The sequence below is a fragment of the Spermophilus citellus genome, assembly GCF_964194105.1.
Source record: "Spermophilus citellus genome assembly, chromosome: 5".
Taxonomy (NCBI): domain Eukaryota; kingdom Metazoa; phylum Chordata; class Mammalia; order Rodentia; family Sciuridae; genus Spermophilus; species Spermophilus citellus.
The window spans coordinates 139639254-139761185 of NC_138186.1; the positions used below are offsets into that span (position 1 = coordinate 139639254).

The following is a 121932-nucleotide window of genomic DNA, read 5'->3' on the forward strand; positions in this document are numbered from 1 at the left end:
GGAGACAACACATCAGCTTACTTGGGTATGATTTTTCTTCTTCTACTGGTTGCATAGCCCAAACACTCCATTTCTGCAACTATCTCTGCAAAAGTAATGATTGGCTATTAATTTAATTCATCTACCCTGCACAGTAATTTCTTAGTTAAGGGAGATTACTTGTGAAATAAATTTAAGAACAATTTGTTGCAGTTCTTCCTATGATTGTCACTTTAGAATCTTAGTGACTTTTTAAGTAAGAAATCTAATTTATTTTTATAGGTCGACATTTTAAATGTAATTCCTTTTAAAGTGAAAAAAAACGTTTTTTTTTTCCATGACAAAAACTTTTTCTTTTAGTTTACTAGAATGTGTTTGGTTAAATCAAGTAATTTGGAGTTAAAATAATTAAACAAAAGTTTTTTCTGTTGTGCCACAGTCTCTTACCAGACAAATGAACCTGTGTTCCTTTGATCTCTTTCCCATACATTTCCTTCCAGAGAAGTTTCAGGCCCATGCTGGAGGGAGGCTCCCCACAGGTTGCATGCTCATCAGTATTTAAGCACAAAATACATCCCCAGAGGTGACGTTACCAAGCATCCTGGTTTTGACAGGTGTGTTCTTTTACAATCTTCACTGTCAACAAAATTACAGTCAGTCATCAGAGAATTGGCTTTGTGAGGGCAAATCTTTTTTTTTTTTTGTGCTCTCATTATTATTGCCTCTAAGGGGTAATGTGGATGAGCCTCACCAGAAGGCCAAATGTGAGAAATGATGAAAAATGAACAGAGAAAAGGAGTAAGAAAAACATTTAGTTCAAATCCAACAAATACTCATTCTGTTATTACCAAATGCTAAATAGTGATTTCAAACAGTGAACCCTTTAATTCCTAGTGAAAAGGTGACTCCCTGATACCTTTACCCTTTGCTGCCATGTACAAATCAGGAATGTTGCTTCAATATGTGTTTCCTTAAGTTTACGGCTTTCCAAATAAAGGTCCAAGCAAAAAGAAAAATGTTGCAAAACAACCAGATGAAAAGTAGAAACTTACGTCACTCTGTGGGTATTTTGACAACCATTGGGGACGTGTTTCCATTAGTGTGTCATAGTTGTGTGTTCTAAATTTTAAATAATTTACATAGATTAATTTATCATTCATAAAGACCACAAAATCATTGCACTTAAATATGCAATGATTTGGAGAACACCAAAGCTTGAGTACTTACCAAAAAAAAAAAAAAAAAGAATCAAATTATTTGTATTTAAATCAATTTGTTGGGCTTAGTGTGATAGGGCATGTGTTTAGCATATTGAGGTCCCAGGTTCAATCACCAGCACCAACAAACAAACAAACAAACAAAGAAGTCAACTTGGAAAACTATTGCATCCTTGGAGAATTTTCTTCATAAAATTATTCTCTTGGTGAATTGGAATGGTTGGAGCATTGGAGAATTGATGAGTTTTCTGTTCAACCATTTTTATTATAATTATTAGTGCATATTAATTGTAAAAAATAATAGGTTTCTTTGTGCCATTTTCAAGTATGTAGATAATGTACTTTGGTTATCTCTTCCTCCCCATTCCCCTCTATCATCCTCTTTCCCACTTCCCCTGGTTCCCTTCCCTAATAGTTCCCCTTTTACTTTATTTTATTTTTCTCCCTAGATTCCATTCATGAGGAAAACATGAGATACTTGTCTTTTTGAATCTGGCTTATTTTGCTTAACATAGTGCTCTTCAGTTTCATGCATCTTCCTGGTAAAGACACATTTCATTCTTCTTTGTGGCTGAGAAATACTCCATTGTGTATATGTGCTACTTTTAAAAAATGCAGCATTTACTGATGGGCATCTAGGCTGATTCTATTATTATGAAAAGTGCCATGATAAATACGGGTATACAGGTGTCGATATTATATGCTGACTTTGATTCCTTTGGATGTGTACCCGAGGAGTGGAATAGTTGGGTCATCTAGTATTTCTATTTTCTTTTTCGTTTTTTGTGGAACATGAGTTTTCTTTTTATGCTCATCTGGCATGACAAAGTGCTTTCCAAACTTTTTCCTAGATAGATATCTTAACTTTATTTATAATATATTTTTAATAAATATAGATTGCTTTAATCAGGATGCAGTCAGGAAGATAGAAAATTGTTACTTAAATAGGGAGAAATCAATTTAGGAAAAAATTGTTTTAAGAGGTACTGGAGGACTAAGAAGGTAAAAACAAAATAAAAACTCTAAGATCAACACAACTAGTATTGCAGGAAGCACTTACCTTCTATGGCTGGAATACAAGGACAGTGGTGGGGATATCAGAATCCGGAAGCCTGAAGCAGGGTTCACTTGGAATTGTTTCTCAGACTTGGGAAGTATAAATCAGACCTGCTTACTGCCGGTTCCCTAGGAGTTTGGCAAGATCCTCTATGCAGATAAACTACTGTTATCATCATTGTTGTTATGGTTATTTTGGTATAAATCATTTTACCAAAGGAGCTAGTCCACTGTTATTTATAATTTAACAATCATTTCGATATTTATATATCTTCTTTGTAGGTCTATTAATGGCTTGGGCCAGGAAAGAACTGAAATTTTCAATGGTGTTTATCTAAAAAAAAACATGATTTAATATTAAGATAACTCCTCAGTGAACTTTCAACCTGCTGAAACATAAGGCACATATTTTGGGGTGGCCACAGTCTGAGTTCCTTTTGAGGGCATTTATACGTAAGTGTTAGCCTTTAAAAAAAATAATAACAATTTTTTAAAAACTAGGGTTTTCTTTCTTATTATTTTAATAAAAAATTAAACTGTTTTAGCTAGGGATAGGGTCTAGAGAATGCTTAACTACATGTTTACAGATAGAAATGACAAAGTACAAGTGAAAACACAGAAAAACTTGAAGCTCTAGGATCTATAGAATTAGAAAAGAAGAAGGCAAAGGAGGATGAGGAGAAAGAAGAGGGATGAAGGAGGAAGAGGAGATGAAGGAGGAGGAGGAGATGAAGGAGGAGAAGGAAGGGGGGGAGGAGGAGGAGGAGGAGGAAGAGGAGGAGGAGGAGGAGGAGGAGGAGGAAGAAGAGGAGGAGGAGGAGGAGGAGGAAGAGGAAGAAGAGGAGGAGGAGGAAGAGGAGGAGGAGGAGGAGAAGGAGGAGGAGGAGGAGTGACACCAAAAAGGCAAGTACTGACCAGAACAGATTAAGCCTATGGATTTAGAAAATGCTTTGTTTTAACTCTATGAGTTAGAAATTTGACTGTTTTCAAGAAATAACATCTTAGAAAAGACAACCAAAAGACAACTAAGAAGTGGTTGTTATATTTTCTGAGAAAGATTGGCATTATGTGAAAGCACCCACTATGTTCAATATAAGAAATATTGAATAAACACTAATGATAAGGACTCAAGGAGCCAAAATTGTATTGATGGTCTCAAATGTTGTGTGTTCAAAGAGAGCTTCACTGTTATGCAGAATGGGGAGCTGCATTTAGAAAATTCCTGCTAATTACTGAGGGTATTATTTCCAAAACTGCCTACATCCATTGCATAGTTTTATGTGAGACAAAATATGTTCCCTGGTCAAAAATATGTCAGACCATGATTGAAATTCAGGTGAGATCAAGACTACTGATGGTTATTTCCCTCATTTGTTTGGCATTAATTTTACTTAAAAACTGAACCAGATTTGGAAGACCTTTTATGCTCAGCACCAACAAGTCTACCTAATCTAGAGGAAGATGATGGAAACTATGACCCATGAGTTATGTCCAAGTGACTTGAAAGAAGCCATCAATTAAGTGATTTCAAATGGCTTTGGAGAAGACATACAAAGCCTTGCCAATATATTCATCTTCTCCATGATTTTTACATTATAGAGGTAGAATGGTAAAGGAGCCGAACTGGGAAAACTTGCAGAGTTTGTTGGTGAATGTGGTAGAACTGGAAAAGCTAACTAGGGATGAGACAGTTGAACAAGTTAATAGATATAAAATACTAGTGCAAGACTCTACTTAAAAATGTAGATTATTAATAATGACAAAAATCCTATTTGTGGGGGAAAATGACTTGTTTTCTTTTCCTAGAGGTAAAGGTGAGGAGCAGGGCATGCATATACCAAAGAACTCATAGGCTGCAACCAGGTGATTAACTCACTAAGATGTTTCAAGTAACATTTCAATGAGAACTTAGCCTGCTCTAGTTCAGCAATAATGAGAGGCAAGAAAATCTTCAGTTTAATAGAGGAAAACCAACATCAAGGACGAATCTGATGATGTAAAATCAGTATAATACTCTAGTACAAAGAGTACGTGATTAATCAAGACCAATTTTCTTCAAGTACAAATCTAAGGATATCTTCATATGTAGAATTGCATTTTGTGCATATGATCAATAAAATTTCTCATAACAATGTTAAAAAGAACACATGACAAAGTAAATCAAACCCATACTGTTGATACAGTTTGTGTTCACTCCAAAAACAATCTTTGTCATTTTTAGTATTTGCAAGGTTTAAAACAATTTAACATTCAATAATATTTATTACAATAGCTTTGTGATTCTGCCTAGATGTATTATTAAATAATTGATTTATATATGAATTTTCAATTGTGAAATTTACTGTTTCTAAATGGTATTCTACTTTTAGGAATCATAAAATTCACATTAGTATATCACTAAATTAACAAGATTTATTAAAAATACTAGAAAAGTTAAGATATTAGACTGACAATTGAATAAACACAAAGGGAACCTAAACATTTAAGTTTGATGAATACAACTAAAACATAAAGGGAATTAGTTAGGCTGCAACTGCTGCTTAAAAGTTGTGGAAAGTTGTGAAAAGTTGTGATAAGTTTTTTTAAAAAAATGAAGATTTTAGGAAAGGACTAGGTGTTTCAGAATTATTTTACAAATGAAATATTAATTTTAAAGGCCAAAATTACCTCAAAGAATCAACAATGACAATCAGGACACCAGAAATCTCAAATGGACAGTCAGATCTTAGAAGTGAAAAGAACTGTGGCCAGTGGAGGAGGAGGCTGAGTAGTCCCCATGGAGCGAATGGGTGAACTACTTATTGGGGAGGTCAGTGATTCCTTTAGAGAAATGTAGAGCTGAGCAGAGCAATTAAATGTGGAAAAAACAAAGAAATGCCAAATCAGGCTAATATAGAACTTGATGCATTGGGGAGAATTTCTAAACATCATCTGTGAGCAATGAAAATTACATTACTCAGGTGTCCAACAGGAAACAGATGGTGCAATCACTCTGGCTGATTGAGGAGAGTTTAATGAAGGGTGTGTTTGCAAAGGTGTGTGAGGACAGCTGGTGGAAGGAAACCAGGAAGAAACAGAGTTGTACCCAGAAGCAGCAATGGAGGGAGCCACCACCCCAGCTAGATCAGAGTAGCAGGGGAATGGAGCAGTTACAGGAACTCTTGAGAGGGTGGCTGCATGGAAAGGGACTTGAAATGGCCTTTCTTAGAGGAATACAGCCATCTCTGGGGCAGGTTTGCAGAAAAGTACCCTGATTTTACCCTCTTTCCATCCACTGATCTCTCAAGGGTGCTTCTCATGGGTAAATGCCATTGGAAACCCTGGGCAAAGGTGACCCTTTAACCCAGCATGTTCAGAGCTGGTTAAGAAGCCTGGACATGGGGTGTGGGGGCACGTAGCATTTAAACAATTTAAGATATTTAAGAGAAGCATGTCAATGTCATGTAAAGCATTTTTAGATTTTTTTTTAAATAAATGACAGCGGAATGTTTAAAAGCTCAAATTAGTCACAAGGATCTTCCCTTTTCTGAACTTGCAAAGTAGAATCAGATAGAAAACAAAACCATCTCTTTATTTACATTGGCTTTAGTTGGGTGTAAATCTAGTAGAACCTGTTCCAAACTTTGTTTTATATTTCTTTTGTACATTTTCCCCACCATGTACATTGGACACAGAGTTAACAATAAATGAGACATTCATTAATTGATTCAAGATGTTGAAAGTAGCTCTTGTACAGGTTATAGAACTGGGATTACAGAAATTTCAAAGAATAACATAGTAATATGGGATATAGACTGCAGGACTAAGTAATAGCAATCTCATTTTCAATATTCTATTAACTTCTGTAATGGTTTTTCATTAATGTGCTTCAGGAAACAGTTTAGCAGTTTCTGAATGGGAACTAAATATTTTTTCCTGATACAATGTACTTAAGAGCTTTACGAAACCATGGATAAAAAAATCCATGAATGAGGGGGTTGCAAGTAGAGTTGAAATACCCAAGCCATACCAAAATATCAAGCACAATTATGGGAGTGGAGTAGTCTAAATATGGATCAATCAAAACAGCAAGAAAACAGGGCAACCAACAAGCTAGAAACACCCCCATGACTATACCCAGGGTCTTAGCTGCTTTCCTGTCTTTTTTCTTAGGGCATTTTTCACCTCCCCTTTTGTGTTTTCAGGCAGATTGCTAATGACTCCAGCATGGAAACAATAAAAATCTTGCTATAAATACCAACCATGATGGAGCCGGGAGTAAAGAAACAGGTAGTGAACAATATTGTTCCCCAAAATTTGTTGAAAGTAAGTGCACAGAACTTGAAGCAAGCAACAAGAATCTCATAGCTTTGCATACCACAAACATTGGCCTCAGATAGAACTAAACCAAATGAAAATAGAGCTGGGGCAGACCAGCAAAATGCTAGCAATCTCTTTATCATTGAGGTTGTCATTGTGGTTGTGTAGTGTAAAGGGTCACACACAGCATAAAATCAATCAATAGCAATGGAACAGAGGTGGAAAATGGAGGTCAGGCTTAGTATCATGTCAAAACTTGCATGGAATTTACAAAAGCCATCCCCAAAATACCAGCAGCTCTCCACTGATCGCACCATGCTGTATGGCATGATGACAAAACCCAGCAGAAAATCTGTGGTTGCCATGGAGAGGATCAGAAAGTTTGTAGGAGAGTGAAGCTGTCTGAAGTGTGATATGGAGATTATTATAACCAAGTTTCCAAAGATGGTGATAACCATGGCTCCAGTCATAACCGAATACATTATCACTCGGACATAAAAAGAGCGATGAGTGGGAGGGCAGGATTTGTTTCCAAAGTTGAGACAATTGGATAAGTCTTTGGGAATATAAGTTAGATCCATGGTGCTTTGTCACTTCAAATTCCTTTCCAAGAGGATGAGTCCATTCGTTCTCTTCTGAAAACGATCCCAAGCAAATTTCAGCTCCTGATAGTACAATAGGGTTCAAAATCATCTGTTATTAATTCACTTCAACTCTAACTTATTTTAAATATTTAAAATTATATCATCTATATTTGCCTACTGAGTTAGTTGTTGCCCAACAAAAATGAAAAATTTCAGCTGCTTCTTCTTTCCTAATTATTTTACTAATTATTTATTCCACCCATTCATTCAATCAACATGGGATTGTTTATGACTCTTTTAGTCCTGGTAATGTATTGAAAGATTTTCAAGAGGTTTTTATTTACTTTTACCTTGAACAGCTACTTTCCTATTAACTCCTGAACTACAATAAGCAAACATCACTTTCACCCTAAAAATACTTAATAAACAAAATCTAAGTGAAGTCACGAAGTTTTCATTATACATTCTTTTAATAATTTGAATTATTTATTTACAGAAAGTCTGCATGTATTTTAGGAATTGGAAATGGCATATTGCTGTGGAATATCGAAACATGACTTTTCAACACAGCTGCTCAAAGCCACACATCTGTGAAATAAACCATGCACCAGGGCCAATGTTTTATAGCTTCTCTATTTTCTACTCCCTTTCTCTCTTCCTATGTCCTCCTTTCCTGTTCTCATTTGCCTTCTGGTATTTGCGTCTTATAGCTTATCTGAGACTCTAACTAGTGGAGTTATGCCACAGGCATGAGTGACCCAGGAGAAACACAAACTTTACACTCACACCTATCCCACATATCTCACATGGCTGCTGTTTGTCACGGTAGGCTGAATGAAGGAAGATGGATAATGCCTTTCAATAAATCATTGCATCTGGTTTGCTATTCATTCTGGGGTATATATCACCCTGAAATACATCTGACTAATAGACTTTAGAAAGGCTTGCTGCTGTGCCTATAAGGTAATATCAAGTCTACTTAGTGGGCTTCAGGAAAGTGAGCCTAGTCATGGTGAATTAGAGATAGAGAACACTCCGAAGCTACATCAGATTCTCTCAAATTGGAGATTCAACTGCAGCGTACATTTAGAAACTTTCCTATTTAGACAGGTTCTATTTAGTTTTCCCCTTAAAACCCTTAAGAAAGAGTATAAAAAAGAACTCTAAGGATGAGCAGCAAGTTTCTTTCCTGATAGGAAGGTGTTAGAAGTTCCCTTCATTGCTTTTGATTCTGTCATTCTCTCTGAGAGATGGAAGAAGGAAGACACTGTGCAAAAACAAAGCCAAAAAATATAAACCCTGTATGATGCCAGTCAAAGAAGTTTCCTGTTCTCAAGTCACAGGAAGACTTCTGTTCAGAAAATCTTAGGAGGATGCCTTCGTGATCTGATCATTCCATAGGTATCTTGGGCTTCCTCTGGTTAAAGGTTTACATTACTGCTTTCCAAAAAAGCAGGCAGGAAAAGATTGTTGCCCTGGGAGTTCTTCTAGTTCTGGGAGCCAGTGGGGACCAGTGGGGAGCTCTGGTAATATGAGGTGTGCTGGCTAGATGTGCTTTCTAGGCACTTCCAGTTCTAACAGTTTGTGGGTCATTGACAAGCCAAAGGCTATTAGTTTTAAATCAATTCTTACGAACAGAAAACAGAAGATCAAAGAGACAAGATGAAAGAGAGACATGGAATGAAGTCTGAGGCTCAGAGCAGAGACTTGCTGAATGACACTTTCAACCCTGGTGCATGTCTAATCCATAGTGAGAATATGTTCCCTCCACTATTGATCTTCTCCCACTCCTCCTCATCTTCTCTTTCTTCTGTGGTTTTCATCAAGAAAAGATTGTGAGCATCTAACCTAGGTTCCATTTTAACCTACAAGTGACAGCACTTTATAAATAATTGTTGAATGGTGAATATTAAAATACAAAGAGACTCACATTTTGTTTTTTCTTGACTTTATCTAATAAACTAAACAAACAAAACAACTACATCTGACAGGGTGTGTCTTTCTGTTACAACACCATTAGAGGAAGAACTTGTCTATTTGGTGCACTCTTGGATTCTCAGTACCAGTTTAGTGATTGTAATAGAAACTGGATAAGATTTGTGAATGAATAAGTGTACAAATATGGTAGATTATGGTCATTTTTAAAAATATCTGCATTATTTCAATAAAAGCAATGGATTCTATATACTTGAAACTTTGTCATAGATGAATGGACTAGTTCCAGGAGCATATTTCATGAAGACACTTTCTGGGATTAAATTATTTCTGAGGTTGCTATAAAGAAATCCCGCCCAGAGTAGTATTTAGATAGGCAGAGCTGAGAGATGTGACATGGGCATATTTCACTGGTATTTTAGACTGCAGAGAAGAGAACTAAAGAGAAATATAAAGTATTAGTAGAAGAAAACAAAGCTATTGAGTATTTCTGCTAAAAGCACTTGAGTTCAGGATGGCGTAATTCATTTTCATTGTCCCATGAACATGTTAGGAAGGTGCTATACTGGCTCTTTTCAATTTCACCTACCACTTAGGGGAATTAGAAATTTTCTTCCAGCTGAAACTCATATATTCTCCAAACTAAAACAAAAGACAATGTCAGAGAGCTCAGACTTACAAATTAACTTGTATAGTATCTAAGTCTTCGAACACACATGTACAGAGTTGAAGTATATGATTGCCTAGGAGACTACCATGCCCCAATTGCCCTTGTGATCTTAATGATCACAGCCATGACATTGAGATAGCCTCACTAAGCACTGCAAACAAGCAAATGCTCATTTATTAAGGACTGGGATGTTCTACTAGGTGTTTCAATATGATATCAAATCTTCTACTGTGTATTTCTTCTTATTAGCACTAACTATTGCTATAAGGAAAAATCATGAATGTTTTAAACTGAGAAATCCTCAAGTAAAATGTTACAAAGAACTGCTACATGGTACAGTTCCAACCTCCTTGTTATCTGAATTTCCATGGTATGACTTTGAAATTGGAAATGTGTTGTTTTATTGGTTCTACCACTTATTATCTGCTCCATTTTGAACAAGTCATTTAATGTCCTTGGGCCTCAGTTTCCTCCTGAGTAATGCACTCAATTACTTGATTTAAAGATCAGAGATAATATCTGAAAAACATGCATCTGTCTATAAGCACTTAATGAAGTCTACATTGACCAGCTTTAACAAACTAACAATGTTCTCTGGAAATCTGTATTATGATTTCTTTTTTGTTGTTGTTGTTTTAATTTTTTTATTAGTTGCTCAAAACATTACAATGATCTTGACATATCATACATTTGATTCAAATGGGGTATGTAATCTTATTTTTCCACGTGTACAGATTGCAGGATCACATTGGTTATACAGCCACGTTTATATTCTGATTTCTTAGTGACTGATTTGAAGATAAACTTTTGCTTCATAATATGCCTATAAGTTTGGAAATTACCTATGTGGATTTGAAGCTATTGGCATTGTTCCTACTCTCCTCCCTGCTTTCTTTCAGAAGAAGTGATACCTCTTTCACTTTTGCTTTAAAAAAAAAAGTATTTGATTTAATCTATCATGCTGAGCCAAGTGGACTGTGTTAAATTGTCTTTTTTGTCAGTAATAAATGTTCAAATACTAGTGATTTCAAATAATTTTCAAGAGGGATTGAAAATTATTCAATTTTTCAATGTTTCCTCTCAAGTTTTAGTTTCAACCCCTATGTGATAAGATTGGCATATCTCCGGCCATATACATTTGCAAAATGTCAGATTTGCAATGTTGGATTATGTCATGGAGTTAAAGCATGCTCAAGAGAATCTTTGAGAGGCTGGATACATTCATTTAAGTAGGAGGCATTGGTAGCCTCATAGCAAACTCTAGGTGCAGAATCTAATTTTTGAAGCCTTAAAATATGAATGCAATATAAATTGTAGTTGGAAATGAAAACTTGTAATCCAGAATTTCAACAGAGGAAATAAATATTTTTACATGGTACTTACAAGGCACCAAATAATATGAATGTCAGTATTGTTATCAAACAATGGTTATCAAAAAATGTAGCCTCTACAGATCACAGACTCTTTTAAATGCTTCTGTATGATATTCCAGAAAGGAAAAGAGTCTCTTACCCAAATCAGCACCTAGAACTAACATAAACAATGATTGCTCCACTATATTCCTATTATCAATGGTCAGAAAACAAGCCTAATTTTTATGAACCCCTTAAAATTGATGTTAAAATATATACTTTCAAATGTAAATTTTATCTTAAAGCTCCAAAATCATTCTTAGTCTAAAAATAAATTTCATCCAAAAAGCAAATTTGTGTTAATTTTTATTCAACTTGTTAAAATTAAGACAAAAGGGTAACAATACAATTTCATAAGTAATTTCATAATGTGTACTAGCATTTTATTCAAAAATACTAGTAAATGATATATGTAGTATAACTAAAGATATTGTTTTGACCCTTATCAAAATGTATCTGTTAAATTCTCTAATATCTAATATAAACCACAATGAACATTCATGGTTATAACAGTAAAGACTAATTGGAAATTATTTCAGGGTTGACAATAAGTAGATTGTATTCAAGTACAGCACTTCAAACTTAAGACAAATAGAAGAAAATAGTTCTATAAATTTGGTTTATATAATATATAGTAGTTTTTTTACTTCATAACATTATAAAGTTAAGAAATAGTGTCTGGTATTTAAATGACTGATTTATCCAAGTGACTCAGTTCACAAGTGAGCCAGCATGGCACTTGGCAACAGACAGGGATAATATCTTGAAAACATTGTCTTTTAAAAAGCAGGTAGTAACAGGAAGACCATTTTTTAGTGACAGTAAATATACACACAGAATAGGCAGGGCAAATTCTGTCTCAGAGATCAGGAGCAAAAATGTAAATGAGAATTAAAACCATATAGCATCTTTCATATAATTAGCTATAAACTATAGCATTATTTAAAAACTAACAGAAGAGAAAAATATTTACTAAATCTAAATATCAGAGAATGAGTTAGAGATTGGGGGCCAGGAGGAATTAATCTAAATGTATCCTTTGTCAGGACCACATTTACTTTTTTGTGATGGACAGAGAGAGGGTCTGGGAAAGCTCACCTGGGCTCCAGGGTCAGCTTGCATGTGCTCCACATGCATATTTCAGCAGCCATTTTCATGGAAACTTTGCTTCATGCCTCCTTCCTTCAGTCTCCAATCCCCCAGTTACCTTAGCCATGGTGGTCTCTGTGTTGTTCTGCAAATGTCCATTCTACGACTTGAACTACTCCCTTTCTTCCATACAATTCCAAGACCCTTCATCTCTATCCACTTCAGGGCTCAGCACAAATATCATTTTCAGAATCAGATGTAATAATTAGCATCGTTTTAATCTGTTCACACTTGCAACACTTAATACAGAGTCATGTATATGGCCGGCTACCAGTAATGGCTTGTTGAATTAAATACAAGTTAACTTCAATACATCATATAAACCTGATTAATAAGAATTTTTCTCATAATATTCTCTAATCCTGATTGACAAAGACTAAAATATTAGGAAAACAACAAAAGCTGTCTAGAAAAATGCTAACAAATGAATTATTAAAAACAATAAGAAATCTGGGTGTCTTAAAGTTTCTAAATTCCTTGATAAGAACCTTTTTCTTGCATCCTCCCAATTACTCCATGTATATGAAATAACTAAAGTCTTGAAGTAGCCACTGCCATTAAATGCTGGAATCAGCATTAAAATATAGGTTTTCTGGCTCCTGTTTTAGAGAACCCTCTCCATCCCTTTCCTTCTCTAACAATGGGTAACAATCTACTTCTAATCTATTTGGCAGCAAGGAAATTTATGGCTTCAGTTAATTCTTGCTAATCAAATCATGGTTCATGAGCCAGCCACATTCTCATCTCCTCAGAATGGCTTTGAGATGAAAAATCTCAGACCCATCCCAAAATATACATCTCTTCAAGATACATATGTTATTTTTACACCCATTGAATTTGCAAAGGATTGTTTTGAATCATAGACAATCTGAATTTTTTTGTTTGCCACTCTTTGTATTTGGAATGAAGGAATAGCTTTGTGGGGCAAAGAGCAATAGAGTATCTTAAGTAAATGCTGCTTGTAAGAGAAAAAATACCCAAAATTAAATGTGGCATCTGGCAGGGATTTAAGTAGTACATAACAGATATTTTATATTAAGATATAATACTAAAGAAGAAAATACAATATAATATTATTGAATGACCTGAGTACCTTACACATACTGAATCATGACTTGCATAGTTTTGTACTTTCCAAAAATATCTTATATGCCACTACATAAAAATTTATAAAACATGTCACACAATTTTTTTATGGGAAATTCAACACCTTTCATTGAAATACCATAATAATTACTTTTCAGTTAGAAAAACAAAATCTTCCATCTCTCTTACAACCTATTTGTAATAATTTTTGTTTACTAATAAAATGTAATTATTGTTGTTTGATTATTTCAAAGAATAGAATAAATAAGTAAGAGTGAAAAAAGGTTAGTACATTTCCAAATCTTTTTATTGACTCAGTACCTTTCTTTTCCTGGAAAGTTAGTTGTGAATCATGGAGTCTCTTTTGGTGACACGGCAGGTATGCTAATGGAAGTTCCAGAAGGTTTGGTGTCGAGGATGAAGATGTCTGTTCTAATAAGTTTACCTCTGCTCTTAAGAACATTGGAGTGGAGAAGGCAGATTCAGGAACTCCATGGAGGCACTAACTTCAGAGCCCCAGTAGAATTATTCTCTTAACTCTCTTTCCTGGGGGATATTGAAAAATTCTGTGTATGTTTAATGTCCCAGGGAGTTTTCTGTATGTTTTTTAATGTCCCAGAGAGTTTTCAGTTCTTTTCTTATTTTTCAAATGACGGATAATAAAATCATATATATGATTTCATGGACATAGGGTCTTTATTCTGGAAAGATATAGTACAAAAACTTCTCTATATTTAAAAACATATAACGTGTGAAGGCTAAATTAAGTGTTGGTAATATCCAGGGAGGAGTATTATCTAACTTCTAAAAGGATTTCTATTTTCACTTTATATGAGAAGATAATGGAGTGGGAGGCATATTTATTTTTTACTTCAGTAATTTGTACCTGTTTAAACAAAATCCTGAATTAAAAGAAAAAAGAAAGAAGGTACAGGTGTCACAAACAATGAAAAGATACCCTGATTTTATAAGCAAAGAATACTAAATGAGAAGTTAAGAAGTTGGATTCTAATCCTGCTTCTATAACTAGTGGTGTAATCCACGTTAAGTTACACAATCACCTGGACTCAGTTTTCTGATCTGTTACTTCCTATCAAACTTTGGGTGCAGGTGAAATTACTTGGTCAGCCCTGGGAAACAAAAGCAGAAGGCATGAGAGAGGGCAGCTGAATCACTGCTTCATCAGTGGACAAAGCTGGATGACCACATCTTCAAACGGGAAAGTGCAGGGGAAAGAAATGAAGGAAAAGCATCTGTTTGAATGTAACTCAGTAGAATTTTACAGAGTGGCCGTGTGAACGGTGCCTCCAAATACCAATATGAGTGGGGATGGGCCGAGTGGGAGAAGGCTTGCCTAGCATAGATAAAGCCTTTGAGTTCCATCCACAGCCTCACAACAGATAAAATAAAAAATACAAATAGGTCAAATAGAAGAAGCAGCATAAGAATGTTTATGGTCCACGTACTGTGGTCAAATATTTATTTTGTCTGTAGGCTCCAGCACAAACAAAAACCACCAGCACAAACATCATCATTTGTAAAAGGGACCTTTGCAAACCCCTTTCTGGCCAATGACAACAGGTATACCTCCCACCAAGATATTTGATTTTATTTTCTCATGCCATATTTTAAGGAGTCAGGAAATAAATTTAAAATTTTTAATTCAAATCACTTTAATTCTGTCAAATACCTTTTAATTCCTAAAGCAATACCCTCCAGGCAGGTTACGGACTCTTACTGTAATGGTAAAGTTGATTTTGCTCATTTTTTTTTTAGCAATGGGTCTTTTAAAGGAACAAAATATTTATGTGTATTTAAATACCAAAATAGCATAAGCATCATCATTTAGATACATGACCCAATAGTATCAATAGCAGCTAATACACTAGATTAGCTTCCATAACTGTACCTAGCTGAATTACTTTTTTCATGTAAGATTACTTGTTCCTTTTCTTAGTTCGTATTGCAATCTCTCTTCCTCGTTTCAAATAAGTTGTGTTCTTTCACTTTCCCATGGTAGGTTATAAGAAAGAACCAGCCTACCAGCAGGCCCACCAGGATGCAGCGACAGTAGATCTAGAGAACATGTGGCACGCCCATCCTTAGGTTGCTATATTTTAGCAAAACTAACCCTTAAGTTGATTGCTGAATGGTCACTGTTGAGTTGTAATCTGTGTAATGAGCTAAGATCAAAGCAAACTTGTGGTCATTTATGTAAAAAATTGCTAATGTTTTCAGTGATGTAACATAAATGAAAAACAAATATTTCAGGGAAACACAATTCACATATATAAACACACACACACACACACACACACCTGAAATTAAAACTTCCTAAGGCAATACCCTCCGGGCAGGTTATGGATTCTAATTTATCTATTTTCTTCTATGCTAATTTGCTTTTCATTAAGAATGTTGTTTGCAGCCAGAAGTACCTGGGAACCACTCATGTCCACTTTCAAAAATAGGTTGTTAACTTTTCAAGAATTTTGAGAACCGTTTGACACTATGGTCATAGCTTAAAATCAATTATAAGGGAAGATTTTGGTTTGTATGCTACATAAATTGTCAAACTCTACAAATCAGGGCTTTTTCTTCCTTCCTTTTTCTTTTCTTGAGAGCCAGATTTTAATTTTTGCCAGCACATCACTGATCACAGCCCACTAGGGATTCATGAGCCTCAATGTCGTTACTAAATAATGAATAAAAAGTTTCTAGTATGCACAGCCCCCAATAAATATTAGTTTTCTTCTTTGTTTCCCCTTCCTCTACTCTATTATTGAAAAATACGAGTGTAGACATTAACTGAAAAAGAATGAGGGACTCAAAGCATAACTTTTCTGGTAGTTATGTTGTATTTATTAAACATCAGCATGTCAGATAACAATACAAAATGTGGGCGGGACTAAAGAAGAAAGAAAGGTATTGAACAGTATTCTACTGCTAGTAAAAGAAAATTGCCAATTTCTGTGATTAAGATGATGAGACATTAAAGAAAGCTTGCACAAAATTTATGACCTCAGTAACACATTTTCCAGTTCTTCTTTAATAAACACACACACACATACACACACATAATCTCACTATAGTAAAATCTAGCGAAAGTTCAACCCTCAGCTAACAAAATATTTCTTCCTGACATTACACATGGGTTTTTGAAATCTTTATATCCGCACTTGCTTACTAATAATTTTTAATTGTTGGTGTTTCAAAATGCACTTGATTGGACACTGGGACCAAACATTAAAGGGCTTCACACAAAGTGTGTGTAGTGGTGAGAGGGGTGGGCACTTTTCAAGTTCAACATTCTGGGCCACTTTGAATAGCAAACAAGTTTTTGTGCATCTTTTTTCTTCTATTTCTGGGTTTTTTTTCCCATCTTATTTAGCTTTCTAATTTTTCTTTTCTTTTTCTTTTCTTTCTTTCTTTTTTTTCTTTCTTTTTTTTTTGCTCTAAGTAGTGGATGTGTGAGCAATTTTGATCCAAAGAGAAGATTTGTTTTTCCAAGTCTTAGTAATCAGGAGCCTTCCATGCTAACAAAAATAATGTTGTATGTGCATGCAAACACATACACGCACACACCCTTTAAACAACTTCATTCTTCAAAGTTCCAGTCCTTTTGCTTTAATTCACTCATCCATAAATAAGTCTATTCAGTTTCTTTTTGAGTAAGCAAATTGGTATCATGGAAATGTGAGCTGAAAACTTTACCTAGGAGAATGTACTTAAGCACTCTGCGAAACCAGGGGTAGAAGAAACCATATATTAAGGGATTACACGTGGAGTTAAAATAGCCAAACCAGGTCAAGGCATCAAACAAAACAGCAGGAGTAGAGAAGTTCAAAAAGGGATCCAGTAAAATTGTAAAAAAACAGGGAAACCAACATAACAAAAAAACACCCATCACTATTCCTAAAGTTTTGGCTGCTTTTTTTGTCTTTCCTCATTTGATTATTTTGATTTTCTGGCAAGTTATTGATTGCACGAGCATGTTTTCTGGATACTACAAAAATTTTGCCATAAATCCCTACCATCATAGAACCAGGAGTGAAGAAACCTGCCATAAACAAGGTGGTCCCCCATAGCTTGTTGAACATGACTGGGCAGGAACTGGAACAAGCGACCAAGATGTCATAGCCTTCTATTCCATCAGCATAAGCCTCTGAGAAGACCACCCCGAAGGCAAAGGCTCCAGGGACTGACCAGCAAAGAAGTAGCAACCATTTGATGACTGGAATCGTCATTTTGGTGGAATAGCGTAAAGGGTAACAGCATAAAATCTATCAATGGCCACTGAGCAAAGATGGAAAATGGATGTGATGCTAAGCATCAGGTCAAAACTATAATGAATCTTGCAAAATGTAAGCCCAAAATACCAGCAGTTCTCCACGGATCTGACCATACTGTATGGCATGATGGTGACTGCCATGGAGAGGATGAGGAAGTTGGTTGGTGTGTGAAGCTGCTTGAAGTAGGAAATGGAAACTATCATAGCAAGATTTCCGAACACCGTGATGAATATGGCTCCTGCCATAAGAGAATACATAGCCGCTCGGGTGCCCAGGGACCTCTCATTTTCTGGACAGGATCCATTTCCATACTCAGAACAGTCGAATGTTTCCTTCAGAAAAGCAAGAGCACATGGCACTCTGTCAGAATATAGACAAAGTAATCTATGTCTTATATGTGCTTTCATAGAAAGCCTCAAGAAAGATGTAGAAGACCCAGAAATACAAGTATGCTGAAATATTACTTGTGTCTTTACCATTAATTTATTTATATAATTTGACTGTAGTCTTATACAATTCTAACCCAATGGGCTTAAATGATTATTATTTGTATTTTTCTCAATTCAAATTGTATCACAAATATTTAAAACTTTCACTTAATTATTTTAAGATCTGAAAATAAGAAGAAGAGGAAGGAGGGTGAGAAAGAGGAGGAAGAGAAGAAACAGGTTTATTATTGAAGTAACCATAATTGATCTTCCTTTAAAAAAAAACATTTTTTAGTTGTAGATGGACACAATACCTTTATTTTACTTACTTATTTTTATGTGGTGCTGAGGATCAAACCCAGTGCCTCACACGTGCTACTCAGTGCTGTACCACTGAGCTACAAACCCAGCCCCCATAACTGATATATACAGAAAGAATAGTTATTAAACAACACATGCATTTCTTCCTCAAATGAATCTGAAATACATAATCATACTTGATTAGCTTGTGGTTTATTGCCTTATGGGTCAGGAGATTATTATTATTTGGAAAGAGTTTTATTCATGTATCTCACCATTTTCACTATGCTTCGATTTTTTATGGTAAGGTTGTTTAATGGGGAGGAATCATCGAAGTACCCTAATTATCTGATGGGGTCATCATCTTCAGCAAATCATGAAGCCTTGACAAGCATGCCACCAGCCAGGGCAGCTAAGTCAGAGACAGGCAGAGAGCAAAGCTATACCACTTTTACTTCTTTAAGCAGTGTACCTCCTTGCTGTGTCTACTCAAAGCCTGTACAACAGACAACAGGCCATAATGACAATTTGATAATTTCCTGGGCAGGATCCACATAGAGGACCATGAGCAGGTGGTTAGGGAGCTTTCAAAAAGCAAGTCAATCCTCACTAAGAAAACACAAGTACATGCCCTCTTACTCTGCCCACTATGTCCAGCTTAAATATAAAAAAAAAATCCACAGATTATGATTTACACCTATCTTTGGAATGTAATATGCTCATGAATTATAATACTTTTCTTTTTTAATGTACATTAGGAAAAAAGCAATGTGCAAAGCATACTATTAATTTTGCAGAGAAGTGTTTGGTTTTTGACCTTCAATGACCTCACATCTATCAGACTTGGCCTGTTACTGACAGGTTAACCAAGTGTCACTCTCTCTGATGTAAAAGCACCAATCACAAACTGAGCAAGAAATCTATTGGAGGCTCACAATATACAAGTCACAGTCAAATGAACAAGAAAGCGTATAGTCTCTGACTTCAAAAATATGAAATTGCTGAAGAGATAAACTACATATGACTTAAAACCTCAGTGATTTTGAACTTCAGCTAAAAGCAACAATGCTAATTAACTAATCAAAGAAAGATCTAGGCAAAATGCACAACTAAAGACAAAAGCTGGACAAGGTAAATTCAGTCTGAGCTAGACAAAAATATCCCAGTACAAATGTGACTTTTGATCTGGATCTCAACGTGTTAATAAGATTTGAAGAGAAGATAAAATTGCCTAATACAAATAGCAGGAGAAATGCATTTCCTCCTGGGGTAGGATACGTCTGAGGCTTTTCAAAAAGTAATGCTCAGAGATCTCTCAAATGCAAGGGTGAGAGAAGAGGTGTTTCTAATTTCATTGTTTTTTCCCAGTCAGTGTTCTTTGTCCTCAAATTTGAACAGTAATGTTTAAAATAAATAAATAAAATAGTTAAGTTAGCTATCAGAGAGTAGAGGAAGATTTAAAATTAAAAAGTCTTCCCCAGCTGATTCCAAAGGATGAGTTTATTGTTGGTAATTTTATTCTTTTTCCTTCCTACTCTGAGGCAAACCCCCACCTGCAGAGAACTAATGGCCTAACTGTGTGATGGGACATGTTTTAGGAATGGAACTAAAGATGGAGGAAGGAGCCATTTTTATATCTGTCATCTGGGAGATCAGACACCAGAAAACAGGAACACTACCAAACTGTCTTTGAAGTTTCTACCAAATAGCACTCTAAATGCTGTTGACAGAAAGAGGCTTATTCCTGAAAGAGTTCATCAAAACATTTTGATCCAGAAATCTCTAAAATGTGTACAACTATTTCTCAAACTATATTAATTTTTAGCAGCTAAAAATGGGAGTTTCTAGAATTTCTAGTATATTAAGGGCATTTCATTCTGTTCCTCCTAACATTCTTACAGGGAAAAAGCAGTAAGAGGCAAGGAATTGTTCCTCTGTGCTGGTACCAAGTTTTTCAACCATTTGGTATTATATGTTTGCCACCTGCTGGACAGTTAGGCATGACCATAGCAAAAGTGCAGTACTATGAAAAACAAAGGAAAATTCTGGTTACCTTTGGTACGCTCATCAAAAAGCATGTGAAGGGCTGGGAGTGTAACCCAGTGATAGAGTATATGATTGACACATGTGAGACCCTAAGTTCAATTCCCAGATCAAAAGAAAAAGAAAAAGAAAAGCATAGACACAGAGGGAATTTTGTTGGTTTATTTTAAAACCACTTTACTTCTTAGACAGTAAAGAGAAATAATAAATTAATTATGAAAATGGCATACACACAATAATTTTGTGCTTGTGGCAACTCTACAACAGTAATTCATTGTACAATTTAATTGCAAACTTGTTCTGGTCCTGACTTAATGACTGATAAAATTGTCATCCTACTATCCCACTTTCGTAAAAGTTCTACTCAATTCTTAGTCTCAAATCATGGTGTACAGAGTTTGACTCATTTACCTTTTAGTATTCAGGAACTTTAATTAACCAATCAGCTTTACAAACTAAATTGAGTTTTTTTAAAAAAAATAGTATGATACCTAAGTGCATATCTGTATTCCTCAAACATTTGCCACAGAAGAGTGAGGAGCACATTAGATAATTACTTGAAGGGCTTATCAAATACTCTTTATTCTACCTAAACATAGCCATTCTCCATGGCATATTGGACATATTTTATTGCTGTTGTTATTTTTGGTACTGGGGATTAAACCCAAGGCCACTTTACCTCTGAGATACATCCCCAGTCCTTTTATTTGACACAGATCTTGCTAAATAGCTGAGGCTGATCTTGAACTTAAGATTCTATTGCCTCACCCCCCCGCCCCCCCCCCAACAAGAAACTGGGATTACAGGTGTGCACCATCATGCCTGGCTTTTGGCATAGTTCCTGCTGTGACATTTCACATAGGTGTTATTAATCATATCTTTCACGTATTTCAATTGATCACATTTGGAAAGTTTAATGCAAAAACAATATTTTCAAGATTATATTGTTTCAGGATCAATTTTTTCCTATTTTTAAAAACCATTTAATGTAAGCATGTGTAGATGTGCAAATTGAAGTATAATTAACTGAAATGTCAGACAATTTCTCCATTACTATTGTATTTCTATAAGCTCAGGCACAAAAGTTAAAGATTTGGAATATAGTGAATGTCTTGCCCAATCAGCTTATAAAAACTATCATATCTAATTTTTTTCTGTTAAACTATAAAAATGAATTTTTTTTTAATATTCCCCATGAAAATGATTAAAGTACAAGACCAAAACACAATACAGATTTTCTGGTTTTTTAAATTGTGATCTCATTTCATTTTACCTTGTCTTTAAATTTGATTAATACCTCCTTGTTAAATATTTTTCTGCTTTATAATCACTTTTAAAGACATTTAAGTTTCTTTGAAGTTGACATTTTAAGTTTTATGAATTAAATTTCAGTCTTCTTGCTAATCATTCTTTCTGCTTGCCTTGAAATTATTTTGCACTCACCCAAACAATTGATTTCTTTTTGATTTCAGTTTTCCAGTTTTATCAAATTTTAATGTTAATGAATATTAATGCATTAAATAACACGTGAATGGCCTTAGAACAATGCTTGATGGATGTATAATAAGCATTATCAAATTTCCTTTCTTCCTCTCTAGAAAAAATTGCACTCAAGAATACAGAAAATGTTCATAAAAATGATCAAAAAACGTTCCTGCTAAAAAAGTAGTGTAATTGTATGTAAAAAAGCCCATGCAACTGTTTTGGCCCTATGTTTCACTTAGGTGAACACCTGTAATAATTACATTTCTCAGTCACTTATGAAGAAGTAATCCTTTCCAGTATTTTAAATATGCTTCCCAAGAAACACATGTACTATTAAAAGGCTTCACCTTATCCTCTTCACATATTAGAAAGAATCTGCCTTTTATTACAAATTCATATTCAGTCCTGCACCTTCAACAATTTTTCACATACCTACATACTCTCTCTGCACATTACCAATTGGAAAAAGATTCTTCATCACTTACCAACAATGCTACTTCATCAGTAGGGCAACAATTTACTTCTGTAAAAAAAAGTTTCAAGAAGAGAGAACAAGGTATTTTCTTTATAATCCCTTCTCTACATACCTGTTTCACTGTGAAAGTTGCCATTGTTAACTCTTTGTGGAAGAAACTTTGTCACTTTCTGTTTACTATGACTATTTATATGAAAATAGAAGACCTAAACCATTGTTAATTGGGCTGTATTATGACTTTTTTTGTAACACTTAATCTCAAGGGAATTGGATCTGGAAGTGAAACAAACACCTTGCCATTGTTGAAGAACTTCAATGAGCCTAACACATTCTTGCCTCCTCTCAGGAGTCTCTGCTTCACCTAGATTTTCCTCACCTGCCCCGCTGAAATTCTAAGCCTGCCATTACATAAAGGCTGTAGTAACAAATCTGAACTGCTGAGTTGTACGTGGCCCTGCAGAACATAATCCCAACCACATATAGATGGGACCAGTAGTTCAAAGAGAAAAATGGATGTGTGTCCTCTAGATCTTTAGGATGATCTGGGATGGTCACAGTCCATACTGCATGTAACATTTCAGACTGAGAAGAGGCTTTACTATCCACTTCTCTCTCTCTCTCTCTCTCTTCTTTTGCATGAATGTTACTGAAATAATTTATCTCATCAAACCTTTTATACCTGGAGGAATCGGGCATCAATATTATATCTTTAATAACTCCCTTTGTTATGCCGAAATCTTTTCAGATGTTACTTGGTTTAAATCTATTCCTATGTGGTTTAAGTGCCTATATTTTCATTTGTTTTTTCTGAAATGTGAAAGTTCATTTCCCATTGATAATTCAGATAGAGATGAAATATAACACAGGTCACTGGAAGACATCAGGTCCTGGAGGAATTTAAATTATAGCTATTTTAGTGACCTCAGTTTGGCCCAGGGTCACTCTGTGGGTGTGCAGTTGTGTAGTTTCATGGAGAAGAAAGCTTTGAAGGACTGTCACTTGGCTGAATGCTCTTTAGTCTCCCACTTGAAATCTTCAGAGTTTTTAAACAAGGTGTTTTACATTTTCATTTTGTGCTGGGTCCTACAAAATTTGTAAACGCTCCTCACTCACCCTCTCCCAGTAGCTCTGCTTAAGGAAGAGAAAGAACAACAACAAAAAAATGTTTTTATTTCAAAGCATATTCAGTTATATTATGGCATAAAATTATAACTGAAAGTGTTTTTAAAAATATTTACAAAATTTAGCACAAATATTAGCATAGTTTCAGATCTTAATTTTTAAATAGTCAGCAAAAGACATTACGAAACAAAAGTTACTCTTAACTTCTCTCGCTTCTGGTAGAGACAGTGAGTCACATTGGACAAACCTTAGTTCTGTAAAGAATCACTTCATCATTCTCTATTAATTACATAACTGAGGGACAATTCATAGGGAAAGATTAAAACTTAAATATGTTTTTAAGAGCTAAACAATATATACAGAGCAAGGGGAATGAATCTTGTACCCTTTTCTTTTAAAGTTCACTATTACTGGAATATATCCTAGAAACTGAAATATAGTATTCCTTCCTTATCCATGGTTCCAGTTAACTGTGGTTCAAAAATATTAAATAGAAAATTCTAGAAATGAAAAACTCATCAATTTTAAATTGTGTGCTGCTATGAGTGGCAGATTGAAATCTCATGCTGTCCCTTTCCATCTCCCCTGGGACATGAATCACCCCTTTGTCAGTATATCCATGCTATATACACTACCCTCCTGCTAGTCACTTGTAGCCATCTCCATTATCAGATTAACTCTTTAGGTACTGGAGTGCTTGTGTTCAAGTAACCCTTATGTAGCAGCCTAACACTATGTCACAATGACTGTTATATATTTTATTTCATTTCATAGTGTAGGAATTGGATCATTTTACATCATTAGAAGGTGAGCATAGTAAAATTAAAATACTGCATGAGAGAGCTGGGCACTGGTGGTACATACTTATAATCTCAGCTACTTGGGAGGCTGAGACAGGAGGATTCCAAGTTTGATGGTATCCTACCAGCTCAGTGAGACCCTGTGTCAAAATACAAAGTAAAAAGGCAGGTGATGTGGCTCAGTGGTGAAGCACCCCTGGATTCAATTGCCATCATCACAAAATAAGAGAGATATTGTGTGTGTGTGTGTGTGTGAGAGAGAGAGAGACAGAGAGAGAGAGAGAGACAGAGAGAGAGAGAGAGAGAAATTAGATAACTTTGGCACAATAAGTTGTTATAATTGTTCTATTTGATTATTAATTATTGTTGTTAGTATCTCACTGTGCTTAATTCATAAATTAAACTTTACCATAGGCATGCATGCACAAGAAAAGACACATAATATATGGGTTCAGAACTACCCGAAGTTTCAGGCATCCACTTTGGAAAAGGTGTGGGTTTTGGAACATACCCCGATAGATGAAGGGGGACTACTGTATACCATTTTACCAAGTGGCAAGAAGGAATAATAGAGCTTCCTCAAGGGAAACCGACCATGGCAGAGTAGAAGAGGACTGATGATATACAAAGACAAAATCTTAAAACAATAAATGGCGGAGCAAAAAAGACATATGTCTAAGCCTCAGAAAACTTTTGAAACAACCTCTCTAATCCTGAGAACAAGATTTAAGACTAATAGCTACCTCTGTGGTGACTCCAAGTGTGATATGGTGATATTTATGACTTACTCCTTCCTCCTAAACCTTTAGAAGCTACAGTTTCTCCATATAGCCACACACCCACACATCTTTGTAGCTAGATTGGCCTTTGGACCCAGTGACCATCTATTTTCAACACTGACACCTGTGGCAGCCTGGAAGAATTGAATATTTGGATTCAGTCTCCAGAGAAAGTAACCAAAAGAGGAAACCTAAAAGGAAATGAGAAAACTGCCTAACTAGATGCTACAGAGATATTCCCTTATTTTGTACTTTGAGCTGGAGGAAAGAGATATATTACTAACATATATGTGCACATTTTAATGGAATACAGGAATGCAGAATTTGAATTAACTATAAAAACTCATGAAAGCATATCCACATCCTCAGCCCTTTTTGTATTTTACTTTGAGACAAGGTATTGCAGAGTTGCTGAGCATCTCACTTTTGCTGAGGTTGGCTTTGAACTCGTAATCCTCCTGCCTCAGCTTCCCTAGCCACTGGGATTACAGGTGTACACCAGTGTGCCCAGACTTATTTGTTTATTTGTAACATAGCAAACAGCTACAACAGTGAACTAGATTGACACTAGTTTATATACCTCTATGTGCTGCCTTCTACCCATCACCCCAGGAAGCCACTGCCTTGAATTTTGTGTCTATTATTTTTTGTATTCATTTAATAGCCATATTCAAGCTATTATATTTATATAACTAAATCAGAATATTGTTTGGTTTTTAGAACTCTTTATAAAATGAGTACCGTATTCTTGGTGGTTGTTTTTTGAACTTTTTTTTGCTCTTATTTTTTTCCACTGAACTGTAGGTAGCTTCACTACTTTATTTCTTTTTTTTTAAATTTTTTTTTCTTTTTTTTTAATTTTATTTTTTTGTTGATTGTTCACAACATTACAAAGCTCTTCACATATCATATTTCATACATTAGATTGAAGTGGGTTATGAACCCCCAATTTTACCCCAAATGCAGATTGCACAATCACGTCGGTTACACATCCACAATTTTACATAATGCCCTATTAGTAATTGTTGTATTCTGCTTCCTTTCCTATCCCCTACTATCCCCCCTCCCCTCCCCTCCCATCTTCTCTCTCTACCCCATCTACTGTAATTCATTTCTCTCCTTGTTTATTTTCCCATTCCCCTCACAACCTCTTATATGTAATTTTGTATAGCAATGAGGGTCTCCCTTCATTTCCATGCAATTTCCCTTTTCTTTCCCTTTCCCTCCCATCTCATGTCTCTGTTTAATGTTAATCTATTCTTCCTGCTCTTCCTCCATGCTCTGTTCATAGTTGCTCTCATTATATCAAAGAAGACATTTGGTATTTGTTTTTTAGGGATTGGCTAGCTTCACTAAGCATAATCTGCTCTAGTGCCATCCATTTCCCTGCAAATTCTATGATTTTTGTCATTTTTTATTGCTGCATAGTACTCCATTGTGTATAGATGCCACATTTTTTTTATCCATTCATCTATTGAAGGGCATCTGGGTTGGTTCCACAGTCTAGCTATTGTGAATTGTGCTGCTATGAACATCGATGTGGCAGTATCCCTGTAGCATGCTCTTTTAAGGTCTTCAGGGAATAGTCCGAGAAGGGCAATAGCAGGGTCAAATGGTGGTTCCATTCCCAGCTTTCCCAGGAATCTCCAAACTGCTTTCCAAATTGGCCACACCAATTTTCAGTCCCACCAGCAATGTACAAGTGTACCCTTTTCTCCACATCCTCGCCAGCACAATAAGTTTGACTTCATAGTGGCTGCCAATCTTACTGGAGTGAGATGGTATCTTAGGGTGGTTTTGATTTGCATTTCTCTGACTGCTAGAGATGGTGAGCATTTTTACATGTACTTGTTGATTGATTGTATAACCTCCTCTGAGAAGTGTCTGTTCAGGTCCTTGGCCCATTTGTTGATTGGGTTATTTGTTATCTTATTGTCTAATTTTTTGAGTTCTTTGTATACTCTGGATATTAGGGCTCTATCTGAAGTGTGAGGAGTAAAAATTTGTTCCCAGGATGTAGGCTCCCTATTTACCTCTCTTATTGTTTCTCTTGCTGAGAAAAAACTTCTTAGTTTAAGTAAGTCCCATTTGTTGATTCTTGTTATTAACTCTTGTGCTATGGGTGTCCCATTAAGGAATTTGGAGCCCGACCCCACAATATGTAGATCGGAGCCAACTTTTTCTTCTATCAGACGCAGAGTCTCTGATTTGATATCAAGCTCCTTGATCCATTTTGAGTTAACTTTTGTGCATGGCGAGAGAAAGGGATTCAGTTTCATTTTGTTGCATATGGATTTCCAGTTTTCCCAACACCATTCGTTGAAGGTGCTATCCTTCCTCCATTGCATGCTTTTAGCCCCTTTATCAAATATAAGATAGTTGTAACTTTGTGGATTAGTCTCTGTGTCCTCTATTCTGTACCATTGGTCCACCCGCCTGTTTTGGTACCAGTACCATGCTGTTTTTGCCACTATTGCTCTGTAATATAGTTTGAAATCTGGTATCGCTATACTGCCTGATTCACACTTCCTGTTTAGAATTGCTTTTCCTATTCTGGGTCTTTTATTTTTCCATATGAATTTCATGATTGCCTTATCTATTTCTACAAGAAATGCCGCTGGGATTTTGATTGGCATTGCATTAAACCTATAGAGAACTTTTGGTAATGTCGCCATTTTGATGATGTTAGTTCTGCCTATCCATGAACAGGGTATATTTTTCCATCTTCTAAGATCTTCTTCTACTTCTCTCTTTAGGGTTCTGTAGGTTTCATTGTATAAATCTTTCACCTCTTTTGTTAGGTTGATTCCCAAGTATTTTATTTTTTTTGAGGATATTGTGAATGGAGTGTTTTTCCTCATTTCCGTTTCAGAAGTTTTCTTGCTGATATACAGAAATGCCTTTGATTTATCCGTGTTGATTTTATATCCTGCCACTTTGCTGAATTCACTTATTAGTTCTAGTAGTTTCTTTGTAGACCCTTTTGGGTCTTCTAGGTATAGAATCATGTCATCTGCAAATAGTGATAATTTAAGTTCTTCTTTTCCTATTTTTATGCCTTTAATTTCTTTCGTCTGTCTAATTGCTCTGGCCAGTGTTTCGAGAACTATATTGAATAGAAGTGGTGATAGAGGGCATCCCTGTCTTGTTCCAGATTTTAGAGGGAATGCCTTTAACTTTTGTCCATTCAGAATGATGCTAGCCTGAGGCTTAGCATAGATAGCTTTTACAATGTCAAGGTAAGTTCCTGTTATCCCTAGTTTTTCTAATGTTTTGAACATAAAGGGATGATGTACTTTGTCGAATGCTTTCTCTGCGACTATCAAGATGATCATATGGTTCTTATCTTTAAGTCTATTGATGTGGTGAATAACATTTATTGATTTCCGTATGTTGAACCATCCTTGCATCCCAGGGATGAATCCTACATGATCATGGTGCACTATTTTTTTGATGTGATTTTGTATTCGATACGCCAGAATTTTATTGAGGATTTTTGCATCTAGGTTCATTAGAGATATTGGTCTGTAGTTTTCTTTCTTTGAGGTGTCTTTGTCTGGTTTCGGAACCAGGGTGATGTTGGCCTCACAGAAAGAATTTGGAAGAGCTCCCTCTTTTTCTATTTCCTGAAATAACTTGAAAAGTATTGGTATTAATTCTTCTTTAAAGGTTTTGTAAAACTCTGCTGTATACCCATCCGGTCCTGGGCTTTTCTTGGTTGGTAGTCTCTTGATGGCTTCTTCAATTTCATCCATTGATATTGGTCTGTTCAAATTGTGTGTATCCTCCTGACTCAGTCTGGGCAAATCATATGACTTAAGAAATTTATCGATGTCTTCACTATCTTCTATTTTATTGGAACATAGGTTTTCAAAATAATTTCTAATTGTCTTCTGTATTTCTGTAGCATCTGTTGTGATATTGCCTTTTTCATCCCATATGTTAGTAATTTGAGTTCTCTCTTCTTCTTCTCTGTGTGAACCCTTCTGTTTGTAAAAGTAGCCTTGAGAGAATTACAAATAATAGTCATTAAATGTGTTGATTGGCTAATTACCAATGCCCTCTACACTTCATTTACAGTTTGACACTTTGAAGCTGCAATTTGTTTGAACTAAGTCCCTTGTCCAAAGAGTCAAGTATAAGCAACACCACTCACACTTTGTACTTATTTATCAAACTTCTGAGTAAATAGAGACCAGAGGTCATCATTAACACATCTGTTATTTGGTGTTGGTCACGAAGGAAAATGATTTCAAATTTGTAAGTCCGTGGTGAGGGAGTTTCACTTAATGGAGATAGGAAGATGTTTATCACAGAGTTTTAGTAGAAGAACTAAATGCTTGGGGGAATTCTCAAATTATTAAGCAAAGACCAAATGTAAACCTCATAAAGAAAACTTTAGCTGATGCAAAAGATGCAAAACAGTGATTGGTGTCTTAGTCAAAACTTCTTATCTGATGTAAATATGTTTACAGAGCTGATATCAGGAGCCAAAAATAAAGAATCACATATCTGGAATATTTTTCAAGTCTCAGGAAAGCCATTCACCTGAGGAAGAGCATGAGGAAAAGATTAACATTAAACAGAGATAAGTGGTGGGAGGGAAAGGGAGAGAGAAGGGAAATCGCATGGAAATGGAAGGAGACCCTCATTGTTACACAAAATTAAATATAAGAGGATGTGAGGGAAAAGGGGGAAGAAAAAAACAAGGGAGAGAATTGAATTACAGCAGATGGGGTAGAGAGAGAAGATGGGAGGGGAGGGAGAGGAGATAGTAGGCGATAGGAAAGGTACCAGAATACAACAGTCACTAATATGGCATTATGTAGAAACGTGGATGTGTAACCGATGTGATTCTGCAATCTGTATTTGGGGTAAAAATGGGAGTTTATAACCCACTTGAATCAAATGTATGAAAGATGATATGTCAAGAGCTTTGTAATGTTTTGAATAACCAATAAAAAAACATTTTCCCATTTCAAAAAATGACATTGGTGATTTATTGTGATCACTTTATACACAGCAGAACTACATTTAATTCTCTGTCCTAGTTATAAAAGTCACTAGATGCGAAAGCATCTACTTTCACAGTTTGTATATAACATTTATGGACTATCTTAAATTCGTTTTAAAAAATATTTATTATTTAGCCTTTAGTGGACACAACATCTTTATTTTATTTATTTTTTTATGTAGTGCTGAGGATCAAACCCCATGCCTCACGCATGCTAGGCGAACTAGCTGCTACTTGAGCCATATCCCCAACACTCTCTTAAATTCTTATTTTCACCTTGCTTCTTTATGATAATGAGAATTCAAACTTATGGGTAATATATCATTCACTGAACAACTTCTCAGTCCAAATCAATCCTTCTACTATTGTATTGTCACTGGAGTGTTATGTTAATCTTCCTACAAATGTGTGCGGAACATTTCATTGATTATGCCAATTCTTAAAAATACAAATGTGCCGAGCCCTAATATCCAGAGTATACAAAGAACTCAAAGACTAAACATTAAGAAAACAAATAACCCGATCAACAAATGGGCCAAGGACCTGAACAGACACTTCTCAGAGAAGGATATATAATTAATCAAAAAATACACGGAAAAAATGCTCACCATCTCTAGCAATCAGAGAAATGCAAATTAAAACCACTCTAAGATACCATATCAGTCCAGTAAGAATGGCAGCCACTAGGAAGTCAAACAACAACAAGTGCTGGCAAGGATGTGGGGGAAAAGGTACACTTGTACATTGCCGGTGGGACTGCAAATTGGTGCAGCCAATTTGGAAAGCATTATGGAGATTCCTTGGAAAGCTGGGAATGGAACCACCATCCGACCCAGCTATTCCCCTTCTCGGACTATTCCCAGAGACCTAAAAAGAGCACACTATAGGGATACAGCTACATCAATGTTCATAGCAGCACAATTCACAATAGCTAGAACGTGGAACCAACCTAGATGCCAGTCAATAGATGAATGGATAAAAAAATGTGGCATTTGTACACAATGGAATATTACTCAGCACTAAAAAATAACAAAATCATGGCATTTGCAGGGACATGGATGGCATGAGAGCAGATTATGCTAAGTGAAGTTAGCCAATCCCTAGAAAAGAAATGCTGAATGTCTTCTTTCATATAAGGAGGGGGGACTCAAAACAGAGCAGGCTGGAAGAGCATGAAAAGAAGATTACCATTTAGAAGGGACAAGAGGTGGGAGGGAATGGGAGAGAGAAGGGGAATTTCATGGAAATGGAAGGATACCCTCACTGTTATACAAAATTACATATAAGAGGATGTGAGGGGAAAGGGGAAAAAAGGAGAGAAATGAATTACAGTAGACGGGGTAGAGAGAGATTGTGGGAGGGGAGGGGAGGGGACAGAAGGGGGGATAGGGAGGGAATAGGAAAGGCAGCAGAATATAACAGACACTAGTATGGCAGTGTGTATAAACTCGGATGTATAACCAATGTGATCCCGCAAACTGTACACGTGGTAAAAATAAGAATTCATACCCCACTTGAATCAAATGTATGAAATATGATATGTCAAGATCATTGTAATGTTTTGAGCAACCAATAAAAATTTAAAAAAAGAAACAAGAAGAGACAAGGCCCATATTAAAGAGATTTAAAAATTCTACTGAAATCTATAAGAAAATGTTTGAATGAATTATGAGGTATTAAAAAAAAGTACAAACTTAATATCTTGCATAGAATTTATCACCCTATGTTTATAGACTCAAAAAGCCTTCATTATTTTAATCTTCAACTGTGTTTTAACAAAGCCCCATTATTAAGGGCTCTCTACTTCTGGCTTATTCTTTCTTACTTAGTCTTTTCCCCCATATGAGATCCTCACCACCACAGTCATCAATGGCTGACCTTGCATTATAATTCAAGGATCACTCTATGTAACATCTTCTCCATTGATTGACTGTATTCAATTGCACTTCATAGCAGGAAATGTATATAACACAGCTTCATGTTGTTCACAATATCTACCACAATACCTTGTACTTTGGGGGCACTGAATACATGTATAAGGATATACTTATGATTATTGGATGCTTTTTGTCACATGTGTTCGCGAATGAGCCAGGGTTTTCCCTCCATATCCCCCATAGTTTCCAGGAATATTCCAAACATATTTACAAGAAGAGAAATGCTTTTATTTGGATGGTCAGTTTTGAATACAGTAGGTAGGTATCTCTCTCAGATTGAAATATAAAATGACAAACAGCTGTGGTCAGAGTGAACCACGCTAGAAGACTGAATCTGAGTGATCAGAAATGCCTTTCAGCAGTAGGAGCAACAACCACTGGAACCAGATTCAAGCCAAATGTGATAGGTCTTACACTGAAAAAGGATCATTATTTGTGATTTAAAACAATAAACAAACACAGAACACCTAAAGAGAAGGAGGCACCCTGCTATAATTTGGATCTGGAATGTTGCCCAAAGGTCATGTGTTGAAAGCTTAGACCCCAATGTAACAGCATTCAGAACGGACTCTACAGAAAGGTGAATTGAATCCTGGGCTCTAACCTCATCTGTGGATCAATCCACTGATGGGTTCACGATTGGACAGGACTATTGGGAGTTGGTAAAAACTGTGGGCGGTAGGGCCTAGTTGGAGGGTAGGCCATTGGCGTTGATTCCCTGGAAGGGTACATCATATTCCTCAGTCCTTTCTTCCCCTCACCTGATCTCCATGATCTCCATGAGTTGATCCCCTGATCTCCATGAGTTGAGCAGCTCTGTTTTGAAGCCAGGCTCTCTGCCATGGTAATCTGCCTCACTTCAGGCCACAGCAATGGAGCCTGAAATTGAACCAAAATAAATATTTACTCATTTAATTTTCTCAGGTATGTTGTCAAAGTGATGAAAAAGTCTTCTAACACACACACACACACACACACACACACACACACACACACAGGAGGAATGGTCTAAAGGGAGAAAAGGACACTTGGTATTGTTGATGCCTTCTTCAACAGTAGACACAGCTGGGGTACAGCGTGGATTCGCACTTCAGCAGATGCTAAAAGGGGCTTAAATTTTTATATTAGTCTTTTATGAGGAGAGATTGACTAACACAGGCCTGATTTCTCTCTCAGATTTGGAGATGAATAAGAAGGACCAAGAAGATTTCCTTTTCTAGCACAGGACACAAATGCAGTCACTAGTTTCTGATACCAATCTGAGTAATTATGTCTACTTGCTCTATCTTGAAGGCAAGAGACATTATGAGGTGATTATTATAATCCTTAGAATCTATTTAACCATTAATTTTCCAAAAATTCTGCCTTTTTTTAAATCTTATTTCTGCCACCTTGAGGTTTTGTTCCCTGAACAGACATATAGAAAGAACAGCTCAAGGAAAAGAGTCTCCTGAATATGGGCTCTGGGAAGAGAGTAATGGGAGCAAACCCAAACCCCTTCTAAAGGGTAATGAGGAAAATGATCCTAAACAAAACAAAAAGCAAATATGAACAAAGTGGCAGCAGGCTCTATTTGTTGGCCACTTTCTCTGCACCAGCCATCAGGTGAGAACTACACACTATGTTCTCATTTACTGTTCAACTCATGCTTGGGAGAGAGGTTTTCTAAATGCATTCTGTCAGTTTAGCTCCAAAATTGCTTTGGTCCCAACTGGTATGTCTGTTACAGCCCATGTGCTTCATCTCTTTGCTTTGTCCCCAACTCTACAAAACTGCCTCCTCATTAACTTGTTGGAATTTAAACACCTTGGAAACCAGGGCCTTATCTTAACTCCTTCTGATCCTTAGAGGTATGGGAATTAAATTTAGGATTGTTACTCCATCGTAGAAAATTTCTCAACTTTTTATTTCACTCTGTACTGTTTAAACCTGGATTATATTTGGCATTGATAAACAACAATAGGTTAAGTGAACATCAACCTGTTGGCTCTAAAACAAATTTTCTTAAGTGAAATTTAAGTGGAATTTTTGAGCACTTAAATAAACTCAATCAGAATTAACAAGGACCAAATAATATTAAAATGAACTCGAAAATTTATAGATTAACAGCAAAAATTTATTTTTGGAAAGGGTAAAGATGGTTCTTTAGTGACATTTAATCCATATTATAATTTGAGTTCTGAGAATGATTAAGACTTTGTGATGGTTAATTTTACATGTTAACTCGTCCTGGCTACGATGCCCAGACACTTGGCCAACTTTTATTCTGGGTGCGTCTGTGCTGGTGTTATGGGGTGAGATTTACTTTTGAATCGGGGACTTTTAGTTAAATAGATTCCATTCTGTAATGGAGAGAGACCTCACCTCGTCAACCGAATGCAACTGAATGGGACAAAAAGCCCACCTCTCCCAGACAAGAGGGAACTGTCCAGTGAACTACCTTTGGATTTCATCTACAACATTGATTCTTCCTGGCTCCACAGCACACTGCCTTGGGACTCAAACTAGAACACTTTCCTGGATCTCTAGCTCCTCCCAGCCAACCCTGCCCAATCCTGTGAGCCAATAGCTGACAGGCAAGTGCAGGGAAGAAGCAGAGGCCCTGCAGGGGGTGAGTGTGTGCTACTGGATGCCAGTCCCTGGTCAAAGCGCAGGACAGGCTTCTGAGTTTACAGGCAGGAAGGGATGATTAGTGTTGGTGCAGCCCCAGGAACCCCGCGCTCTGAGGAATTCTGAGCGCTTGGGTCATAATTGACCCCGGCAACGCCAGAGGACGTTCGGGGCAGAGAAGTGGACGGTGATGGACGCGCTTTTCAGAGCTGGTCCCATGGATCACTGAAGTGGCCACGATGTGGTCCTGGTTTGGAGGCCTGGGCTCAGGCTTGGGCCACTTCTTGGGTCAGGTGGGGAGCAGCTTGGCTTTCCTCACCGGCCATAGCTCCAGCTTCGCCGGGGAAATGCTTCCGGGTGACTTAGGAGACCCAGAGGCAGCTTTACATCATTGTTGGAGAAAGGAAATGGAAACTACTGATTCCACACTAAGATGTGAGAATGAAAGACTGAAAGAGTATTGTACTGACCTGGAAGAAAAGCATGAAGCATCAGAGCGACAAATAAACCATCAGTCTGTAAGTTACCAAAACCAACTGCAACAGAAAGAGGTAGAGATCAGCCATCTTAAAGCAGGACAGATTGTACTGCAAGATCAAATGTTCCAACTACAGGCAGCCGCTCAATCAGTACACTCGGGAGCTTGTGGTGTGCCAACAACAACTGCACCGGCTCCGTTCGGTTCCCTGATCAGTAGTCATTTTTCAGCCTTTCGTGATGACGACATGGACTCTAGTGACATAATCTTATCACAACAAGAAACAAACAGATTATCAACTGAAGCTGCAAAACATGAATCTGAAGTTGGCCACTCGAGGCAGATTGCTGAGGCTCAGGGAACACACCATTCTGACTCAAGTGAAATCTGCAAAGTACAAAATACTGTCAAGACTCTTCAACCAAACCAAAGTCCAGACATATATGATCATCAGCATGAAATTTCAGTTTGGGAGCAGAGTTCTACTGTGGCAGAAAAGGGAAGAATCCTTCCTCAGAGCTCAGCAGTGGAAGAAGTGTTCAGGCTTCAACAAGCCCTGGCTGATGCGGAGAAGGAAATCGTGAGACTAAATGGTTTAAACCAGGATAACCGTCTGGCTGAAGACCATCTGAAACTTAAAATGCATGTTGAAGCTTTAGAAAAAGAGAAGGCATCATTGAGTCAAGAAAAAGAGGAACTTCAGATGTCACTGTCAAAATGGAGCTGTGACTACCAAGTCATGAAAAACAGAGCTTCAACAGACATGAATTTGAATGTACAATTACTAGACTTAAAACTTCACTTGAAGGCAAAGGAGGAAGAACTGAATCAGACTATCAATGAAAAGAAAATGCTGATAGCCGAGTTAGAAGAACTGGATCATCAGAATCAGGAAGCTACAAAGCACATGATTTTGATACAAGAGGAGCTATCCAAACAACGGAATGAAGGAGACCTTGTCATCAAGAAGTTGGAACAAGATCTAGATGATGAAAAAAAGAGAGTTCATCAACTTGAGGATGATCAAATGAACATATCCCAAGAGTTGCATGTGCAGAAGGAGAAGTTAACTGAGAACGCACAGAGCCTCAGTGATTTGCACTTAACTAAGCAGAAGCTTGAAGGTAAAGTAGAAGATTTAGCAGATCAGCTAAATCAGTCACAAAAAAATAGTTTAAACATCCAGCAGGAAAACCTGGGGCTTAAGGATCACATTAGACAACTTGAAGATGAGCTGTCTGGATTTAAGAGCAAGTATCGAACTTCTCTGAATGAAGACTCTAACAGTCATTGTAAGGATGACATGCTTAAAGAACGAGAAGCTGAAGTTAGCAACTTAAGGCAAAATCTTTCTGAAGAGGAACAGCTCAATGAAAATTTAAAGAAAGTTGCCGTTGAACTCAAAACGGAAAATGAAATGTTGATTTTAGCACGTGACGATGTAAGGCGTAAGTTGGAAGAATCTATTGCTGCTTACAATCAAATCTCTCAAGAAAAAGACACTATCACGGAGACTCTCAAAAGAGACAAAGAAGAGATTGAAGCCAAACTGCACCAGGCAGAAAAAAGACTGTTGGAAGAAGCAAATAATCACAGGCAGACTATTCAGGAACTCTCCAATGCACATAATTTGAATACCTGTGTCTTAAAGCTGAAACACGAATGTGCAGTTCAACTCATCCAAGAGAAGGACTTTGAAATAGCAGGACTCAAAAAGAATATTGAGCAAATGACTGCTGATGAAAAAGAAACTGATGAAATTTTGGCATCTTATGTAGAAGAAGAGGAGCGATTGATACAAGTCATAAATGAGAAAGAAGTTTTTATTGAAAAACTCGAAGAAAAAAGTTCACAACTACAAAAGGATTTAGATAAGTGTTCTCAGGCCTTAGGAGAAAATGAAACTTTAAGGCAATCCATCGAAAGAAAGGACAAAAGTCTTACCTACATGAGAGCAGAAAACAACTATCTGCGAGTAGAATTGGAAATACTTAGGGAACAGCACAATCAAGCTGTACCAGTGGCTGAGCCTACAGCTCTTGATGCTGTCACAGAACTAGAATTGGAGGTATCTCAACTGAATATAGTCAAAAATCATCTGGAAGATGAAATTCAAGACCACCTGAATATCATTGAAAACCAAAACCAGCGTAAAATGCAACTACTTCAGTCTTTACAGGAGCAGAAGGAGGAAATGGATGAATTTAAGTACAAATATGAGCAGATGAATGCTGCGCATAGCCAGTTAATTTCAGAAAAAGAGGAGGAAATTAAGAACTTGCAGAAAACTATTGAAGAACTAAAAGCCCAGTTGCCTGGAGAGAAAGGAGATGCTCAAACATTGAATTCTGATATTTTTCAAGAGACCAAAGTAAAAATCCTAAGAGAAAAAGAGGTTCAACACTTACGGGACCAAGAATTACGCCTAAACCGGGAGCTAGAAAGGCTACGCAGCCATCTCTTGGAATCAGAAGAGTCTTACACCCAGGAAATTTTGGCTGCAGAAGACAAAGAAAAACAGTCAATAGCTGAATGGAAGAACAAGGCCGAAAAGCTAGAAGGAGAAGTATCATCATTGCAGGAACGTTTGGATGAAGCAAATGCTCTGTTGGATTCTGCTTCCAGACTGAGAGAAGACTTAGATCTCAAGGAAGAACAGATGGAAGAACTGAAAAAACAAAACGAGCTCCGAAAAGAAATGTTGGACCATGCACAACAGAAATTGTCGACTTTGGTCAACAGCGCAGAAGGAAAAGTGGACAAAGTCCTCATGCGAAACCTTTTTATCGGTCATTTCCAGACACCAAAGGACAAACGTCGTGAAGTATTGCAGTTGATGGGGAGCATCCTGGACATTCCGAAGGACGAAATGGAGCAGTTGCTGAATAAAGATCATGGTGGTGTCAGTAAGTGGATGAGTTGTTTTGGTTCCACGTTCTGCAGCTGTGCCTCTTGGTAACCTAGCTGGAGTTGGACTTGGTGGACCTGGGCATCCTCTTGTTAAACCCATTGCAGATTTCATGCCCACCTTTACACCACTGCCAGTGTCCCCGGACAATAGTGCCAGAGTTGTACTCCAGGATCTTCTAAATATTTAGCATTTGAAAGAAGCCATAACCCTTTTTTACGTTTTACAGCATGGCCTTTTGAAAAAGTACTCATGTGTTTGTAGACAAAAAGAGAAAGCAAAAAAGCTGGTATATGTAAGTGTATAGCTACTAGGTATTTTATTTTATTTTTTTTAGTTGTTGTTGTGATTTTTTGCTATAGTACTTTTTAAAAAATTTGTTTTGTTTTTTGTAGCACTTTTTGTTTCTAGAATTTTGTTCCAATGTAGCAGATAATCATCACCCGTTATCAATTCTGATGTACTTTTGGGAGCAACTGTACAGAGCAGCCTTCTTGAACCACTAGTTCCAACCTCTTTTTTTTAAAACAATAATAATATTTCTTAAATTTAATGGCATTAAGATAAAAACGATACATGTAATTACAGGAAACAAGAAACATCCAACCCATAAGAAGGATGTCTCAGATTTAGAGTACATGAAAACCAAACATAATGTTGCAAAAAGTTGAGAATATTTAGTTCATCCAAGATAACATTGTACAACTACCACGAGAAAATTCCAATGGGGAGGACCTAAACATGAAGCTTAGTGGATAAATTCTAAGATGCTTTGAATCCAAATTCTAGGACCCCTATCCATTTTGCTTATTTCCATTTCTATACGAAAGTCACTTCACATTAATTCAGTTTTCCAGATGATAAACATGTCCAGAAGGAAGAGTATTTTTATGAGTCAACCCCGAAGTGGGATCACAGGATCCATTGCCAATGGAAAAGTTAATTAGTAAGAATGTATCATTAAATATCTGGACTGCTTATCTATATACTATTGGGGGCTCTACAATAATTCTCATAAACACATTTTATAAAACATTTGATCAAAACAAGTTGGGGAGAGAAATAAGCTAACAACAGTTTTTGGAAGATGAAAAGCTTTAAAATAGGAGTAGTTATAACCTTTTGATAAATTAAGGTAAAAGATGAATCAGAAGTTTCCAGCTTAAGTAGGTGAAATCAGAGAAGAGAAAAAGCAGATTGCATAGCACATACTTCTCTGACACCTGTAGTTTCTAAAACCATTCAGAACATTTTTGTTAAAATTAATTTAAACAAAATTTAATATATTTTTAAATATAAATTACATCATCATTTAATATAAATTAACCTAATTTAAATTAATTTTATTAGTAGTATTATTTAAATTTCTTTTATTAATACTATGGTTTGATTTAAATTTCTTTTATTAATTGATATTGTTTATTAACTTATATTAAATTATAGTATGATTTATATTTAAAAACTCATTAAATTTTATTTAAATTAATACAATTTAACAAAGTAAATTTAACATAATATAGATTGAGTTATTTAATATTGACTATATAATTTAATATAAACGTCAATAAAGTTAATTTTAATAAAAATGCTCTTAGTTGTTTTGGAAATTACAGGTGGCAGTGAAGTATTAGCTATAGTATCTTCTTTTTTCTCCTCTTTGATCTTACCTAACTTAAGCTAGAACCTTTTGGTTTATCTTTTGTTTTACTTTACAAAAATAAAAAAAGGAAGAAAAACACCTAGTACCTACACACACATCAGCTTTTCCTTTCTTATTTCTAAATTTCACCTTAACATTTACATTATTTTACCAAAATTAAGATGCCATCAGTTGTTACTCCTGAGAAGAATACCAAAGTATATATTTTGCTTCGACCTGCCAAATTACTTGGAATCTTATTCCAGTAGACTTCACATGGTTGGGAAAAGCAGAGTTCAGATTTGTCATGAGAGACTTTTATATATTCGGCTCACTCCATTGTGTCTAGGTGAGCCTTTGGGTTTCGATGCCTGGAAACACACTTCTTATATTTCAGAATTGAAGAGCTCTTGGAAACAGCGACCTCACCGCATTCTTGAGAAAAATATGTTATACGGGTACTCAGAAAATTACAAAGATTAATATAGATTCAAGATTTTTTTTAAGACAAGGGGTTTAATGGAGAAAACAGCAAGATAGCCTTAGAAATTTCATACTCCCTGCATTCTTAGGAAAAGCTTCTATATTGTAAAGAATAACACCAAACAGAAAAGTTCCTAAGAAAATATTGTGCTTTCAGTTTCCTTGTCTCATAAATTTTATTAAAGTTTCATTAAAGACCCTGTATTTGCTAGCCTTTTTATTAAATACTTTTTTGAGATATTCTATTAATGTCTATGACTGGATTTTATTTGGTCTCACATTAATGTCGCTCCCTGTGACAAAGGGTACATGGGAGGCAGGCAGGATCAGCCTGTCCTCTCCGAGGCACCAGCTGTCGGAACCAGGCTCTGACAGAGGTAGTGAAGGGCACTAGCGTCTCCTGGACTGAGCGAGAGGGTAAGTATCTGAGTAATATTAATTGTGTATAAATGCCACATTTTTTATGCATTCATCTACTAAGTTGTTTCCACAATTTAGCTAATGTGAATTTTGCTGCTATAAACATTGATGTGGCTGTGTCCCTGTAGTATGCAGTTTTTAAGTCCTTTGGGTATAGACCAAAAAGAGGGATAGCTAGGTCAAATGGTGGTTCTATTCCCAAATTTCCAAGGAATCTCCAAACCGCTCTCCATATTGGCTCCACCAATCTACAGTCCCACCGACAGTGTAGGCGTGTACATTTTTCCTGAAATCCTCACCAACACTTATCGTTGTTGTCTTCATCATAGCTGCCATTTTCAAAAATCGCTGACATTCTAACTGGAGTGAGGTGCAATTAAACCCCTATCTCTCACCATGCACAAAACTCCACTCAAATGAATCAAGGACCTAGGAATAAAACCAGAGAGCTTGCATGTAACAGAAGAAAAAGTAGGCCCTAATTCCAATCATATGGGATTAGTCCCAAAATTCCTTAATAAGACTCCTATAGCACAAGAAGTAAAATCAAGTATCAATAAATGAGATAGATTCAAACTAAAAAAGTTTCTTCTCCACAAAACAAACAATCTGGGAGGTGAATAGAGATCCTACATCTTGGGAGAAAATTTTTGCCCCATCACACATCAGATAGAGCACTAATCTCTAGGGCATAGAAAGAACTCACAAATCTGAACACACACACACACACACACACACACACACACACACACAAATAAATAAATAAAATAACCTGGGCATCCTCTTTTTAAACCCATCGCAGATTTCATGCCCACCTTCACACCACTGCCAGTGTCCCCGGACAACAGTGCCAGACTTGTACTCTAGGATCTTCTAAATATTTAGCACTTTAAAGAAGCCATAACCCTTTTTGATGTTTTACAGCATGGCCTTTTGCAAAAGAACTCTGTATTTGTAGACAAAGAGAGAAAGAAAAAAAGCTGAGATTATATATATATATATATATATATATATATATATATATATATATGTATGTATATAGATACTAGGTTTTTTTTTTTTTTTTTTTTTTTTTGCTATAGCTCTTTTTAAGAATTTTGTTTTGTTTGCTGTAGTACTTTTTGTTTATAAAATTTTGCTCCAGTGTAGCAGGTAATCATCACCAGTCTTCAATTCTGATGTACTTTTGTAAGCAACTGTACAGAGCAGCATTAGTGAACCATTAGCTCCAAACTCTTTTTTTTTTAAATGATTATATTTGTTAAATTTAATGGCATTAAGATAAAAATGATACATTTAAATAACAGGAAACATGAAAAATCCAAACCACCTGAGGGAGATCTCAGATTTAGAGAAGAAGAAAACCAAATATGATGTTGCAAAATGTTGAGAATATTTAGTTTATCCCAAATAACCTGGTACAAGTACTGAAAGAAAATTCCAGTGCAGAGGGCCTTATCATGAAGCTTAGTGGATAAATTCTAAGATACTTTTAATCCAAATACTATGACCCCTATCCATTTTACTTATTTCCATTTCTATAGAAAAGTCACCTCACATTAATTCAGTTTTCCAGATGTTAAATATGTCCAGAAGTAAGAGTATTTTTATGAGTCAACCCCAACGTGGAATCACATGATCCATTGCCAATGGAAAAGTTACTTAGTAAGAATATTTCATTAAATATCTGGACTGTTTATCTACATACTTTGGGGGCTCTACAATAATGCCTATCAACACATTTTTTAAAACATTTGATCAAAAAAATTGGGGGAGAGAAAGAAGCTAACATCGGTTTTTGAAAGATGAAAGGCTTTAAAAAAGGAGTAGTTTCAACCTTTTCGTAAATTAAGGTAAAAGATAATCAAAAGTTTCTAGCTTAAGTAGGTGAAATCAGAGAAGAGAAAAAGCAGATTGCATAGCACATACTTCTCTAACACCTGTAGTTTCTAAAACCATTCAGAATATTTTTATTAAAATTAATTCAAATAAAATTTAATAAATTTTTAAATATAAATTATATTATCATTTAATATAAATTGATCTGATTTAAATTTATTTTATTAATTAATATTGTTTAAATTTATTTTATTAATACTATTGTTTGATTTAAATTTCTTTTCTTAATTGATTTTTTAAATTTTGACTAAATTTTAGATTGATTTATATTTAAAAGCTCATTAAATCTCATTTACATTAACACAATTTAACAAAGTCAATTTAAATAACATTTAATATAGATTAAATCATTTAATATGAACTATATAATATAATAAAAAAATTAATAAAATTAATTTTAATAAAAATCCTCTTAGTGGTTTTAGAAACTACAGGTGTCTGAGAAACATTAGCAAAAGCAATTCTAAGCAGGAAGTGTGAATCTGGCGGTATAGCGATACCAGATTTCAAACTGTACTACAGAGCCAGAGTAACCAAAACAGCATGGTACTGGTACCAAAACAGGCGGGTGAACCAATGGTACAGAATAGAGGACACAGAGACCAATCCACAAAATTACAACTTTCTTATATTTGATAAAGGGGCTAAAAGCATGCAATGGAGGAAGGATAGCGTCTTCAACAAACGGTGCTGGGAAAACTGGAAATCCATATACAACAAAATGAAACTGAATCCCTTTCTCTCGCCATGCACAAAAGTTAACACAAAATGGATCAAAGAGCTTGATATCAAATCAGAGACTCTGCATCTCATAGAAGAAAAAGTTGGCTCCGATCCACATATTGTGGTGCCGGGCTCCAAATTCCTTAATAGGACATCCATAGAACAAGAGTTAATAACAAGAATCAACAATTGGGACTGACTTAAACTAAAAAGTTTTTTCTCAGCAAGAGAAACAATAAGAGAGGTAAATAGGGAGCCTACATCCTGGGAACAAATTTTTACTCCTCACACTTCAGATAGAGCCCTAATATCCAGAGTATACAAAGAACTCAAAAAATTAAACCATAAGATAACAAATAACCCAATCAACAAATGGGCCAAGGACCTGAACAGACACTTCTCAGAGGAGGACATACAATCAATCAACAAGTACATGAATAAATGCTCACCATCTCTAGCAGTCAGAGAAATGCAAATCAAAACCACCCTAAGATATCACCTCACTCCAGTAAGATTGGCATCCATTATGAAGTCAAACAACAATAAGAACTGGCGAGGATGTGGGGAAAAGGGTACACTTGTACATTGCTGGTGGGACTGCAAATTGGTGCGGTCAATTTGGAAAGCAATATGGAGATTCCTGGGAAAGCTGGGAATGGAACCACCATTTGACCCAGCTATAGCCCTTCTCGGAATATTCCCTGAAGACCTTAAAAGAGCGTACTATAGGGATACTGCCACATCAGTGTGCACAGCAGCACAATTCACAATAGCTAGACTGTGGAACCCACCTAGATGCCCTTTAGTAGACGATGGATAAAAAAAAAAAAAAAATGTGGCATTTACACACAATGGAGTATTACGCAGCACTAAGAAATGACAAAATCATGGAATTTGCAGGGAAATGGATGGCATTAGAGCAGATTATGCTAAGTGAATCTAGCCAATCCCTAAAAAACAAATGCTAAATGTCTTCTTTGATATAAGGAGAGCAACTAAGAACAGAGCAGGGAGGAAGAGCATGAGGAAAAGATTAACATGAAAGAGAGACAAGTGGTGGGAGGGAAAGGGAGAGAGAAGGGAAATCGCATGGAAATGGAAGGAGACCCTCATTGTTACACAAAATTAAATATAAGAGGATGTGAGGGAAAAGGGGGGGAAAAAAAAAAAACAAGAGAGAGAATTGAATTACAGCAGACGGGGTAGAGAGAGAAGATGGGAGGGGAGGGAGAGGAGATAGTAGGCGATAGGAAAGGTACCAGAATACAACAGTCACTAATATGGCATTATGTAGAAACGTGGATGTGTAACCGATGTGATTCTGCAATCTGTATTTGGGGTAAAAATGGGAGTTTATAACCCACTTGAATCAAATGTATGAAAGATGATATGTCAAGAGCTTTGTAATGTTTTGAATAACCAATAAAAAAAATTTTCCCATTTCAAAAAAATGACATTGGTGATTTATTGTGATCATTTTATACACAGCAGAACTACATTTAATTCTTTGTCCTACTTATAAAAGTCACTAGATGCGAAAGCATCTACTTTCACAGTTTGTATATAGCATTTATGGACTATCTTAAATTCGTTTTAAAAAATATTTATTATTTAGCCTTTAGTGGACACAGCATCTTTATTTTATTTATTTTTTTATGTAGTGCTGAGGATCAAACCCCATGCCTCACGCATGCTAGGTGAACGAGCTGCTACTTGAGCCATATCCCCAACACTCTCTTAAATTCTTATTTTCACCTTGCTTCTTTGTGATAATGAGAATTCAAATTTATGGGTAATATATCATTCACTGAACAACTTCTCAGTCCAAATCAATCCTTCTACTATTGTATTGTCACTGGAGTGTTATGTTAATCTTCCTACAAATGTGTGCGGAACATTTCATTGATTATGCCAATTCTTAAAAATACAAATGTGCCGAGCCCTAATATCCAGAGTATACAAAGAACTCAAAAATTAAACATTAAGAAAACAAATAACCCGATCAACAAATGGGCCAAGGACCTGAACAGACACTTCTCAGAGAAGGATATATAATTAATCAAAAAATACACGGAAAAAATGCTCACCATCTCTAGCAATCAGAGAAATGCAAATTAAAACCACTCTAAGATACCATATCAGTCCAGTAAGAATGGCAGCCACTAGGAAGTCAAACAACAACAAGTGCTGGCAAGGATGTGGGGGAAAAGGTACACTTGTACATTGCCGGTGGGACTGCAAATTGGTGCAGCCAATTTGGAAAGCATTATGGAGATTCCTTGGAAAGCTGGGAATGGAACCACCATCCGACCCAGCTATTCCCCTTCTCGGACTATTCCCAGAGACCTAAAAAGAGCACACTATAGGGATACAGCTACATCAATGTTCATAGCAGCACAATTCACAATAGCTAGAACGTGGAACCAACCTAGATGCCAGTCAATAGATGAATGGATAAAAAAAAAGTGGCATTTGTACACAATGGAATATTACTCAGCACTAAAAAATAACAAAATCATGGCATTTGCAGGGACATGGATGGCATGAGAGCAGATTATGCTAAGTGAAGTTAGCCAATCCCTAGAAAAGAAATGCTGAATGTCTTCTTTCATATAAGGAGGGGGGACTCAAAACAGAGCAGGCTGGAAGAGCATGAAAAGAAGATTACCATTTAGAAGGGACAAGAGGTGGGAGGGAATGGGAGAGAGAAGGGGAATTTCATGGAAATGGAAGGATACCCTCACTGTTATACAAAATTACATATAAGAGGATGTGAGGGGAAAGGGGAAAAAAGGAGAGAAATGAATTACAGTAGACGGGGTAGAGAGAGATTGTGGGAGGGGAGGGGAGGGGACAGAAGGGGGGATAGGGAGGGAATAGGAAAGGCAGCAGAATATAACAGACACTAGTATGGCAGTGTGTATAAACTCGGATGTATAACCAATGTGATCCCGCAAACTGTACACGTGGTAAAAATAAGAATTCATACCCCACTTGAATCAAATGTATGAAATATGATATGTCAAGATCATTGTAATGTTTTGAGCAACCAATAAAAATTTAAAAAAAGAAACAAGAAGAGACAAGGCCCATATTAAAGAGATTTAAAAATTCTACTGAAATCTATAAGAAAATGTTTGAATGAATTATGAGGTATTAAAAAAAAGTACAAACTTAATATCTTGCATAGAATTTATCACCCTATGTTTATAGACTCAAAAAGCCTTCATTATTTTAATCTTCAACTGTGTTTTAACAAAGCCCCATTATTAAGGGCTCTCTACTTCTGGCTTATTCTTTCTTACTTAGTCTTTTCCCCCATATGAGATCCTCACCACCACAGTCATCAATGGCTGACCTTGCATTATAATTCAAGGATCACTCTATGTAACATCTTCTCCATTGATTGACTGTATTCAATTGCACTTCATAGCAGGAAATGTATATAACACAGCTTCATGTTGTTCACAATATCTACCACAATACCTTGTACTTTGGGGGCACTGAATACATGTATAAGGATATACTTATGATTATTGGATGCTTTTTGTCACATGTGTTCGCGAATGAGCCAGGGTTTTCCCTCCATATCCCCCATAGTTTCCAGGAATATTCCAAACATATTTACAAGAAGAGAAATGCTTTTATTTGGATGGTCAGTTTTGAATACAGTAGGTAGGTATCTCTCTCAGATTGAAATATAAAATGACAAACAGCTGTGGTCAGAGTGAACCACGCTAGAAGACTGAATCTGAGTGATCAGAAATGCCTTTCAGCAGTAGGAGCAACAACCACTGGAACCAGATTCAAGCCAAATGTGATAGGTCTTACACTGAAAAAGGATCATTATTTGTGATTTAAAACAATAAACAAACACAGAACACCTAAAGAGAAGGAGGCACCCTGCTATAATTTGGATCTGGAATGTTGCCCAAAGGTCATGTGTTGAAAGCTTAGACCCCAATGTAACAGCATTCAGAACGGACTCTACAGAAAGGTGAATTGAATCCTGGGCTCTAACCTCATCTGTGGATCAATCCACTGATGGGTTCACGATTGGACAGGACTATTGGGAGTTGGTAAAAACTGTGGGCGGTAGGGCCTAGTTGGAGGGTAGGCCATTGGCGTTGATTCCCTGGAAGGGTACATCATATTCCTCAGTCCTTTCTTCCCCTCACCTGATCTCCATGATCTCCATGAGTTGATCCCCTGATCTCCATGAGTTGAGCAGCTCTGTTTTGAAGCCAGGCTCTCTGCCATGGTAATCTGCCTCACTTCAGGCCACAGCAATGGAGCCTGAAATTGAACCAAAATAAATATTTACTCATTTAATTTTCTCAGGTATGTTGTCAAAGTGATGAAAAAGTCTTCTAACACACACACACACACACACACACACACACACACACACAGGAGGAATGGTCTAAAGGGAGAAAAGGACACTTGGTATTGTTGATGCCTTCTTCAACAGTAGACACAGCTGGGGTACAGCGTGGATTCGCACTTCAGCAGATGCTAAAAGGGGCTTAAATTTTTATATTAGTCTTTTATGAGGAGAGATTGACTAACACAGGCCTGATTTCTCTCTCAGATTTGGAGATGAATAAGAAGGACCAAGAAGATTTCCTTTTCTAGCACAGGACACAAATGCAGTCACTAGTTTCTGATACCAATCTGAGTAATTATGTCTACTTGCTCTATCTTGAAGGCAAGAGACATTATGAGGTGATTATTATAATCCTTAGAATCTATTTAACCATTAATTTTCCAAAAATTCTGCCTTTTTTTAAATCTTATTTCTGCCACCTTGAGGTTTTGTTCCCTGAACAGACATATAGAAAGAACAGCTCAAGGAAAAGAGTCTCCTGAATATGGGCTCTGGGAAGAGAGTAATGGGAGCAAACCCAAACCCCTTCTAAAGGGTAATGAGGAAAATGATCCTAAACAAAACAAAAAGCAAATATGAACAAAGTGGCAGCAGGCTCTATTTGTTGGCCACTTTCTCTGCACCAGCCATCAGGTGAGAACTACACACTATGTTCTCATTTACTGTTCAACTCATGCTTGGGAGAGAGGTTTTCTAAATGCATTCTGTCAGTTTAGCTCCAAAATTGCTTTGGTCCCAACTGGTATGTCTGTTACAGCCCATGTGCTTCATCTCTTTGCTTTGTCCCCAACTCTACAAAACTGCCTCCTCATTAACTTGTTGGAATTTAAACACCTTGGAAACCAGGGCCTTATCTTAACTCCTTCTGATCCTTAGAGGTATGGGAATTAAATTTAGGATTGTTACTCCATCGTAGAAAATTTCTCAACTTTTTATTTCACTCTGTACTGTTTAAACCTGGATTATATTTGGCATTGATAAACAACAATAGGTTAAGTGAACATCAACCTGTTGGCTCTAAAACAAATTTTCTTAAGTGAAATTTAAGTGGAATTTTTGAGCACTTAAATAAACTCAATCAGAATTAACAAGGACCAAATAATATTAAAATGAACTCGAAAATTTATAGATTAACAGCAAAAATTTATTTTTGGAAAGGGTAAAGATGGTTCTTTAGTGACATTTAATCCATATTATAATTTGAGTTCTGAGAATGATTAAGACTTTGTGATGGTTAATTTTACATGTTAACTCGTCCTGGCTACGATGCCCAGACACTTGGCCAACTTTTATTCTGGGTGCGTCTGTGCTGGTGTTATGGGGTGAGATTTACTTTTGAATCGGGGACTTTTAGTTAAATAGATTCCATTCTGTAATGGAGAGAGACCTCACCTCGTCAACCGAATGCAACTGAATGGGACAAAAAGCCCACCTCTCCCAGACAAGAGGGAACTGTCCAGTGAACTACCTTTGGATTTCATCTACAACATTGATTCTTCCTGGCTCCACAGCACACTGCCTTGGGACTCAAACTAGAACACTTTCCTGGATCTCTAGCTCCTCCCAGCCAACCCTGCCCAATCCTGTGAGCCAATAGCTGACAGGCAAGTGCAGGGAAGAAGCAGAGGCCCTGCAGGGGGTGAGTGTGTGCTACTGGATGCCAGTCCCTGGTCAAAGCGCAGGACAGGCTTCTGAGTTTACAGGCAGGAAGGGATGATTAGTGTTGGTGCAGCCCCAGGAACCCCGCGCTCTGAGGAATTCTGAGCGCTTGGGTCATAATTGACCCCGGCAACGCCAGAGGACGTTCGGGGCAGAGAAGTGGACGGTGATGGACGCGCTTTTCAGAGCTGGTCCCATGGATCACTGAAGTGGCCACGATGTGGTCCTGGTTTGGAGGCCTGGGCTCAGGCTTGGGCCACTTCTTGGGTCAGGTGGGGAGCAGCTTGGCTTTCCTCACCGGCCATAGCTCCAGCTTCGCCGGGGAAATGCTTCCGGGTGACTTAGGAGACCCAGAGGCAGCTTTACATCATTGTTGGAGAAAGGAAATGGAAACTACTGATTCCACACTAAGATGTGAGAATGAAAGACTGAAAGAGTATTGTACTGACCTGGAAGAAAAGCATGAAGCATCAGAGCGACAAATAAACCATCAGTCTGTAAGTTACCAAAACCAACTGCAACAGAAAGAGGTAGAGATCAGCCATCTTAAAGCAGGACAGATTGTACTGCAAGATCAAATGTTCCAACTACAGGCAGCCGCTCAATCAGTACACTCGGGAGCTTGTGGTGTGCCAACAACAACTGCACCGGCTCCGTTCGGTTCCCTGATCAGTAGTCATTTTTCAGCCTTTCGTGATGACGACATGGACTCTAGTGACATAATCTTATCACAACAAGAAACAAACAGATTATCAACTGAAGCTGCAAAACATGAATCTGAAGTTGGCCACTCGAGGCAGATTGCTGAGGCTCAGGGAACACACCATTCTGACTCAAGTGAAATCTGCAAAGTACAAAATACTGTCAAGACTCTTCAACCAAACCAAAGTCCAGACATATATGATCATCAGCATGAAATTTCAGTTTGGGAGCAGAGTTCTACTGTGGCAGAAAAGGGAAGAATCCTTCCTCAGAGCTCAGCAGTGGAAGAAGTGTTCAGGCTTCAACAAGCCCTGGCTGATGCGGAGAAGGAAATCGTGAGACTAAATGGTTTAAACCAGGATAACCGTCTGGCTGAAGACCATCTGAAACTTAAAATGCATGTTGAAGCTTTAGAAAAAGAGAAGGCATCATTGAGTCAAGAAAAAGAGGAACTTCAGATGTCACTGTCAAAATGGAGCTGTGACTACCAAGTCATGAAAAACAGAGCTTCAACAGACATGAATTTGAATGTACAATTACTAGACTTAAAACTTCACTTGAAGGCAAAGGAGGAAGAACTGAATCAGACTATCAATGAAAAGAAAATGCTGATAGCCGAGTTAGAAGAACTGGATCATCAGAATCAGGAAGCTACAAAGCACATGATTTTGATACAAGAGGAGCTATCCAAACAACGGAATGAAGGAGACCTTGTCATCAAGAAGTTGGAACAAGATCTAGATGATGAAAAAAAGAGAGTTCATCAACTTGAGGATGATCAAATGAACATATCCCAAGAGTTGCATGTGCAGAAGGAGAAGTTAACTGAGAACGCACAGAGCCTCAGTGATTTGCACTTAACTAAGCAGAAGCTTGAAGGTAAAGTAGAAGATTTAGCAGATCAGCTAAATCAGTCACAAAAAAATAGTTTAAACATCCAGCAGGAAAACCTGGGGCTTAAGGATCACATTAGACAACTTGAAGATGAGCTGTCTGGATTTAAGAGCAAGTATCGAACTTCTCTGAATGAAGACTCTAACAGTCATTGTAAGGATGACATGCTTAAAGAACGAGAAGCTGAAGTTAGCAACTTAAGGCAAAATCTTTCTGAAGAGGAACAGCTCAATGAAAATTTAAAGAAAGTTGCCGTTGAACTCAAAACGGAAAATGAAATGTTGATTTTAGCACGTGACGATGTAAGGCGTAAGTTGGAAGAATCTATTGCTGCTTACAATCAAATCTCTCAAGAAAAAGACACTATCACGGAGACTCTCAAAAGAGACAAAGAAGAGATTGAAGCCAAACTGCACCAGGCAGAAAAAAGACTGTTGGAAGAAGCAAATAATCACAGGCAGACTATTCAGGAACTCTCCAATGCACATAATTTGAATACCTGTGTCTTAAAGCTGAAACACGAATGTGCAGTTCAACTCATCCAAGAGAAGGACTTTGAAATAGCAGGACTCAAAAAGAATATTGAGCAAATGACTGCTGATGAAAAAGAAACTGATGAAATTTTGGCATCTTATGTAGAAGAAGAGGAGCGATTGATACAAGTCATAAATGAGAAAGAAGTTTTTATTGAAAAACTCGAAGAAAAAAGTTCACAACTACAAAAGGATTTAGATAAGTGTTCTCAGGCCTTAGGAGAAAATGAAACTTTAAGGCAATCCATCGAAAGAAAGGACAAAAGTCTTACCTACATGAGAGCAGAAAACAACTATCTGCGAGTAGAATTGGAAATACTTAGGGAACAGCACAATCAAGCTGTACCAGTGGCTGAGCCTACAGCTCTTGATGCTGTCACAGAACTAGAATTGGAGGTATCTCAACTGAATATAGTCAAAAATCATCTGGAAGATGAAATTCAAGACCACCTGAATATCATTGAAAACCAAAACCAGCGTAAAATGCAACTACTTCAGTCTTTACAGGAGCAGAAGGAGGAAATGGATGAATTTAAGTACAAATATGAGCAGATGAATGCTGCGCATAGCCAGTTAATTTCAGAAAAAGAGGAGGAAATTAAGAACTTGCAGAAAACTATTGAAGAACTAAAAGCCCAGTTGCCTGGAGAGAAAGGAGATGCTCAAACATTGAATTCTGATATTTTTCAAGAGACCAAAGTAAAAATCCTAAGAGAAAAAGAGGTTCAACACTTACGGGACCAAGAATTACGCCTAAACCGGGAGCTAGAAAGGCTACGCAGCCATCTCTTGGAATCAGAAGAGTCTTACACCCAGGAAATTTTGGCTGCAGAAGACAAAGAAAAACAGTCAATAGCTGAATGGAAGAACAAGGCCGAAAAGCTAGAAGGAGAAGTATCATCATTGCAGGAACGTTTGGATGAAGCAAATGCTCTGTTGGATTCTGCTTCCAGACTGAGAGAAGACTTAGATCTCAAGGAAGAACAGATGGAAGAACTGAAAAAACAAAACGAGCTCCGAAAAGAAATGTTGGACCATGCACAACAGAAATTGTCGACTTTGGTCAACAGCGCAGAAGGAAAAGTGGACAAAGTCCTCATGCGAAACCTTTTTATCGGTCATTTCCAGACACCAAAGGACAAACGTCGTGAAGTATTGCAGTTGATGGGGAGCATCCTGGACATTCCGAAGGACGAAATGGAGCAGTTGCTGAATAAAGATCATGGTGGTGTCAGTAAGTGGATGAGTTGTTTTGGTTCCACGTTCTGCAGCTGTGCCTCTTGGTAACCTAGCTGGAGTTGGACTTGGTGGACCTGGGCATCCTCTTGTTAAACCCATTGCAGATTTCATGCCCACCTTTACACCACTGCCAGTGTCCCCGGACAATAGTGCCAGAGTTGTACTCCAGGATCTTCTAAATATTTAGCATTTGAAAGAAGCCATAACCCTTTTTTACGTTTTACAGCATGGCCTTTTGAAAAAGTACTCATGTGTTTGTAGACAAAAAGAGAAAGCAAAAAAGCTGGTATATGTAAGTGTATAGCTACTAGGTATTTTATTTTATTTTTTTTAGTTGTTGTTGTGATTTTTTGCTATAGTACTTTTTAAAAAATTTGTTTTGTTTTTTGTAGCACTTTTTGTTTCTAGAATTTTGTTCCAATGTAGCAGATAATCATCACCCGTTATCAATTCTGATGTACTTTTGGGAGCAACTGTACAGAGCAGCCTTCTTGAACCACTAGTTCCAACCTCTTTTTTTTAAAACAATAATAATATTTCTTAAATTTAATGGCATTAAGATAAAAACGATACATGTAATTACAGGAAACAAGAAACATCCAACCCATAAGAAGGATGTCTCAGATTTAGAGTACATGAAAACCAAACATAATGTTGCAAAAAGTTGAGAATATTTAGTTCATCCAAGATAACATTGTACAACTACCACGAGAAAATTCCAATGGGGAGGACCTAAACATGAAGCTTAGTGGATAAATTCTAAGATGCTTTGAATCCAAATTCTAGGACCCCTATCCATTTTGCTTATTTCCATTTCTATACGAAAGTCACTTCACATTAATTCAGTTTTCCAGATGATAAACATGTCCAGAAGGAAGAGTATTTTTATGAGTCAACCCCGAAGTGGGATCACAGGATCCATTGCCAATGGAAAAGTTAATTAGTAAGAATGTATCATTAAATATCTGGACTGCTTATCTATATACTATTGGGGGCTCTACAATAATTCTCATAAACACATTTTATAAAACATTTGATCAAAACAAGTTGGGGAGAGAAATAAGCTAACAACAGTTTTTGGAAGATGAAAAGCTTTAAAATAGGAGTAGTTATAACCTTTTGATAAATTAAGGTAAAAGATGAATCAGAAGTTTCCAGCTTAAGTAGGTGAAATCAGAGAAGAGAAAAAGCAGATTGCATAGCACATACTTCTCTGACACCTGTAGTTTCTAAAACCATTCAGAACATTTTTGTTAAAATTAATTTAAACAAAATTTAATATATTTTTAAATATAAATTACATCATCATTTAATATAAATTAACCTAATTTAAATTAATTTTATTAGTAGTATTATTTAAATTTCTTTTATTAATACTATGGTTTGATTTAAATTTCTTTTATTAATTGATACTGTTTATTAACTTATATTAAATTATAGTATGATTTATATTTAAAAACTCATTAAATTTTATTTAAATTAATACAATTTAACAAAGTAAATTTAACATAATATAGATTGAGTTATTTAATATTGACTATATAATTTAATATAAACGTCAATAAAGTTAATTTTAATAAAAATGCTCTTAGTTGTTTTGGAAATTACAGGTGGCAGTGAAGTATTAGCTATAGTATCTTCTTTTTTCTCCTCTTTGATCTTACCTAACTTAAGCTAGAACCTTTTGGTTTATCTTTTGTTTTACTTTACAAAAATAAAAAAAGGAAGAAAAACACCTAGTACCTACACACACATCAGCTTTTCCTTTCTTATTTCTAAATTTCACCTTAACATTTACATTATTTTACCAAAATTAAGATGCCATCAGTTGTTACTCCTGAGAAGAATACCAAAGTATATATTTTGCTTCGACCTGCCAAATTACTTGGAATCTTATTCCAGTAGACTTCACATGGTTGGGAAAAGCAGAGTTCAGATTTGTCATGAGAGACTTTTATATATTCGGCTCACTCCATTGTGTCTAGGTGAGCCTTTGGGTTTCGATGCCTGGAAACACACTTCTTATATTTCAGAATTGAAGAGCTCTTGGAAACAGCGACCTCACCGCATTCTTGAGAAAAATATGTTATACGGGTACTCAGAAAATTACAAAGATTAATATAGATTCAAGATTTTTTTTAAGACAAGGGGTTTAATGGAGAAAACAGCAAGATAGCCTTAGAAATTTCATACTCCCTGCATTCTTAGGAAAAGCTTCTATATTGTAAAGAATAACACCAAACAGAAAAGTTCCTAAGAAAATATTGTGCTTTCAGTTTCCTTGTCTCATAAATTTTATTAAAGTTTCATTAAAGACCCTGTATTTGCTAGCCTTTTTATTAAATACTTTTTTGAGATATTCTATTAATGTCTATGACTGGATTTTATTTGGTCTCACATTAATGTCGCTCCCTGTGACAAAGGGTACATGGGAGGCAGGCAGGATCAGCCTGTCCTCTCCGAGGCACCAGCTGTCGGAACCAGGCTCTGACAGAGGTAGTGAAGGGCACTAGCGTCTCCTGGACTGAGCGAGAGGGTAAGTATCTGAGTAATATTAATTGTGTATAAATGCCACATTTTTTATGCATTCATCTACTAAGTTGTTTCCACAATTTAGCTAATGTGAATTTTGCTGCTATAAACATTGATGTGGCTGTGTCCCTGTAGTATGCAGTTTTTAAGTCCTTTGGGTATAGACCAAAAAGAGGGATAGCTAGGTCAAATGGTGGTTCTATTCCCAAATTTCCAAGGAATCTCCAAACCGCTCTCCATATTGGCTCCACCAATCTACAGTCCCACCGACAGTGTAGGCGTGTACATTTTTCCTGAAATCCTCACCAACACTTATCGTTGTTGTCTTCATCATAGCTGCCATTTTCAAAAATCGCTGACATTCTAACTGGAGTGAGGTGCAATTAAACCCCTATCTCTCACCATGCACAAAACTCCACTCAAATGAATCAAGGACCTAGGAATAAAACCAGAGAGCTTGCATGTAACAGAAGAAAAAGTAGGCCCTAATTCCAATCATATGGGATTAGTCCCAAAATTCCTTAATAAGACTCCTATAGCACAAGAAGTAAAATCAAGTATCAATAAATGAGATAGATTCAAACTAAAAAAGTTTCTTCTCCACAAAACAAACAATCTGGGAGGTGAATAGAGATCCTACATCTTGGGAGAAAATTTTTGCCCCATCACACATCAGATAGAGCACTAATCTCTAGGGCATAGAAAGAACTCACAAATCTGAACACACACACACACACACACACACACACACACACACACACACAAATAAATAAATAAAATAACCTGGGCATCCTCTTTTTAAACCCATCGCAGATTTCATGCCCACCTTCACACCACTGCCAGTGTCCCCGGACAACAGTGCCAGACTTGTACTCTAGGATCTTCTAAATATTTAGCACTTTAAAGAAGCCATAACCCTTTTTGATGTTTTACAGCATGGCCTTTTGCAAAAGAACTCTGTATTTGTAGACAAAGAGAGAAAGAAAAAAAGCTGAGATTATATATATATATATATATATATATATATATATATATATATATGTATGTATATAGATACTAGGTTTTTTTTTTTTTTTTTTTTTTTTTTGCTATAGCTCTTTTTAAGAATTTTGTTTTGTTTGCTGTAGTACTTTTTGTTTATAAAATTTTGCTCCAGTGTAGCAGGTAATCATCACCAGTCTTCAATTCTGATGTACTTTTGTAAGCAACTGTACAGAGCAGCATTAGTGAACCATTAGCTCCAAACTCTTTTTTTTTTAAATGATTATATTTGTTAAATTTAATGGCATTAAGATAAAAATGATACATTTAAATAACAGGAAACATGAAAAATCCAAACCACCTGAGGGAGATCTCAGATTTAGAGAAGAAGAAAACCAAATATGATGTTGCAAAATGTTGAGAATATTTAGTTTATCCCAAATAACCTGGTACAAGTACTGAAAGAAAATTCCAGTGCAGAGGGCCTTATCATGAAGCTTAGTGGATAAATTCTAAGATACTTTTAATCCAAATACTATGACCCCTATCCATTTTACTTATTTCCATTTCTATAGAAAAGTCACCTCACATTAATTCAGTTTTCCAGATGTTAAATATGTCCAGAAGTAAGAGTATTTTTATGAGTCAACCCCAACGTGGAATCACATGATCCATTGCCAATGGAAAAGTTACTTAGTAAGAATATTTCATTAAATATCTGGACTGTTTATCTACATACTTTGGGGGCTCTACAATAATGCCTATCAACACATTTTTTAAAACATTTGATCAAAAAAATTGGGGGAGAGAAAGAAGCTAACATCGGTTTTTGAAAGATGAAAGGCTTTAAAAAAGGAGTAGTTTCAACCTTTTCGTAAATTAAGGTAAAAGATAATCAAAAGTTTCTAGCTTAAGTAGGTGAAATCAGAGAAGAGAAAAAGCAGATTGCATAGCACATACTTCTCTAACACCTGTAGTTTCTAAAACCATTCAGAATATTTTTATTAAAATTAATTCAAATAAAATTTAATAAATTTTTAAATATAAATTATATTATCATTTAATATAAATTGATCTGATTTAAATTTATTTTATTAATTAATATTGTTTAAATTTATTTTATTAATACTATTGTTTGATTTAAATTTCTTTTCTTAATTGATTTTTTAAATTTTGACTAAATTTTAGATTGATTTATATTTAAAAGCTCATTAAATCTCATTTACATTAACACAATTTAACAAAGTCAATTTAAATAACATTTAATATAGATTAAATCATTTAATATGAACTATATAATATAATAAAAAAATTAATAAAATTAATTTTAATAAAAATCCTCTTAGTGGTTTTAGAAACTACAGGTGTCTGAGAAACATTAGCAAAAGCAATTCTAAGCAGGAAGTGTGAATCTGGCGGTATAGCGATACCAGATTTCAAACTGTACTACAGAGCCAGAGTAACCAAAACAGCATGGTACTGGTACCAAAACAGGCGGGTGAACCAATGGTACAGAATAGAGGACACAGAGACCAATCCACAAAATTACAACTTTCTTATATTTGATAAAGGGGCTAAAAGCATGCAATGGAGGAAGGATAGCGTCTTCAACAAACGGTGCTGGGAAAACTGGAAATCCATATACAACAAAATGAAACTGAATCCCTTTCTCTCGCCATGCACAAAAGTTAACACAAAATGGATCAAAGAGCTTGATATCAAATCAGAGACTCTGCATCTCATAGAAGAAAAAGTTGGCTCCGATCCACATATTGTGGTGCCGGGCTCCAAATTCCTTAATAGGACATCCATAGAACAAGAGTTAATAACAAGAATCAACAATTGGGACTGACTTAAACTAAAAAGTTTTTTCTCAGCAAGAGAAACAATAAGAGAGGTAAATAGGGAGCCTACATCCTGGGAACAAATTTTTACTCCTCACACTTCAGATAGAGCCCTAATATCCAGAGTATACAAAGAACTCAAAAAATTAAACCATAAGATAACAAATAACCCAATCAACAAATGGGCCAAGGACCTGAACAGACACTTCTCAGAGGAGGACATACAATCAATCAACAAGTACATGAATAAATGCTCACCATCTCTAGCAGTCAGAGAAATGCAAATCAAAACCACCCTAAGATATCACCTCACTCCAGTAAGATTGGCATCCATTATGAAGTCAAACAACAATAAGAACTGGCGAGGATGTGGGGAAAAGGGTACACTTGTACATTGCTGGTGGGACTGCAAATTGGTGCGGTCAATTTGGAAAGCAATATGGAGATTCCTGGGAAAGCTGGGAATGGAACCACCATTTGACCCAGCTATAGCCCTTCTCGGAATATTCCCTGAAGACCTTAAAAGAGCGTACTATAGGGATACTGCCACATCAGTGTGCACAGCAGCACAATTCACAATAGCTAGACTGTGGAACCCACCTAGATGCCCTTTAGTAGACGATGGATAAAAAAAAAAAAAAAATGTGGCATTTACACACAATGGAGTATTACGCAGCACTAAGAAATGACAAAATCATGGAATTTGCAGGGAAATGGATGGCATTAGAGCAGATTATGCTAAGTGAATCTAGCCAATCCCTAAAAAACAAATGCTAAATGTCTTCTTTGATATAAGGAGAGCAACTAAGAACAGAGCAGGGAGGAAGAGCATGAGGAAAAGATTAACATGAAAGAGAGACAAGTGGTGGGAGGGAAAGGGAGAGAGAAGGGAAATCGCATGGAAATGGAAGGAGACCCTCATTGTTACACAAAATTAAATATAAGAGGATGTGAGGGAAAAGGGGGGGAAAAAAAAAAAAACAAGAGAGAGAATTGAATTACAGCAGACGGGGTAGAGAGAGAAGATGGGAGGGGAGGGAGAGGAGATAGTAGGCGATAGGAAAGGTACCAGAATACAACAGTCACTAATATGGCATTATGTAGAAACGTGGATGTGTAACCGATGTGATTCTGCAATCTGTATTTGGGGTAAAAATGGGAGTTTATAACCCACTTGAATCAAATGTATGAAAGATGATATGTCAAGAGCTTTGTAATGTTTTGAATAACCAATAAAAAAAATTTTCCCATTTCAAAAAAATGACATTGGTGATTTATTGTGATCATTTTATACACAGCAGAACTACATTTAATTCTTTGTCCTACTTATAAAAGTCACTAGATGCGAAAGCATCTACTTTCACAGTTTGTATATAGCATTTATGGACTATCTTAAATTCGTTTTAAAAAATATTTATTATTTAGCCTTTAGTGGACACAGCATCTTTATTTTATTTATTTTTTTATGTAGTGCTGAGGATCAAACCCCATGCCTCACGCATGCTAGGTGAACGAGCTGCTACTTGAGCCATATCCCCAACACTCTCTTAAATTCTTATTTTCACCTTGCTTCTTTGTGATAATGAGAATTCAAATTTATGGGTAATATATCATTCACTGAACAACTTCTCAGTCCAAATCAATCCTTCTACTATTGTATTGTCACTGGAGTGTTATGTTAATCTTCCTACAAATGTGTGCGGAACATTTCATTGATTATGCCAATTCTTAAAAATACAAATGTGCCGAGCCCTAATATCCAGAGTATACAAAGAACTCAAAAATTAAACATTAAGAAAACAAATAACCCGATCAACAAATGGGCCAAGGACCTGAACAGACACTTCTCAGAGAAGGATATATAATTAATCAAAAAATACACGGAAAAAATGCTCACCATCTCTAGCAATCAGAGAAATGCAAATTAAAACCACTCTAAGATACCATATCAGTCCAGTAAGAATGGCAGCCACTAGGAAGTCAAACAACAACAAGTGCTGGCAAGGATGTGGGGGAAAAGGTACACTTGTACATTGCCGGTGGGACTGCAAATTGGTGCAGCCAATTTGGAAAGCATTATGGAGATTCCTTGGAAAGCTGGGAATGGAACCACCATCCGACCCAGCTATTCCCCTTCTCGGACTATTCCCAGAGACCTAAAAAGAGCACACTATAGGGATACAGCTACATCAATGTTCATAGCAGCACAATTCACAATAGCTAGAACGTGGAACCAACCTAGATGCCAGTCAATAGATGAATGGATAAAAAAATGTGGCATTTGTACACAATGGAATATTACTCAGCACTAAAAAATAACAAAATCATGGCATTTGCAGGGACATGGATGGCATGAGAGCAGATTATGCTAAGTGAAGTTAGCCAATCCCTAGAAAAGAAATGCTGAATGTCTTCTTTCATATAAGGAGGGGGGACTCAAAACAGAGCAGGCTGGAAGAGCATGAAAAGAAGATTACCATTTAGAAGGGACAAGAGGTGGGAGGGAATGGGAGAGAGAAGGGGAATTTCATGGAAATGGAAGGATACCCTCACTGTTATACAAAATTACATATAAGAGGATGTGAGGGGAAAGGGGAAAAAAGGAGAGAAATGAATTACAGTAGACGGGGTAGAGAGAGATTGTGGGAGGGGAGGGGAGGGGACAGAAGGGGGGATAGGGAGGGAATAGGAAAGGCAGCAGAATATAACAGACACTAGTATGGCAGTGTGTATAAACTCGGATGTATAACCAATGTGATCCCGCAAACTGTACACGTGGTAAAAATAAGAATTCATACCCCACTTGAATCAAATGTATGAAATATGATATGTCAAGATCATTGTAATGTTTTGAGCAACCAATAAAAATTTAAAAAAAGAAACAAGAAGAGACAAGGCCCATATTAAAGAGATTTAAAAATTCTACTGAAATCTATAAGAAAATGTTTGAATGAATTATGAGGTATTAAAAAAAAGTACAAACTTAATATCTTGCATAGAATTTATCACCCTATGTTTATAGACTCAAAAAGCCTTCATTATTTTAATCTTCAACTGTGTTTTAACAAAGCCCCATTATTAAGGGCTCTCTACTTCTGGCTTATTCTTTCTTACTTAGTCTTTTCCCCCATATGAGATCCTCACCACCACAGTCATCAATGGCTGACCTTGCATTATAATTCAAGGATCACTCTATGTAACATCTTCTCCATTGATTGACTGTATTCAATTGCACTTCATAGCAGGAAATGTATATAACACAGCTTCATGTTGTTCACAATATCTACCACAATACCTTGTACTTTGGGGGCACTGAATACATGTATAAGGATATACTTATGATTATTGGATGCTTTTTGTCACATGTGTTCGCGAATGAGCCAGGGTTTTCCCTCCATATCCCCCATAGTTTCCAGGAATATTCCAAACATATTTACAAGAAGAGAAATGCTTTTATTTGGATGGTCAGTTTTGAATACAGTAGGTAGGTATCTCTCTCAGATTGAAATATAAAATGACAAACAGCTGTGGTCAGAGTGAACCACGCTAGAAGACTGAATCTGAGTGATCAGAAATGCCTTTCAGCAGTAGGAGCAACAACCACTGGAACCAGATTCAAGCCAAATGTGATAGGTCTTACACTGAAAAAGGATCATTATTTGTGATTTAAAACAATAAACAAACACAGAACACCTAAAGAGAAGGAGGCACCCTGCTATAATTTGGATCTGGAATGTTGCCCAAAGGTCATGTGTTGAAAGCTTAGACCCCAATGTAACAGCATTCAGAACGGACTCTACAGAAAGGTGAATTGAATCCTGGGCTCTAACCTCATCTGTGGATCAATCCACTGATGGGTTCACGATTGGACAGGACTATTGGGAGTTGGTAAAAACTGTGGGCGGTAGGGCCTAGTTGGAGGGTAGGCCATTGGCGTTGATTCCCTGGAAGGGTACATCATATTCCTCAGTCCTTTCTTCCCCTCACCTGATCTCCATGATCTCCATGAGTTGATCCCCTGATCTCCATGAGTTGAGCAGCTCTGTTTTGAAGCCAGGCTCTCTGCCATGGTAATCTGCCTCACTTCAGGCCACAGCAATGGAGCCTGAAATTGAACCAAAATAAATATTTACTCATTTAATTTTCTCAGGTATGTTGTCAAAGTGATGAAAAAGTCTTCTAACACACACACACACACACACACACACACACACACACACACAGGAGGAATGGTCTAAAGGGAGAAAAGGACACTTGGTATTGTTAATGCCTTCGTCAACAGTAGACACAGCTGGGGTACAGCGTGGATTCGCACTTCAGCAGATGCTAAAAGGGGCTTAAATTTTTATATTAGTCTTTTATGAGGAGAGATTGACTAACACAGGCCTGATTTCTCTCTCAGATTTGGAGATGAATAAGAAGGACCAAGAAGATTTCCTTTTCTAGCACAGGACACAAATGCAGTCACTAGTTTCTGATACCAATCTGAGTAATTATGTCTACTTGCTCTATCTTGAAGGCAAGAGACATTATGAGGTGATTATTATAATCCTTAGAATCTATTTAACCATTAATTTTCCAAAAATTCTGCCTTTTTTTAAATCTTATTTCTGCCACCTTGAGGTTTTGTTCCCTGAACAGACATATAGAAAGAACAGCTCAAGGAAAAGAGTCTCCTGAATATGGGCTCTGAGAAGAGAGTAATGGGAGCAAACCCAAACCCCTTCTAAAGGGTAATGAGGAAAATGATCCTAAACAAAACAAAAAGCAAATATGAACAAAGTGGCAGCAGGCTCTATTTGTTGGCCACTTTCTCTGCACCAGCCATCAGGTGAGAACTACACACTATGTTCTCATTTACTGTTCAACTCATGCTTGGGAGAGAGGTTTTCTAAATGCATTCTGTCAGTTTAGCTCCAAAATTGCTTTGGTCCCAACTGGTATGTCTGTTACAGCCCATGTGCTTCATCTCTTTGCTTTGTCCCCAACTCTACAAAACTGCCTCCTCATTAACTTGTTGGAATTTAAACACCTTGGAAACCAGGGCCTTATCTTAACTCCTTCTGATCCTTAGAGGTATGGGAATTAAATTTAGGATTGTTACTCCATCGTAGAAAATTTCTCAACTTTTTATTTCACTCTGTACTGTTTAAACCTGGATTATATTTGGCATTGATAAACAACAATAGGTTAAGTGAACATCAACCTGTTGGCTCTAAAACAAATTTTCTTAAGTGAAATTTAAGTGGAATTTTTGAGCACTTAAATAAACTCAATCAGAATTAACAAGGACCAAATAATATTAAAATGAACTCGAAAATTTATAGATTAACAGCAAAAATTTATTTTTGGAAAGGGTAAAGATGGTTCTTTAGTGACATTTAATCCATATTATAATTTGAGTTCTGAGAATGATTAAGACTTTGTGATGGTTAATTTTACATGTTAACTCGTCCTGGCTACGATGCCCAGACACTTGGCCAACTTTTATTCTGGGTGCGTCTGTGCTGGTGTTATGGGGTGAGATTTACTTTTGAATCGGGGACTTTTAGTTAAATAGATTCCATTCTGTAATGGAGAGAGACCTCACCTCGTCAACCGAATGCAACTGAATGGGACAAAAAGCCCACCTCTCCCAGACAAGAGGGAACTGTCCAGTGAACTACCTTTGGATTTCATCTACAACATTGATTCTTCCTGGCTCCACAGCACACTGCCTTGGGACTCAAACTAGAACACTTTCCTGGATCTCTAGCTCCTCCCAGCCAACCCTGCCCAATCCTGTGAGCCAATAGCTGACAGGCAAGTGCAGGGAAGAAGCAGAGGCCCTGCAGGGGGTGAGTGTGTGCTACTGGATGCCAGTCCCTGGTCAAAGCGCAGGACAGGCTTCTGAGTTTACAGGCAGGAAGGGATGATTAGTGTTGGTGCAGCCCCAGGAACCCCGCGCTCTGAGGAATTCTGAGCGCTTGGGTCATAATTGACCCCGGCAACGCCAGAGGACGTTCGGGGCAGAGAAGTGGACGGTGATGGACGCGCTTTTCAGAGCTGGTCCCATGGATCACTGAAGTGGCCACGATGTGGTCCTGGTTTGGAGGCCTGGGCTCAGGCTTGGGCCACTTCTTGGGTCAGGTGGGGAGCAGCTTGGCTTTCCTCACCGGCCATAGCTCCAGCTTCGCCGGGGAAATGCTTCCGGGTGACTTAGGAGACCCAGAGGCAGCTTTACATCATTGTTGGAGAAAGGAAATGGAAACTACTGATTCCACACTAAGATGTGAGAATGAAAGACTGAAAGAGTATTGTACTGACCTGGAAGAAAAGCATGAAGCATCAGAGCGACAAATAAACCATCAGTCTGTAAGTTACCAAAACCAACTGCAACAGAAAGAGGTAGAGATCAGCCATCTTAAAGCAGGACAGATTGTACTGCAAGATCAAATGTTCCAACTACAGGCAGCCGCTCAATCAGTACACTCGGGAGCTTGTGGTGTGCCAACAACAACTGCACCGGCTCCGTTCGGTTCCCTGATCAGTAGTCATTTTTCAGCCTTTCGTGATGACGACATGGACTCTAGTGACATAATCTTATCACAACAAGAAACAAACAGATTATCAACTGAAGCTGCAAAACATGAATCTGAAGTTGGCCACTCGAGGCAGATTGCTGAGGCTCAGGGAACACACCATTCTGACTCAAGTGAAATCTGCAAAGTACAAAATACTGTCAAGACTCTTCAACCAAACCAAAGTCCAGACATATATGATCATCAGCATGAAATTTCAGTTTGGGAGCAGAGTTCTACTGTGGCAGAAAAGGGAAGAATCCTTCCTCAGAGCTCAGCAGTGGAAGAAGTGTTCAGGCTTCAACAAGCCCTGGCTGATGCGGAGAAGGAAATCGTGAGACTAAATGGTTTAAACCAGGATAACCGTCTGGCTGAAGACCATCTGAAACTTAAAATGCATGTTGAAGCTTTAGAAAAAGAGAAGGCATCATTGAGTCAAGAAAAAGAGGAACTTCAGATGTCACTGTCAAAATGGAGCTGTGACTACCAAGTCATGAAAAACAGAGCTTCAACAGACATGAATTTGAATGTACAATTACTAGACTTAAAACTTCACTTGAAGGCAAAGGAGGAAGAACTGAATCAGACTATCAATGAAAAGAAAATGCTGATAGCCGAGTTAGAAGAACTGGATCATCAGAATCAGGAAGCTACAAAGCACATGATTTTGATACAAGAGGAGCTATCCAAACAACGGAATGAAGGAGACCTTGTCATCAAGAAGTTGGAACAAGATCTAGATGATGAAAAAAAGAGAGTTCATCAACTTGAGGATGATCAAATGAACATATCCCAAGAGTTGCATGTGCAGAAGGAGAAGTTAACTGAGAACGCACAGAGCCTCAGTGATTTGCACTTAACTAAGCAGAAGCTTGAAGGTAAAGTAGAAGATTTAGCAGATCAGCTAAATCAGTCACAAAAAAATAGTTTAAACATCCAGCAGGAAAACCTGGGGCTTAAGGATCACATTAGACAACTTGAAGATGAGCTGTCTGGATTTAAGAGCAAGTATCGAACTTCTCTGAATGAAGACTCTAACAGTCATTGTAAGGATGACATGCTTAAAGAACGAGAAGCTGAAGTTAGCAACTTAAGGCAAAATCTTTCTGAAGAGGAACAGCTCAATGAAAATTTAAAGAAAGTTGCCGTTGAACTCAAAACGGAAAATGAAATGTTGATTTTAGCACGTGACGATGTAAGGCGTAAGTTGGAAGAATCTATTGCTGCTTACAATCAAATCTCTCAAGAAAAAGACACTATCACGGAGACTCTCAAAAGAGACAAAGAAGAGATTGAAGCCAAACTGCACCAGGCAGAAAAAAGACTGTTGGAAGAAGCAAATAATCACAGGCAGACTATTCAGGAACTCTCCAATGCACATAATTTGAATACCTGTGTCTTAAAGCTGAAACACGAATGTGCAGTTCAACTCATCCAAGAGAAGGACTTTGAAATAGCAGGACTCAAAAAGAATATTGAGCAAATGACTGCTGATGAAAAAGAAACTGATGAAATTTTGGCATCTTATGTAGAAGAAGAGGAGCGATTGATACAAGTCATAAATGAGAAAGAAGTTTTTATTGAAAAACTCGAAGAAAAAAGTTCACAACTACAAAAGGATTTAGATAAGTGTTCTCAGGCCTTAGGAGAAAATGAAACTTTAAGGCAATCCATCGAAAGAAAGGACAAAAGTCTTACCTACATGAGAGCAGAAAACAACTATCTGCGAGTAGAACTGGAAATACTTAGGGAACAGCACAATCAAGCTGTACCAGTGGCTGAGCCTACAGCTCTTGATGCTGTCACAGAACTAGAATTGGAGGTATCTCAACTGAATATAGTCAAAAATCATCTGGAAGATGAAATTCAAGACCACCTGAATATCATTGAAAACCAAAACCAGCGTAAAATGCAACTACTTCAGTCTTTACAGGAGCAGAAGGAGGAAATGGATGAATTTAAGTACAAATATGAGCAGATGAATGCTGCGCATAGCCAGTTAATTTCAGAAAAAGAGGAGGAAATTAAGAACTTGCAGAAAACTATTGAAGAACTAAAAGCCCAGTTGCCTGGAGAGAAAGGAGATGCTCAAACATTGAATTCTGATATTTTTCAAGAGACCAAAGTAAAAATCCTAAGAGAAAAAGAGGTTCAACACTTACGGGACCAAGAATTACGCCTAAACCGGGAGCTAGAAAGGCTACGCAGCCATCTCTTGGAATCAGAAGAGTCTTACACCCAGGAAATTTTGGCTGCAGAAGACAAAGAAAAACGGTCAATAGCTGAATGGAAGAACAAGGCCGAAAAGCTAGAAGGAGAAGTATCATCATTGCAGGAACGTTTGGATGAAGCAAATGCTCTGTTGGATTCTGCTTCCAGACTGAGAGAAGACTTAGATCTCAAGGAAGAACAGATGGAAGAACTGAAAAAACAAAACGAGCTCCGAAAAGAAATGTTGGACCATGCACAACAGAAATTGTCGACTTTGGTCAACAGCGCAGAAGGAAAAGTGGACAAAGTCCTCATGCGAAACCTTTTTATTGGTCATTTCCAGACACCAAAGGACAAACGTCGTGAAGTATTGCAGTTGATGGGGAGCATCCTGGACATCCCAAAGGACGAAATGGAGCAGTTGTTGAATAAAGATCATGGTGGTGTCAGTAAGTGGATGAGTTGTTTTGGCTCCACGTTCTGCAGCTGTGCCTCTTAGTAACCTAGCTGGAGTTGGACTTGGTGGACCTGGGCATCCTCTTGTTAAACCCATTGCAGATTTCATGCCCACCTTTACACCACTGCCAGTGTCCCTGGACAATAGTGCCAGAGTTGTACTCCAGGATCTTCTAAATATTTAGCATTTGAAAGAAGCCATAACCCTTTTTCTACGTTTTACAGCATGGCCTTTTGAAAAAGTACTCATGTGTTTGTAGACAAAAAGAGAAAGCAAAAAAGCTGGTAAATGTAAGTGTATAGCTACTAGGTATTTCATTTTATTTTTTTAGTTGTTGTTGTTGTTGTGATTTTTTGCTATAGTACTTTTTAAAAAATTTGTTTTGTTTTTTGTAGCACTTTTTGTTTCTAGAATTTTGTTCCAATGTAGCAGATAATCATCACCAGTTATCAATTCTGATGTACTTTTGTGAGCAACTGTACAGAGCAGCCTTCTTGAACCACTAGTTCCAACCTCTTTTTTTTAAAACAATAATATTATTTCTTAAATTTAATGGCATTAAGATAAAAACGATACATGTAATTACAGGGAACAAGAAAAATCCAACCCATAAGAAGGATGTCTCAGATTGAGAGTACATGAAAACCAAACATAATGTTGCAAAAAGTTGAGAATGTTTAGTTTATCCAAGATAACATTGTACAACGACCACGCGAAAATTCCAATGGGGAGGACCTAAACATGAAGCTTAGTGGATAAATTCTAAGATGCTTTGAATCCAAATTCTATGACCCCTATCCATTTTGCTTATTTCCATTTCTATACGAAAGTCACTTCACATTAATTCAGTTTTCCAGATGATAAATATGTCCAGAAGGAAGAGTATTTTTATGAGTCAACCCCGAAGTGGGATCACAGGATCCATTGCCAATGGAAAAGTTAATTAGTAAGAATGTATCATTAAATATCTGGACTGCTTATCTACATACTATTGGGGGCTCTACAATAATTCTTATAAACACATTTTATAAAACATTTGATCAAAACAAGTTGGGGAGAGAAATAAGCAAACAACAGTTTTTGAAAGATGAAAAGCTTTAAAATAGGAGTAGTTATAACCTTTTGATAAATTAAGGTAAAAGATGAATCAAAAGTTTCCAGCTTAAGTAGGTGAAATCAGAGAAGAGAAAAAGCAGATTGCATAGCACATACTTCTCTGACACCTGTAGTTTCTAAAACCATTCAGAACATTTTTGTTAAAATTAATTTAAACAAAATTTAATATATTTTTAAATATAAATTATATCATCATTTAATATAAATTAACCTAATTTAAATTAATTTTATTAGTAGTATTATTTAAACTTCTTTTATTAATACTATGGTTTGATTTAAATTTATTTTATTAATTGATATTGTTTATTAACTTATATTAAATTATAGTATGATTTATATTTAAAAACTCATTAAATTTTATTTAAATTAATACAATTTAACAAAGTAAATTTAACATAATATAGATTGAATTATTTAATATTGACTATATAATTTAATATAAATGTCAATAAAGTTAATTTTAATAAAAATGCTCTTAGTTGTTTTGGAAATTACAGGTGGCAGTGAAGTATTAGCTATATTATCTTCTTTTTTCTCCTCTTTGATTTTACCTAACTTAAGCTAGAACCTTTTGGTTTATCTTTTGTTTTACTTTACAAAAATTAAAAAAAAAAGGAAGAAAAACACCTAGTAGCTACACACATATCAGCTTTTCCTTTCTTATTTCTAAATTTCACCTTAACATTTGCATTATTTTACCAAAATTAAGATGCCATCAGTTGTTACTCCTGAGAAGAATATCAAAGTATATATTTTGCTTCGACCTGCCAAATTACTTGGAATCTTATTCCAGTAGACTTCACATGGTTGGGAAAAGCAGAGTTCAGATTTGTCATGAGAGATTTTTATATATTCGGCTCACTCCATTGTGTCTAGGTGAGCCTTTGGGTTTCAATGCCTGGAAACACACTTCTTATATTTCAGAATTGAAGAGCTCTTGGAAACAGCGACCTCACTGCATTCTTGAGAAAAATATGTTATACAGGTACTCAGAAAATTACAAAGATTAATATAGATTCAAGATTTTTTTTTAAGGCAAGGGGTTTAATGGAGAAAACAGCAAGATAGCCTTAGAAATTTCATACTCCCTGCATTCTTAGGAAAAGCTTCTACATTGTAAAGAATAACACCAAACAGAAAATATTGTGCTTTCAGTTTCCTTGTCTCATAAATTTTATTAAAGTTTCATTAAAGACCCTGCATTTGCTAGCCTTTTTATTGAATACTTTTTTGAGATATTCTATTAATGTCTATGACTGGATTTTATTTGGTCTCACATTAATGTCGCTCCCTGTGACAAAGGGTACATGGGAGGCAGGCAGGATCAGCCTGTCCTCTCCGAGGCACCAGCTGTCGGAACCAGGCTCTGACAGAGGTAGTGAAGGGCACTAGCGTCTCCTGGACTGAGCGAGAGGGTAAGTATCTGAGTAATATTAATTGTGTATAAATGCCACATTTTTTATGCATTCATCTACTAAGTTGCTTCCACAATTTAGCTAATGTGAATTTTGCTGCTATAAACATTGACGTGGCTGTGTCCCTGTAGTATGCAGTTTTTAAGTCCTTTGGGTATAGACCAAAAAGAGGGATAGCTAGGTCAAATGGTGGTTCTATTCCCAAATTTCCAAGGAATCTCCAAACTGCTCTCCATATTGGCTCCACCAATCTACAGTCCCACCGACAGTGTAGGAGTGTACATTTTTCCTGAAATCCTCACCAACACTTATCGTTGTTGTCTTCATCATAGCTGCCATTTTCAAAAATCGCTGACATTCTAACTGGAGGGAGGTGCAATTAAACCCCTCTCTCTCACCATGCACAAAACTCCACTCAAATGAATCAAGGACCTAGGAATAAAACCAGAGAGCTTGCATGTAACAGAAGAAAAAGTAGGCCCTAATTCCAATCATATGGGATTAGTCCCAAAATTCCTTAATAAGACTCCTATAGCACAAGAAGTAAAATCAAGTATCAATAAATGAGATAGATTCAAACTAAAAAAGTTTCTTCTCCACAAAACAAACAATCTGGGAGGTGAATAGAGATCCTACATCTTGGGAGAAAATTTTTGCCCCATCACACATCAGATAGAGCACTAATCTCTAGGGCATAGAAAGAACTCACAAATCTGAACACACACACACACACACACACACACACAAATGAATAAATAAATAAATAAAATAACCTGGGCATCCTCTTTTTAAACCCATCGCAGATTTCATGCCCACCTTCACACCACTGCCAGTGTCCCCGGACAACAGTGCCAGACTTGTACTCTAGGATCTTCTAAATATTTAGCACTTTAAAGAAGCCATAACCCTTTTTGATGCTTTACAGCATGGCCTTTAGCAAAAGAACTCTGTATTTGTAGACAAAAAGAGAAAGAAAAAAAGCTGATATATATATGTATATAGATACTAGGTTTTTTTTTTTTTTTGCATCTTGTTTTTTTTTTTTTTTTTTTTTTGCTATAGCTCTTTTTAAAAATTTTGTTTTGTTTGCTGTAGCACTTTTTGTTTATAAAATTTTGCTCCAGTGTAGCAGGTAATCATCACCAGTCTTCAATTCTGATGTACTTTTGTAAGCAACTGTACAGAGCAGCATTAGTGAACCATTAGCTCCAAACTCTTTTTTTTTAAATGATTATATTTGTTAAATTTAATGGCATTAAGATAAAAATGATACATTTAAATAACAGGAAACATGAAAAATCCAAACCACCTGAGGGAGATCTCAGATTTAGAGAAGAAGAAAACCAAATATGATGTTGCAAAATGTTGAGAATATTTAGTTTATCCCAAATAACCTGGTACAAGTACTGAAAGAAAATTCCAGTGCAGAGGGCCTTATCATGAAGCTTAGTGGATAAATTCTAAGATACTTTTAATCCAAATACTATGACCCCTATCCATTTTACTTATTTCCATTTCTATAGAAAAGTCACCTCACATTAATTCAGTTTTCCAGATGTTAAATATGTCCAGAAGTAAGAGTATTTTTATGAGTCAACCCCAACGTGGAATCACATGATCCATTGCCAATGGAAAAGTTACTTAGTAAGAATATTTCATTAAATATCTGGACTGTTTATCTACATACTTTGGGGGCTCTACAATAATGCCTATCAACACATTTTTTAAAACATTTGATCAAAAAACTTGGGGGAGAGAAAGAAGCTAACATCAGTTTTTGAAAGATGAAAGGCTTTAAAAAAGGAGTAGTTTCAACCTTTTCGTAAATGAAGGTAAAAGATAATCAAAAGTTTCTAGCTTAAGTAGGTGAAATCAGAGAAGAGAAAAAGCAGATTGCATAGCACATACTTCTCTAACACCTGTAGTTTCTAAAACCATTCAGAATACTTTTATTAAAATTAATTCAAATAAAATTTAATAAATTTTTAAATATAAATTATATTATCATTTAATATAAATTGATCTGATTTAAATTTATTTTATTAATTAATATTGTTTAAATTTATTTTATTAATACTATTGTTTGATTTAAATTTCTTTTCTTAATTGATTTTTTAAATTTTGACTAAATTTTAGATTGATTTATATTTAAAAGCTCATTAAATTTCATTTAAATTAATACAATTTAACAAAGTCAATTTAAATAACATTTAATATAGATTAAATCATTTAATATGAACTATATAATATAATAAAAAAATTAATAAAATTAATTTTAATAAAAATCCTCTTAGTGGTTTTAGAAACTACAGGTGTCTGAGAAATATTAGCAAAAGCAATTCTAAGCAGGAAGTGTGAATCTGGCGGTATAGCGATACCAGATTTCAAACTGTACTACAGAGCCAGAGTAACCAAAACAGCATGGTACTGGTACCAAAACAGGCGGGTGAACCAATGGTACAGAATAGAGGACACAGAGACCAATCCACAAAATTACAACTTTCTTATATTTGATAAAGGGGCTAAAAGCATGCAATGGAGGAAGGATAGCGTCTTCAACAAACGGTGCTGGGAAAACTGGAAATCCATATACAACAAAATGAAACTGAATCCCTTTCTCTCGCCATGCACAAAAGTTAACACAAAATGGATCAAAGAGCTTGATATCAAATCAGAGACTCTGCATCTCATAGAAGAAAAAGTTGGCTCCGATCCACATATTGTGGTGCCGGGCTCCAAATTCCTTAATAGGACATCCATAGCACAAGAGTTAATAACAAGAATCAACAAATGGGACTGACTTAAACTAAAAAGTTTTTTTTTTCTTTTTTTTTTTTCTTCTCAGCAAGAGAAACAATAAGAGAGGTAAATAGGGAGCCTACATCCTGGGAACAAATTTTTACTCCTCACACTTCAGATAGAGCCCTAATATCCAGAGTATACAAAGAACTCAAAATATTAAACCATAAGATAACAAATAACCCAATCAACAAATGGGCCAAGGACCTGAACAGAGACTTCTCAGAGGAGGACATACAATCAATCAACAAGTACATGAATAAATGCTCACCATCTCTAGCAGTCAGAGAAATGCAAATCAAAACCACCCTAAGATATCACCTCACTCCAGTAAGATTGGCATCCATTATGAAGTCAAACAACAATAAGAACTGGCGAGGATGTGGGGAAAAGGGTACACTTGTACATTGCTGGTGGGACTGCAAATTGGTGCGGTCAATTTGGAAAGCAATATGGAGATTCCTGGGAAAGCTGGGAATGGAACCACCATTTGACCCAGCTATAGCCCTTCTCGGAATATTCCCTGAAGACCTTAAAAGAGCGTACTATAGGGATACTGCCACATCAGTGTGCACAGCAGCACAATTCACAATAGCTAGACTGTGGAACCCACCTAGATGCCCTTTAGTAGACGAATGGATAAAAAAAAAAAAATGTGGCATTTACACACAATGGAGTATTACGCAGCACCAAGAAATGACAAAATCATGGAATTTGCAGGGAAATGGATGGCATTAGAGCAGATTATGCTAAGTGAATCTAGCCAATCCCTAAAAAACAAATGCTAAATGTCTTCTTTGATATAAGGAGAGCAACTAAGAACAGAGCAGGGAGGAAGAGCATGAGGAAAAGATTAACATGAAAGAGAGACAAGTGGTGGGAGGGAAAGGGAGAGAGAAGGGAAATCGCATGGAAATGGAAGGAGACCCTCATTGTTACACAAAATTAAATATAAGAGGATGTGAGGGAAAAGGGGGAAAAAAAAACAAGGGAGAGAATTGAATTACAGCAGATGGGGTAGAGAGAGAAGATGGGAGGGGAGGGAGAGGAGATAGTAGGCGATAGGAAAGGTACCAGAATACAACAGTCACTAATATGGCATTATGTAGAAACGTGGATGTGTAACCGATGTGATTCTGCAATCTGTATTTGGGGTAAAAATGGGAGTTTATAACCCACTTGAATCAAATGTATGAAAGATGATATGTCAAGAGCTTTGTAATGTTTTGAATAACCAATAAAAAAACATTTTCCCATTTCAAAAAATGACATTGGTGATTTATTGTGATCACTTTATACACAGCAGAACTACATTTAATTCTCTGTCCTAGTTATAAAAGTCACTAGATGCGAAAGCATCTACTTTCACAGTTTGTATATAACATTTATGGACTATCTTAAATTCGTTTTAAAAAATATTTATTATTTAGCCTTTAGTGGACACAACATCTTTATTTTATTTATTTTTTTATGTAGTGCTGAGGATCAAACCCCATGCCTCACGCATGCTAGGCGAACTAGCTGCTACTTGAGCCATATCCCCAACACTCTCTTAAATTCTTATTTTCACCTTGCTTCTTTATGATAATGAGAATTCAAACTTATGGGTAATATATCATTCACTGAACAACTTCTCAGTCCAAATCAATCCTTCTACTATTGTATTGTCACTGGAGTGTTATGTTAATCTTCCTACAAATGTGTGCGGAACATTTCATTGATTATGCCAATTCTTAAAAATACAAATGTGCCGAGCCCTAATATCCAGAGTATACAAAGAACTCAAAGACTAAACATTAAGAAAACAAATAACCCGATCAACAAATGGGCCAAGGACCTGAACAGACACTTCTCAGAGAAGGATATATAATTAATCAAAAAATACACGGAAAAAATGCTCACCATCTCTAGCAATCAGAGAAATGCAAATTAAAACCACTCTAAGATACCATATCAGTCCAGTAAGAATGGCAGCCACTAGGAAGTCAAACAACAACAAGTGCTGGCAAGGATGTGGGGGAAAAGGTACACTTGTACATTGCCGGTGGGACTGCAAATTGGTGCAGCCAATTTGGAAAGCATTATGGAGATTCCTTGGAAAGCTGGGAATGGAACCACCATCCGACCCAGCTATTCCCCTTCTCGGACTATTCCCAGAGACCTAAAAAGAGCACACTATAGGGATACAGCTACATCAATGTTCATAGCAGCACAATTCACAATAGCTAGAACGTGGAACCAACCTAGATGCCAGTCAATAGATGAATGGATAAAAAAATGTGGCATTTGTACACAATGGAATATTACTCAGCACTAAAAAATAACAAAATCATGGCATTTGCAGGGACATGGATGGCATGAGAGCAGATTATGCTAAGTGAAGTTAGCCAATCCCTAGAAAAGAAATGCTGAATGTCTTCTTTCATATAAGGAGGGGGGACTCAAAACAGAGCAGGCTGGAAGAGCATGAAAAGAAGATTACCATTTAGAAGGGACAAGAGGTGGGAGGGAATGGGAGAGAGAAGGGGAATTTCATGGAAATGGAAGGATACCCTCACTGTTATACAAAATTACATATAAGAGGATGTGAGGGGAAAGGGGAAAAAAGGAGAGAAATGAATTACAGTAGACGGGGTAGAGAGAGATTGTGGGAGGGGAGGGGAGGGGACAGAAGGGGGGATAGGGAGGGAATAGGAAAGGCAGCAGAATATAACAGACACTAGTATGGCAGTGTGTATAAACTCGGATGTATAACCAATGTGATCCCGCAAACTGTACACGTGGTAAAAATAAGAATTCATACCCCACTTGAATCAAATGTATGAAATATGATATGTCAAGATCATTGTAATGTTTTGAGCAACCAATAAAAATTTAAAAAAAGAAACAAGAAGAGACAAGGCCCATATTAAAGAGATTTAAAAATTCTACTGAAATCTATAAGAAAATGTTTGAATGAATTATGAGGTATTAAAAAAAAGTACAAACTTAATATCTTGCATAGAATTTATCACCCTATGTTTATAGACTCAAAAAGCCTTCATTATTTTAATCTTCAACTGTGTTTTAACAAAGCCCCATTATTAAGGGCTCTCTACTTCTGGCTTATTCTTTCTTACTTAGTCTTTTCCCCCATATGAGATCCTCACCACCACAGTCATCAATGGCTGACCTTGCATTATAATTCAAGGATCACTCTATGTAACATCTTCTCCATTGATTGACTGTATTCAATTGCACTTCATAGCAGGAAATGTATATAACACAGCTTCATGTTGTTCACAATATCTACCACAATACCTTGTACTTTGGGGGCACTGAATACATGTATAAGGATATACTTATGATTATTGGATGCTTTTTGTCACATGTGTTCGCGAATGAGCCAGGGTTTTCCCTCCATATCCCCCATAGTTTCCAGGAATATTCCAAACATATTTACAAGAAGAGAAATGCTTTTATTTGGATGGTCAGTTTTGAATACAGTAGGTAGGTATCTCTCTCAGATTGAAATATAAAATGACAAACAGCTGTGGTCAGAGTGAACCACGCTAGAAGACTGAATCTGAGTGATCAGAAATGCCTTTCAGCAGTAGGAGCAACAACCACTGGAACCAGATTCAAGCCAAATGTGATAGGTCTTACACTGAAAAAGGATCATTATTTGTGATTTAAAACAATAAACAAACACAGAACACCTAAAGAGAAGGAGGCACCCTGCTATAATTTGGATCTGGAATGTTGCCCAAAGGTCATGTGTTGAAAGCTTAGACCCCAATGTAACAGCATTCAGAACGGACTCTACAGAAAGGTGAATTGAATCCTGGGCTCTAACCTCATCTGTGGATCAATCCACTGATGGGTTCACGATTGGACAGGACTATTGGGAGTTGGTAAAAACTGTGGGCGGTAGGGCCTAGTTGGAGGGTAGGCCATTGGCGTTGATTCCCTGGAAGGGTACATCATATTCCTCAGTCCTTTCTTCCCCTCACCTGATCTCCATGATCTCCATGAGTTGATCCCCTGATCTCCATGAGTTGAGCAGCTCTGTTTTGAAGCCAGGCTCTCTGCCATGGTAATCTGCCTCACTTCAGGCCACAGCAATGGAGCCTGAAATTGAACCAAAATAAATATTTACTCATTTAATTTTCTCAGGTATGTTGTCAAAGTGATGAAAAAGTCTTCTAACACACACACACACACACACACACACACACACACACACAGGAGGAATGGTCTAAAGGGAGAAAAGGACACTTGGTATTGTTGATGCCTTCTTCAACAGTAGACACAGCTGGGGTACAGCGTGGATTCGCACTTCAGCAGATGCTAAAAGGGGCTTAAATTTTTATATTAGTCTTTTATGAGGAGAGATTGACTAACACAGGCCTGATTTCTCTCTCAGATTTGGAGATGAATAAGAAGGACCAAGAAGATTTCCTTTTCTAGCACAGGACACAAATGCAGTCACTAGTTTCTGATACCAATCTGAGTAATTATGTCTACTTGCTCTATCTTGAAGGCAAGAGACATTATGAGGTGATTATTATAATCCTTAGAATCTATTTAACCATTAATTTTCCAAAAATTCTGCCTTTTTTTAAATCTTATTTCTGCCACCTTGAGGTTTTGTTCCCTGAACAGACATATAGAAAGAACAGCTCAAGGAAAAGAGTCTCCTGAATATGGGCTCTGGGAAGAGAGTAATGGGAGCAAACCCAAACCCCTTCTAAAGGGTAATGAGGAAAATGATCCTAAACAAAACAAAAAGCAAATATGAACAAAGTGGCAGCAGGCTCTATTTGTTGGCCACTTTCTCTGCACCAGCCATCAGGTGAGAACTACACACTATGTTCTCATTTACTGTTCAACTCATGCTTGGGAGAGAGGTTTTCTAAATGCATTCTGTCAGTTTAGCTCCAAAATTGCTTTGGTCCCAACTGGTATGTCTGTTACAGCCCATGTGCTTCATCTCTTTGCTTTGTCCCCAACTCTACAAAACTGCCTCCTCATTAACTTGTTGGAATTTAAACACCTTGGAAACCAGGGCCTTATCTTAACTCCTTCTGATCCTTAGAGGTATGGGAATTAAATTTAGGATTGTTACTCCATCGTAGAAAATTTCTCAACTTTTTATTTCACTCTGTACTGTTTAAACCTGGATTATATTTGGCATTGATAAACAACAATAGGTTAAGTGAACATCAACCTGTTGGCTCTAAAACAAATTTTCTTAAGTGAAATTTAAGTGGAATTTTTGAGCACTTAAATAAACTCAATCAGAATTAACAAGGACCAAATAATATTAAAATGAACTCGAAAATTTATAGATTAACAGCAAAAATTTATTTTTGGAAAGGGTAAAGATGGTTCTTTAGTGACATTTAATCCATATTATAATTTGAGTTCTGAGAATGATTAAGACTTTGTGATGGTTAATTTTACATGTTAACTCGTCCTGGCTACGATGCCCAGACACTTGGCCAACTTTTATTCTGGGTGCGTCTGTGCTGGTGTTATGGGGTGAGATTTACTTTTGAATCGGGGACTTTTAGTTAAATAGATTCCATTCTGTAATGGAGAGAGACCTCACCTCGTCAACCGAATGCAACTGAATGGGACAAAAAGCCCACCTCTCCCAGACAAGAGGGAACTGTCCAGTGAACTACCTTTGGATTTCATCTACAACATTGATTCTTCCTGGCTCCACAGCACACTGCCTTGGGACTCAAACTAGAACACTTTCCTGGATCTCTAGCTCCTCCCAGCCAACCCTGCCCAATCCTGTGAGCCAATAGCTGACAGGCAAGTGCAGGGAAGAAGCAGAGGCCCTGCAGGGGGTGAGTGTGTGCTACTGGATGCCAGTCCCTGGTCAAAGCGCAGGACAGGCTTCTGAGTTTACAGGCAGGAAGGGATGATTAGTGTTGGTGCAGCCCCAGGAACCCCGCGCTCTGAGGAATTCTGAGCGCTTGGGTCATAATTGACCCCGGCAACGCCAGAGGACGTTCGGGGCAGAGAAGTGGACGGTGATGGACGCGCTTTTCAGAGCTGGTCCCATGGATCACTGAAGTGGCCACGATGTGGTCCTGGTTTGGAGGCCTGGGCTCAGGCTTGGGCCACTTCTTGGGTCAGGTGGGGAGCAGCTTGGCTTTCCTCACCGGCCATAGCTCCAGCTTCGCCGGGGAAATGCTTCCGGGTGACTTAGGAGACCCAGAGGCAGCTTTACATCATTGTTGGAGAAAGGAAATGGAAACTACTGATTCCACACTAAGATGTGAGAATGAAAGACTGAAAGAGTATTGTACTGACCTGGAAGAAAAGCATGAAGCATCAGAGCGACAAATAAACCATCAGTCTGTAAGTTACCAAAACCAACTGCAACAGAAAGAGGTAGAGATCAGCCATCTTAAAGCAGGACAGATTGTACTGCAAGATCAAATGTTCCAACTACAGGCAGCCGCTCAATCAGTACACTCGGGAGCTTGTGGTGTGCCAACAACAACTGCACCGGCTCCGTTCGGTTCCCTGATCAGTAGTCATTTTTCAGCCTTTCGTGATGACGACATGGACTCTAGTGACATAATCTTATCACAACAAGAAACAAACAGATTATCAACTGAAGCTGCAAAACATGAATCTGAAGTTGGCCACTCGAGGCAGATTGCTGAGGCTCAGGGAACACACCATTCTGACTCAAGTGAAATCTGCAAAGTACAAAATACTGTCAAGACTCTTCAACCAAACCAAAGTCCAGACATATATGATCATCAGCATGAAATTTCAGTTTGGGAGCAGAGTTCTACTGTGGCAGAAAAGGGAAGAATCCTTCCTCAGAGCTCAGCAGTGGAAGAAGTGTTCAGGCTTCAACAAGCCCTGGCTGATGCGGAGAAGGAAATCGTGAGACTAAATGGTTTAAACCAGGATAACCGTCTGGCTGAAGACCATCTGAAACTTAAAATGCATGTTGAAGCTTTAGAAAAAGAGAAGGCATCATTGAGTCAAGAAAAAGAGGAACTTCAGATGTCACTGTCAAAATGGAGCTGTGACTACCAAGTCATGAAAAACAGAGCTTCAACAGACATGAATTTGAATGTACAATTACTAGACTTAAAACTTCACTTGAAGGCAAAGGAGGAAGAACTGAATCAGACTATCAATGAAAAGAAAATGCTGATAGCCGAGTTAGAAGAACTGGATCATCAGAATCAGGAAGCTACAAAGCACATGATTTTGATACAAGAGGAGCTATCCAAACAACGGAATGAAGGAGACCTTGTCATCAAGAAGTTGGAACAAGATCTAGATGATGAAAAAAAGAGAGTTCATCAACTTGAGGATGATCAAATGAACATATCCCAAGAGTTGCATGTGCAGAAGGAGAAGTTAACTGAGAACGCACAGAGCCTCAGTGATTTGCACTTAACTAAGCAGAAGCTTGAAGGTAAAGTAGAAGATTTAGCAGATCAGCTAAATCAGTCACAAAAAAATAGTTTAAACATCCAGCAGGAAAACCTGGGGCTTAAGGATCACATTAGACAACTTGAAGATGAGCTGTCTGGATTTAAGAGCAAGTATCGAACTTCTCTGAATGAAGACTCTAACAGTCATTGTAAGGATGACATGCTTAAAGAACGAGAAGCTGAAGTTAGCAACTTAAGGCAAAATCTTTCTGAAGAGGAACAGCTCAATGAAAATTTAAAGAAAGTTGCCGTTGAACTCAAAACGGAAAATGAAATGTTGATTTTAGCACGTGACGATGTAAGGCGTAAGTTGGAAGAATCTATTGCTGCTTACAATCAAATCTCTCAAGAAAAAGACACTATCACGGAGACTCTCAAAAGAGACAAAGAAGAGATTGAAGCCAAACTGCACCAGGCAGAAAAAAGACTGTTGGAAGAAGCAAATAATCACAGGCAGACTATTCAGGAACTCTCCAATGCACATAATTTGAATACCTGTGTCTTAAAGCTGAAACACGAATGTGCAGTTCAACTCATCCAAGAGAAGGACTTTGAAATAGCAGGACTCAAAAAGAATATTGAGCAAATGACTGCTGATGAAAAAGAAACTGATGAAATTTTGGCATCTTATGTAGAAGAAGAGGAGCGATTGATACAAGTCATAAATGAGAAAGAAGTTTTTATTGAAAAACTCGAAGAAAAAAGTTCACAACTACAAAAGGATTTAGATAAGTGTTCTCAGGCCTTAGGAGAAAATGAAACTTTAAGGCAATCCATCGAAAGAAAGGACAAAAGTCTTACCTACATGAGAGCAGAAAACAACTATCTGCGAGTAGAATTGGAAATACTTAGGGAACAGCACAATCAAGCTGTACCAGTGGCTGAGCCTACAGCTCTTGATGCTGTCACAGAACTAGAATTGGAGGTATCTCAACTGAATATAGTCAAAAATCATCTGGAAGATGAAATTCAAGACCACCTGAATATCATTGAAAACCAAAACCAGCGTAAAATGCAACTACTTCAGTCTTTACAGGAGCAGAAGGAGGAAATGGATGAATTTAAGTACAAATATGAGCAGATGAATGCTGCGCATAGCCAGTTAATTTCAGAAAAAGAGGAGGAAATTAAGAACTTGCAGAAAACTATTGAAGAACTAAAAGCCCAGTTGCCTGGAGAGAAAGGAGATGCTCAAACATTGAATTCTGATATTTTTCAAGAGACCAAAGTAAAAATCCTAAGAGAAAAAGAGGTTCAACACTTACGGGACCAAGAATTACGCCTAAACCGGGAGCTAGAAAGGCTACGCAGCCATCTCTTGGAATCAGAAGAGTCTTACACCCAGGAAATTTTGGCTGCAGAAGACAAAGAAAAACAGTCAATAGCTGAATGGAAGAACAAGGCCGAAAAGCTAGAAGGAGAAGTATCATCATTGCAGGAACGTTTGGATGAAGCAAATGCTCTGTTGGATTCTGCTTCCAGACTGAGAGAAGACTTAGATCTCAAGGAAGAACAGATGGAAGAACTGAAAAAACAAAACGAGCTCCGAAAAGAAATGTTGGACCATGCACAACAGAAATTGTCGACTTTGGTCAACAGCGCAGAAGGAAAAGTGGACAAAGTCCTCATGCGAAACCTTTTTATCGGTCATTTCCAGACACCAAAGGACAAACGTCGTGAAGTATTGCAGTTGATGGGGAGCATCCTGGACATTCCGAAGGACGAAATGGAGCAGTTGCTGAATAAAGATCATGGTGGTGTCAGTAAGTGGATGAGTTGTTTTGGTTCCACGTTCTGCAGCTGTGCCTCTTGGTAACCTAGCTGGAGTTGGACTTGGTGGACCTGGGCATCCTCTTGTTAAACCCATTGCAGATTTCATGCCCACCTTTACACCACTGCCAGTGTCCCCGGACAATAGTGCCAGAGTTGTACTCCAGGATCTTCTAAATATTTAGCATTTGAAAGAAGCCATAACCCTTTTTTACGTTTTACAGCATGGCCTTTTGAAAAAGTACTCATGTGTTTGTAGACAAAAAGAGAAAGCAAAAAAGCTGGTATATGTAAGTGTATAGCTACTAGGTATTTTATTTTATTTTTTTTAGTTGTTGTTGTGATTTTTTGCTATAGTACTTTTTAAAAAATTTGTTTTGTTTTTTGTAGCACTTTTTGTTTCTAGAATTTTGTTCCAATGTAGCAGATAATCATCACCCGTTATCAATTCTGATGTACTTTTGGGAGCAACTGTACAGAGCAGCCTTCTTGAACCACTAGTTCCAACCTCTTTTTTTTAAAACAATAATAATATTTCTTAAATTTAATGGCATTAAGATAAAAACGATACATGTAATTACAGGAAACAAGAAACATCCAACCCATAAGAAGGATGTCTCAGATTTAGAGTACATGAAAACCAAACATAATGTTGCAAAAAGTTGAGAATATTTAGTTCATCCAAGATAACATTGTACAACTACCACGAGAAAATTCCAATGGGGAGGACCTAAACATGAAGCTTAGTGGATAAATTCTAAGATGCTTTGAATCCAAATTCTAGGACCCCTATCCATTTTGCTTATTTCCATTTCTATACGAAAGTCACTTCACATTAATTCAGTTTTCCAGATGATAAACATGTCCAGAAGGAAGAGTATTTTTATGAGTCAACCCCGAAGTGGGATCACAGGATCCATTGCCAATGGAAAAGTTAATTAGTAAGAATGTATCATTAAATATCTGGACTGCTTATCTATATACTATTGGGGGCTCTACAATAATTCTCATAAACACATTTTATAAAACATTTGATCAAAACAAGTTGGGGAGAGAAATAAGCTAACAACAGTTTTTGGAAGATGAAAAGCTTTAAAATAGGAGTAGTTATAACCTTTTGATAAATTAAGGTAAAAGATGAATCAGAAGTTTCCAGCTTAAGTAGGTGAAATCAGAGAAGAGAAAAAGCAGATTGCATAGCACATACTTCTCTGACACCTGTAGTTTCTAAAACCATTCAGAACATTTTTGTTAAAATTAATTTAAACAAAATTTAATATATTTTTAAATATAAATTACATCATCATTTAATATAAATTAACCTAATTTAAATTAATTTTATTAGTAGTATTATTTAAATTTCTTTTATTAATACTATGGTTTGATTTAAATTTCTTTTATTAATTGATATTGTTTATTAACTTATATTAAATTATAGTATGATTTATATTTAAAAACTCATTAAATTTTATTTAAATTAATACAATTTAACAAAGTAAATTTAACATAATATAGATTGAGTTATTTAATATTGACTATATAATTTAATATAAACGTCAATAAAGTTAATTTTAATAAAAATGCTCTTAGTTGTTTTGGAAATTACAGGTGGCAGTGAAGTATTAGCTATAGTATCTTCTTTTTTCTCCTCTTTGATCTTACCTAACTTAAGCTAGAACCTTTTGGTTTATCTTTTGTTTTACTTTACAAAAATAAAAAAAGGAAGAAAAACACCTAGTACCTACACACACATCAGCTTTTCCTTTCTTATTTCTAAATTTCACCTTAACATTTACATTATTTTACCAAAATTAAGATGCCATCAGTTGTTACTCCTGAGAAGAATACCAAAGTATATATTTTGCTTCGACCTGCCAAATTACTTGGAATCTTATTCCAGTAGACTTCACATGGTTGGGAAAAGCAGAGTTCAGATTTGTCATGAGAGACTTTTATATATTCGGCTCACTCCATTGTGTCTAGGTGAGCCTTTGGGTTTCGATGCCTGGAAACACACTTCTTATATTTCAGAATTGAAGAGCTCTTGGAAACAGCGACCTCACCGCATTCTTGAGAAAAATATGTTATACGGGTACTCAGAAAATTACAAAGATTAATATAGATTCAAGATTTTTTTTAAGACAAGGGGTTTAATGGAGAAAACAGCAAGATAGCCTTAGAAATTTCATACTCCCTGCATTCTTAGGAAAAGCTTCTATATTGTAAAGAATAACACCAAACAGAAAAGTTCCTAAGAAAATATTGTGCTTTCAGTTTCCTTGTCTCATAAATTTTATTAAAGTTTCATTAAAGACCCTGTATTTGCTAGCCTTTTTATTAAATACTTTTTTGAGATATTCTATTAATGTCTATGACTGGATTTTATTTGGTCTCACATTAATGTCGCTCCCTGTGACAAAGGGTACATGGGAGGCAGGCAGGATCAGCCTGTCCTCTCCGAGGCACCAGCTGTCGGAACCAGGCTCTGACAGAGGTAGTGAAGGGCACTAGCGTCTCCTGGACTGAGCGAGAGGGTAAGTATCTGAGTAATATTAATTGTGTATAAATGCCACATTTTTTATGCATTCATCTACTAAGTTGCTTCCACAATTTAGCTAATGTGAATTTTGCTGCTATAAACATTGATGTGGCTGTGTCCCTGTAGTATGCAGTTTTTAAGTCCTTTGGGTATAGACCAAAAAGAGGGATAGCTAGGTCAAATGGTGGTTCTATTCCCAAATTTCCAAGGAATCTCCAAACCGCTCTCCATATTGGCTCCACCAATCTACAGTCCCACCGACAGTGTAGGCGTGTACATTTTTCCTGAAATCCTCACCAACACTTATCGTTGTTGTCTTCATCATAGCTGCCATTTTCAAAAATCGCTGACATTCTAACTGGAGTGAGGTGCAATTAAACCCCTATCTCTCACCATGCACAAAACTCCACTCAAATGAATCAAGGACCTAGGAATAAAACCAGAGAGCTTGCATGTAACAGAAGAAAAAGTAGGCCCTAATTCCAATCATATGGGATTAGTCCCAAAATTCCTTAATAAGACTCCTATAGCACAAGAAGTAAAATCAAGTATCAATAAATGAGATAGATTCAAACTAAAAAAGTTTCTTCTCCACAAAACAAACAATCTGGGAGGTGAATAGAGATCCTACATCTTGGGAGAAAATTTTTGCCCCATCACACATCAGATAGAGCACTAATCTCTAGGGCATAGAAAGAACTCACAAATCTGAACACACACACACACACACACACACACACACACACACACACACACAAATAAATAAATAAAATAACCTGGGCATCCTCTTTTTAAACCCATCGCAGATTTCATGCCCACCTTCACACCACTGCCAGTGTCCCCGGACAACAGTGCCAGACTTGTACTCTAGGATCTTCTAAATATTTAGCACTTTAAAGAAGCCATAACCCTTTTTGATGTTTTACAGCATGGCCTTTTGCAAAAGAACTCTGTATTTGTAGACAAAGAGAGAAAGAAAAAAAGCTGAGATTATATATATATATATATATATATATATATATATATATATATATATATATATATGTATGTATATAGATACTAGGTTTTTTTTTTTTTTTTTTTTTTTTTTGCTATAGCTCTTTTTAAGAATTTTGTTTTGTTTGCTGTAGTACTTTTTGTTTATAAAATTTTGCTCCAGTGTAGCAGGTAATCATCACCAGTCTTCAATTCTGATGTACTTTTGTAAGCAACTGTACAGAGCAGCATTAGTGAACCATTAGCTCCAAACTCTTTTTTTTTAAATGATTATATTTGTTAAATTTAATGGCATTAAGATAAAAATGATACATTTAAATAACAGGAAACATGAAAAATCCAAACCACCTGAGGGAGATCTCAGATTTAGAGAAGAAGAAAACCAAATATGATGTTGCAAAATGTTGAGAATATTTAGTTTATCCCAAATAACCTGGTACAAGTACTGAAAGAAAATTCCAGTGCAGAGGGCCTTATCATGAAGCTTAGTGGATAAATTCTAAGATACTTTTAATCCAAATACTATGACCCCTATCCATTTTACTTATTTCCATTTCTATAGAAAAGTCACCTCACATTAATTCAGTTTTCCAGATGTTAAATATGTCCAGAAGTAAGAGTATTTTTATGAGTCAACCCCAACGTGGAATCACATGATCCATTGCCAATGGAAAAGTTACTTAGTAAGAATATTTCATTAAATATCTGGACTGTTTATCTACATACTTTGGGGGCTCTACAATAATGCCTATCAACACATTTTTTAAAACATTTGATCAAAAAAATTGGGGGAGAGAAAGAAGCTAACATCGGTTTTTGAAAGATGAAAGGCTTTAAAAAAGGAGTAGTTTCAACCTTTTCGTAAATTAAGGTAAAAGATAATCAAAAGTTTCTAGCTTAAGTAGGTGAAATCAGAGAAGAGAAAAAGCAGATTGCATAGCACATACTTCTCTAACACCTGTAGTTTCTAAAACCATTCAGAATATTTTTATTAAAATTAATTCAAATAAAATTTAATAAATTTTTAAATATAAATTATATTATCATTTAATATAAATTGATCTGATTTAAATTTATTTTATTAATTAATATTGTTTAAATTTATTTTATTAATACTATTGTTTGATTTAAATTTCTTTTCTTAATTGATTTTTTAAATTTTGACTAAATTTTAGATTGATTTATATTTAAAAGCTCATTAAATCTCATTTACATTAACACAATTTAACAAAGTCAATTTAAATAACATTTAATATAGATTAAATCATTTAATATGAACTATATAATATAATAAAAAAATTAATAAAATTAATTTTAATAAAAATCCTCTTAGTGGTTTTAGAAACTACAGGTGTCTGAGAAACATTAGCAAAAGCAATTCTAAGCAGGAAGTGTGAATCTGGCGGTATAGCGATACCAGATTTCAAACTGTACTACAGAGCCAGAGTAACCAAAACAGCATGGTACTGGTACCAAAACAGGCGGGTGAACCAATGGTACAGAATAGAGGACACAGAGACCAATCCACAAAATTACAACTTTCTTATATTTGATAAAGGGGCTAAAAGCATGCAATGGAGGAAGGATAGCGTCTTCAACAAACGGTGCTGGGAAAACTGGAAATCCATATACAACAAAATGAAACTGAATCCCTTTCTCTCGCCATGCACAAAAGTTAACACAAAATGGATCAAAGAGCTTGATATCAAATCAGAGACTCTGCATCTCATAGAAGAAAAAGTTGGCTCCGATCCACATATTGTGGTGCCGGGCTCCAAATTCCTTAATAGGACATCCATAGAACAAGAGTTAATAACAAGAATCAACAATTGGGACTGACTTAAACTAAAAAGTTTTTTCTCAGCAAGAGAAACAATAAGAGAGGTAAATAGGGAGCCTACATCCTGGGAACAAATTTTTACTCCTCACACTTCAGATAGAGCCCTAATATCCAGAGTATACAAAGAACTCAAAAAATTAAACCATAAGATAACAAATAACCCAATCAACAAATGGGCCAAGGACCTGAACAGACACTTCTCAGAGGAGGACATACAATCAATCAACAAGTACATGAATAAATGCTCACCATCTCTAGCAGTCAGAGAAATGCAAATCAAAACCACCCTAAGATATCACCTCACTCCAGTAAGATTGGCATCCATTATGAAGTCAAACAACAATAAGAACTGGCGAGGATGTGGGGAAAAGGGTACACTTGTACATTGCTGGTGGGACTGCAAATTGGTGCGGTCAATTTGGAAAGCAATATGGAGATTCCTGGGAAAGCTGGGAATGGAACCACCATTTGACCCAGCTATAGCCCTTCTCGGAATATTCCCTGAAGACCTTAAAAGAGCGTACTATAGGGATACTGCCACATCAGTGTGCACAGCAGCACAATTCACAATAGCTAGACTGTGGAACCCACCTAGATGCCCTTTAGTAGACGATGGATAAAAAAAAAAAAAAAATGTGGCATTTACACACAATGGAGTATTACGCAGCACTAAGAAATGACAAAATCATGGAATTTGCAGGGAAATGGATGGCATTAGAGCAGATTATGCTAAGTGAATCTAGCCAATCCCTAAAAAACAAATGCTAAATGTCTTCTTTGATATAAGGAGAGCAACTAAGAACAGAGCAGGGAGGAAGAGCATGAGGAAAAGATTAACATGAAAGAGAGACAAGTGGTGGGAGGGAAAGGGAGAGAGAAGGGAAATCGCATGGAAATGGAAGGAGACCCTCATTGTTACACAAAATTAAATATAAGAGGATGTGAGGGAAAAGGGGGGGAAAAAAAAAAAACAAGAGAGAGAATTGAATTACAGCAGACGGGGTAGAGAGAGAAGATGGGAGGGGAGGGAGAGGAGATAGTAGGCGATAGGAAAGGTACCAGAATACAACAGTCACTAATATGGCATTATGTAGAAACGTGGATGTGTAACCGATGTGATTCTGCAATCTGTATTTGGGGTAAAAATGGGAGTTTATAACCCACTTGAATCAAATGTATGAAAGATGATATGTCAAGAGCTTTGTAATGTTTTGAATAACCAATAAAAAAAATTTTCCCATTTCAAAAAAATGACATTGGTGATTTATTGTGATCATTTTATACACAGCAGAACTACATTTAATTCTTTGTCCTACTTATAAAAGTCACTAGATGCGAAAGCATCTACTTTCACAGTTTGTATATAGCATTTATGGACTATCTTAAATTCGTTTTAAAAAATATTTATTATTTAGCCTTTAGTGGACACAGCATCTTTATTTTATTTATTTTTTTATGTAGTGCTGAGGATCAAACCCCATGCCTCACGCATGCTAGGTGAACGAGCTGCTACTTGAGCCATATCCCCAACACTCTCTTAAATTCTTATTTTCACCTTGCTTCTTTGTGATAATGAGAATTCAAATTTATGGGTAATATATCATTCACTGAACAACTTCTCAGTCCAAATCAATCCTTCTACTATTGTATTGTCACTGGAGTGTTATGTTAATCTTCCTACAAATGTGTGCGGAACATTTCATTGATTATGCCAATTCTTAAAAATACAAATGTGCCGAGCCCTAATATCCAGAGTATACAAAGAACTCAAAAATTAAACATTAAGAAAACAAATAACCCGATCAACAAATGGGCCAAGGACCTGAACAGACACTTCTCAGAGAAGGATATATAATTAATCAAAAAATACACGGAAAAAATGCTCACCATCTCTAGCAATCAGAGAAATGCAAATTAAAACCACTCTAAGATACCATATCAGTCCAGTAAGAATGGCAGCCACTAGGAAGTCAAACAACAACAAGTGCTGGCAAGGATGTGGGGGAAAAGGTACACTTGTACATTGCCGGTGGGACTGCAAATTGGTGCAGCCAATTTGGAAAGCATTATGGAGATTCCTTGGAAAGCTGGGAATGGAACCACCATCCGACCCAGCTATTCCCCTTCTCGGACTATTCCCAGAGACCTAAAAAGAGCACACTATAGGGATACAGCTACATCAATGTTCATAGCAGCACAATTCACAATAGCTAGAACGTGGAACCAACCTAGATGCCAGTCAATAGATGAATGGATAAAAAAATGTGGCATTTGTACACAATGGAATATTACTCAGCACTAAAAAATAACAAAATCATGGCATTTGCAGGGACATGGATGGCATGAGAGCAGATTATGCTAAGTGAAGTTAGCCAATCCCTAGAAAAGAAATGCTGAATGTCTTCTTTCATATAAGGAGGGGGGACTCAAAACAGAGCAGGCTGGAAGAGCATGAAAAGAAGATTACCATTTAGAAGGGACAAGAGGTGGGAGGGAATGGGAGAGAGAAGGGGAATTTCATGGAAATGGAAGGATACCCTCACTGTTATACAAAATTACATATAAGAGGATGTGAGGGGAAAGGGGAAAAAAGGAGAGAAATGAATTACAGTAGACGGGGTAGAGAGAGATTGTGGGAGGGGAGGGGAGGGGACAGAAGGGGGGATAGGGAGGGAATAGGAAAGGCAGCAGAATATAACAGACACTAGTATGGCAGTGTGTATAAACTCGGATGTATAACCAATGTGATCCCGCAAACTGTACACGTGGTAAAAATAAGAATTCATACCCCACTTGAATCAAATGTATGAAATATGATATGTCAAGATCATTGTAATGTTTTGAGCAACCAATAAAAATTTAAAAAAAGAAACAAGAAGAGACAAGGCCCATATTAAAGAGATTTAAAAATTCTACTGAAATCTATAAGAAAATGTTTGAATGAATTATGAGGTATTAAAAAAAAGTACAAACTTAATATCTTGCATAGAATTTATCACCCTATGTTTATAGACTCAAAAAGCCTTCATTATTTTAATCTTCAACTGTGTTTTAACAAAGCCCCATTATTAAGGGCTCTCTACTTCTGGCTTATTCTTTCTTACTTAGTCTTTTCCCCCATATGAGATCCTCACCACCACAGTCATCAATGGCTGACCTTGCATTATAATTCAAGGATCACTCTATGTAACATCTTCTCCATTGATTGACTGTATTCAATTGCACTTCATAGCAGGAAATGTATATAACACAGCTTCATGTTGTTCACAATATCTACCACAATACCTTGTACTTTGGGGGCACTGAATACATGTATAAGGATATACTTATGATTATTGGATGCTTTTTGTCACATGTGTTCGCGAATGAGCCAGGGTTTTCCCTCCATATCCCCCATAGTTTCCAGGAATATTCCAAACATATTTACAAGAAGAGAAATGCTTTTATTTGGATGGTCAGTTTTGAATACAGTAGGTAGGTATCTCTCTCAGATTGAAATATAAAATGACAAACAGCTGTGGTCAGAGTGAACCACGCTAGAAGACTGAATCTGAGTGATCAGAAATGCCTTTCAGCAGTAGGAGCAACAACCACTGGAACCAGATTCAAGCCAAATGTGATAGGTCTTACACTGAAAAAGGATCATTATTTGTGATTTAAAACAATAAACAAACACAGAACACCTAAAGAGAAGGAGGCACCCTGCTATAATTTGGATCTGGAATGTTGCCCAAAGGTCATGTGTTGAAAGCTTAGACCCCAATGTAACAGCATTCAGAACGGACTCTACAGAAAGGTGAATTGAATCCTGGGCTCTAACCTCATCTGTGGATCAATCCACTGATGGGTTCACGATTGGACAGGACTATTGGGAGTTGGTAAAAACTGTGGGCGGTAGGGCCTAGTTGGAGGGTAGGCCATTGGCGTTGATTCCCTGGAAGGGTACATCATATTCCTCAGTCCTTTCTTCCCCTCACCTGATCTCCATGATCTCCATGAGTTGATCCCCTGATCTCCATGAGTTGAGCAGCTCTGTTTTGAAGCCAGGCTCTCTGCCATGGTAATCTGCCTCACTTCAGGCCACAGCAATGGAGCCTGAAATTGAACCAAAATAAATATTTACTCATTTAATTTTCTCAGGTATGTTGTCAAAGTGATGAAAAAGTCTTCTAACACACACACACACACACACACACACACACACACACACACAGGAGGAATGGTCTAAAGGGAGAAAAGGACACTTGGTATTGTTAATGCCTTCGTCAACAGTAGACACAGCTGGGGTACAGCGTGGATTCGCACTTCAGCAGATGCTAAAAGGGGCTTAAATTTTTATATTAGTCTTTTATGAGGAGAGATTGACTAACACAGGCCTGATTTCTCTCTCAGATTTGGAGATGAATAAGAAGGACCAAGAAGATTTCCTTTTCTAGCACAGGACACAAATGCAGTCACTAGTTTCTGATACCAATCTGAGTAATTATGTCTACTTGCTCTATCTTGAAGGCAAGAGACATTATGAGGTGATTATTATAATCCTTAGAATCTATTTAACCATTAATTTTCCAAAAATTCTGCCTTTTTTTAAATCTTATTTCTGCCACCTTGAGGTTTTGTTCCCTGAACAGACATATAGAAAGAACAGCTCAAGGAAAAGAGTCTCCTGAATATGGGCTCTGAGAAGAGAGTAATGGGAGCAAACCCAAACCCCTTCTAAAGGGTAATGAGGAAAATGATCCTAAACAAAACAAAAAGCAAATATGAACAAAGTGGCAGCAGGCTCTATTTGTTGGCCACTTTCTCTGCACCAGCCATCAGGTGAGAACTACACACTATGTTCTCATTTACTGTTCAACTCATGCTTGGGAGAGAGGTTTTCTAAATGCATTCTGTCAGTTTAGCTCCAAAATTGCTTTGGTCCCAACTGGTATGTCTGTTACAGCCCATGTGCTTCATCTCTTTGCTTTGTCCCCAACTCTACAAAACTGCCTCCTCATTAACTTGTTGGAATTTAAACACCTTGGAAACCAGGGCCTTATCTTAACTCCTTCTGATCCTTAGAGGTATGGGAATTAAATTTAGGATTGTTACTCCATCGTAGAAAATTTCTCAACTTTTTATTTCACTCTGTACTGTTTAAACCTGGATTATATTTGGCATTGATAAACAACAATAGGTTAAGTGAACATCAACCTGTTGGCTCTAAAACAAATTTTCTTAAGTGAAATTTAAGTGGAATTTTTGAGCACTTAAATAAACTCAATCAGAATTAACAAGGACCAAATAATATTAAAATGAACTCGAAAATTTATAGATTAACAGCAAAAATTTATTTTTGGAAAGGGTAAAGATGGTTCTTTAGTGACATTTAATCCATATTATAATTTGAGTTCTGAGAATGATTAAGACTTTGTGATGGTTAATTTTACATGTTAACTCGTCCTGGCTACGATGCCCAGACACTTGGCCAACTTTTATTCTGGGTGCGTCTGTGCTGGTGTTATGGGGTGAGATTTACTTTTGAATCGGGGACTTTTAGTTAAATAGATTCCATTCTGTAATGGAGAGAGACCTCACCTCGTCAACCGAATGCAACTGAATGGGACAAAAAGCCCACCTCTCCCAGACAAGAGGGAACTGTCCAGTGAACTACCTTTGGATTTCATCTACAACATTGATTCTTCCTGGCTCCACAGCACACTGCCTTGGGACTCAAACTAGAACACTTTCCTGGATCTCTAGCTCCTCCCAGCCAACCCTGCCCAATCCTGTGAGCCAATAGCTGACAGGCAAGTGCAGGGAAGAAGCAGAGGCCCTGCAGGGGGTGAGTGTGTGCTACTGGATGCCAGTCCCTGGTCAAAGCGCAGGACAGGCTTCTGAGTTTACAGGCAGGAAGGGATGATTAGTGTTGGTGCAGCCCCAGGAACCCCGCGCTCTGAGGAATTCTGAGCGCTTGGGTCATAATTGACCCCGGCAACGCCAGAGGACGTTCGGGGCAGAGAAGTGGACGGTGATGGACGCGCTTTTCAGAGCTGGTCCCATGGATCACTGAAGTGGCCACGATGTGGTCCTGGTTTGGAGGCCTGGGCTCAGGCTTGGGCCACTTCTTGGGTCAGGTGGGGAGCAGCTTGGCTTTCCTCACCGGCCATAGCTCCAGCTTCGCCGGGGAAATGCTTCCGGGTGACTTAGGAGACCCAGAGGCAGCTTTACATCATTGTTGGAGAAAGGAAATGGAAACTACTGATTCCACACTAAGATGTGAGAATGAAAGACTGAAAGAGTATTGTACTGACCTGGAAGAAAAGCATGAAGCATCAGAGCGACAAATAAACCATCAGTCTGTAAGTTACCAAAACCAACTGCAACAGAAAGAGGTAGAGATCAGCCATCTTAAAGCAGGACAGATTGTACTGCAAGATCAAATGTTCCAACTACAGGCAGCCGCTCAATCAGTACACTCGGGAGCTTGTGGTGTGCCAACAACAACTGCACCGGCTCCGTTCGGTTCCCTGATCAGTAGTCATTTTTCAGCCTTTCGTGATGACGACATGGACTCTAGTGACATAATCTTATCACAACAAGAAACAAACAGATTATCAACTGAAGCTGCAAAACATGAATCTGAAGTTGGCCACTCGAGGCAGATTGCTGAGGCTCAGGGAACACACCATTCTGACTCAAGTGAAATCTGCAAAGTACAAAATACTGTCAAGACTCTTCAACCAAACCAAAGTCCAGACATATATGATCATCAGCATGAAATTTCAGTTTGGGAGCAGAGTTCTACTGTGGCAGAAAAGGGAAGAATCCTTCCTCAGAGCTCAGCAGTGGAAGAAGTGTTCAGGCTTCAACAAGCCCTGGCTGATGCGGAGAAGGAAATCGTGAGACTAAATGGTTTAAACCAGGATAACCGTCTGGCTGAAGACCATCTGAAACTTAAAATGCATGTTGAAGCTTTAGAAAAAGAGAAGGCATCATTGAGTCAAGAAAAAGAGGAACTTCAGATGTCACTGTCAAAATGGAGCTGTGACTACCAAGTCATGAAAAACAGAGCTTCAACAGACATGAATTTGAATGTACAATTACTAGACTTAAAACTTCACTTGAAGGCAAAGGAGGAAGAACTGAATCAGACTATCAATGAAAAGAAAATGCTGATAGCCGAGTTAGAAGAACTGGATCATCAGAATCAGGAAGCTACAAAGCACATGATTTTGATACAAGAGGAGCTATCCAAACAACGGAATGAAGGAGACCTTGTCATCAAGAAGTTGGAACAAGATCTAGATGATGAAAAAAAGAGAGTTCATCAACTTGAGGATGATCAAATGAACATATCCCAAGAGTTGCATGTGCAGAAGGAGAAGTTAACTGAGAACGCACAGAGCCTCAGTGATTTGCACTTAACTAAGCAGAAGCTTGAAGGTAAAGTAGAAGATTTAGCAGATCAGCTAAATCAGTCACAAAAAAATAGTTTAAACATCCAGCAGGAAAACCTGGGGCTTAAGGATCACATTAGACAACTTGAAGATGAGCTGTCTGGATTTAAGAGCAAGTATCGAACTTCTCTGAATGAAGACTCTAACAGTCATTGTAAGGATGACATGCTTAAAGAACGAGAAGCTGAAGTTAGCAACTTAAGGCAAAATCTTTCTGAAGAGGAACAGCTCAATGAAAATTTAAAGAAAGTTGCCGTTGAACTCAAAACGGAAAATGAAATGTTGATTTTAGCACGTGACGATGTAAGGCGTAAGTTGGAAGAATCTATTGCTGCTTACAATCAAATCTCTCAAGAAAAAGACACTATCACGGAGACTCTCAAAAGAGACAAAGAAGAGATTGAAGCCAAACTGCACCAGGCAGAAAAAAGACTGTTGGAAGAAGCAAATAATCACAGGCAGACTATTCAGGAACTCTCCAATGCACATAATTTGAATACCTGTGTCTTAAAGCTGAAACACGAATGTGCAGTTCAACTCATCCAAGAGAAGGACTTTGAAATAGCAGGACTCAAAAAGAATATTGAGCAAATGACTGCTGATGAAAAAGAAACTGATGAAATTTTGGCATCTTATGTAGAAGAAGAGGAGCGATTGATACAAGTCATAAATGAGAAAGAAGTTTTTATTGAAAAACTCGAAGAAAAAAGTTCACAACTACAAAAGGATTTAGATAAGTGTTCTCAGGCCTTAGGAGAAAATGAAACTTTAAGGCAATCCATCGAAAGAAAGGACAAAAGTCTTACCTACATGAGAGCAGAAAACAACTATCTGCGAGTAGAATTGGAAATACTTAGGGAACAGCACAATCAAGCTGTACCAGTGGCTGAGCCTACAGCTCTTGATGCTGTCACAGAACTAGAATTGGAGGTATCTCAACTGAATATAGTCAAAAATCATCTGGAAGATGAAATTCAAGACCACCTGAATATCATTGAAAACCAAAACCAGCGTAAAATGCAACTACTTCAGTCTTTACAGGAGCAGAAGGAGGAAATGGATGAATTTAAGTACAAATATGAGCAGATGAATGCTGCGCATAGCCAGTTAATTTCAGAAAAAGAGGAGGAAATTAAGAACTTGCAGAAAACTATTGAAGAACTAAAAGCCCAGTTGCCTGGAGAGAAAGGAGATGCTCAAACATTGAATTCTGATATTTTTCAAGAGACCAAAGTAAAAATCCTAAGAGAAAAAGAGGTTCAACACTTACGGGACCAAGAATTACGCCTAAACCGGGAGCTAGAAAGGCTACGCAGCCATCTCTTGGAATCAGAAGAGTCTTACACCCAGGAAATTTTGGCTGCAGAAGACAAAGAAAAACAGTCAATAGCTGAATGGAAGAACAAGGCCGAAAAGCTAGAAGGAGAAGTATCATCATTGCAGGAACGTTTGGATGAAGCAAATGCTCTGTTGGATTCTGCTTCCAGACTGAGAGAAGACTTAGATCTCAAGGAAGAACAGATGGAAGAACTGAAAAAACAAAACGAGCTCCGAAAAGAAATGTTGGACCATGCACAACAGAAATTGTCGACTTTGGTCAACAGCGCAGAAGGAAAAGTGGACAAAGTCCTCATGCGAAACCTTTTTATCGGTCATTTCCAGACACCAAAGGACAAACGTCGTGAAGTATTGCAGTTGATGGGGAGCATCCTGGACATTCCGAAGGACGAAATGGAGCAGTTGCTGAATAAAGATCATGGTGGTGTCAGTAAGTGGATGAGTTGTTTTGGTTCCACGTTCTGCAGCTGTGCCTCTTGGTAACCTAGCTGGAGTTGGACTTGGTGGACCTGGGCATCCTCTTGTTAAACCCATTGCAGATTTCATGCCCACCTTTACACCACTGCCAGTGTCCCCGGACAATAGTGCCAGAGTTGTACTCCAGGATCTTCTAAATATTTAGCATTTGAAAGAAGCCATAACCCTTTTTTACGTTTTACAGCATGGCCTTTTGAAAAAGTACTCATGTGTTTGTAGACAAAAAGAGAAAGCAAAAAAGCTGGTATATGTAAGTGTATAGCTACTAGGTATTTTATTTTATTTTTTTTAGTTGTTGTTGTGATTTTTTGCTATAGTACTTTTTAAAAAATTTGTTTTGTTTTTTGTAGCACTTTTTGTTTCTAGAATTTTGTTCCAATGTAGCAGATAATCATCACCCGTTATCAATTCTGATGTACTTTTGGGAGCAACTGTACAGAGCAGCCTTCTTGAACCACTAGTTCCAACCTCTTTTTTTTAAAACAATAATAATATTTCTTAAATTTAATGGCATTAAGATAAAAACGATACATGTAATTACAGGAAACAAGAAACATCCAACCCATAAGAAGGATGTCTCAGATTTAGAGTACATGAAAACCAAACATAATGTTGCAAAAAGTTGAGAATATTTAGTTCATCCAAGATAACATTGTACAACTACCACGAGAAAATTCCAATGGGGAGGACCTAAACATGAAGCTTAGTGGATAAATTCTAAGATGCTTTGAATCCAAATTCTAGGACCCCTATCCATTTTGCTTATTTCCATTTCTATACGAAAGTCACTTCACATTAATTCAGTTTTCCAGATGATAAACATGTCCAGAAGGAAGAGTATTTTTATGAGTCAACCCCGAAGTGGGATCACAGGATCCATTGCCAATGGAAAAGTTAATTAGTAAGAATGTATCATTAAATATCTGGACTGCTTATCTATATACTATTGGGGGCTCTACAATAATTCTCATAAACACATTTTATAAAACATTTGATCAAAACAAGTTGGGGAGAGAAATAAGCTAACAACAGTTTTTGGAAGATGAAAAGCTTTAAAATAGGAGTAGTTATAACCTTTTGATAAATTAAGGTAAAAGATGAATCAGAAGTTTCCAGCTTAAGTAGGTGAAATCAGAGAAGAGAAAAAGCAGATTGCATAGCACATACTTCTCTGACACCTGTAGTTTCTAAAACCATTCAGAACATTTTTGTTAAAATTAATTTAAACAAAATTTAATATATTTTTAAATATAAATTACATCATCATTTAATATAAATTAACCTAATTTAAATTAATTTTATTAGTAGTATTATTTAAATTTCTTTTATTAATACTATGGTTTGATTTAAATTTCTTTTATTAATTGATACTGTTTATTAACTTATATTAAATTATAGTATGATTTATATTTAAAAACTCATTAAATTTTATTTAAATTAATACAATTTAACAAAGTAAATTTAACATAATATAGATTGAGTTATTTAATATTGACTATATAATTTAATATAAACGTCAATAAAGTTAATTTTAATAAAAATGCTCTTAGTTGTTTTGGAAATTACAGGTGGCAGTGAAGTATTAGCTATAGTATCTTCTTTTTTCTCCTCTTTGATCTTACCTAACTTAAGCTAGAACCTTTTGGTTTATCTTTTGTTTTACTTTACAAAAATAAAAAAAGGAAGAAAAACACCTAGTACCTACACACACATCAGCTTTTCCTTTCTTATTTCTAAATTTCACCTTAACATTTACATTATTTTACCAAAATTAAGATGCCATCAGTTGTTACTCCTGAGAAGAATACCAAAGTATATATTTTGCTTCGACCTGCCAAATTACTTGGAATCTTATTCCAGTAGACTTCACATGGTTGGGAAAAGCAGAGTTCAGATTTGTCATGAGAGACTTTTATATATTCGGCTCACTCCATTGTGTCTAGGTGAGCCTTTGGGTTTCGATGCCTGGAAACACACTTCTTATATTTCAGAATTGAAGAGCTCTTGGAAACAGCGACCTCACCGCATTCTTGAGAAAAATATGTTATACGGGTACTCAGAAAATTACAAAGATTAATATAGATTCAAGATTTTTTTTAAGACAAGGGGTTTAATGGAGAAAACAGCAAGATAGCCTTAGAAATTTCATACTCCCTGCATTCTTAGGAAAAGCTTCTATATTGTAAAGAATAACACCAAACAGAAAAGTTCCTAAGAAAATATTGTGCTTTCAGTTTCCTTGTCTCATAAATTTTATTAAAGTTTCATTAAAGACCCTGTATTTGCTAGCCTTTTTATTAAATACTTTTTTGAGATATTCTATTAATGTCTATGACTGGATTTTATTTGGTCTCACATTAATGTCGCTCCCTGTGACAAAGGGTACATGGGAGGCAGGCAGGATCAGCCTGTCCTCTCCGAGGCACCAGCTGTCGGAACCAGGCTCTGACAGAGGTAGTGAAGGGCACTAGCGTCTCCTGGACTGAGCGAGAGGGTAAGTATCTGAGTAATATTAATTGTGTATAAATGCCACATTTTTTATGCATTCATCTACTAAGTTGTTTCCACAATTTAGCTAATGTGAATTTTGCTGCTATAAACATTGATGTGGCTGTGTCCCTGTAGTATGCAGTTTTTAAGTCCTTTGGGTATAGACCAAAAAGAGGGATAGCTAGGTCAAATGGTGGTTCTATTCCCAAATTTCCAAGGAATCTCCAAACCGCTCTCCATATTGGCTCCACCAATCTACAGTCCCACCGACAGTGTAGGCGTGTACATTTTTCCTGAAATCCTCACCAACACTTATCGTTGTTGTCTTCATCATAGCTGCCATTTTCAAAAATCGCTGACATTCTAACTGGAGTGAGGTGCAATTAAACCCCTATCTCTCACCATGCACAAAACTCCACTCAAATGAATCAAGGACCTAGGAATAAAACCAGAGAGCTTGCATGTAACAGAAGAAAAAGTAGGCCCTAATTCCAATCATATGGGATTAGTCCCAAAATTCCTTAATAAGACTCCTATAGCACAAGAAGTAAAATCAAGTATCAATAAATGAGATAGATTCAAACTAAAAAAGTTTCTTCTCCACAAAACAAACAATCTGGGAGGTGAATAGAGATCCTACATCTTGGGAGAAAATTTTTGCCCCATCACACATCAGATAGAGCACTAATCTCTAGGGCATAGAAAGAACTCACAAATCTGAACACACACACACACACACACACACACACACACACACACACACACAAATAAATAAATAAAATAACCTGGGCATCCTCTTTTTAAACCCATCGCAGATTTCATGCCCACCTTCACACCACTGCCAGTGTCCCCGGACAACAGTGCCAGACTTGTACTCTAGGATCTTCTAAATATTTAGCACTTTAAAGAAGCCATAACCCTTTTTGATGTTTTACAGCATGGCCTTTTGCAAAAGAACTCTGTATTTGTAGACAAAGAGAGAAAGAAAAAAAGCTGAGATATATATATATATGTATATAGATACTAGGTTTTTTTTTTTTGCATCTTGTTGTAGGTTTTTTTTTTTTTTTTTTTTTTTTTGCTATAGCTCTTTTTAAGAATTTTGTTTTGTTTGCTGTAGCACTTTTTGTTTATAAAATTTTGCTCCAGTGTAGCAGGTAATCATCACCAGTCTTCAATTCTGATGTACTTTTGTAAGCAACTGTACAGAGCAGCATTAGTGAACCATTAGCTCCAAACTCTTTTTTTTTTAAATGATTATATTTGTTAAATTTAATGGCATTAAGATAAAAATGATACATTTAAATAACAGGAAACATGAAAAATCCAAACCACCTGAGGGAGATCTCAGATTTAGAGAAGAAGAAAACCAAATATGATGTTGCAAAATGTTGAGAATATTTAGTTTATCCCAAATAACCTGGTACAAGTACTGAAAGAAAATTCCAGTGCAGAGGGCCTTATCATGAAGCTTAGTGGATAAATTCTAAGATACTTTTAATCCAAATACTATGACCCCTATCCATTTTACTTATTTCCATTTCTATAGAAAAGTCACCTCACATTAATTCAGTTTTCCAGATGTTAAATATGTCCAGAAGTAAGAGTATTTTTATGAGTCAACCCCAACGTGGAATCACATGATCCATTGCCAATGGAAAAGTTACTTAGTAAGAATATTTCATTAAATATCTGGACTGTTTATCTACATACTTTGGGGGCTCTACAATAATGCCTATCAACACATTTTTTAAAACATTTGATCAAAAAAATTGGGGGAGAGAAAGAAGCTAACATCGGTTTTTGAAAGATGAAAGGCTTTAAAAAAGGAGTAGTTTCAACCTTTTCATAAATTAAGGTAAAAGATAATCAAAAGTTTCTAGCTTAAGTAGGTGAAATCAGAGAAGAGAAAAAGCAGATTGCATAGCACATACTTCTCTAACACCTGTAGTTTCTAAAACCATTCAGAATATTTTTATTAAAATTAATTCAAATAAAATTTAATAAATTTTTAAATATAAATTATATTATCATTTAATATAAATTGATCTGATTTAAATTTATTTTATTAATTAATATTGTTTAAATTTATTTTATTAATACTATTGTTTGATTTAAATTTCTTTTCTTAATTGATTTTTTAAATTTTGACTAAATTTTAGATTGATTTATATTTAAAAGCTCATTAAATCTCATTTACATTAACACAATTTAACAAAGTCAATTTAAATAACATTTAATATAGATTAAATCATTTAATATTAACTATATAATATAATAAAAAAATTAATAAAATTAATTTTAATAAAAATCCTCTTAGTGGTTTTAGAAACTACAGGTGTCTGAGAAACATTAGCAAAAGCAATTCTAAGCAGGAAGTGTGAATCTGGCGGTATAGCGATACCAGATTTCAAACTGTACTACAGAGCAAGAGTAACCAAAACAGCATGGTACTGGTACCAAAACAGGCGGGTGAACCAATGGTACAGAATAGAGGACACAGAGACCAATCCACAAAATTACAACTTTCTTATATTTGATAAAGGGGCTAAAAGCATGCAATGGAGGAAGGATAGCGTCTTCAACAAACGGTGCTGGGAAAACTGGAAATCCATATACAACAAAATGAAACTGAATCCCTTTCTCTCGCCATGCACAAAAGTTAACACAAAATGGATCAAAGAGCTTGATATCAAATCAGAGACTCTGCATCTCATAGAAGAAAAAGTTGGCTCCGATCCACATATTGTGGTGCCGGGCTCCAAATTCCTTAATAGGACATCCATAGAACAAGAGTTAATAACAAGAATCAACAATTGGGACTGACTTAAACTAAAAAGTTTTTTCTCAGCAAGAGAAACAATAAGAGAGGTAAATAGGGAGCCTACATCCTGGGAACAAATTTTTACTCCTCACACTTCAGATAGAGCCCTAATATCCAGAGTATACAAAGAACTCAAAAAATTAAACCATAAGATAACAAATAACCCAATCAACAAATGGGCCAAGGACCTGAACAGACACTTCTCAGAGGAGGACATACAATCAATCAACAAGTACATGAATAAATGCTCACCATCTCTAGCAGTCAGAGAAATGCAAATCAAAACCACCCTAAGATATCACCTCACTCCAGTAAGATTGGCATCCATTATGAAGTCAAACAACAATAAGAACTGGCGAGGATGTGGGGAAAAGGGTACACTTGTACATTGCTGGTGGGACTGCAAATTGGTGCGGTCAATTTGGAAAGCAATATGGAGATTCCTGGGAAAGCTGGGAATGGAACCACCATTTGACCCAGCTATAGCCCTTCTCGGAATATTCCCTGAAGACCTTAAAAGAGCGTACTATAGGGATACTGCCACATCAGTGTGCACAGCAGCACAATTCACAATAGCTAGACTGTGGAACCCACCTAGATGCCCTTTAGTAGACGATGGATAAAAAAAAAAAAAATGTGGCATTTACACACAATGGAGTATTACGCAGCACTAAGAAATGACAAAATCATGGAATTTGCAGGGAAATGGATGGCATTAGAGCAGATTATGCTAAGTGAATCTAGCCAATCCCTAAAAAACAAATGCTAAATGTCTTCTTTGATATAAGGAGAGCAACTAAGAACAGAGCAGGGAGGAAGAGCATGAGGAAAAGATTAACATGAAAGAGAGACAAGTGGTGGGAGGGAAAGGGAGAGAGAAGGGAAATCGCATGGAAATGGAAGGAGACCCTCATTGTTACACAAAATTAAATATAAGAGGATGTGAGGGAAAAGGGGGGGAAAAAAAACAAGAGAGAGAATTGAATTACAGCAGACGGGGTAGAGAGAGAAGATGGGAGGGGAGGGAGAGGAGATAGTAGGCGATAGGAAAGGTACCAGAATACAACAGTCACTAATATGGCATTATGTAGAAACGTGGATGTGTAACCGATGTGATTCTGCAATCTGTATTTGGGGTAAAAATGGGAGTTTATAACCCACTTGAATCAAATGTATGAAAGATGATATGTCAAGAGCTTTGTAATGTTTTGAATAACCAATAAAAAAACATTTTCCCATTTCAAAAAAAGGACATTGGTGATTTATTGTGATCATTTTATACACAGCAGAACTACATTTAATTCTTTGTCCTACTTATAAAAGTCACTAGATGCGAAAGCATCTACTTTCACAGTTTGTATATAGCATTTATGGACTATCTTAAATTCGTTTTAAAAAATATTTATTATTTAGCCTTTAGTGGACACAGCATCTTTATTTTATTTATTTTTTTATGTAGTGCTGAGGATCAAACCCCATGCCTCACGCATGCTAGGTGAACGAGCTGCTACTTGAGCCATATCCCCAACACTCTCTTAAATTCTTATTTTCACCTTGCTTCTTTGTGATAATGAGAATTCAAATTTATGGGTAATATATCATTCACTGAACAACTTCTCAGTCCAAATCAATCCTTCTACTATTGTATTGTCACTGGAGTGTTATGTTAATCTTCCTACAAATGTGTGCGGAACATTTCATTGATTATGCCAATTCTTAAAAATACAAATGTGCCGAGCCCTAATATCCAGAGTATACAAAGAACTCAAAAATTAAACATTAAGAAAACAAATAACCCGATCAACAAATGGGCCAAGGACCTGAACAGACACTTCTCAGAGAAGGATATATAATTAATCAAAAAATACACGGAAAAAATGCTCACCATCTCTAGCAATCAGAGAAATGCAAATTAAAACCACTCTAAGATACCATATCAGTCCAGTAAGAATGGCAGCCACTAGGAAGTCAAACAACAACAAGTGCTGGCAAGGATGTGGGGGAAAAGGTACACTTGTACATTGCCGGTGGGACTGCAAATTGGTGCAGCCAATTTGGAAAGCATTATGGAGATTCCTTGGAAAGCTGGGAATGGAACCACCATCCGACCCAGCTATTCCCCTTCTCGGACTATTCCCAGAGACCTAAAAAGAGCACACTATAGGGATACAGCTACATCAATGTTCATAGCAGCACAATTCACAATAGCTAGAACGTGGAACCAACCTAGATGCCAGTCAATAGATGAATGGATAAAAAAATGTGGCATTTGTACACAATGGAATATTACTCAGCACTAAAAAATAACAAAATCATGGCATTTGCAGGGACATGGATGGCATGAGAGCAGATTATGCTAAGTGAAGTTAGCCAATCCCTAGAAAAGAAATGCTGAATGTCTTCTTTCATATAAGGAGGGGGGACTCAAAACAGAGCAGGCTGGAAGAGCATGAAAAGAAGATTACCATTTAGAAGGGACAAGAGGTGGGAGGGAATGGGAGAGAGAAGGGGAATTTCATGGAAATGGAAGGATACCCTCACTGTTATACAAAATTACATATAAGAGGATGTGAGGGGAAAGGGGAAAAAAGGAGAGAAATGAATTACAGTAGACGGGGTAGAGAGAGATTGTGGGAGGGGAGGGGAGGGGACAGAAGGGGGGATAGGGAGGGAATAGGAAAGGCAGCAGAATATAACAGACACTAGTATGGCAGTGTGTATAAACTCGGATGTATAACCAATGTGATCCCGCAAACTGTACACGTGGTAAAAATAAGAATTCATACCCCACTTGAATCAAATGTATGAAATATGATATGTCAAGATCATTGTAATGTTTTGAGCAACCAATAAAAATTTAAAAAAAGAAACAAGAAGAGACAAGGCCCATATTAAAGAGATTTAAAAATTCTACTGAAATCTATAAGAAAATGTTTGAATGAATTATGAGGTATTAAAAAAAAGTACAAACTTAATATCTTGCATAGAATTTATCACCCTATGTTTATAGACTCAAAAAGCTTTCATTATTTTAATCTTCAACTGTGTTTTAACAAAGCCCCATTATTAAGGGCTCTCTACTTCTGGCTTATTCTTTCTTACTTAGTCTTTTCCCCCATATGAGATCCTCACCACCACAGTCATCAATGGCTGACCTTGCATTATAATTCAAGGATCACTCTATGTAACATCTTCTCCATTGATTGACTGTATTCAATTGCACTTCATAGCAGGAAATGTATATAACACAGCTTCATGTTGTTCACAATATCTACCACAATACCTTGTACTTTGGGGGCACTGAATACATGTATAAGGATATACTTATGATTATTGGATGCTTTTTGTCACATGTGTTCGCGAATGAGCCAGGGTTTTCCCTCCATATCCCCCATAGTTTCCAGGAATATTCCAAACATATTTACAAGAAGAGAAATGCTTTTATTTGGATGGTCAGTTTTGAATACAGTAGGTAGGTATCTCTCTCAGATTGAAATATAAAATGACAAACAGCTGTGGTCAGAGTGAACCACGCTAGAAGACTGAATCTGAGTGATCAGAAATGCCTTTCAGCAGTAGGAGCAACAACCACTGGAACCAGATTCAAGCCAAATGTGATAGGTCTTACACTGAAAAAGGATCATTATTTGTGATTTAAAACAATAAACAAACACAGAACACCTAAAGAGAAGGAGGCACCCTGCTATAATTTGGATCTGGAATGTTGCCCAAAGGTCATGTGTTGAAAGCTTAGACCCCAATGTAACAGCATTCAGAACGGACTCTACAGAAAGGTGAATTGAATCCTGGGCTCTAACCTCATCTGTGGATCAATCCACTGATGGGTTCACGATTGGACAGGACTATTGGGAGTTGGTAAAAACTGTGGGCGGTAGGGCCTAGTTGGAGGGTAGGCCATTGGAGTTGATTCCCTGGAAGGGTACATCATATTCCTCAGTCCTTTCTTCCCCTCACCTGATCTCCATGATCTCCATGAGTTGATCCCCTGATCTCCATGAGTTGAGCAGCTCTGTTTTGAAGCCAGGCTCTCTGCCATGGTAATCTGCCTCACTTCAGGCCACAGCAATGGAGCCTGAAATTGAACCAAAATAAATATTTACTCATTTAATTTTCTCAGGTATGTTGTCAAAGTGATGAAAAAGTCTTCTAACACACACACACACACACACACACACACACACACACACACACAGGAGGAATGGTCTAAAGGGAGAAAAGGACACTTGGTATTGTTGATGCCTTCTTCAACAGTAGACACAGCTGGGGTACAGCGTGGATTCGCACTTCAGCAGATGCTAAAAGGGGCTTAAATTTTTATATTAGTCTTTTATGAGGAGAGATTGACTAACACAGGCCTGATTTCTCTCTCAGATTTGGAGATGAATAAGAAGGACCAAGAAGATTTCCTTTTCTAGCACAGGACACAAATGCAGTCACTAGTTTCTGATACCAATCTGAGTAATTATGTCTACTTGCTCTATCTTGAAGGCAAGAGACATTATGAGGTGATTATTATAATCCTTAGAATCTATTTAACCATTAATTTTCCAAAAATTCTGCCTTTTTTTAAATCTTATTTCTGCCACCTTGAGGTTTTGTTCCCTGAACAGACATATAGAAAGAACAGCTCAAGGAAAAGAGTCTCCTGAATATGGGCTCTGGGAAGAGAGTAATGGGAGCAAACCCAAACCCCTTCTAAAGGGTAATGAGGAAAATGATCCTAAACAAAACAAAAAGCAAATATGAACAAAGTGGCAGCAGGCTCTATTTGTTGGCCACTTTCTCTGCACCAGCCATCAGGTGAGAACTACACACTATGTTCTCATTTACTGTTCAACTCATGCTTGGGAGAGAGGTTTTCTAAATGCATTCTGTCAGTTTAGCTCCAAAATTGCTTTGGTCCCAACTGGTATGTCTGTTACAGCCCATGTGCTTCATCTCTTTGCTTTGTCCCCAACTCTACAAAACTGCCTCCTCATTAACTTGTTGGAATTTAAACACCTTGGAAACCAGGGCCTTATCTTAACTCCTTCTGATCCTTAGAGGTATGGGAATTAAATTTAGGATTGTTACTCCATCGTAGAAAATTTCTCAACTTTTTATTTCACTCTGTACTGTTTAAACCTGGATTATATTTGGCATTGATAAACAACAATAGGTTAAGTGAACATCAACCTGTTGGCTCTAAAACAAATTTTCTTAAGTGAAATTTAAGTGGAATTTTTGAGCACTTAAATAAACTCAATCAGAATTAACAAGGACCAAATAATATTAAAATGAACTCGAAAATTTATAGATTAACAGCAAAAATTTATTTTTGGAAAGGGTAAAGATGGTTCTTTAGTGACATTTAATCCATATTATAATTTGAGTTCTGAGAATGATTAAGACTTTGTGATGGTTAATTTTACATGTTAACTCGTCCTGGCTACGATGCCCAGACACTTGGCCAACTTTTATTCTGGGTGCGTCTGTGCTGGTGTTATGGGGTGAGATTTACTTTTGAATCGGGGACTTTTAGTTAAATAGATTCCATTCTGTAATGGAGAGAGACCTCACCTCGTCAACCGAATGCAACTGAATGGGACAAAAAGCCCACCTCTCCCAGACAAGAGGGAACTGTCCAGTGAACTACCTTTGGATTTCATCTACAACATTGATTCTTCCTGGCTCCACAGCACACTGCCTTGGGACTCAAACTAGAACACTTTCCTGGATCTCTAGCTCCTCCCAGCCAACCCTGCCCAATCCTGTGAGCCAATAGCTGACAGGCAAGTGCAGGGAAGAAGCAGAGGCCCTGCAGGGGGTGAGTGTGTGCTACTGGATGCCAGTCCCTGGTCAAAGCGCAGGACAGGCTTCTGAGTTTACAGGCAGGAAGGGATGATTAGTGTTGGTGCAGCCCCAGGAACCCCGCGCTCTGAGGAATTCTGAGCGCTTGGGTCATAATTGACCCCGGCAACGCCAGAGGACGTTCGGGGCAGAGAAGTGGACGGTGATGGACGCGCTTTTCAGAGCTGGTCCCATGGATCACTGAAGTGGCCACGATGTGGTCCTGGTTTGGAGGCCTGGGCTCAGGCTTGGGCCACTTCTTGGGTCAGGTGGGGAGCAGCTTGGCTTTCCTCACCGGCCATAGCTCCAGCTTCGCCGGGGAAATGCTTCCGGGTGACTTAGGAGACCCAGAGGCAGCTTTACATCATTGTTGGAGAAAGGAAATGGAAACTACTGATTCCACACTAAGATGTGAGAATGAAAGACTGAAAGAGTATTGTACTGACCTGGAAGAAAAGCATGAAGCATCAGAGCGACAAATAAACCATCAGTCTGTAAGTTACCAAAACCAACTGCAACAGAAAGAGGTAGAGATCAGCCATCTTAAAGCAGGACAGATTGTACTGCAAGATCAAATGTTCCAACTACAGGCAGCCGCTCAATCAGTACACTCGGGAGCTTGTGGTGTGCCAACAACAACTGCACCGGCTCCGTTCGGTTCCCTGATCAGTAGTCATTTTTCAGCCTTTCGTGATGACGACATGGACTCTAGTGACATAATCTTATCACAACAAGAAACAAACAGATTATCAACTGAAGCTGCAAAACATGAATCTGAAGTTGGCCACTCGAGGCAGATTGCTGAGGCTCAGGGAACACACCATTCTGACTCAAGTGAAATCTGCAAAGTACAAAATACTGTCAAGACTCTTCAACCAAACCAAAGTCCAGACATATATGATCATCAGCATGAAATTTCAGTTTGGGAGCAGAGTTCTACTGTGGCAGAAAAGGGAAGAATCCTTCCTCAGAGCTCAGCAGTGGAAGAAGTGTTCAGGCTTCAACAAGCCCTGGCTGATGCGGAGAAGGAAATCGTGAGACTAAATGGTTTAAACCAGGATAACCGTCTGGCTGAAGACCATCTGAAACTTAAAATGCATGTTGAAGCTTTAGAAAAAGAGAAGGCATCATTGAGTCAAGAAAAAGAGGAACTTCAGATGTCACTGTCAAAATGGAGCTGTGACTACCAAGTCATGAAAAACAGAGCTTCAACAGACATGAATTTGAATGTACAATTACTAGACTTAAAACTTCACTTGAAGGCAAAGGAGGAAGAACTGAATCAGACTATCAATGAAAAGAAAATGCTGATAGCCGAGTTAGAAGAACTGGATCATCAGAATCAGGAAGCTACAAAGCACATGATTTTGATACAAGAGGAGCTATCCAAACAACGGAATGAAGGAGACCTTGTCATCAAGAAGTTGGAACAAGATCTAGATGATGAAAAAAAGAGAGTTCATCAACTTGAGGATGATCAAATGAACATATCCCAAGAGTTGCATGTGCAGAAGGAGAAGTTAACTGAGAACGCACAGAGCCTCAGTGATTTGCACTTAACTAAGCAGAAGCTTGAAGGTAAAGTAGAAGATTTAGCAGATCAGCTAAATCAGTCACAAAAAAATAGTTTAAACATCCAGCAGGAAAACCTGGGGCTTAAGGATCACATTAGACAACTTGAAGATGAGCTGTCTGGATTTAAGAGCAAGTATCGAACTTCTCTGAATGAAGACTCTAACAGTCATTGTAAGGATGACATGCTTAAAGAACGAGAAGCTGAAGTTAGCAACTTAAGGCAAAATCTTTCTGAAGAGGAACAGCTCAATGAAAATTTAAAGAAAGTTGCCGTTGAACTCAAAACGGAAAATGAAATGTTGATTTTAGCACGTGACGATGTAAGGCGTAAGTTGGAAGAATCTATTGCTGCTTACAATCAAATCTCTCAAGAAAAAGACACTATCACGGAGACTCTCAAAAGAGACAAAGAAGAGATTGAAGCCAAACTGCACCAGGCAGAAAAAAGACTGTTGGAAGAAGCAAATAATCACAGGCAGACTATTCAGGAACTCTCCAATGCACATAATTTGAATACCTGTGTCTTAAAGCTGAAACACGAATGTGCAGTTCAACTCATCCAAGAGAAGGACTTTGAAATAGCAGGACTCAAAAAGAATATTGAGCAAATGACTGCTGATGAAAAAGAAACTGATGAAATTTTGGCATCTTATGTAGAAGAAGAGGAGCGATTGATACAAGTCATAAATGAGAAAGAAGTTTTTATTGAAAAACTCGAAGAAAAAAGTTCACAACTACAAAAGGATTTAGATAAGTGTTCTCAGGCCTTAGGAGAAAATGAAACTTTAAGGCAATCCATCGAAAGAAAGGACAAAAGTCTTACCTACATGAGAGCAGAAAACAACTATCTGCGAGTAGAATTGGAAATACTTAGGGAACAGCACAATCAAGCTGTACCAGTGGCTGAGCCTACAGCTCTTGATGCTGTCACAGAACTAGAATTGGAGGTATCTCAACTGAATATAGTCAAAAATCATCTGGAAGATGAAATTCAAGACCACCTGAATATCATTGAAAACCAAAACCAGCGTAAAATGCAACTACTTCAGTCTTTACAGGAGCAGAAGGAGGAAATGGATGAATTTAAGTACAAATATGAGCAGATGAATGCTGCGCATAGCCAGTTAATTTCAGAAAAAGAGGAGGAAATTAAGAACTTGCAGAAAACTATTGAAGAACTAAAAGCCCAGTTGCCTGGAGAGAAAGGAGATGCTCAAACATTGAATTCTGATATTTTTCAAGAGACCAAAGTAAAAATCCTAAGAGAAAAAGAGGTTCAACACTTACGGGACCAAGAATTACGCCTAAACCGGGAGCTAGAAAGGCTACGCAGCCATCTCTTGGAATCAGAAGAGTCTTACACCCAGGAAATTTTGGCTGCAGAAGACAAAGAAAAACAGTCAATAGCTGAATGGAAGAACAAGGCCGAAAAGCTAGAAGGAGAAGTATCATCATTGCAGGAACGTTTGGATGAAGCAAATGCTCTGTTGGATTCTGCTTCCAGACTGAGAGAAGACTTAGATCTCAAGGAAGAACAGATGGAAGAACTGAAAAAACAAAACGAGCTCCGAAAAGAAATGTTGGACCATGCACAACAGAAATTGTCGACTTTGGTCAACAGCGCAGAAGGAAAAGTGGACAAAGTCCTCATGCGAAACCTTTTTATCGGTCATTTCCAGACACCAAAGGACAAACGTCGTGAAGTATTGCAGTTGATGGGGAGCATCCTGGACATTCCGAAGGACGAAATGGAGCAGTTGCTGAATAAAGATCATGGTGGTGTCAGTAAGTGGATGAGTTGTTTTGGTTCCACGTTCTGCAGCTGTGCCTCTTGGTAACCTAGCTGGAGTTGGACTTGGTGGACCTGGGCATCCTCTTGTTAAACCCATTGCAGATTTCATGCCCACCTTTACACCACTGCCAGTGTCCCCGGACAATAGTGCCAGAGTTGTACTCCAGGATCTTCTAAATATTTAGCATTTGAAAGAAGCCATAACCCTTTTTTACGTTTTACAGCATGGCCTTTTGAAAAAGTACTCATGTGTTTGTAGACAAAAAGAGAAAGCAAAAAAGCTGGTATATGTAAGTGTATAGCTACTAGGTATTTTATTTTATTTTTTTTAGTTGTTGTTGTGATTTTTTGCTATAGTAGTTTTTAAAAAATTTGTTTTGTTTTTTGTAGCACTTTTTGTTTCTAGAATTTTGTTCCAATGTAGCAGATAATCATCACCCGTTATCAATTCTGATGTACTTTTGGGAGCAACTGTACAGAGCAGCCTTCTTGAACCACTAGTTCCAACCTCTTTTTTTTAAAACAATAATAATATTTCTTAAATTTAATGGCATTAAGATAAAAACGATACATGTAATTACAGGAAACAAGAAACATCCAACCCATAAGAAGGATGTCTCAGATTTAGAGTACATGAAAACCAAACATAATGTTGCAAAAAGTTGAGAATATTTAGTTCATCCAAGATAACATTGTACAACTACCACGAGAAAATTCCAATGGGGAGGACCTAAACATGAAGCTTAGTGGATAAATTCTAAGATGCTTTGAATCCAAATTCTAGGACCCCTATCCATTTTGCTTATTTCCATTTCTATACGAAAGTCACTTCACATTAATTCAGTTTTCCAGATGATAAACATGTCCAGAAGGAAGAGTATTTTTATGAGTCAACCCCGAAGTGGGATCACAGGATCCATTGCCAATGGAAAAGTTAATTAGTAAGAATGTATCATTAAATATCTGGACTGCTTATCTATATACTATTGGGGGCTCTACAATAATTCTCATAAACACATTTTATAAAACATTTGATCAAAACAAGTTGGGGAGAGAAATAAGCTAACAACAGTTTTTGGAAGATGAAAAGCTTTAAAATAGGAGTAGTTATAACCTTTTGATAAATTAAGGTAAAAGATGAATCAGAAGTTTCCAGCTTAAGTAGGTGAAATCAGAGAAGAGAAAAAGCAGATTGCATAGCACATACTTCTCTGACACCTGTAGTTTCTAAAACCATTCAGAACATTTTTGTTAAAATTAATTTAAACAAAATTTAATATATTTTTAAATATAAATTACATCATCATTTAATATAAATTAACCTAATTTAAATTAATTTTATTAGTAGTATTATTTAAATTTCTTTTATTAATACTATGGTTTGATTTAAATTTCTTTTATTAATTGATACTGTTTATTAACTTATATTAAATTATAGTATGATTTATATTTAAAAACTCATTAAATTTTATTTAAATTAATACAATTTAACAAAGTAAATTTAACATAATATAGATTGAGTTATTTAATATTGACTATATAATTTAATATAAACGTCAATAAAGTTAATTTTAATAAAAATGCTCTTAGTTGTTTTGGAAATTACAGGTGGCAGTGAAGTATTAGCTATAGTATCTTCTTTTTTCTCCTCTTTGATCTTACCTAACTTAAGCTAGAACCTTTTGGTTTATCTTTTGTTTTACTTTACAAAAATAAAAAAAGGAAGAAAAACACCTAGTACCTACACACACATCAGCTTTTCCTTTCTTATTTCTAAATTTCACCTTAACATTTACATTATTTTACCAAAATTAAGATGCCATCAGTTGTTACCCCTGAGAAGAATACCAAAGTATATATTTTGCTTCGACCTGCCAAATTACTTGGAATCTTATTCCAGTAGACTTCACATGGTTGGGAAAAGCAGAGTTCAGATTTGTCATGAGAGACTTTTATATATTCGGCTCACTCCATTGTGTCTAGGTGAGCCTTTGGGTTTCGATGCCTGGAAACACACTTCTTATATTTCAGAATTGAAGAGCTCTTGGAAACAGCGACCTCACCGCATTCTTGAGAAAAATATGTTATACGGGTACTCAGAAAATTACAAAGATTAATATAGATTCAAGATTTTTTTTAAGACAAGGGGTTTAATGGAGAAAACAGCAAGATAGCCTTAGAAATTTCATACTCCCTGCATTCTTAGGAAAAGCTTCTATATTGTAAAGAATAACACCAAACAGAAAAGTTCCTAAGAAAATATTGTGCTTTCAGTTTCCTTGTCTCATAAATTTTATTAAAGTTTCATTAAAGACCCTGTATTTGCTAGCCTTTTTATTAAATACTTTTTTGAGATATTCTATTAATGTCTATGACTGGATTTTATTTGGTCTCACATTAATGTCGCTCCCTGTGACAAAGGGTACATGGGAGGCAGGCAGGATCAGCCTGTCCTCTCCGAGGCACCAGCTGTCGGAACCAGGCTCTGACAGAGGTAGTGAAGGGCACTAGCGTCTCCTGGACTGAGCGAGAGGGTAAGTATCTGAGTAATATTAATTGTGTATAAATGCCACATTTTTTATGCATTCATCTACTAAGTTGTTTCCACAATTTAGCTAATGTGAATTTTGCTGCTATAAACATTGATGTGGCTGTGTCCCTGTAGTATGCAGTTTTTAAGTCCTTTGGGTATAGACCAAAAAGAGGGATAGCTAGGTCAAATGGTGGTTCTATTCCCAAATTTCCAAGGAATCTCCAAACCGCTCTCCATATTGGCTCCACCAATCTACAGTCCCACCGACAGTGTAGGCGTGTACATTTTTCCTGAAATCCTCACCAACACTTATCGTTGTTGTCTTCATCATAGCTGCCATTTTCAAAAATCGCTGACATTCTAACTGGAGTGAGGTGCAATTAAACCCCTATCTCTCACCATGCACAAAACTCCACTCAAATGAATCAAGGACCTAGGAATAAAACCAGAGAGCTTGCATGTAACAGAAGAAAAAGTAGGCCCTAATTCCAATCATATGGGATTAGTCCCAAAATTCCTTAATAAGACTCCTATAGCACAAGAAGTAAAATCAAGTATCAATAAATGAGATAGATTCAAACTAAAAAAGTTTCTTCTCCACAAAACAAACAATCTGGGAGGTGAATAGAGATCCTACATCTTGGGAGAAAATTTTTGCCCCATCACACATCAGATAGAGCACTAATCTCTAGGGCATAGAAAGAACTCACAAATCTGAACACACACACACACACACACACACACACACACACACACACACACAAATAAATAAATAAAATAACCTGGGCATCCTCTTTTTAAACCCATCGCAGATTTCATGCCCACCTTCACACCACTGCCAGTGTCCCCGGACAACAGTGCCAGACTTGTACTCTAGGATCTTCTAAATATTTAGCACTTTAAAGAAGCCATAACCCTTTTTGATGTTTTACAGCATGGCCTTTTGCAAAAGAACTCTGTATTTGTAGACAAAGAGAGAAAGAAAAAAAGCTGAGATTATATATATATATATATATATATATATATATATATATATATATGTATGTATATAGATACTAGGTTTTTTTTTTTTTTTTTTTTTTTTTTTGCTATAGCTCTTTTTAAGAATTTTGTTTTGTTTGCTGTAGTACTTTTTGTTTATAAAATTTTGCTCCAGTGTAGCAGGTAATCATCACCAGTCTTCAATTCTGATGTACTTTTGTAAGCAACTGTACAGAGCAGCATTAGTGAACCATTAGCTCCAAACTCTTTTTTTTTTAAATGATTATATTTGTTAAATTTAATGGCATTAAGATAAAAATGATACATTTAAATAACAGGAAACATGAAAAATCCAAACCACCTGAGGGAGATCTCAGATTTAGAGAAGAAGAAAACCAAATATGATGTTGCAAAATGTTGAGAATATTTAGTTTATCCCAAATAACCTGGTACAAGTACTGAAAGAAAATTCCAGTGCAGAGGGCCTTATCATGAAGCTTAGTGGATAAATTCTAAGATACTTTTAATCCAAATACTATGACCCCTATCCATTTTACTTATTTCCATTTCTATAGAAAAGTCACCTCACATTAATTCAGTTTTCCAGATGTTAAATATGTCCAGAAGTAAGAGTATTTTTATGAGTCAACCCCAACGTGGAATCACATGATCCATTGCCAATGGAAAAGTTACTTAGTAAGAATATTTCATTAAATATCTGGACTGTTTATCTACATACTTTGGGGGCTCTACAATAATGCCTATCAACACATTTTTTAAAACATTTGATCAAAAAAATTGGGGGAGAGAAAGAAGCTAACATCGGTTTTTGAAAGATGAAAGGCTTTAAAAAAGGAGTAGTTTCAACCTTTTCGTAAATTAAGGTAAAAGATAATCAAAAGTTTCTAGCTTAAGTAGGTGAAATCAGAGAAGAGAAAAAGCAGATTGCATAGCACATACTTCTCTAACACCTGTAGTTTCTAAAACCATTCAGAATATTTTTATTAAAATTAATTCAAATAAAATTTAATAAATTTTTAAATATAAATTATATTATCATTTAATATAAATTGATCTGATTTAAATTTATTTTATTAATTAATATTGTTTAAATTTATTTTATTAATACTATTGTTTGATTTAAATTTCTTTTCTTAATTGATTTTTTAAATTTTGACTAAATTTTAGATTGATTTATATTTAAAAGCTCATTAAATCTCATTTACATTAACACAATTTAACAAAGTCAATTTAAATAACATTTAATATAGATTAAATCATTTAATATGAACTATATAATATAATAAAAAAATTAATAAAATTAATTTTAATAAAAATCCTCTTAGTGGTTTTAGAAACTACAGGTGTCTGAGAAACATTAGCAAAAGCAATTCTAAGCAGGAAGTGTGAATCTGGCGGTATAGCGATACCAGATTTCAAACTGTACTACAGAGCCAGAGTAACCAAAACAGCATGGTACTGGTACCAAAACAGGCGGGTGAACCAATGGTACAGAATAGAGGACACAGAGACCAATCCACAAAATTACAACTTTCTTATATTTGATAAAGGGGCTAAAAGCATGCAATGGAGGAAGGATAGCGTCTTCAACAAACGGTGCTGGGAAAACTGGAAATCCATATACAACAAAATGAAACTGAATCCCTTTCTCTCGCCATGCACAAAAGTTAACACAAAATGGATCAAAGAGCTTGATATCAAATCAGAGACTCTGCATCTCATAGAAGAAAAAGTTGGCTCCGATCCACATATTGTGGTGCCGGGCTCCAAATTCCTTAATAGGACATCCATAGAACAAGAGTTAATAACAAGAATCAACAATTGGGACTGACTTAAACTAAAAAGTTTTTTCTCAGCAAGAGAAACAATAAGAGAGGTAAATAGGGAGCCTACATCCTGGGAACAAATTTTTACTCCTCACACTTCAGATAGAGCCCTAATATCCAGAGTATACAAAGAACTCAAAAAATTAAACCATAAGATAACAAATAACCCAATCAACAAATGGGCCAAGGACCTGAACAGACACTTCTCAGAGGAGGACATACAATCAATCAACAAGTACATGAATAAATGCTCACCAACTCTAGCAGTCAGAGAAATGCAAATCAAAACCACCCTAAGATATCACCTCACTCCAGTAAGATTGGCATCCATTATGAAGTCAAACAACAATAAGAACTGGCGAGGATGTGGGGAAAAGGGTACACTTGTACATTGCTGGTGGGACTGCAAATTGGTGCGGTCAATTTGGAAAGCAATATGGAGATTCCTGGGAAAGCTGGGAATGGAACCACCATTTGACCCAGCTATAGCCCTTCTCGGAATATTCCCTGAAGACCTTAAAAGAGCGTACTATAGGGATACTGCCACATCAGTGTGCACAGCAGCACAATTCACAATAGCTAGACTGTGGAACCCACCTAGATGCCCTTTAGTAGACGATGGATAAAAAAAAAAAAAAAATGTGGCATTTACACACAATGGAGTATTACGCAGCACTAAGAAATGACAAAATCATGGAATTTGCAGGGAAATGGATGGCATTAGAGCAGATTATGCTAAGTGAATCTAGCCAATCCCTAAAAAACAAATGCTAAATGTCTTCTTTGATATAAGGAGAGCAACTAAGAACAGAGCAGGGAGGAAGAGCATGAGGAAAAGATTAACATGAAAGAGAGACAAGTGGTGGGAGGGAAAGGGAGAGAGAAGGGAAATCGCATGGAAATGGAAGGAGACCCTCATTGTTACACAAAATTAAATATAAGAGGATGTGAGGGAAAAGGGGGGGAAAAAAAAAAAAACAAGAGAGAGAATTGAATTACAGCAGACGGGGTAGAGAGAGAAGATGGGAGGGGAGGGAGAGGAGATAGTAGGCGATAGGAAAGGTACCAGAATACAACAGTCACTAATATGGCATTATGTAGAAACGTGGATGTGTAACCGATGTGATTCTGCAATCTGTATTTGGGGTAAAAATGGGAGTTTATAACCCACTTGAATCAAATGTATGAAAGATGATATGTCAAGAGCTTTGTAATGTTTTGAATAACCAATAAAAAAAATTTTCCCATTTCAAAAAAATGACATTGGTGATTTATTGTGATCATTTTATACACAGCAGAACTACATTTAATTCTTTGTCCTACTTATAAAAGTCACTAGATGCGAAAGCATCTACTTTCACAGTTTGTATATAGCATTTATGGACTATCTTAAATTCGTTTTAAAAAATATTTATTATTTAGCCTTTAGTGGACACAGCATCTTTATTTTATTTATTTTTTTATGTAGTGCTGAGGATCAAACCCCATGCCTCACGCATGCTAGGTGAACGAGCTGCTACTTGAGCCATATCCCCAACACTCTCTTAAATTCTTATTTTCACCTTGCTTCTTTGTGATAATGAGAATTCAAATTTATGGGTAATATATCATTCACTGAACAACTTCTCAGTCCAAATCAATCCTTCTACTATTGTATTGTCACTGGAGTGTTATGTTAATCTTCCTACAAATGTGTGCGGAACATTTCATTGATTATGCCAATTCTTAAAAATACAAATGTGCCGAGCCCTAATATCCAGAGTATACAAAGAACTCAAAAATTAAACATTAAGAAAACAAATAACCCGATCAACAAATGGGCCAAGGACCTGAACAGACACTTCTCAGAGAAGGATATATAATTAATCAAAAAATACACGGAAAAAATGCTCACCATCTCTAGCAATCAGAGAAATGCAAATTAAAACCACTCTAAGATACCATATCAGTCCAGTAAGAATGGCAGCCACTAGGAAGTCAAACAACAACAAGTGCTGGCAAGGATGTGGGGGAAAAGGTACACTTGTACATTGCCGGTGGGACTGCAAATTGGTGCAGCCAATTTGGAAAGCATTATGGAGATTCCTTGGAAAGCTGGGAATGGAACCACCATCCGACCCAGCTATTCCCCTTCTCGGACTATTCCCAGAGACCTAAAAAGAGCACACTATAGGGATACAGCTACATCAATGTTCATAGCAGCACAATTCACAATAGCTAGAACGTGGAACCAACCTAGATGCCAGTCAATAGATGAATGGATAAAAAAATGTGGCATTTGTACACAATGGAATATTACTCAGCACTAAAAAATAACAAAATCATGGCATTTGCAGGGACATGGATGGCATGAGAGCAGATTATGCTAAGTGAAGTTAGCCAATCCCTAGAAAAGAAATGCTGAATGTCTTCTTTCATATAAGGAGGGGGGACTCAAAACAGAGCAGGCTGGAAGAGCATGAAAAGAAGATTACCATTTAGAAGGGACAAGAGGTGGGAGGGAATGGGAGAGAGAAGGGGAATTTCATGGAAATGGAAGGATACCCTCACTGTTATACAAAATTACATATAAGAGGATGTGAGGGGAAAGGGGAAAAAAGGAGAGAAATGAATTACAGTAGACGGGGTAGAGAGAGATTGTGGGAGGGGAGGGGAGGGGACAGAAGGGGGGATAGGGAGGGAATAGGAAAGGCAGCAGAATATAACAGACACTAGTATGGCAGTGTGTATAAACTCGGATGTATAACCAATGTGATCCCGCAAACTGTACACGTGGTAAAAATAAGAATTCATACCCCACTTGAATCAAATGTATGAAATATGATATGTCAAGATCATTGTAATGTTTTGAGCAACCAATAAAAATTTAAAAAAAGAAACAAGAAGAGACAAGGCCCATATTAAAGAGATTTAAAAATTCTACTGAAATCTATAAGAAAATGTTTGAATGAATTATGAGGTATTAAAAAAAAGTACAAACTTAATATCTTGCATAGAATTTATCACCCTATGTTTATAGACTCAAAAAGCCTTCATTATTTTAATCTTCAACTGTGTTTTAACAAAGCCCCATTATTAAGGGCTCTCTACTTCTGGCTTATTCTTTCTTACTTAGTCTTTTCCCCCATATGAGATCCTCACCACCACAGTCATCAATGGCTGACCTTGCATTATAATTCAAGGATCACTCTATGTAACATCTTCTCCATTGATTGACTGTATTCAATTGCACTTCATAGCAGGAAATGTATATAACACAGCTTCATGTTGTTCACAATATCTACCACAATACCTTGTACTTTGGGGGCACTGAATACATGTATAAGGATATACTTATGATTATTGGATGCTTTTTGTCACATGTGTTCGCGAATGAGCCAGGGTTTTCCCTCCATATCCCCCATAGTTTCCAGGAATATTCCAAACATATTTACAAGAAGAGAAATGCTTTTATTTGGATGGTCAGTTTTGAATACAGTAGGTAGGTATCTCTCTCAGATTGAAATATAAAATGACAAACAGCTGTGGTCAGAGTGAACCACGCTAGAAGACTGAATCTGAGTGATCAGAAATGCCTTTCAGCAGTAGGAGCAACAACCACTGGAACCAGATTCAAGCCAAATGTGATAGGTCTTACACTGAAAAAGGATCATTATTTGTGATTTAAAACAATAAACAAACACAGAACACCTAAAGAGAAGGAGGCACCCTGCTATAATTTGGATCTGGAATGTTGCCCAAAGGTCATGTGTTGAAAGCTTAGACCCCAATGTAACAGCATTCAGAACGGACTCTACAGAAAGGTGAATTGAATCCTGGGCTCTAACCTCATCTGTGGATCAATCCACTGATGGGTTCACGATTGGACAGGACTATTGGGAGTTGGTAAAAACTGTGGGCGGTAGGGCCTAGTTGGAGGGTAGGCCATTGGCGTTGATTCCCTGGAAGGGTACATCATATTCCTCAGTCCTTTCTTCCCCTCACCTGATCTCCATGATCTCCATGAGTTGATCCCCTGATCTCCATGAGTTGAGCAGCTCTGTTTTGAAGCCAGGCTCTCTGCCATGGTAATCTGCCTCACTTCAGGCCACAGCAATGGAGCCTGAAATTGAACCAAAATAAATATTTACTCATTTAATTTTCTCAGGTATGTTGTCAAAGTGATGAAAAAGTCTTCTAACACACACACACACACACACACACACACACACACACACACAGGAGGAATGGTCTAAAGGGAGAAAAGGACACTTGGTATTGTTAATGCCTTCGTCAACAGTAGACACAGCTGGGGTACAGCGTGGATTCGCACTTCAGCAGATGCTAAAAGGGGCTTAAATTTTTATATTAGTCTTTTATGAGGAGAGATTGACTAACACAGGCCTGATTTCTCTCTCAGATTTGGAGATGAATAAGAAGGACCAAGAAGATTTCCTTTTCTAGCACAGGACACAAATGCAGTCACTAGTTTCTGATACCAATCTGAGTAATTATGTCTACTTGCTCTATCTTGAAGGCAAGAGACATTATGAGGTGATTATTATAATCCTTAGAATCTATTTAACCATTAATTTTCCAAAAATTCTGCCTTTTTTTAAATCTTATTTCTGCCACCTTGAGGTTTTGTTCCCTGAACAGACATATAGAAAGAACAGCTCAAGGAAAAGAGTCTCCTGAATATGGGCTCTGAGAAGAGAGTAATGGGAGCAAACCCAAACCCCTTCTAAAGGGTAATGAGGAAAATGATCCTAAACAAAACAAAAAGCAAATATGAACAAAGTGGCAGCAGGCTCTATTTGTTGGCCACTTTCTCTGCACCAGCCATCAGGTGAGAACTACACACTATGTTCTCATTTACTGTTCAACTCATGCTTGGGAGAGAGGTTTTCTAAATGCATTCTGTCAGTTTAGCTCCAAAATTGCTTTGGTCCCAACTGGTATGTCTGTTACAGCCCATGTGCTTCATCTCTTTGCTTTGTCCCCAACTCTACAAAACTGCCTCCTCATTAACTTGTTGGAATTTAAACACCTTGGAAACCAGGGCCTTATCTTAACTCCTTCTGATCCTTAGAGGTATGGGAATTAAATTTAGGATTGTTACTCCATCGTAGAAAATTTCTCAACTTTTTATTTCACTCTGTACTGTTTAAACCTGGATTATATTTGGCATTGATAAACAACAATAGGTTAAGTGAACATCAACCTGTTGGCTCTAAAACAAATTTTCTTAAGTGAAATTTAAGTGGAATTTTTGAGCACTTAAATAAACTCAATCAGAATTAACAAGGACCAAATAATATTAAAATGAACTCGAAAATTTATAGATTAACAGCAAAAATTTATTTTTGGAAAGGGTAAAGATGGTTCTTTAGTGACATTTAATCCATATTATAATTTGAGTTCTGAGAATGATTAAGACTTTGTGATGGTTAATTTTACATGTTAACTCGTCCTGGCTACGATGCCCAGACACTTGGCCAACTTTTATTCTGGGTGCGTCTGTGCTGGTGTTATGGGGTGAGATTTACTTTTGAATCGGGGACTTTTAGTTAAATAGATTCCATTCTGTAATGGAGAGAGACCTCACCTCGTCAACCGAATGCAACTGAATGGGACAAAAAGCCCACCTC

At 36.9% G+C, this 121932-nt stretch overlaps 4 protein-coding genes and 2 pseudogenes across 6 annotated transcripts; 4 read left to right on the forward strand and 2 right to left on the reverse strand.

Annotated features, from left to right (window-relative positions):
* Positions 1–4880: 4880 nt before the first annotated feature.
* LOC308648749 (trace amine-associated receptor 3-like) lies at positions 4881–8348 on the reverse strand (annotated as a pseudogene). The gene has a single exon. The product of its transcript is annotated as a trace amine-associated receptor 3-like (transcript).
* An 8490-nt stretch (positions 8349–16838) lies between these two features.
* Positions 16839–47516, reverse strand: LOC308649729 (trace amine-associated receptor 2-like; annotated as a pseudogene). Its single transcript, XR_014024430.1, has 3 exons — positions 47398–47516; positions 32821–32938; positions 16839–18008 (listed from the first exon to the last, which is right to left on the reverse strand). The product of XR_014024430.1 is annotated as a trace amine-associated receptor 2-like (transcript).
* Positions 34909–52681, forward strand: LOC308649490 (thyroid receptor-interacting protein 11-like; the record flags this gene model as incomplete). Its single annotated transcript, XM_081295023.1, has 6 exons — positions 34909–35553; positions 35995–36271; positions 37652–37754; positions 37890–38053; positions 50217–52329; positions 52465–52681. The coding sequence occupies 6 exons, from the start codon at positions 34909–34911 to the stop codon at positions 52679–52681; spliced, it is 3519 nt and encodes a 1172-aa protein (XP_081151149.1).
* Positions 52682–64065: 11384 nt separating this feature from the next.
* Positions 64066–66615, forward strand: LOC308649491 (thyroid receptor-interacting protein 11-like; the record flags this gene model as incomplete). The annotated part of the gene is made up of 1 exon (XM_081295024.1): positions 64066–66615. A coding segment is annotated over one exon (2550 nt), but the record flags the coding sequence as incomplete, so codon positions are not given.
* Positions 66616–78626: 12011 nt separating this feature from the next.
* LOC308649492 (thyroid receptor-interacting protein 11-like) lies at positions 78627–81824 on the forward strand (the record flags this gene model as incomplete). The annotated part of the gene is made up of 2 exons (XM_081295025.1): positions 78627–80776; positions 81608–81824. The coding sequence occupies 2 exons, from the start codon at positions 78627–78629 to the stop codon at positions 81822–81824; spliced, it is 2367 nt and encodes a 788-aa protein (XP_081151151.1).
* An 11394-nt stretch (positions 81825–93218) lies between these two features.
* LOC308649493 (thyroid receptor-interacting protein 11-like) lies at positions 93219–110987 on the forward strand (the record flags this gene model as incomplete). Its single annotated transcript, XM_081295026.1, has 6 exons — positions 93219–93854; positions 94305–94581; positions 95962–96064; positions 96200–96363; positions 108523–110635; positions 110771–110987. The coding sequence occupies 6 exons, from the start codon at positions 93219–93221 to the stop codon at positions 110985–110987; spliced, it is 3510 nt and encodes a 1169-aa protein (XP_081151152.1).
* Between the last annotated feature and the right edge of the window lie 10945 nt (positions 110988–121932).